At 47.3% G+C, this 144,179-nt stretch overlaps 1 protein-coding gene and 1 pseudogene across 1 annotated transcript; one reads left to right on the top strand and one right to left on the bottom strand.

Moving 5' to 3' along the window:
* The first annotated feature begins 35,429 nt into the window (after window positions 1-35,429).
* On the top strand, window positions 35,430-140,371 carry LOC119458497 (phospholipase A1). The gene is made up of 7 exons (XM_037720334.2): window positions 35,430-35,675; window positions 36,323-36,379; window positions 70,667-70,828; window positions 101,954-102,253; window positions 132,242-132,494; window positions 136,210-136,401; window positions 139,909-140,371. The coding sequence occupies exons 3-7, from the start codon at window positions 70,730-70,732 to the stop codon at window positions 140,151-140,153; spliced, it is 1,089 nt and encodes a 362-aa protein (XP_037576262.2). The 5' UTR covers window positions 35,430-35,675; window positions 36,323-36,379; window positions 70,667-70,729; the 3' UTR covers window positions 140,154-140,371.
* LOC119459765 (U2 spliceosomal RNA) lies at window positions 96,442-96,618 on the bottom strand (annotated as a pseudogene).
* Window positions 140,372-144,179: the final 3,808 nt, after the last annotated feature.

Below are 144,179 nucleotides of genomic sequence, written 5' to 3'. Positions count from 1 at the left end.
TGGCTTGAGTGACGCGCGACGCGCGCTTTGATTTAGAGCTATTTTGTAACAATAGGCTATTGCAAGGTATTGGTGACGTTTTTGGGCTTGGCTAAGCATTACCAAGTTATCTCCAGCGTTTTTAAAAATTTATTGATTATTGATTGATTATGGATTAGCTATTGATTGGCTATCGCAAAGTATTGGCCACGTATTTGGGCTAGGCTGAGCACTACCAAGTCATCCCCAGCATTTTCCCGAAGTTATTGATTATTGATCAATTATCGATTAGCTATTGATTGGCTATCGATGACTGACTAAGCTTAAGTAGTCCCAAGCATGCTTAGCTAGACTTATTCAGGATCAGCTTCGCTAGTTGACAGGGGTATGTGCCATTTCGCTTGGATCCTTTCTGCACTATCGCCAGGATCGGCCCCCAATTTCTGTTCGCATGCTGCGGACTAAAGGGCAAGATATAGTCCGGCGTAACGCGCGCGCGCGGCCACGCGCGGCGCGCTTAAGCAACGCTGGTTAACGCCGGTGAAAAGCGCACAATCTACAGTCCGGCGTCACGGCGTAGCCGGCGTGTCGAGCTGCGTCTGGCGCTCTCAGCGCCGCCGGCGCGGAGATAGAACATGTTCTATTTCACGCGGCTGCCGCTAGACCAGAATGCACTGCGCGCTGTAGGGGCAGTGGGCAGAAAGCAAAATGGCGGCTTGCGGCGCTCGTAGTGAAAGCGCGGCTGTGGCTTTCTCAACGTCCGTGGACGACGACAATGCAAGTGAGGATGTATGCACATGTTTCGCTTCCGCTTTTGACGTAGCCGAAGCACTAGCACTAGGACTGCGATCTTCTCTGGCTGTCCGGACAAGTTAACGCCATGCTGTGAAGGCAGTCAAACAGCACACGGAGCGAGACCTGTGTATAAGGTATTTTTTGTGTTTGCGTACGTAAAAAATCACGATGTGCTTTCTTGTCGAACTTATGTTTATATTTTATGCATGACTGGCCCCTAGGCAACTATGTATGTTGGTTGTCTGAAATAAAGTGTCTTCTCTTGTCAAAAAAAAAAAAAAAAAGCGCGCAACTCGGACGGCTGTATAAACGTACACTCACCAACTGAAGAACACAAAGACAACAGATTGACGTTTCGGCGCCCAGTACGGGTGCCTTGTTCACAATGAACGAATGCATGGTGATCTTTATTATATATGCGGCGGTAGACGTAAGGCGCTTGCGTACAACTCAGGGAGGGGGCCCCGTGTCCGGTATATTGTGTTAGTCGTAGATTGTATGCAATATGATTCGAGAAGCAATCGCGATGATAATTTCTTCTCTCTTTCGATGATGGAAGCCGAATGCCAGTTAATACTGTGACCAGTCTTCTCGTGATGCTCTGCTAGGGCGCTGGAAACCGTGTGTCCTTTGGCTACATCATTGCGGTGCTGCTGTAGCCTTCTTTTAAAGTTTCCCGTCTCGCCTACGTAGCACGCCTGGCAGTCCTGGCAAGGAATTTTGTAGATGACGCCGGGATATTTTTCTTTTTCGAGGCTGTCTTTGACTCGGACGAGTTGTTGTTTTAGTTTGCTTGAAGGGACGTGGCAGATTTGTACATCATAATCTTTGAAAATTCTTGATATTGACTCGCTCACAAAATTCTACAAAATTCTACAAAATTCCTTGCCAGGACTGCCAGGCGTGCTACGTAGGCGAGACGGGAAACTTTAAAAGAAGGCTACAGCAGCACTGCAATGATGTAGCCAAAGGACACACGGTTTCCAGCGCCCTAGCAGAGCATCACGAGAAGACTGGTCACAGTATTAACTGGCATTCGGCTTCCATCATCGAAAGAGAGAAGAAATTATCATCGCGATTGCTTCTCGAATCATATTGCATACAATCTACGACTAACACAATAAACCGGACACGGGGCCCCCTCCCTGAGTTGTACGCAAGCGCCTTACGTCTACCGCCGCATATATAATAAAGATAACCATGCATTCGTTCATTGTGAACAAGGCACCCGTACTGGGCGCCGAAACGTCAATCTGTTGTCTTTGTGTTCTTCAGTTGGTGAGTGTACGTTTATACAGCCATGTTCTTTCCTCGCCAGACGAGTTTTCGTCAAACCCTAGACTTCGACTCGGACGGCGCGGGCACATTCTGTCAGAAAGTGAGAATGCGCATGCGCCATGGATCGCGCGGCCGTGAAATTGCGCTCCCACACACAGAGATGGCGCTAGCCTCGGGCGGCGTGCGCGCCGAACTGTAGAGGAGGCAAATTTCTTCCACAGGCTGGCGTGGCTGGCGTAGCGTATCCGACTTCGCCTGTCGTGGCTGGCGCGCCGAAAACGCTGGACTATATCTTGGCCTTAACGCTCGGCTTAAACAGTTCCGTTGTTAATAGACCGCGCAAAACTGCCGCCGAGCGTATATCATGGCATACAACATGGAGCGCTCGCCTAAGCCAGCAGGCCAACTGCCCATAGATGGCGCCACTGCTTACGCAATACAGTGGCGCTTAAGATAAAACTGTCTATATGAAATTTTGAATCTCACGGTGATGCCGACGATGATTACGATGGCGAAAATCTCCATAGAGTATTTGTATACTTGCTATCGCAATAAAAGTGAGAGAGCTTATTAGGGTAGAAGCTTGGGTGAGTCGGTCGTAGTTCATAACGGTAGTTTTGCGTAGCACGCGAATGTAGAGAAAAAGACAGAGTAAAGAGTGCGACCTTCCAACTGATCTTTATTTGCAGACGAGCATGTATATATACTGAGAAGGAAATTTACAGAAGAATAAAATTGGGTTGGAGTGCATACTCTCATCATCATCATCATCATCATCAGCCTATATTTTATATGTCCACTGCAGCACGAAGGCCTCTCCCTGCGATCTCCAATTACCCCTGTCTAGGCATACGGTAGGCATTATCAAATCCTTACTGGGATCTTACCACTGCCGTTGAAAAGAAAAGTGTACAATCATTGCATTCTACCGGTGCTAACATATGGGGCAGAAACTTGGAGGTTAACAAAGAATCTCGAGAACTAGTGAAGAACCGCACAAAGAGCGATGGAATGAAAAATTAAGGCCTACCGTTAAGAAACAGGAAGAGCGCGGCGTGGATCAGAGAGCAAACGGGGATAGCCAATATTCTAGTTGACATTAGGAGGAAAAAATGGAGCTGGGCAGGCCATGTAATGCATAGGAATGATAGGATGGACAGCCGGTGGACCATAAGAGTTACTGAATGCATACCAAGAGAAGGGAAGCGCAGTCGAGGACGGCAGAAAACTAGGTGGGGTGATGAACTTTGCAGGCGCAAATTGGAAGCAGCTAGCGCAAGGCAGGGGTAATTGGAGATCGCAGGGAGAGGCCTTCGTCCTGCAGTGGACATAAATATAGGTTGATGATGATGATGATTCATATTTACTATGCACGTCTGCAAATAAAGATCAGTTGAAAGCTAGCGCTCTTTACTCTTGTCACACAGCCCGTGAACGAGGCCCCAACGCCGGGCCAAATTCCAAAGCCGACTTATCAGCTTCCGAAAATAACCTCACGAAAGCAAGTACAATTAATAAGGGGCCCTCTGGTGCGCCAGCGAACGCCGGTTGCGGTCCAAAGACCGAGTCAGAGCCCAGAGTTGTCAAAACACAACAAAATATATTCTTCACACAATGCAGTTACACATATACACGTGCATACTTAGGCTAGATCGCTCACGATACAGTTCAGATGAGTATTAACAAACACTGGAAAATAATTAACGACAAGCACTAAGAGTCCAACACGTAAATTACAGAATGGATAGGAAGACAAAGTGTCCACTCGTATTCACACGTGCTGGTCTTGAGCCAGACGATCTCGGCGTACCTCGAGGCAAATCTCGAAGAAGGAACTTCTGGAAATGCAGACGCTCGATGTACTCGTCGACTAGCGTGCCGGGGAATTCCCTTCTTCCGCAGACGCTCGGTCTTCGCGTCAGATTTCTTCACCGGCGCGGTCTGATTACCCCTTCTAATTCCCGCACGGCGCATTTATAGCTTTCGCCAGGAGTTTTGGAACCTTCGGTCGGAATTGTGATCCCGTAGCATGAACAAAGCCTGGGAATCATCTAGTCAATTCTCGCATCTGCGACCGCGGCCGTCAGAGCGTCGTCGAGGAGGGTGGTCACTCATCCGCTGGCGCACTCTCGCGCTTCTCTCTCTCTCAACTCGCCGTTGGTGTAGGGGCCAGAGAGGGTGTTACGGCGCGCGCGCACTTTCTCTCTCTCTCGTTACCATCGCCTTTGTGTAATTTGTCGATGCTTCTAGACTAGTTGGTCGCGTCGGCTGTTTGAGGCGTATGCGCTCCCCCTCCTCCGTTGAAGCTGCCGCGGAGCCGGCGTGGTTGTTTCGCTGGCTTGCGTGACAGACGGCGCGCTTAGGTTATGCGCACTTTTGTGACACTGCCCCCCCCCACTTTAAGAATGCTATGCAATAATATTCAAGAAAACACAAAAGTAGTATCTCATGTATTCATGTATCTAAGTTTTTGAAACGAACTTTTTTAAACGCACTTCATGGACTTCTGGGACAGAATTTGTCTATACAGATATATTTTGACACTGGCATTTCTCTGGTGAAAATGCCTTTTGTAGAAAGTACGACGATAGAGAAATTTTTTTCCTCCGTGACTTGTTAGCCCTCACAAGCAAAATGAGTGGTGTTCAAAAACCCATGACTTCTATGGGATGGCAGGCAAACACCATTCCGAAATTATGCTTAGTTTGTACAGTTCTTGAGCTTGTCGGTCAGTTCTAAATTCTGGTTGTTTACAGAAACTACAATGGACAGTTTCCTCTTTTGAAAAGGTAGATGGCATTTGACGGAATCCGCATTTTGTTAATAAATTAGAGCTCTAGATTTTCGAGTGCGGCAGAATGCTAGCGTTCTGATCTGTGCTGTAATCAGCATCAACAAGTATTTTGCCGAGTTCAGTGCGAAGGTTTCTTCAAGCCATATTCGCACACAATATACAGCCAATGCTGACTCCAACTTTAATGGTCCCTAGGCAATTTCGGACAGAGCAAGGAATAAAATGAAAGCGGCAGCACATCATCAACTAAGGCACATAGAAAAGCGATGACAGGTAAACTGCGAAGCTTTCTTTTTTTGCCTTATATGCTAATCAACTTCCCCTGTTGTATATATATATATATATATATATATATATATATATATATATTGTAATGAAGCAGAGGCGCCCCTGGGTATGTGCCGACTGAAGAAGAAGACGAAGGACCGTGCCGTGATCGCGAGAGAACCCCGTGCTACAAACAGCCCTTGCAGTGCCTACCTGTACCTAGCGTCCCTAGAACGTTATCGACGACAATAAACCTCGTCGCACTTGGTGGAGGTTGCTGAGATCCTTCGCCTCGTCCTGGAGCTCCGCACTCGAACCCTGCCAACACCAACGCGATCGCCCTGCACTATGCCTGATCCAGCCACTTCGTCGCCTGCACCACCGGCTGCCACTGTCGTCTGCGCCGGCGTCCCTCTTCATCGCGACCCACCCATTTTCAGTGGGGCTGCCGAACATGACCTGGAAGACTGGCTCTCATCGTACGAACATGTAAGTGCCCATAACAAATGGGACGACCAGTCTAAGCTGTCCCACGTGCCTTTTTACCTCGCCGACGTAGCTAAACTGTGGTTCTTCAACCACGAATCAGACTTTTCAAGCTGGTCAGCATTTAAGACCCTTTTTGCCGAAGTGTTTGATCGCCCCGCTGTGCGTAAGCTACGCGCTGAACAGCGTCTGCGCCAGCGCGCACAGCAGCCTGGCGAGACATTCCCCAGCTACATCGAGGATGTTCTCGATTTGTGCAAGCGGGTAAATCCCACCATGTCAGAGGATGACAAGATTAAGCATATCCTCAAGGGCATAGAGGACGGCGCATTCCAGATGCTGCTGGCAAAAAGCCCAACGAGCGTATCCGTCCTTACTAACCTATGTCAGAGCTTTGACGAGCTGCGCCGCCAACGTTCCATCGCTCGCCAAAACATTCAGCACGCCGATTCCGTCTCGAGCATTGCGGTTTCTGCCGACCTTCTACCCCACTCTACCCTATCGCAACATATAAAAGATTTTATTCGTGAAGAGGTGGCCAGGCAGCTATCGCTGCTGCCTCACAGCGACTCACCTTCGGCAGCTTTGACTCCAACGCTACAGCAAGCCATCCGTAATCAGATATCGGAAGCGCTTCCTGCAGCTCCTACAACCTCCCCACCCAATCCTATGAGTGTGCCGCTGCCATATGCAGACTTTCCCACTGAAACTCGCGGGTACTCCCTCTACAAAAACGGTAATAACATTTTGCGGCGAAGATGGAGGTCTTGAGAACGTCGACGTATTAGCAGTTCTTGCCTCAGGAACTGCACCAGTCAGTTTCCCGCTTCAGTGGGAGCTCGACGACGCAGAGGCGAAATCGAACGCCGACGAGGGGAAGGGGAACGACGAGTTTCTCATCGGCCATCAGTTTCAAGACGTCTCGGTGAAAATGGAGACGCGGCGGCGTATTGTGGTGCGTAGGTGGGCGTTTCAAAGGTGGTAGGCGTTGTTGGGGCGCGGCGGCGACAGAAGCGCGCCACATGGCCAGCAATGCCGCAGGCGAAGCAGATAGGCAGGTTGTCTTCAGTGCGCCACGTCGAGGTTGGACGAAAAAACTGCCGTGACGGCCGGGCAACTGGAAATGAAGCCGGATGCATGGGCGATGAAAAGGAAGCTGGCGGCGGAGGAGGCCGTGCAACCACGGCTGCGTAACTGAGCGGCAGCGACGTAGGGTGAGTGGGACTGAAGAAGACGACGAAGGACCGTGCCGTGATCGCGAGAGAACCCCGTGCTACAAACAGCCGTTGCAGTGCCTACCTGTACCTAGCGTCCCTAGAACGTTATCGACGACAATAAACCTCGTCGCATTATATATATTAAACCTATAATTTACACGTTTGTTGACGAAAGCTGCACCCGCCGTGGTTGCTCAGTGGCTATGGTGTTGGGCTGCTGAGCACGAGGTCGCGGGATCGCATCCCGGCCACGGCGGCCGCATTTCGATGGGGGTGAAATGCGAAAACACCCGTGTACTTAGATTTAGGTGCACGTTAAAGAACCCCAGGTGGTCGAAATTTCCGGAGTCCCCCACTACGGCGTGCCTCATAATCAGAACTGGTTTTGGCACGTAAAACCCCATAATTAAAAAAATTACGAAAGCTGCAGAACATGTCTTTGAGTAGACTTTGCGGCACTACAGAGACCTGTCTTCGAGGTAACGTGAATAACGTTTCTGTGCGCGTCATGCTAACAATCCCTCTTAACTCACAGAACTGAAGGCCATGGAGTACGCCGAGAACGTGGATTTGCCGTTTTGGGAGCCCGCTGAAAGTATGTGGCAGTGCTTCGTCCTTTCTTACCATTCTACTTTTTGCTTGAAAATTCTCGAGAAAGGTCAACGTAACGTAGAGCCCACGGGTAATTTTTGGTTGCACACAAGCATTCAGTTTAGTGGCTGTACCCTTCGCCATTTCGCAGTAAAACATTTATACTGACCATGTCGTTTCCCCCCTCACAATTTGCGCCCTGATCTTTTCATCTAATTTGCGACTATTGCTAACATCGGGCACTTAGTTTTCTGCGCAACTCGTAGCATTCTGCATAAATTGCCAGCAACTATGCACGAATGGAATACAAAACGAGGACTTCTGCGTAGAAGCCAATTGTATTTTCTTCGCAGTTGCCCGAAGAAGTATTCCTCGTGTTCTTATTTAGCCAGTAACAATCAATTAAGTATACTTTTGCTGGTGTACATTAGGGCTCCAGTGTCAATCTGAACCAGATCTGAAAGCATACTTAGTTTTACGGTTCGCACTACAACTAGAGATGAGAACTCGATGCCTTACTGGGTCTTCGAGTTGATTAAGTCACCCTTGCCCTGCCCGCCTCCCGATTAGTCCTAATGACAGGTTGACCATCCTGGAAAGATGGTGGTTCATAGTCCGGTCCTAGGGCCAGAACGAAGTTTACTTCTTTGGCGAAGCGTCTGTCCCGAGAAAGGTGTATGGGTTTATTTCGTAGCAGCGTACTACGTTCGGTTGGGCGACAGTTTTCCCTGTCATGCAACTTCCTCCAAATTATAGATTTCCGCATAACTGATTTGCAGCAAATTGTGTTCCTAACACGTTGTGCAAGCAAGATGCGTGAAACAAGGAGAGAGCAGGGAATAAAGCGCGACACTGGTATATGAATCGAAGAGAGAGAAAAAAAGAACCGCTTGAAAAGGCTCAATGACATCAAGCTTTTATTAAATGAAATCGCAACCCAACAATACCGTTTCCATGTCGCGTGCGTTTGCATTATTTAGCGCAGAAGAGCCTCAAATTTGGCGGCTAGGAATTAGTGCAATCAGCAGATGAAGTGGTCTTGTAAAATGCACAGAAATTAACATCTGAATAAGTCAATGTGCCTGTAGTTTACTCGAAAATCACGCGCCATTTCACTGCTGTGAAGGTGGATTACCAGCGAAGCAGTTTAGCACACGACATAGAGGTGACACAGAATTTAGAGCAGAAGTATAAGCAGATTTCGCTTGAGCGGCGACGGCGGTCATCCCGGTGAACGACACCCGCACACACACTTTTATTTTGATCGGCGGTCTTAATCCACAGCATACATTCGCGTTGAAAACCACCGCCATCTCTGGCAGCCGGAGGAAACTAAACACGCGCGACGGGACCGCCACGCCGGGAGAGCGGAAGGAAATTACGCAGGCAAGCGCGTGGAATGACACAGAGAGGGTGGTGCGAGCGTACACATGGCGTCGCGGGTCGCACAGCGGTAAATCTTTGAGAAACCCTTATTATCTGCCTGAGAGTGTACTGATTTCGAAAATGGTGCCTATTGATAACTAATCTACTGAAAATACATATCCAAGTAATGAGACCTATACGCTTTTTCATAGAATGAAGCCATTTTACATCTAATTGAGAGCTGAGTTTCGTACACGCAAATCTGTTGACGGACCAAAAAAATGCATTGAAACAGCATTGAAACAGCATTGAAACACGCCACAGACAGCCTCGAAGCAAAACAAAAAAGTTTTCTGCGGGTGTGAAGCGAGATTGATCGCTCGAATAAGCATCTTTTAGTGGTTCGCGTTCTATAAAAACTTCAAGTTCACGAAGGAAGAATATTATTCGAATAGCACATAATTACGGAATATGTGCTCGTGCGTACCGGCTTTGTACTATATTTTATCGTTACACTACAACGCTTCTGCACTGTTGGCGATGACTGGAGGGAAGCTATGTAACTGCATCTATTATAGAAAGTAAAAAAAGCAAGATGGGTGCCTTCAATTTCATTGTGCATGTTTTTTAAAGCTGTGATCTACCGTTCACAACCAAAAGAGCCGATAACGAAAAGGGAGATTGACTTCACCGTTACAAAGCTTCATAGTCTGACTCTACGCCAATAAGAATCACACTTGGGTTGAAGGGGCATTTGAAAGGAGGAATCGAGATAAATTTTCAGAACTTCGGGAACTTCCAGAGAAATACCAGCACGCAGAATGTGTTTCGCACTCTTCTTCCACCAGCATACGGCCACCGCACCACAGTCATTAATGCCGTGACCTCGATATCAGCAGCTGAGCACCGCCACTGCTGAAGCACAGCAGCATCTGAAGTTTAGGAGTTTGTGGGTGGGGCTGTGTGATTAAAAACGGCGCAAAAAATGTCGCAGTTTCGCCCGAAAGGCGAAGCATTAATTGCGATAGCAAATTAGTAGAGAGCTATTCGGAGTAGGGATAGTAGTTTTATCGGCTGCATAAACTTGGACACATTCGCTTATTAACTGAATTAACAAGCGTGGTGTCAGCGCGCACAAGCAAACATGAACAGATCACACTGAATGGCCGCAGCTACTTCTAACACCGTGGGCCGCAGACAACCACTGTCAAAACGCTGGCAGCAAGCGCAGCCGCCGCAGCGGGCGAAGGTTCGTGCGGTCTATCGCTTCAAAGGAAACTGAGCGGCGAATGCACAGCGCGTACAAAGGTCAGAGCCGTGTGGAGATAAGAGATGGTGCGGGCGACCGCCACAGTCGGGCAAAGTACGAGTGCAGTTGTTGGCAGAGTAGAAGCTGCGCCCCCCCTCCCTCCCGCGCTGCCTTCCCGCTTTCTTGCTTTCGCGTGGGAGATTGAGTGGCAAGTTCCCCTTGCGCCCGGTTGCAAGATACGCCTTTGGTGCCAAAACACAGGTCACCCCGCCTCCCTCCCTCCCGTACCCCCACGGCCTTTCGCGCGACGGTCGCGTTTGCTTTCCGCCGTGCGTTCGCTCTCCGTGATAGCGCGCGTTCCCCGCGCGCTTTCGCTCGCGCATACGGCGCGCGGCGACCATTTTATCGCCCTTGGACTTTATACGGAACCTTACGGCGACGGCGACGGCAGAAATCCGGTTGAAGTGTCCATATAACTGCTATCGCAATAAAACAAACATGACATATCACGAATGGGCGACAGTGCTAATTACCAGCAAAAGCATTTAATGAGTGATTGCGATACATATTATGATGAAAATTGCAAAGATGGACATAAATCACAAGAAATACGGAAAACAACAGAGTAAGAGACATTGTCATTCATTGTATAATAGAGACAATGGTGATACATGTGTGCGAATTTCTTCAGGTTTCTGTTAGTGATTGTCTTGGTCCTGTTTGTGGGGAACCTATATTGCGATTGGTCACTACCAACTTTTCCTTTGTTGCCAACTCTGGGTCCTCTCGTCACATTGAGGTGCCCCACGCCTTTTTTGTTTGCAAGTGTAGTGTTTTCTCTTCATGTTTAGCGTGAACTACCTCGATGTGTCTTCTCATGTAGTTATTAGGTTTATAAGATGAAGCGCCACACCCTATTTTAGCCTACAGTGAAGCAGTCGTGTCGAATGATAGGCATAATGGTAGAAGCCAGAAATGAAGCTACAAGGCTCAAGATATATGTTGTTCATGGGCAAGTTGGTTGATGCTTGGTGAATACATTGTAGCGCAAATAAAATAAACACAAAGAACAGAAGACTGCATACCGTGAGCGCTGCACTGACATTTGATTTATTACAGTTCCTTGGAAGACTGTATAGAGAACCAACGTACAGTACAATTCGCATGCATACAGGAGTGTAGCGTCCAAGGTGTGCGGTCTTGCGTCATTTGTGTTTGTTTCATTGACGCCGCAATCAATTTAGCAAGCCGCGTTGTCTCACTGTTCTCAATCACAGGTCAGAAAACCTAGCGCAAGCACACAACCCTGGGCTCCGCCTCTTCAAGGCCACCGGGAAGCTCCCAAGACTGGCGGCATGCTGAAAGAAGCAGGCAAGAGGTCCTCGAATACAACAGGAGACCATAACCAGAGCGATGGCAGCAACCATCATCGCACCCCGCGTCTCTCTTACACTGCCATCAATAAACAAGTGCTCTATCCTGCGTGCGTGAGTTATTTGCTCAGAACTGATCTCTCGGCTTTAGATGCGGAGCAGCTTATGGCGGGGGCTTTTTCCGTCCCTCCTTGCGTCCCGCGGCATCCCACACCCTCACAGCTCATGCGCGTCCGCTTCCCCTCTCTCTCCTCTCCTACGCTCCCCCTTTCTCTCCTCTAGGAATCCTTTACTCTACGGAGCGGTGCGCACGACAGGTGGTGCGACAGCTGCGTACTCAACCATCTCCCCGCTGTTTCGCATCCACACAAGGTTCCTTTAGCAGAAGATGGAGTAATTTTTTTAAAGCTACCGTTAGGAGAATAAAAAACATTTCTAGATAAACAATGGGCGAAGCAGTGACTGTGATAGTTAGGTATATTTTTTTTGCCCGCAGGATATAAGTGGAAATAAATTTTAAAAAGGCGCAGCGATGCATTATATGAAATATATGAGAAGAAACTTCAACAAATCTCGTTATCCCTTGATCTTCAGAACGACCTTGAGAGAATAAAAAAAAGCTGAATGAACAAAGGACGTCTAAACAGGAAAGAAAGCTAAGGAAATACCTCCAGTAATAAGATGACTAGCTTGAAAGACCAGGGTCCACTGTTCTGGTCCGGAAAAAAAGCATCAAGCAAGCTTTTTCGTTCATGCCTAGTTTCTATAAAACTATTTTGCTACGGGTTTTCCGTTGCTGGGGAGTATGTTAAACTGATGAATATGATCGAAACGAGAGGATTAAATGGTGCTTGAAGGAGGGAGAAAGACCAGATACTACCAAAATATTACTGTGACAGTAGCTACCAGCGCGGAATGGGGGTTGACCGTTTTTATTCGTTCTATCCATGATTATCGAGTCATCGTCGTCGACAGTCCACCACCTCATCCTCAGCTTCAGTTGGGCCATGTGGCGAATAAAACTATAACTTTGAGCGCCAGCGTTCCAGGGCTTTACAAACTGGTTCTTAAGCAATCACTACATAATCACAGAATCAGGATAGGGTAGGTTGTGTTGACCCATTTAGGCTCTACACATTTAAGTGTGCCAGGTGGTGGGAGGTCAGTAAACGTGGCGCACACTGTTATGTACTTGAAAACTAATTGACGATACTTAACTGAACAATTTCTTTTTCACCATATTGTGCCATGCTAGGTACCATGAAGTCTGGTATGTCATCTGTACTAAATGTTCTCACAGACTAACTAAATGGGTTCTAACTTCTTCAGCGCACAAAGAGCACAGATGCTAAAGAGAGAAGACAATACAAGCACTAAATTCGAACCAGATTATAATGAGAAGACGTTACATAAAGAAGCCTTACATTTTTCATATTGGTAAGCATGGGCATTCGTGTATTAGCCAGCCATTCATCACTCTAATTAGCAGTTTCTTTTTCTAGATAACACTTATTTCACCTCGCCTTTCTAACAGCTAATTTTTGTCAGCCCACGTTTGGCAGTATTTTCCTTCTTGTTTTTTTTCGGCACATGTTTTCAATAAACATCCAGCTATACAAGACATCGCTGTATTCGTCGCTTCCTCTTGCGTGTCTCAGTACTTTTGAGCTGCAAATGATGAAGCTGATGTAAGTCAGCAAAGCTACAATAATTTGTCAGAATATACATAAACTTCACAATGAGTCACCTTTAGTGTTTGCATACACTGGGTACAACGGCACAGGTCTGACCCTTTCAATGCCATGGCAGATAGTGAACCACACGACAACAAGAACACACATCCACCAACACATCTCGTGCAAGACTTATTTACCCCTCTATAAAGCTGCCCTTAAATTTCCTCAGACGGGACACACGTGCTCTTGTCCCTCATGTACCCACTCCCTCCTCTGCGACAGGTGAATAAATTTCCCTGATGAAGAATGGGATGGGAAGCGCTCACCGCTGCTGTCACCTGCTAGTGGAAGGGCTTCGTTGTTGTGGACGTGCCCAGGCACACAACCTATACAGAAGCCATTTATCAGACGGTCTGGCCTCCGCTGTGACCGACATGATGCCTTCCGCAGCTGCAGTCAACACGGCTATAATTACAGAGTCTTGCTATAGACTTCGTGCATGATGCAGAGCTGCGTTCATATTTATTAGTTCTCTTTAGAGTTTTTTCTCACTGTTTCGTAAGGCAGCCCTCTTTGAAATAAAGTAAAGACGAAATTGCAATTTTTATGATTCCTACATCTACTAACAGCTGTATTAATTAAGAGCATGCTTGCCCATTACTAGCAGTGGTAAAAGTGTTTCTTTATCAAGTATAATCAGTCGGTCCTTAAAAAAGATTAAATTACAGGGTTTTACGTACCAAAACCCCGATCTGATTATGAGGCACGCCGTAGTGGGGGCCTCTGAAATAATTTGGACCACCTGGGGTTCTTTAACGTGCACCTAAATCTAAGTACACGGGCGCTTTAGCATTGGGCTCCCATCGAAATGCGGCCGCCGTGTAGTCGGTCCTTCAGGTAGCATTAACTGTCACATGCTACCTGAAGTTGCCGTCTCCGAAGTTCTGCGTGATGCCTGCGGTAGAAAGGACGTTCGAGAACCACTTTGATGACTGTGAGTTGGGGCACTAGGCTAACATTTCAAGGCTTAGAATAAGTATTGGTTGACGAAATACATATGTCTGCGTCAAATGCGCTACAAAGCTGTGTGATCTGATCTGTGTGTCATTTAATGCTTCTGAATATTCTTAGAACAATTTCCACCTGTCACAGCAAGTGAATTAATAATTGCGCCATTATTACAGCTTAGTAAGTGCTTAATGTTGTCCATTTACGGCACGTATTACAGGGACAGTATTCGACTTAAATTTTTAGGTCATCTCTTGAAGATAGAATTAGGCTACCAAGAATTTATTTATAGAGACACAGTACATCACTATTATACATGTTCTACATTGCGGGAGGAAAGAAAAAAAAACATGCTAGTCTAGCTGGTAACTAATGTCGCAAGAAAGCATTACAATATGAACGTATTATTGCTATTAGCACTATTTGCCTGCTTCAGGAACATTTAGTTGTGGTCGTCTCATGGCCGTTATCCGAGCTTCGTCATCACATTCGTCGTTGGTCATACAGTCGCCATCATACGTTCCTTGTCATGCCATCGTCCTGACGTCACGGTGGTCGTTCCGTCATCGTCATTCCAGCTTCGTCATACCATCGTGACATTATCGTCATCATACAATCATTGTCATGCCTTCATGCTGTTGTCACGCTGTCGTAATTAAGCTATCGTCATGATTTCAGAATCGCCATTCCTTCCTCGCAACTTTGTCGTCCTGAAACAGTCGTCGTCCTGCCATCGTGCTCACCCGTTCCTGGCAAGCGAGTATCATAGCAATACGGGGAGGATCTTGGAGACACTGCATGTCGAATGAAGCCGAATAAATGAAAATCTTAGAATGACCAGCACTGATACGGTGAATTGCTAGGTTTGCTTGAATAATAATAGCATTGAGGTCGAGAGCCATCACGATATAGGTTCTGCTGGAATATTTAGACACCACAATTGTAGCACTGGCATCTAATAGAAAATCACTTTCAGCAGTCACTGCTGTTGGCAAAGTTGTACAATCATCATCAGCCTATATTTTATGTCCACTGCAGGACGAAGGCCTCTCCCGGCGATCTCCAATTACCCCTGTCTTGTGCTAGCTGATTCCAACTTGCGTCAGAAAATTTCCTAACTTCATCCCCCCACCTAGTTTTCTACAGTCCTTAACTGCGCTTCCCTTCTCTTGGTATCCATTCTGTAACTCTAATAGTCCACCGGTTATCCATCCTACGCATTACATGGTCTGCCCAGCTCCAATTTTTTCCTGTTAATGTCCACTAGAATATCGACTATCCCCGTTTGCTCTCTGATCCACGTCCCTCTCTTCCTGTCTCTTAACGTTAGGCCTAACATTTTTCGTTCCATCGCTGTTTGTGCGGTACTTAACTTGTTCTCGAGATTCTTTGTTAACCTCCAAGTTTCCGCCCCATATGTTAGCACCGGTAGAATGCAACGATTGTATGCTTTTCTTTTCAACGACAGTGGTAATCTCCCAGTCAGGATTTGGTAGTGCTTGTCGCACTCACTCCAACCCAATTTCATTCTTCTGTGAATTTCTTTCTCATGATAACGGTCCCCGGTGAGTAATTGATCTAGATAAACGTACGCCTTTACAGACTCTAGAGGCTCACTGGCGATGCTGAATTCTTCTTCCCTTTCCAGGCTATTGAACATTATCTTTGTCCTCGGCATATTAATCTTCAACCCCACTCATACACTTTCTCGGTTAAGGTCCTCAGTCTTTTGTTGCAAATCGTCCTCATTGTTGCTGAACAGGACAATGTCATCTGCAAACCGAAGCTTGCTCAGATATTCGCCGTTGATCCTCACTCCTAAGCCTTCGCAGTCTAACAGCTTGAATACTGTACAATACCCAACAGCTTGTACAATACCCATTGGCAAAGGATACAAAATGCTAATTCATTTCGTAGCACATGAGTCATGCGTACAGTTGTTATAATTATGAATGCGAACGCAGAAGAGTTACGTATGCCTGTATGTATCCATGCAAACCAAAACGCGTGTTTTCGCGACAATGGCTGCTACCATTTTAGGAGAAATCGTAATATACTGAACAGCGGAAAAGACTAAGAAAAAAATTCGGCATATGTAACATTCTTGTAACATAAGAAGGCGAAAGCTTCCAGCACATTTGGTCATACATGACGTTATACAATCGGGTTTAGACTTCTTTGTAAGACATTGGTAATGCATCAAGTTATACAATCGGGGTAGACTTCTTTCAAGACGTAACGAGGCGCAATGGGCAGTACATGCGTGGCACTAAGGCGACCTCCTGAACGCCACATATGGACACTTATAGTGCCTAAGTGTAGTGTGTTAGTGAGCACACTAGGCCACACCTTTTGTCAGCAAGATGGCTGTGACGTGATGTGTGCAATGAAGCACGCACTAGGCACACCTTGAGTAAGCCAGGTTCATGGAGCAGTCGCGGCTTCAGGGAGGCGTGTTCGTCACGCACTCCGGAGGCCCTAGTTTGATTATCACCCAGACGGAAATTTACCAAATTTTCTTTGCGAGGCCACTGATTTACTTTGACGTAAATCCGAGCATTTTTGACGTGTTTTATTCTTTGCGGCGTCGGCCATTTTTTGTCATGCCGATGTTTCGCCAAGGTCACCGCCAACATATACGCGTGACGCTTTCGCTGTATTAGTATCTAAGACAGTGTAAATTTAAGCGAGCTATTTATATTGTCACCGCATTGCCCGTGCCGGCAGCGCGAGAACGGAAGAAGACGAGGTCGACTGGTTTCCGATACTGTGGTTCAGAGCCCTCGCTGTTGTGTTTTAAACACCGGTGCAGATCTCCTACACCATCACATTTGGTGGGCTGTGTATACGTTCGCGCAAGAACGAGCCGTACACCAAGCCGCCTAGCGAGCAAATGACCACGATGCTTTATTGACTGTCGAATATATAGGCTTGGAAGCACTGGCGCCAACTAGTGGCACATGCACACACTACATCCCCCTTCTTCAGGAAACGCAGTATGCGTAGCTCCACACCATCAGTAGCTCAGTCTTTTTGGCCTCCGGATCCGTATTCCAAATCTCGACACTCGAATGGGTGAACTGGACTGGGATGAAGCTGGGGAAGTCGGGGTGGAAGTCACTACCTCCGATCCCGCTGCGCGAGTTTCGCTGCTAGACGGCTTCGTCTCGGGTTCTTTACCGATGATAGGTTCGGCAGGACTTCCGAACCTCGGGTCGTTGCACACTGGGACGAGGTGTAGCCAATTACGTTGGAGAACTCCCTTCGGGGTCTCCCCGACGTACGACCGGGAACGTTAAGGTGGTCCTAGCACAATCGCATGACTGTTTGTGTCACGCACTAAAACCTGCTCACCAGCCTGAAGCGGGCGTTGTGTCTGAGCTGCATGCCTCTGGTTGAAGTCCCGTGCCTGCTTCAGCCGATTAACTGACCACTCCGGTTAAAAGACCGAGACGAGGGCCAGCCTGGCTCGAGCTGATATAACGTCTTGGGAACTGTGGTTTGCAGGTTCCTACCCATTAAAAGCTGTGCGGGGCTAACGCCCTTGGCACCAGGACTGTCCCTGTAGGCCAGCAGTGCGAAAAAGGATCGTCCGCCTTGTGGAGTAAGTCCTCGACGGTCCCTACCATCCTCTACACCTCGCCAATGGATTGCGGGAAACGTGGGTTGCTGGTGACATGCCTGAACCCGTAAGCCTGTGCAAAGGTAGATAAGTCTCTGGATGAGAACTGTGGACTGTTGTCAAGGCGGACAACACTAGGGATGCCGTGGCGCGCAAAGACGCTCTTGATGGCCGTGATGACCGCAGGTGCTGTGGTAGAGCGCCGACTGATGACTTCACGGAAGCGTGACCTATTGTTAACCAGCAACACATAATCTTCACCTTTCAGGTGGGAAAATTCTACTCCCACTTCCTCCCAGGGAAGACTTGGAGTCTGGGAAGACCTCATTGGTTCTGCGCGTTGGACGCGGGTTTCTGCGCACTTGGCGTAGTGAGAGACGAGGGTCTCGATGTGGCTGTTTACTCAAGGCCACCACACTGACTCTCGAGCGATGGCTTTGCATCGGTTAACACCTTGATGCCCCTCGTGAATGAAATGGAGTATGGAACGCTGACGAGTCGACGGCGCCACAATGCGGACCCCTTTCAGAAGGAGCCCCTCGCAGATACTGAGGTCTCCACGATGCTGCCAATGCTTCTTAACATGGAGCGGCAGCCTTGACTGCCTGGACCAGCCTTTGGTACAGTATTCCCGCAGAAGGTTGCACTCGCCATCGTTGGCTTGGACATGGCGGAACTCGTCTTTACGTGAGGCGACAAGGTCCGGGAAAGAGCGAAGAATGTCTTCAACAAAGAGTTCGACTTGATCAGCTTGCCTTGGCGGTGGGCCATCCATTGGTGCACGTGAGAGCGTGTCAGCCGTGGCTATCATCTTGCCGGGTACACACAGCACCTGGTACTGGAAGCGCATCAGCTTCAGTCGGAACCGATGAATCCGCGGAGGCAGCAAGTTGACGTCCATGCTCCCCAGGAGCGCCAGGAGTGGCTGCTCGTCCGTCTCAAGGAAAAAATTTAGGCGACGAACATACTCTTCAAAACGGAGCACAGCCCAGCATGCAGCCAACGCCTCCTTCTCCGTCTGACTGTATCGACATTCCGTTGGCGTGAGTGACCGCGACGCGAAGGCAACTGGTCGGTGCTCACCGGAAGGCTGCTCTTGTAACGGGACAGCGCCAAGACCAAAGGAGCTGGCATCAGCTGATACTGTTGTTTTGTATGCCACGTTATACCGAGCATAACCAAGGCCAGAGCAGAGCAGTTCCTTGAGATTCGAAAAAGCAGTCTGTTGAGCGTGGACACAAGTTCACTCAGAATCCTTGAACAGCATAGGTCGTATCGGCGCTGTCAATAGTTATTTGTGAAGCATGAAACGTCCAATGTGATTTACGAGGCCGAGGAGGCGACGGACACCCATGACACCTTGCGGCGCCGGCATGGCTTTTATCGCAGCGACCTTGTCTGAATCAAGGGAAATGCCCTCTGCGTTGGCAATGACACCAAGCGACTTCACGCTGCTGGCTGCAAAGATGCACTTCTTGCGGTTTAGCGTGATTCCTGCGTTCGTCAGTTGATTCACGACTTCTTGCAAGTGAAGGTCGCGTTCTGCGCGCTGTCTTGCCGAAGACTAGAATATCATCAATCATGTTCACAAAAACCGCTTGGCCTTCCAGGGTGCGGGATATCTGCCGCCCGAAGTACTCCTGAGCAGTTCCAATCCCAAACAGAAGCCGGAGAAAACAGTAACGACCGAATGGGGTTATAAACGTGGTGTACTCTCGCGACTCCGGAGACAGCTTGACCTGGTGGAAGCTCGACGTGGCGTCCAACTTTGAGAAAACAGTGGCCTCACCCAACAGACCAAGGCATTGGTCGACCGTGGGGCCTGGGAAACATATGGCGTTCCCGCAGAATGTCTTTGTTTAGGCGGGTCAGATCCACGTACAGCCTGTAGCCTCCGACAGCCTTGGGGACCACAACCAGTCCGGCGCACCAATCGGTAGGTGCGTCGTTGGGACGAATCACGCCATCCCTTTCCAGCTCGTCTAACCCCACCTTGACTACGTCCCGAAGTGGCAGCGGCATGCGTCTGGGAACACTCAATGGGAACAGTGCCGCACCGGGTTTCAGCCGGATAGTGTAGGCATCAGGAAGCGTTCGAAGTCCTTGGAAAAGACGCGGCTCGAGACACAGCTAACCGAAGGGTGCTTCCGAGACGTGGTCTAGAAACTTGCAGATCCCCAGGACTTGAATCACCGGGAAGCCTAGCAGAGGAACTGCATGCGCTGCCAAGACGTAAAGCTGTTGCATGACAGACTTGCCACGCCACGACAAAATAGCACTGTAGGTTCCAAGAACTGGTAGGACATTCTTGCCCGGCCCCTTCCCGCCAGCTTTTTTCTTCATGCAGACAACTTCAAAGTGACCACTCATGCCACAGAAGTTGCAGGACGCACGTGGAGGTGGGCACTCCGGACGCGGATGCGAGGCACGCCCACAGAACGAACAAAGATTGCCAGGCTGATCAACCGACGCTAGCTTCCCTTTGCGCATCCGAGCAGCGTCGACAGCAAGCGAAGACGATTCTTCTGAGTCACAAATTCTGCGCTCATTATCAGCGTCTTCGTGCCGGTTTGCTTGAGTCAACGCCCCTTGCAGCGTTAATTTCGGGCTTTGACAGAGTTGATCTGAAAGCTTTCGGTCGAGCAAAGCAACGATGAAGCGATCTCGGACAAACCTATCTTCAACAACAGACGACGAGAAATTGCGGCGCTCTACCAAGGTACGGAGCGCGGAGAAAAATGCATCGACGGTCTAACCTGGTTGCTGCGGGCACACTCGCACAATTCGTTTAGTTGGTGTACCAAATGCTCGGTGAACGCCTTCAATTGACAGCTGCTACATCGTTGGCGTCTTCTTCTGACAACGTTGTCGACTCAAGAACCGTTGTCGCTTGCGGCCTCATACAGTAAAGCATGAACCGGACCTGGACTTCTTGTGCTGCAGCAGAAAGTCCCGTTGCGTAACAGAAGTTCTCGAAATGTAGCAGCCATGTCAGCCAAGTACTTGGGCTGTCAAAGTCGAACGGCGGAGGTGGCCGTTGCACAGCCCCGAGTGACGACTGAGCAGCGGCGGCGTTGGCGGCGTCGTTCATGGCTATCCCACTTATGACACCATGTAGCGTTCACGCAAGAACGAGCCGTACACCAAGCCGCCTAGCGAACAAATGACCCCGATTCTTTATTCATTATCGAATATATAGCCGTGGAAGCACTGGTGCCAGCTAGTAGATGATGATGATGATGTATAGTGTTTTTTGGCGCAAGGGCCAGGGATGGCCAAAGAGCGCCAAGAAATGGTATGGGGAAGTCAATGCTGCGATGTATGAAAGGTGTAAAATGTAAGGAGGCTGTATAGGGGCCTAAGATAGTCACTGTAAGGTGTATAAAATACAAGTGTTAAAAAATGCTAATGACGAGTGACTAGAGCGATGACCATAAAATATACGCTAGAGAGAAATAACATTACAAAAAAAATGTGTCGCTTACATTAGCACTCCCACCTCACTGAGACCCTTGGGCACAAGCGCATGGAGGGGCCTGCTCTACAAAAATAGTATGCCCGCAGCAATACCCTCTAGATAGAGGGAGGGCTACGAATCTCTCTGGCTAATAACATGCAGCACAACATCATTAAAAAACTTAAGCACTGCCTTGGTTTCAAACAGAGGTTCTGGGCCAAGAAACAGTGTCGGATGTAAGGGGATATTTTGTTTATAAGCTAAAGGAAAGTGCCTTCTACGCTCTGTTTCTGCTTCCCGGCACTCCAGCAAGACGTGGAGTACGGTCAGCCTTTCCCCACATCTGCCACAGAGGGTAGGCTCAGCACCAGTTAAAAGGTATGAATGTGTACCATATGCATGTCCTATTCTAAGGCGGCAGAAGAAAACTTCAGTATGTCGTGACTTTGTTAATGATGGCCAGTTGCCTAAAAGTGGCGTAATTACATGGAGTTTATTCAGTGTTTGTTCATCCCATGTGTTGCCAATAGTTTCTGAGTTTTTTGCGTAGAAATGGCTTTAAGTCTGTGGCAGGAACGGGTATGGACAAATTTCTAGGTTTTGTTGCTATGGAAGTTGCCATTTTGTCGGCAAGCTCATTACCCTCTATACACCTGTGCCCAGGCACCCAACATAATACAACCTGTTGATTAGAGGCATACATATTGCAGAGCAGAGAATAGAGGTCGTTTATAGCTGATTTTTCTGTTTTCGTAGTGATTGTAACGTTTTGACGACACTTAGGGAATCTGTGAATATAATGGCCTTTGGGAGCTTTGCTTTCCTAATTTGTTTAGCAGCTGACAGTATTGCATAGGCCTCTGCCGTGAAGATACTAGTTTCAGGATGTAGAACGTCGGATTGCGAAAATGATGGGCCAACAGCCGCGTAAGATACGCCGGCTTGTGACTTTGACGCATCTGTTTAAAACTCTGGACAGGTGTACTTTGACTGAAGCTCTCGAAAGTGCATATGTATGTGCGCATCTGCTTTGTTACATCTACAAATGATGTATTTGCATTCAACAATTTGCCATTTCCATGGCTGTAACAGCTTTGCTGGCACCATTAGAGGACTTGTAAAGACCGAAATACCCATTTCCTCACTGAGGTTCCTTAAACGCAGTGAAAAGGGCTGTCTTATTGCAGGTCGATTACTAAAGAGGGTGGCGCTAGTCATATCATTTATAGCTGAATAAGAGGGGTGCTCATCGTTAGAGTGTACTTTCAGATAACACAAGAAACTGGAGTACGACCTCTGCAGATGCAGTGACCACTCATTTGATTCTGCGTAAAGACTTTCTATTGGGCTTGTCCTGAATGCACCGGTTGCCAGGCGGATACCTAGATGGTGAACAGGGTCCGGTATCTTTAGAGCGCTTGGAGTGGCAGACTGATACACTATGGGCCCATAGTCTAAGCATGTGCGTATAAGGCTTTTGTATAGATTCATGAGGCACTTTCTGTCACTGCCCCATGTTGTGTGCGACAGAATTTTAAGGATGTTCATTGTTTTGTGGTATTTGTTCTTTAGGTGTTTTATGTGTGAAATTAAGCTTAGTTTGGAGTCTTAAGATAATGCCTAGAAATTTTTGTTCGGTGTTCACAGGCAATCGCAGTCCATGCAGCTCTATGTCAGGATCCGGGAGTAGGCCTCTCTTTCCTGAGAATAGAACGCAGGAACTTTTCAGTGGATTTAACCTAAATCCATTCTCGAACGCCCATGTTGACACTTTATTGAAGCCAAGTTGAATCTGTCGCTCGCAGACTGCGAGATTACAGGACCTGAATCCTATTTGCACGTCATCAACGCAAGTGGAATAAAATATATCTCGTGGCATGTATGCACGCAAAGAATTCATTTTTACTATAAACAGAGTGCAACTAAGTACACCACCTTGTGGTACACCAGTTTCCTGAATAAATGGCCTGGACAGGGCATCGCCAACTCTAACGCGGAATGTACGATTGGATAGGTAACTTTCAATTATATTAAGCATATTACCACGGATGCCCATTTCTGAGAGATCCCTCAAAATACCGTAGGTTGTGTCATATGCTTTTTCGATGTCAAGAAACACGGCCAGAAAGAATTGTTTGTGGACGAAAGTGTCACGAATGCATGCTTCAATGCGGACGAGATGGTCGGTTGTGGAACGACCTCTAAACCCACATTGATATGGGTCATGTAATTTGTTTGCTTCAAGGAGATGTAAAAGCCGACGATTAATCATCTTTTCAAAAAACTTGCAGATGCAACTTGTTAATGCTATGAGCCGGTAACTTGCGACTGAGGACGGATCTTTTCCTTTTTTCAAGATAGGTACCACAATAGCTTCTTTCCATGAATCTGAAATGTACCCTGCTGCCCAGATGGTGTTGAAAAGGGACAGTAGTGCTACTTGTGTGTCAGGATGAAGATGTTTAATCATTGTGTACATGACTCTATCAGGTCCCGGGGCAGATTTCATACAAGTGAAATTTGAGCTCGGCAGTTCTAAATGGTAGGTTATAAGGTTCATTGGGGCTACAATTACGGTTCAACGCCTTATTTCCGCTACTGCTTTGTGTTTGAGGAATGCCTCTGAATAACTGACCGAACTGGATACACGCTGAAAATGTTCCCTAAGTGCGCCAGCCTGGTCTTCAAGGCTGTCGCCTTGATCGTCCACCAACGGCAATAGGTAAGGTTGCCGACTTGATAATTTGCGTAGTCTGTTCCACACTTTTGCTTCCTGCGTGTAGGAGTTTATGCTCGAGATGAATCTTTCCCAGCTCTCTTTTTTAGCTTTACGTCGCGTCTCCTGCCTTGCGACTTCACGTGTTTGAAATTTAGGAGATTTTCTGCGGTTGGGGACTTTCGCAGCAAGCCCCAAGCCTTATTTTGCTTCTTACGGGCAGTCCTACAATCTTCATTCCACCATTGAACACGCCTCTTTTTTGGAGCCCCGTTTGTTTGTGTAATGCACTCGAATGCGGCGTCAGTTATAAAAGCGGTAAAAAAGGTGACAGCATCGTTGATATTAAAATAGTTAAGAGCATTTCGAGGCATCTGTGTCATTTGGTGAAATTTTGTCCAATCAGAGGATTCTAGTTTCCATCGAGGGGTCCGTGTAACGAGATCATGTTGTTCTGATGCTTTAAGACAAATGGGAAAATGATCACTGCCATATAGGTTTTTAATTACGTCCCATTCCAGGCAGGGCAGAAGTGTGGCAGAGCAGATAACTAGGTCTATTGCAGAGCAACTGTTGTGTGTTATACTGTAAAATGTCGTCTCTTTCTTATTCAGTAGGCATACACCGGAGTTCAACAGAAACTGTTCTATCATGCGGCCCCTCGCATCACACCGCGGGCCACCCCAGAGCGGATTTTGTGCGTTGAAGTCACCGAGTAGGATAAATGGCTCCGGAAGCTGGTTTATTAGAGATTGGAACTCTAAGCTGTTGAGTTTGTAGTCAGGAGGGATATAGATGGAGCAGATTGTTACAAGCTTATTAAGTACAATCGCACGAATGGCAACGGCTTCAAGAGGGGTTGGAAGCATCCGCTGATGGCTAGCAATAGAGTTTACAGTGATGATTGCGACACCACCTGCCGAGCCAAGGGCGTTCTCGCGAACTTTACGAAATGTGACATACGAATCCAGGAAGTTTGTGTTGATTGATTTTAGGTGTGTCTCTTGGATACAGAGTACTTTGGGGTTATGTGTTTCTAGCAGTTCCTTAATGTCATCAAGGTTACGCAGTAGACCTATATCATTCCACTGAATGATCTGCGTCACCATAATAACAAGAAATAGAGGTGAGGTGTAATCTGAATGCCAAGATTTCAACATTTATGTCATGCTTTTCGTTCCGGGACCTGTTATTCTCGGCTTTTCTTTTGCGGCACGCTCAAGAGAGCTGCGCCGCTCATTCGACACCGATGCTGCCGAGAGGCTTGGGTTTGTGTCCATTGCCTCCTGAGAGGCACTGGATGAGCGCGCTGCGCGCGAAGTGACATGTACTTTAGGCCTCCCATCACGAGGAGAGGCGCTTAGGACCACCGAGCCACTAGGCTGCTGGCCCCTCTTCGAAGATGGCAGAGCGGCATCTGCCGCGTCCGCCTTGGGGGCGGGAGGCGGAGCCGCCGGCCCTACATGTGTAGTCCGAGCGGTCGCCTTCGACCGTTCTGACACTGCCCCCTTGTGTGCCACATCGGCGTACGTAGTGCACTGCACTATTGAGAAACGCTTTCGTGCTTCCTTGAACGAGATGTTTTCTTTGATTTTCAGTGTTATTATTTCTTTTTCCTTTTTCCAAGCAGGGCAAGAACGAGAGTATGAGGGGTGCCCACCGTCGCAGTTTGCGCAGTGGAGTTCATTGTTACAGTCGTCAGCGGGATGGTCATGGTCACCGCACTTAGCACAGGTGAGCCGCCTTCGGCAGCTCAGAGATCCGTGGCCGTACCTTTGGCACTTGAAACATCTCCGTGGGTTCGGTATATATGGACTGACGCGTATTTTGATATATCCTGTTTCAATGTATTCAGGAAGTATGCTCGAGCCAAATGTCAGAATTAAGTGCCTTGTAGGTATTTCTTGGTCATCACGGCGTATTTTGATTCTTTGCACATCGATCACATTGTGCTCTTTCCATCTTTCTAGCAATTCCACTTCACTAAGGTCGATCAAGTCGTCGTCTGAGACTACCCCACGAACAGTGTTCATGGACTAATGCTGCGTGACTGTTATCGGAACGTCCCCGATTTTCTCAAGAGTCGTCAATTTGTCGTGTTGGCTTTTGCTGCAGATTTCGAGAAGCAGATCTCCACTTGCTATTTTTGTTGCTTTGTAGCCTGGGCCAAGCTTTTCTGCAAGGTATTTGGATATAAGGAACGGGGAAATTACTCGAGCTGATTTTTCTTGTTGTTGACTGTGGAGTACATGGAAGCGAAGAAGGTTTTTTTGGTTTGGCTCAGGAACTGAAAAGTGACATCGGTGCGCCCTTTCTTGAGAGGTCGATCAGGTAGGGGAGGAAAGGGAGTACCCATTACTTAATTTCTTGTTATTCAGCAGCGATGGTAGCCACCCACCACCGAGCCCAACGAGGGGGCGCTACAACGTTTTAGTAACACTCGCAGACGCCCGTTATACATCACTGCTATAACCTAATATAATAAACCCAAGGTTGGATGTGCTACACCAGGTTAACCCTTGCTGCCTGGAAGGTTGGAAGTAAAACGAAGTAAAGAGAAGACAGGACAGATGGAAAGTGAGAGAGAAAGACGAAGGCTGGAGGGAGAGAGAGACAGGAAGAGGCAACTACCGATTTCCCCCGGTTGGGTCAGTCCGGGGGTGCCGTCTACGTGAAGCGGAGGCCGAAGAGAAGTGTTGCCTCCGCCGGGGGGCCATAAAGGTCCAAACTCCCGGCATCGGCTCAACCCCCAGGATCCCCCTTTCCCCGGACACGGCTAAGCCACGCACGGTTAAACGCGGGAGGGTCCCCCTCGTGTGTTCGGGTCCGTGGTGTCGCAACACACCAAACGCCTGCTGACGCAGACGCCCCTGCGGGGGCGAGCTAGTGGCACATGCACACACTACAGGTGGTGTGGGGTATGCTCGCTACGTCGCTGCGCTGGATCTCCATAGCGGACGCCACACCGGTTCTGCCACGATGTCTTCAAACGACGACGCCCCTTCCACATCCACCCATGCTTCATCACATCTAGTGCTATCGCACCCTCGTGACCCAGTGATTTTCGCCGGCACAAGTGGCGCGGACATGGAAGACTGGCTCACCTGCTATGAACGCGTCAGCGATCATAACAGATGGGACGCGACACTCATGCTTGCCAACGTAATCTACCTCCAAGGCACGGCTCGCGTGTGGTAGGACACACACGAAGACGACCTGACTAGTTGGGAAGTCTTCAAGCAAAAGATGCGTGATGTACTGCGAACTATCCGCCAGACAAGACCTTGCGACTCGGGCTCAGTCGTCCACCGTGTCATATAGTTGCTATATACAGGACGTGCTGACTGTGTAAACAAGCAGACAAAAACATGTCGGATTCGCGTAAAGTCGCGCATGTGCTAAAGGGAATTGCCGACGACGCATTCAATTTGCTTTTGAGAAAGAAATGTGCGACAATTAATTCCGTCCTTGCGGTGTGCCGACGCTTCGAGTAAGCTAAAGCCCCAACGCGTTGCTCAGCGATTCGATCGCCTGCCAAACACCGCGGCAACTTCCTCCTGCATCGACGTTCCAGCGTTTCGTCAGCCGTCAAGTACACCTAACATGACAGAGATCGTCCGTCGGGAACTGGAGGCCATAGCTCCTGCGATATGTTATTCTCAACGGCTCGACAATGACCTGATGACCGTATCACTCATTTAGTCTGTCGTCCCACAAGAGTTTGCCAACATGGGTCTCCCCAGTCCTGGGCGCCTGCATCAGGACGCCGACTCCCTGTCTCGACATCCGGCTTGCCTACCTGATCTTACCGACGACAACACTGATGCCTGCGTGCTATTCATTACGGACTGTCTCAACATCGCCATCGGACAGCGTCGTGACCCCTCCTTACGATCTATCATCGTTCGCCTGACCGCACAACCCTTGGACCCCCCACTCCGGCTCTTCGTTTTAAAAGACAGCGCCTTGTACAGGCGCAATTTTGATACCAACGGCGCCGAGCGTCTTCGTGTCGTTCCGGAACACCTATGCTCGTACGTGCTCACGCAGCATTACTATGCCCCCACCGCTGGGCACTTAGGCGTCACTCACATTTACGACCGAGTCCGTCGGTGCTTCTTCTGGCCTGCCCTTCACCGTTCCGTTCGACGATACGTTGCAACCTGCGAGAGCTGTCAGCGCCGCAAGAAAACCTCCTCGCGTCCGGCTGGCTTACTCCAACCGATCGACATTCCCGGTGAGCCGTTTTTTCTGCATTGGCTTAGACCTACTGAGACCAGTCCCTGTGTCTGCCCTTGGCAACCGGGGGATTGCGATCACCACGGATTACGCGACTCGCTTTGCTATCTGCTGCGCCAACGATGTCGCCGATTTTCTCCATCGACATATTATTCTACAACACCGTGTTCCTCGTTAGCTCCTAACGGATCGCGGCCGTTGCTTGAATTGAATTGAATTTTATTTCTCGTTCATTCAAACGAGGGTAGGCTGAGACTAAAGGCATAAAGCCTGACAAAGGTCTCAGCCCCCACGAACGACAGGTTTGACAGCATATCACACACATATGCACAATTTTGCGCGTTACAACAGCGTTGGTTACAGTGAAAGTTCGTGGTTGCACTGTCCATGGTCATTCGACTCTTCAAATTTATTAAAAAAATGTACAGCAACAGCTAAGTACAACTAAGCATTACAGATTCTAATGGTGCACAAAATAAACGTCAGCGAATTTATAGAGTAATATAGAGCAACAACATGCGCAAAAAAAACACATCCTAATTGTGTGCCAAAAATAAATAAAAAAATACTGGAAACAGGACCTGGATGCAAAATATATTTGTGTTAATACAAAACGCAAAAATATTAAATGAAATCACAATCATCTGGATCCTGAAAAAATTACATGTAATTCATGGAAGAAACATTTTTCGTTTAATACACTCATTTATTCCTCGAAGTGGTTGACGATCTTCTACAATCCTGCTCCACTCATAATCAGGTCACGACAGCTGACCATCCCCAAACAAATGGACTGACTGAGCACCTCAACCACACGCTTACCGACATGCTCGCTTTGTATGTGTCGAAAGATCATCGGGATTGGGTTTGTGCATTGCCCTTTGTCACCGTCGCTTATGTCACCTTCTTTTGTATGGCTGCAAGGCTCTCGTGCCATTTGATTCCTTGCTTCCAACCGATTCATCTTCGACTTGATCCTACGCCCTGCATGCCATTGCCCGCGCCGCAACTGCCCGCCCCATTGCCCGTGACTGTCTTGTAGCATCTCAGAGTGTTCGTAAAGCGCTTTACGATCGCCACCATGCACCGAGATCCAGTCAGGATCAGTGAGCCACTTCGATCCTGGCTCACTGGTCCTCCTCTGGCGGCCTTCTCGTCGCGGGGGCCTCTGCGAAAAGCTGATACCACGTTACGTTGGGCCCTATCGCGTGGTGCGCCAAGTGACTGACTTGACATACGAGGCCTCCCCAGTGGCTACCATCACTGTGTCTGCGGCCCCGACTACAGAACTAGTACACATGTTGCGGCTCAAGTCCTACCACTCGGACTAGCTCCATATAGCTGAGGCAGCACCGGGACGGCGCTTTTGCCCCCGAGAATTTATGTTACAGTATGGTATGTGCTGGCAATGCGAGAACGGAAGAAGACGAGGTCGACTGGTTTCCGATACTGTGGTTCGGAGCCCTCGTTGTTGCATTTAATTAAACACCGGTGCAGATCTCCTACACCGTCACAACATTTATTGCAACATAACCTCCCTTCCTTGACGTCTGCGCAGGCCATTGTACACGTATTTATTCGCAAAGCGGAGATAAATACGCAATGTCACCAGTGTCTCTTCAAGCACTCTAAAGTTAAACTGCATGGTTGTCTAGGGCTGTAATGGACAAATGCTGAGAATTGCCCTTTGGCGTGTTATGGCGATATTAGGTCTAGAGCACTAAACCCTTCTTCTACAAAATGAAACTGCGTTAAATTAGTCGACATCATAGCTAAAAGATTTGTTAAATTGTATGTACATTGTCACGTTGTAGTGAAGGTGGAGAATACAGTAGCGACAACAGTGAATCACGTAACTAATTATTTATTGGGCGAACTTGCGTCCAGGAAAACAAGTAACACTCGGGCACAACGATAAAGGCGAGCACATTCGGAGATTGTCGAAATCTTATCTGCGGGTCAAGCGCATCGATCAGCTTTTATACATGACTCATCGAATGTTGAAAAGGTAATCGCTGGTTGCCACGTGCGTTTCAGATAACGATACACAATTCACCTCGCGCATACAATAAGATTACGCAAATCTCGGTGGCAATATACACAGCAGATAGAATCAACGATAACTTTCGAGCAAGTTGCAAACCATGTAGGTGCGTCTTGCGCTACGCAATAACCTTAAGTTATTATCAGGTGAAATGCAGTCCCCAGAGAACAGGGTAAATAAATACACGTGTCGATATTAACATGGCAGTCCCATCGGGGCTTGTAACTCTACCGTTTATTTTGTCTTAGCATTCATCATCATCATTATCCTATTTATTTTATTAAATATTATTATAGACGAAATTGATATTAGTGCATCTATATTCCTAGCGATGGACTAGTTGTAATGTATTAGATAAATATCAGTCTATTAGAGGAAAGATATAATAGATACAGTAAACGTATAGAAAAAAAGGTGAATTGCTACAAGGCAAAAAAAAAAAGATTTATACAAAATTAAAATTTCATACTTGCGCAGGTATGTACATAGCAGGATTTGGTGATGCATGGTACTGTGCCTCAGAGCAGAATAAAATGTTTTAAAGGGAACAGCTTTCTTCGGCTCTTCCGGCCGTTTTCGTGGTTGGTCGGTGGTCGGACTCGCAAAAAAAAAAAAAAAAAGAGGCGTTCGTTCGTTACCCCCTGCATCTCTGGGAAGCCCGGAAAGGTATTACAAGCAGTCGGAAAACGCAGAAGCTTAATCGCAAATTTAGGATTCCCATAGCCTAGTCAGCACAGGAAGCTAACGAATATGCACAGAAGTTACGCGACAGCCACTGGCGTCAGTTTAGCCACTCGCTTCGGAGAACTTTGACTACAAGGAAGACATGACACATTCGAAGTATGACTGACCCGAGAGGAACAAAAACAGCCACGAAACGCACACTCAAGTTGCTGGAGGAACGGCCTCGACCGGGCAATTCACCATACCCGTTTTCAAAGGCTAGGACCAACTGGAACTTGACGCCCCCATAGCCTTTGAGGTGGTTTACACGGCGGCACATTCCTTGTGGCACGTCCTGCGCTGACCCCACGTGTCGGCGCAGGATGTTTTCCGACTACTACTAAAGTACAAGGTCCTACACCCCGACAGAGGATCGGATGATAAATTTGTATTGGCACTGTATATAAAAAAGGCCTTCGACACCATCCCCCACCATACTATTTTGGAGGGACTTTAAGCGGTAAACTGCGGAGTACGAATTTATGACTACGTGCGCTAGTTCCTCAGTGACCGCACGGCCACAATCGGACTAGGCTCCACGAGGTCCGACATCTTCAACTGTGCATACTGAGGCACCCCTCAGGGAGAATACTCTTTCCATTGTTATTTAATGTGGGAATGAGAAAGCTAGCCCTGGAGTTAGATTAACACTCGAATCTCGGCTGTGCATTATATGCCGATGACAGCACGCTTTGGGTCTGGGGACGAGCAAGATACTCGTCAAAAGGCTATAGACGCAATCGTGGAATACGCGAGGGCGGCGGACATGGCGTGCACACCCAAAAAATGGGAACTCATTCGGGTGCGTGTTAAATACGCAGAAAAGGACTGGCTGCCAGTCACCCTGACTCTCGACAGTACGTCCATTCGAGAAGTAGAGACAGTAAGAATATTGGGGATGTGGATTCAGGAGAACGCTGGAACATCTCGCACCCTTCACAAACTAAAGGGGGTCGCATGAAACGTTGCCAGGATGATACGGAGAGTGACAAGAAGCAGAGACGGCCTAACTGAGGGAGAGACCATCAGGCTGGTCCACGCTTCCGTTTCAGGCTTTGACTAACCAAGAAATAATACAGGCAAACACAATAATCAGGAAAGCCTTGGAAGCCGCCCTTGGTCTTCTCGAATGCGCTAGCACGGAGCGATTCGAGGGACTAGATCTGCGCAATTCTTTTGACGAGTACGCCGTCGCGACGTTATATCCACAGAAAGAACAACTTCATTCGTCAACACAGGGTAGGGAAGTATGGCGAGGTTAGGCTTTACCCGGAGACCCCGGTGTTGCGCAAAGGAAATGGCACAGATAGACCGCAATGTTCGATCGCACATTGTAGTGGCCCCAGTTCCCAAGAACACGCATCCCAAGTACCATCCCGGACCTGCATGGGTAAAGACTGTTTCGGCATGGGAGGAGGGTATTACACGGATGTTAGTCGAACCTGCTCCCACACGTTCTTCGTAAGTTCTAGAACAACATAACAACGGCATCCTCCAAAACCTCTTCGCCTTGGCCATTCAGGACACCGAGCGCCAAACCAATTCTGCTGTCATACTATCCGACTCACAAGCTGCTTGCCGCCTGTTTCTCAAAGGGACGGCACACAAATCAATTACCAAAATTTAGGCAATCAACTAGAAGGGCAACGCACTATCATATGATGTCCCGTACACGAGGGACTGGCAGGGAACGCGAGGGCAAGCCGTATTGCTCGAGAATTAAACGTCTGAGACGCGACATGGCCCAGCGACGACCTTCCACCGTATTCTCGTGACATCTACTTACAGCAAAGGCAGAAGCCAAGACGTTTTGGACATTCTCACTAGAATTGAAACTGTCATCAGGAGACGGGCTGGTGTCGTATGCCGACGAATACATACCCCAACCTTCACTACCTACAAAGTAAACATCCCACGAGGTTTCACTGACGAGTGCGCGTGGTGCGTATACACACCCACACTAAAACACATCACATGGGAGTGCCCCAAGAGGCCTCAGCACATAGAAAACCCCATCATACACAAATATCCGCTAATGAGGAATAGGCGTTGGGAGGCATGGCTTGCGGACGAGGGCAGGGAGAGCAAATTGGCTCTTCTGGACCAAGCCCAGCGAGCCGCTTGTGCCAGTGGGGCCCTGGAATAGGGGCCCCAACCATAGCGCCTCCTTTTATTTATTTTCAATAAAGCACTCACTCACTCACTCACTCACTCACTCACTCACTCACTCACTCACTCACTCACTCACTCACTCACTCACTCACTCACTCACTCACTCACTCACTCACTCACTCACTCACTCACTCACTCACTCACTCACTCACTCACTCACTCACTCACTCACTCACTCACTCACTCACTCACTCACTCACTCACTCAATCTTGCGTTCTCTCTCTCGCTATTTCGTTCTCTCGTTATTTCGTTCACTTATTCTTTCGTTTGTTCTTTCGTTCGCTCATTCGTTCTTTCGGGCTATGGGGCTTCTGAGTTGCCCGGGGGGCGCTGCAAAAATGGTACTAAAAAGCGCCCTCAATCCGAAACTGGGTAGTACCAAGCTCGGTCGTCTGCTTTGGAAAGCACGTCTACAATATGCACCCGCCACTTTCGGTTGTGCTGTACCACGGCTTGCAGCGAATATCGGGCTCCGAAGATTTTTTCAGGGGCGGCACACTGCGTAAAGGCAAGAAATTATGCAACACCGAATACGTGTACGCCGTTCAAGAAATAAGCGGCGAAGTTTTAGCGGGGTGTCAAGCGCAAGTGAAGCGAGTCACGTATGAAGTTGAACTTCAGGTAAGGTTTGCACGCTGCTAGATTCAGGCGCACAAACGCGAGGAAATACTTGCTATAAATGAATTCACAGCAGCGATAAGCAGACATCTTGTGTACGGAACTGCTCGAGCGCACGACGGTACGCGCCGCGACGGCAGCGCTCCTTCAGCATGCCGCGAAACTGCGGGCCTCCTGCAATATTTGTTGACTGCATGCCGCTAAACAAGTAGTCATGCCTGCGCTGTAGTAAAGGCAATCTGTCCCTTTAGCAACTGATAAATAACTGATGCACTGCATATGAGCTCGCAGTAACGTACTACGTGCGAATCGCGCTGCAGCGCGAGCTCGTGCGCTGCTTGCTTGATGTAGCTTGTAATGACAGCGCTCGAGCATCGATGTGCTGTAATGAATACTTCCTTGCTGCGCGGCCTCAACGTGCTGGCTTGAGGTCAAGGATGAGCACATTTAACTCTCAAACCTGCGCTGCTCGTAGTGGGGTAATGAAGTTATCCAGCGCGCCCGACGCTCCACTTCGTGAGGCATTGAAAGAAAACGGTAGGAATCTGATGTTGGGATTGAGGCCTCCTTGCTTGTGGCAGCTCATGACGCAGCAGTAATGACGGTGACGCTTTTTCGCAGCTGAGTTAGGTCTCTCCGGATCGGCGTCGCCGATTCCTTCTGCTTCCAGCATTATGTCCCACGGCACACGGAGAGTCCGTTTTCGTTAAACTAGGCTGCGGCCAGCTCGCAGCGTGGTCGGCGTGGTCTCTGAGAAGTGACGATCCTTTTCGCACTCGCAACAGGGCCGAAAAAAGTGTGAATCGACGTAAAACTCGGGCTAGAAACGTGCTTCGCCACAGCCAGGGCTCAATACTACCATAGAATAAAGAATCAAGCTGGTACTACCCAGATATAACTTCTCTCTCCGCCACCAGGCGCTGTTACTACACCTCAAACTCCAGCGCAAGACGCCCATTCGCTTACCTTGACATTCATCGAAGGGGGTTTCCGCACAACTTTTATCTTTTTTAGTTCGATGGAATGATATTTACAAACAAGACGGCGATACAGTTCGTGTTTTTGTCCGGTAAATTCCTGAGTGTTCATGAAGAAAGCAACCTCTGTGCAAACTACGTATCTCATAACGAGTTTACGCGAAGTTGCTATCAAAGTTTTCATGCACCATCAATACTGTAAAACCTGCTGGGGAGCAGAAAATGGGAGTATAAGCAAGTTGTGTAATTGAGAGAAAATTCCCTTAGCTAAGCAGAACATTCTTGACGAGGGAATCCAAGGGACACAATGACCTTATCACAATGGTTGCTATTACCTTGTAGTGGTACGCATGCAGGCTAAAGGGACTTATTTAACGACTGCCAAACCTCCCATAAATGGCCCTCGTCACTTGCCATCTCTTTCTTCTTTTCATGAGCGATCTCATACCCAAGAGCAATCTGCGTAGTAACAGCATATTATACAGGTGCATTTTTTTACTGTCGATGCTCATAGCATTGCATATTATTGGGTGGTGTAACAGGTTCTGCGTCGGATTTTGGACCAAAACAGGCCGCTAACGTGTGCATTGCACACGTCAAGCAGGAACAATGCCTATTCTTTTTGCTCTCTTCATGATAATTTTCTAAAGAACGTACGCTTAAAAATTGCGAAAGCAAACCTGCATAGCGTACATGCATATTTGAATGCAGCTGTGCACAGCTTTCTTGTCGAAAACGATACGGCTACGAAGACCGGCAGCTGAAAAAACACAATTGAGCAGCGTGTTCGGAAGCACAGCTGTCGGGTCTTCGCCTGCAATGCTGCCGTGTGGCCAAAGGTTCTCGGGAGCGGTCCTTGTCTTCTCACTATATATTCCACTATAAACTTGAATCTAAGAGTAGGGCGGGAACATTATGCCGCAGCAACACTTGACTGTGCTGCAGTGGACACGCTGTACCAGTGATTTGAAGTACTGACATCTCTGCTGCCATCTGCGAGTAAAGGCTACCAATACAAGAAGCAATCGGTAATTGACTGCTTCAGCCTCGTCCGAAACAGGAGAGTGCAGAAGTGACGTTGTTTTGCTCATATGCCACGCTGTTAGAGAAGCCATAGTAGAAAACTGTGGAAGAATGTTGGGTATCTCACGTTTTTTCTGCCTTCCCTGAGATATCTGTGTACGGATGGCTATGCCCGTCTTGCCACCGTGATTCGGACACTGAAGCCAAACACGTGACATTGCAATCACGGGAGCAATCCCAAACTTGTTCAGCTTAGAAAAATCTGATTATTAAATTAAATTTTGAGGCTTTCGCCTCAAAACCAAATTTGAATATGGGGCACCTATCTGTGATCATTGTAGGTTCGGTATAACACTCGTTTCTTGTGAATGCACTGGCCATAAATTATGCGGCTTGCAAAGAAGTCGTCGGCGCCCCTTCAGTGCATGCTTTCGATTGGCGATGCAGACAGCATTGCAGCACAAGGGATTGGCGAAATGCTGCACTGCAATAGATATTGTAAAATCTGATTAGCTCATGCAAGCTAGATGAGTCACTGATCGTCAGTCGGTTTTTGCTAAGTTACTGTTTTTGTTGGGGGGGGGGGGCGCTTATTGTCACCAACTCCTGAACATGCATGGTTTCTCGGTGTTTCTTGATTCCATTATTGCAGGCTAGGCTAGCCCTCAAACAAAAGATATCATCATGGCACAGCGACTCTGCAGGTGTGGTAAGTGCAGATTTTTTGCTCAGCCTGTCGATGCCAAAATTGTAATTTCTTAGTGTAAATTCAGTAAGGCTTCCTGTTGAATGCAGCTATGTGGTACCGTCCCAGCCTGTAACTTTCGAAGCGCAAGTATTCACTTTGAGGCCTTGCACATATCGTGCACAACGTGCTTAATAACGCTAACGCCAGGCGATCATTATGCTCAAATAGACAAGCGACTATGCCTTTAGGGAGGATGGTATAGCCGGAGGATTTAGCTCGACCACAGATGTATAGCCTTCGTCAAAGGTATACGCACTCCTCCCCGCCTTCACCATATTTGTCGTTCGGCTGCGCGATGCAACTCCCGTGCCGCTCCTGAAACTCCAGATTTTTGGATGGTGATCAGGAGAGTATTTTCATTCCTTTCGGTCTGCAAAATGCATACGAAATCCTTTGCATAGCCTGTAGTCACCCTCAAATTTGCAGGAAACGGAGCTCATATCCTTTCGACAAAGAGTGTAGAATACCTAAAGCCTACCAGAAATAAAACTTGACACCTAAATGTCAAAACGCCGGAAAGTGGAACCCACTAGTAGCCCCTACCGTGGCTCATTTCAATAAGTGCGCAATGTGTAGCTCTGGTTGTAAAAAAGTCGCTTAACGCCTTATAGCACCGAAGCTCCGGACCCGAGCTTCGGCGATATATTGATAATATTAGAAAGATTTTAACTGCGCTATGAACAGGGACAAAGGAGGACGACAAATACAACACGTGCGCACGTGTTGTCTTTTTCGTCCTCCTTTGTCCCTGTTCATAGCGCAGTTAAAATCTTTCTAATATGAACTTCAACCAACTAGCCCAACTTGGTGCACTACTACAATACATTGATAAATTGATATTACGTCAATGACAATCACACTGACGACGCATTATCGTTTGTAATCCTTCGTTAGCGTTCCTATTTATGCAGCTAATACAGTCGCTGACCAAGAAACTATTATGAAAATTGAGCATCTAGTAGGACAGATATCGCAGGCAGGCGGTTCTGTAAGTTTCCAATAATTGGTTTGCTGGCTGTACGTGTGGACGCGCGTTTGTAATGTGCGCCGTACAAACAGCACAGATTTTTCGACGGGCCTCGGAATAAAATATCGTGTTTTTATTGCACCCAAGGCATACTTGGTGTTGAAAACAATTAGGCACCTAGAGCGCGCAAATGTCCGTTGTGTTACACAGTGTGGTTGCTCAACTTTGCAAAACCACAGCCAAAGCCGAGTGGTTTTGTTTCGTATTATGTGTGTTATGTTTGTAGTTACCACTCCTCACGCTTAGTTTGGTTTCCAGACGGTCAGTTAGTTCTTTAATTCTTTGCTTGTGAACTTCAACTTTTTCTGTGATCCCAAGAGCAGTCCACAGGAACGATGGCCGCAAGTGCGAGCTAAAATGTTTCAGCTGATTTAAGCGTCAATGCAGAATAACCGAACAAAGACCCCCATTTAAGACATCGCCCTTTCCCGCTCAATACGACCACCTCATCTAACAGTTATTTTTTCCCGTGATGCTCATCCATTGGACGTGTTAATTGCTCACGTGATCTCCAGTCCGCCGATACTGTGTGCACCTCGCTCGGATTGATACGCTGAATAAATCAGCAAAATTTTGTAAATCAATTCTAAAGCTCACATCTGCGTTTTGAGGCATTCAGCAATCCCTCTGCAGTGTTATGGCTGAAGTATATTCGCTGCCCCCTAATTACAGTATTTTTTAGTGAATTTTAATAAATTGTAATGTGCTCTAGAAGTTTTGTCAAACATTGGTGCCGCTCTGCTTTGATGCAAATGCTTCAAGCTTTACCCATAGATGCTGTGCTGTCCTCGTTTTAGCAGAAATTTTTATTCCACAGAGCCACACTTGGGCCATAAAGCCAACTCTATGTTAAAAATGCTTCATTCATTCATTAATTCATTCATTCCAATACGAACTTTATTTTCACAGCGTGATTGACCCGGTTTCCTTGTAAAGTCTGCAGATCGCTACTTTATGGCTATTTTGTTAATTTTCTGTAGCTAGCCCGGTTAGCCCTCTTTGTAATACGAGTGTGCGAAGTGTGCGAATAGTGACTTGTGCGACAAATCGAATACGAATCGAGTGATGTCAGAAGCGAATTGAATGGATTCATATATCAAATAGTTTTCTAATCGTTCGAATAATGAGCAGCAGTTATCAAAATTATTATAAAACCAATGTTCATATCCTAGTAATCTTAAGGTATGAAAGTTTGTGTCATTACATTGCACGTAATGAAGTGTTGTTTATTAAAAGCCCAAATGGAGCATTAGGAGCAAACAAGTAGCATCTTCACATACATAGGGCTCTTCAATTAGAAATGGTCGCTCTATAGCTTTCAAAGTACGGCTACCTAAGCGACGTAGCCTGCTCTACTACGCAAGTTCTTATGTTTTATGTCTATACTGCGCCCACGGGGGTGAAAATTTACCATACTTTTGCTGCAATTTTATCTTTAATTGAGTGCAGTTGACGTTCGGAAATATTCAAGTATTCGAAAAATAATCGCATTTACGAATAGTGACTATTAGATTCGAAGACTGAATAGAATACAACACGATTCGATTCGTTATTCGAAAGTTTTGAACATTCGTGCACCGCTACTTTGTAACGTCTGTACTCTTTCAAAGCCCGTTCCGATTCGACTTCCAGTTAGCTTGCACTTGGTGGAAACGATTCGTTTACTTTTTCGCTCTTTTTTCCCGCGCATTTTTTGTAAGCGCTTTTTCGGCCGCCAAGAGCTGTTTTAGTAGCATTAACGGCTTCGCTATGGGGAGAAAATCTTTTCCCACTTGAGGCGATCGAAGTTCTTTGTTTTCTCTATTTATGCTGCCTAATCAAGAATATCCAAACTACCGTAGTGCTAACGTAAGTAGGAATGTGCAAGCGGGGACAACACCGACACATTCCGGAATCGCGATTGGAAGGTAAATGAGATGTGTAAATCAGTCGCTTGAGGTCGCTCCTTGATTGATAGTGGCCACTGGTAGCGTGACTTCTAAATGCGCGAGAAAACTTATTGGGCTTACAACAAGTCCTTCAAACCTTGAGTAAGTGGTTATGGCCATGCACCTCCTGGGTGAGGGCCGAATCAACTCTCTTAATAGGACATTTTACCCTTTACATAAATGCGAGTTCAGCGAGTCATTTGAGAAACTCCATCTCGCAGCTGTATGGGTCCGCGAAGCCAGCAGAAGTGAGCCCTCAAATTGCACTATGCAGCCGTCAGTGCAGAAGGCACGTTGCGCGGACCAGAAAGCTTACTTCATCTGCACAGTCTGACGAGAGTGTTATTTAGTCAACGTAAATGTTATATTCGATTCAGTTAGACGAGGCCGATGCATTGACAAGACCAATCAATTTATTGCACAGCGAAAGGGAAATGATAAATTGCTGCCAGCTGTGCTCATCGTATAGCGAGGAAGCTTTGTATTTTATTATAACGCGTCTAACACGTATAAAACGAGCGCTTAACAATCATACATTTAGAGCCTAAACAAACTTAACGCTGCTACCTTTTCCCGCACATCATTCCTCACATACAAACGCCATGGGTGATAAGCACGGAAACATTGAAGAATGTAGGTTGCTAGTTCCTGCGTATAATCACACAATACGAGGTGCCCAGTAAGTAGGTTTCCCTCGTCTCGTCGGTGAACTAAACATATTTCGAGATAGCAGAAGGCATCTCGTTAGTGAGGTTCGGGTAAAGTTTGGAAAGCGTGAGTTAATTATGGGCCTTGCAATATATTTATTTGAAAGAAGTCAAATGTTCAGCTAAGGCAAAGAAGCACAACAGCATAATTTTCTATTATGGGAGGGACACCTTTTTTACAGCGAAGCTGTTAAGGGCTCACTCTTCGATGGTCGCATCCGGCAATAGAAAAAAAAAAACTCATTGGCCGTATGCTGTATGTGCGAAGTGACAGCGCGCGAGGGCGAGGGACGCGCGCTTTCACGGGGAGCGAACGCACGGTGGAGAGCAAACGCGACTTCCCAGTGGAAGTGGAGCGGTGGGCGAGGAGGGCATCGAGGCACCCTAGACTGTGCGTGTGCGTGCCCGCTCTCTCACTGCGGCGCATGCGCGCAGCCCTGCCGGCCTCTGGCGCCTGTGCCACCGACTCTCACTGGGCTCTTGCCCGCCTCTCCTCTAACAGTGCCGACAACGGCGTTAAGCCGTTCTCTCACGTAGCCAGAGTTTTGACAGCAGTTGTGTGCGGTCACACAAACAACGAACACAACTGTTGTCGACGGCGGCGGCATCATTGCCCGCGTTCGCATCGAACGCGCGCGGCCTTGGTGATGTGCTTATGAAGAACGGGCCCACCTTTGCCGTCCACCCTATGGCGGTGCACCGTAGCGATCATAAGGCCATGGTCCCTTTGGTCACTAAATAAACGAGAACCACCGGATCATATATAATTGTCATCCGTTATAGTTCAAATAACTATTTAGACCTATCATATCTTAATAGTCATAATTGGAAATACATAATGCCCACCGTAGTACAGCTTCGCTGGTCTTCCATCTCCACCCCAGTGGAAGGGCTGACAGTTTTATTATGGTATTTCAGGTAGACACTGAGTAAACTACATGAAAAAACTCACAGTTCCGCCCGAAAGGCGAAGCATTAATTGCGATAACAAAATATTAGACAGCTATGCCAAGTAAGGTTAGTCGTTGGATCAGCTGCATAAACGCTGTAAAAGTTCGCTTACTAGCTGATCTACAAGCCGGTTGTCACGCGCTCACTGACAAACACGAACACATATCTCACTCGACTGACCGCGCACACTCGCTTTCAGAATGCTGGGGTGTTGAAGAGAGTCAGCAGCGGCGAGCGAATTCTTCGTCGAGCTGCCTCTTGCTTCAACCCTAACAAGGTGTGCGAGAACACAGCGCCCACGAAACCACCTGCTATCTCTGGTCGACTAGCCTTCGAACCCTGCGCAGATTGCCTCCAAATTGTGCGCGGCCGCGCTCAGCCACCGCAACTGCAGTAAAGAAGATATGGGCACTAACCTGCTCCCTGCACAAGTCAGAAGATGTCGCGCACCTTCCTCCCTTGCGAACGCGACAAGACACCGCCCCATCGAGCCCCCATCTTTATCGAGTCACTCTCGTAAGCTTTCGTTCACACCTAAAGCATACGGCGCGCGGCCACAATGTTACCGCACCTGAAATTTCTGCGGAACAGTCACGGTGACTGGGCAAATTCGCCTGAGGAGTCCATGGAATTGCTATCGCAATAAAATGTGTACAGGCCGACAGGCACTCAGTAGCTGTTCGCCGTAAACCTGTACCATCATATGTTGCCCAATTACCACAAGAACTATGCATTTCTTCTGTCGGAAAGTTAAACCAACCTACACCGATGACCTGGTATCACTTCGATCCCCTTTCCTAATAGAGCAAACTTACGCTTCACTAAACAGGACATCAAGTTCTAAATGGAAATGTATTTTACCTTATATATCTAGCCTGTAGATTAGTTAGAATGCTTTTCTTCCCTCTTTCTTTCACCGTCATTGTAACATGAACCGTTGTCGCGTAACATGTGACGCCAAGCAGATCCATGGGACACGTTGAGAGTTTCAGCGCTATAGATTTCTCTTGCGTAGTTGGATTACAACTTTTGCTCAGCCGACCGCGTACTGCATTAAAACAGTGAATGAAGTTGGTCAGAATTGTTCCGCTCTCTTTGATGCAGCAAGATAAGTGAGCAGGCGCAAAGCGCCCGCATTTTCCAACACATTCTCGCATTGTATGCACAAAAATAACAGCATAATGTGTGTCAGAACAGAATTGCAGTTGTTTCAAGTTATTTTAGTCTTGCCTGTAGCGTGGGACTGGTTTGCCAGCTACGGGAGGTTTTGAGCCTTTGTCGAACGTGTCGCTTCTGACGTGCCCTAGCACAGAGAGAGGAAAGGTAGGGAGGGTAACAAAAACTTCAGGACATGTTTAGCGCTAAGGAAAGATGAGGACAGCGAAAGAGAACACGAACAATGGCACGGGCATTACCTCGCAACTATTTTATTCCGGACGAATACGCAGGAATATACATACAAAGGTTACACATGCTCAGAACGCAGTGATGATTTTACATATCAGAAAAACAGACGAGACAACAAACGGTCAAAGAAGTCAATCTCTGCATCGAACAATTGATTGGAGGTGCCGCTAATGCAGTCAGAACCTGTCTGTTTTATATGATATACTTCCATTCGTTCACGTGCAGTCTAGTCTCTGCTTTTACCTAAAGACCACATTGCACGTCAACTAATGGAAGCATAGTACAAATACTTTTTACAGCACCAAATATGGCCGCCGCCATATTTGCTCACATGACGGCACCCTCCATTTAACGCCTCTGATGGGCGTTTGCTCGCTTGTTTACAATGGCTATTGGCCGCAGGCACGGCTCAGACAGACGCTATTTCGGCCACCGCGGTAAGCAGGGTAGACGACACAAGACTTTGTCCAATACTGCAGATACAGTGTAGGTATATGTCTCATTTATGTCCCTGCCTTTCCTCTTTCTGTCTCTCTCTATCCATTCTGCTGTTTTATGATGTGCAAGCATGCTGTCTGAAGGGGACGAATGTATCTGAGTCAAGCTTTTGCCTTTTATATTCTAGTCTTTACTGTGGCGGGGGAAAGACGTAGAGCTGGCTTGCAGGCTCATCGAAGGTCAACATTTTGTGATATTTTGTGCCAGCTGTGGCGGTAGCATTTTGTCGTTGCTGCAGGCGCTGTTAGCCTATCAGTCATTGCCGGATATTGGCTCGGGTGCGGAAACTCTCTATACCTCCCCTGGAACGTTCAAATTACAAACGGTCGCATGCTGACGTGCCGCGCCAGCACTGCTTCCACCTCTGGCGGTTGCTGGTCATCCTACTCAACACAAATTACAAACAAAGCAAAACGACACACTCATGACGTCCGTGTCTGCACGCCTTAGCTGTTTGCATGATGAACCCTTACCAACATTCAACTTTCTGTCGTTCTAAACAAAATTTTTAGTTGAACTTTTTGATTTTCATTCATGCATTGTGTACTGTATTGTGAATCGAAACAAGGCGAACATGTCAGAATGCGTAATATTTTAGCTGTTTTCTAGTCTCTCAAGAAGAAGATATTTGACAACCAGTAACTAGCACTCAATCTGTCTTTCGATCTGAAGGCTCCGATAACCGTCAACTGTAAAAAAAAAAAATTGGCAAGGGGTTACTTATACCGGCATCAATGTCACAGTAGCCGCACATGAAAACACAGCTAAGAATTACGTGTATGTGCCATTGCGTCCTCGCTGCTTTTAAAACTAAATAAAATATGTCTATTGTTCTTTTTGCCTATGTCGGTCTTGGCAATAATCGTGGACAAAGCAAATTGCGAACAAAACGGGCAGCCCAACTAATGCGAACTGAAGCCCATTGTTACAAGTACTTCATCGGCAGCACAAGGAGTAGTGACCGTCATGACGAATAAACCGAGCGGCACTGCTCTTACGTTACTCAGGCTTGGGCACAAGCTTAGCGCCCCTGCAACATCGTTCCACTCGTGCAAAACGAGTAGCAGTTGAGGAAATTTTGAAAGACTTGTGGCTACCTGTCGCCATTGAAAAATCTGGAAAAAAAAAAACATGACTGAACTAGAAATTATGGCGTTCGAAAGTCACAGAGCCGCACTCATGATGCAAAAAGATTGAAATTATGGGGTCTTACGTGCCGAAACGACTATCTGATAATGAGGCACGCCGTAGTGGGACTCCTGAGTAATTTTAATCACCTGGAGTTCTTCAACGTGCACCTAAATATAAGTACACGGACGTTCTTGCGTTTCGCCCCCATCGAAATGCGGCCGCCGTGGAAGGGATTTGATCTCACGACATCGTGCGTAGCAGAACAACACCATGGCCACTAAGCAATCCCTGCGGGTACATTTTTGATGCCATGCTGGTCTAATGCTTCACTAGCTTGGTTTCCTGTCTTCTGTTCCTTGACGCCAACAAGCTTTTCCGTCGTATCTGTCCTATCTTCATTTTTATCACGACAACCGAAGCGGGTCAACCTGCATTAGTGACCTGCCGTATCGTTGAGCAAACTGCAAGCGTGAGCGGAGGCAAAACCATGGTGTAAGAATAAAAAAGAGAGGTGCTGACTCTCACCATGATGAGGATGATTTAATGGAATCCCCTTTGAAACGGGGTGGCGACAAATAGTCACCTAGCCTGCTTGATTTACTCAGGTACACTATACATGTTCTTATCAAGCATTTTTGTATACCTCTGAATAAACTTTTTCTTTTTTTCCCCAAAAAACTTACCTTGTACCGCTACCTATGATTTTAAGAGATCAGGTCGTATCAATTTTCTCCCTGATTTTTTTTCCACCAGCACTCTAATCGTCGCTTGCTTATCTCTACGGCTGATCTGTTTATGTTTCCTTCCACTTTACACCCAAGCGCTTCTGGAAGTTGTCGTTACCTACGGTTCTCGCTGGGTGAATCCCGTCGCATTCCATTAGGATGTGCTGAGTGGTCTCTGGATCTTTACTGCAGCTTAAACATACCTCATCTAGTTTCGAATATTTGCTGCGGTACGTTTTGGTACTTAGGCAACCGGCTCGAGCCTCAAATAGCAAGGCACTGCACTTTGTGTTATCGTACAGATTTTCACTTCTAATTTCTTTCTTCTCATTTTTATACATCTCCATGGTTCTTTTTGTTTCCATTCTTTGGATCAAATTCACTGTCTCTATTTCTCTCACTTTCTGATAACTCCTGGTTGTCTATTTACAGTTTCGCTTATCCTGTACTTGGTTGCCAACTTCCTTGACCTCTTCCTCCATTCTGTGTCCACGCTTTTCATGTACAGATACTTGTGCACTTTAGCCACCCATTTATTTTCATCCGTAGTCCTGAGCCTTTCTTCAAAGCTAATTTTGCTCTGTGCTTCTCTGACTTCAAAAGAGGCCCAACCCATGTCACCATGCAATACCTCATTTGTGGTATTACCGTGGGCTACCAAAGCCAACCGGCCTACTGATCTTTGGTTAACTTCCAAACCCGACAGGATATCCGATTTTAAGCATAGAATGGCATTTGCGAACGTTAGCGCTGGCACCATTACTCCTTTCCAGATTCCACGCACCACCTCATACTGATTGTGGCCCCACAGTGCTCTGTGTTTCATTATTGCTGCATTCCGCTTCCCCTTTATTTTCAGATTATCTTGGTGGTTGCTTGAGTAATTCTCTCCTTCGTTGATGCGTACGCCGATGTACTTATATTACTTACCTATGGGTATGGCTTGCTTTTGAATTGACACCACGAAGTTACTCGTCGCTTCATTAACGATCATAATTCCTGATTTCTCTGTGCTAAACTTAAGGCCTAGATTTGTCGCTGCGTTTCCACAAATATCTGCAAGTATCTGTATATTGTGAGCGCATTTTGCGCATATCGTCGTCGTCATCTGTACAAACGACTCATCATCTTGTGTGAGCGCTATTTGTGCATATCGTCGTTGTCATCTGTACATACGACTCATCATCATCTTTTGTCTCGTGCGGTGCTTCATCTCTGACTCGGGCGACTGCTCGGAAATAAAGGTATCGCATCGGTCGACGTCTCACAAGTGATGGAGCGTGCTTCGATTCCCACGTCCTCTTACTTTCCCGATTGCCCTGGACCTCCGGTCGGGTCGTCGTTTGCTCTCGCCTACCAGGGTGATGGCAGAAACCAACCCATCCACCAGTGCTGCTACCACCTCTGCTCAGCCAGCTGGGCCTACCTGGGCGGTGAACACCACACACCGCGATCCTCCCGTCTTTGGCGGCCTCCGCGGCGACGACGTGGACGATTGGCTCGATCACTACAACAGAGCCAGCGACGCCAACCATTGGGACGACACGCACACATTGCGGTATGTCTCCTTTTACCTAACCGAAGTTGCGAAGACGTGATTTTTTAACCACGAAAGTGACTTTTCGGACTGGCCATCGTTCACCCAGCAATTTTGCCCGATATTCGGCATGTCGTCTGGACGCTCCGAAATCGCGAAACAGAGGCTGGCAACGCGCGTACAAGACCAGGACGAGTCCTATACATCCTACATTGAGGACGTCCTCGCTTTCTGCCGCCGCGCACAGAGTGACATGGCGGAAGCTGACCGCGTTCGCCACATACTGAAGGGCATCAACACAGTTGCCTTTAATGCTCTCGTCATGCAGAGCCCAAACTGCGTTGTTGATATTATCACGGAGAGAGAGATAAGTTTAATGATGCGAAATGCAGAGAGGTCGGCCTGAGGTAAATTCCTCTAGCCACCTACTCTGCGTTGGGGGAAGGGGAAGAGGGATAGAAAGAGGGAAGAAAGAGGCGCATGATGGGTGACGATGATGAGAGAAGGAGGATGTGAAACATATGGCAAGCACTTTGGCATGCTCAAAGCCTACAGTCCAGGCCCGTACTTTTTAAAAAGTTCAGTAGCGCCTGCATGGCCTTGAAACTTGATTGAGTGTCTGGCCAAGGGCCTAAAATAACGTCCTCCGACTACGGTGGGCTGTCGAGACGCGTAAGGTCATTATTCAACCTTTGACGCTCTTGCACGTACCTAGGGCAGTCACAAAGCACATGACCTATAGTCTCTTTGACATTGCACATTTCACAGTCTGGAGACTCGGTGCGTCGCATGAGGTGTACGTATCCGCGCGTAAACGCTACCCCCAGCCTTAGTCTATCACAGCATGCCAACGTCTAAACACGCTCCAGTCTATTCGCCTGCCACGCGCCTCTTGCGACCCTCGTCTCAACGGTGATGCTGAGTTGCGAGCCCTGATACGCACGCTCATCAGGGAGGAACTTCACGGACATCTTTCGGGACCTGCGACGCTTGCGACCGTTCGCCCCGCTCCTTCTGGACTGGGTGACATCATCAAGGACGAACTGGCGTCGATGACAAACGCCCAAATGGACAAGTCTACTGGACCATGTCGTCCAAGTTATACCGAAATTGCCTCCCGGCCTCCTTCGGCCGTTCAATCTCCACCTGCCGAAGGTTACCGCGACCCCCTAGCTTCGCTGGCAGCGAATACTCCTGCACAGCCTACTGTGGCCAAGCTCGCCGACGCTGCGCCGGTATGTGTCGTCAGTGTTTCGCCTGCCACATCTTCCGCGCATTGTACGCCCGCAGAAGGCCACACTAGTGCTATTAAGGCCACCTTGAGCGCAGATCTCAATCCGGCCCAGACCAATGCACTCCTCACCATTTTAATGAAGCATGAAGCTTGTTTTGACGTTTCTTCGCGAGGCCTGGGTCAGACCACTGTAACTACTCATCGAATTGAAACAGACGGCTCTCGCATCATTCGCCGTCGCCCGTACCGTGTGTCACCTTCGGAGCGAAAAGTTATCGAAGAACAAGTGAACGACATGCTCACACGCAACATTATAAGGCCTTCAGCAAGCCCTTGGTCTTCTCCTGTTGTGCTTGTTAAAAAAAGGATGGTTCTGTGCGCTTTTGCATCGATTATAGGACGCTAAACAAAATTACCCGTAAGGATGTTTATCCAATGCCTCGTATTGACGATGCTTTGGATACCTTACATGGTTCCGAGTATTTCTCGAGCCTCGACTTGCGCTCCGGATATTGGCAGATTCTCATGCATGATCCAGATAAAGAAAAGACTGCGTTTTCTACACCTGATGGCCTTTTCGAATTTAACGTGATGCCTTTTGGACTGTGCAATGCACCAGCTACGTTTGAACGTATGATAGATGCAGTACTCCGTGGCTTAAAATGGAAGACCTGCCTTTGTTACTTGGACGACATTGTCATCTTTTCGTCGAGTTTCTCCCAGCACCTACAACGTCTAGACTAAGTTCTCGTGTGTCTAGCAAAAGCTGGTCTCCAACTCAATACTAAAAAGTGTCGCTTTGCAAGCCGAAGCATTAAATTTGGGCCACGTCGTCAGTAAGCATGGCATCCAGCCTGATCCCGATAAAATCGCTGCAGTACTGCAATTTCCGCCACCAACCGCACTTAAATAACTCCGCAGCTTTCTAGGACTGGCGTCCTACTTCCGCCGCTTTGTCCGTGACTTCGCCACCATCGCCGCTGCTCTACACAAACTTCTGACTTTGAGCGCGTCCTTTGTGTGGTCGAACGACTGCGAAGCCGCCTTCCAGACCCTCAAACGAGTTCTCACGTCAGGGCCCGTGCTGCGTCATTTCGATGCAACGGCCCCGACTATTCTACACACTGATGCCAGTGGGCATGGAATTGGCGCTGTCCTGCTGCAGCGGAATCAGAAGTCCGAAGAGCAAGTCGTGGCTTATGCAAGTCGTGCTCTTTCTCCTGCTGAGCGCAACTACACGATTACAGAACCGGAATGCCTCGCCATCGTGTGGTCAATACAAAAATTTCGTCCCAATCTCTACGGCCGCCATTTCACAGTTGTGACCGACCATCATGCTCTCTGTTGGTTGTCGTCCCTGAAAAACTTGTCTGGACGCCTCGGCCGTTGGGTACTGCGCTTACAGGAATATGACTTCACTGTTACGTATAGGTCCGGCAAACACCATCAAGATGCCGACGCTTTGTCGCGCTGCCCGCTGTCACCAAACGCCCATGCTTCACCTTCGGTATGCACGTCACCATCTAGCCACACGTCTCAGCACGCGCCCAGTAACCCGGGACAGTCAGTTGCCTCAGTTGACTTTCTCCCGCCTACTGTCCTCGTCTCACTCCAACGTACTGACCCATACTGCCGTACGCTGATCGACCGACTTACTGACTTGGCAGGACCCCCCAACAGTCGCTTAAGACGACAACTTTCGCGTTTTAAGCTTCAAGGTGGAGCGTTATTTCGATCAATCTACCATCCTTCCGGTAACCGATGGGTACCAGTCATACCTCGCTCACTTCGACTCCAAGTATTAGAAGCATTTCACGACGATGCGACGGCTGGCCCCTTGGGCTTTCATAAGACCTACGACCGCATCAAAACGCGTTGTTTATGGCCGGGCCTTTTCACGTCTGTCGCCAAATACGTTGGATCCTGCGCGTCATGCCAGCACAGAAAACGCTCGACATCCCTTCCAGCCGGTCCTCTGCAGCCTCTACCATGCCCGTCCGCCCCCTTCGAAATTGTGGGCATAAACTTGTACGGGCCCCTCCCACTCACGCCCGCTGGTAACCGCTGGATCGTTACCGCAGTGGATCATCTAACGCGGTACGCTGAGACAGCTGCTCTTTGCTCTGCTACTGCCTCCGAAGTCGCCGAGTTTTTCGTGCACAGTATCGCTTTGCGCCACGGCGCACCTCGTGTCGTCCTGAGTGACCGTGGCAAGACGTTCCTATAGCATGTCCTACGTGAAGTCCTCCAGGCCTCGGACACCGCCCATAAGACCACATCATCGTACCATCCGCAAACAAATGGTCTTACGGAGCGTTTTCATCGAACTTTGTCTGACATGATGTCAATGTATGTTCGACCCAATCACACAAACTGGAACACCATCCTACCTTTTGTGACGTTTGCGTATAATACTGCCGTCCAACGTACAACCAATTACAGTCCCTTCTTCCTTGTGTACGGTCGTGCGCCGTCTTTCGTCTTGGACGCTACACTCCTTTCCGCACCTGCTGCTCCATCCGCGTCTCTTCCTGAAGAATTTGCAGCTCGCATCTCCCGGTGCCGTGAAATTGCCCGCGCCAACACCGCTACCATTCAGGACAAAAGGAAACTTCGCTATGATGCGACGCGTCGCGTTGCTTCGTTCCGCCCAGGCGACGAAGTTCTTTTGTAGACACCTGTTCGCGCACCGGGGCTTTGTGAAAAATTTCTCCACAGATATCTCGGCCCCTAAACCGTTTTGCAACGAACTTCGGCCGTTAACTACCGCGTCACTCCTGTCAGCTCAGCTACTGACCGCCGCCGCCGCACTACGGAAATCGTTCACGTATCTCGGCTGACACCCTACATGCGCCGTACCTACCCTTTCTAGCCTGCGGTCTTGCTGACCGCTTTCCTGAAGGGGGGGGGAAGTTAGTGTGAGCGCATTTTGCGCATATCGTCGTCGTCATCTGTACAAACGACTCATCATCTTGTGTGAGCGCTATTTGTGCATATCGTCGTTGTCATCTGTACATACGACTCATCATCATCTTTTGTCTCGTGCGGTGCTTCGTCTATGACCCGGGCGACTGCTCGGAAAGAAAGGCATCGGTCGACGTCTCACAATATCTTTTTTATTGTCCGCTAGTAGCACAATGCTCACCTTGTGTTGCACCATTTGTCCATTACGCATGTAGGATAGATCAAACCCTAATTCGCTGTTTTCTAGTCGTCTTTCTATACCCTTGACGTAAAGCGTGAACAACAATGGTGACAGAGGGCATCCTTGCTTCAATCCTTGGTGAATTCCCACCATTTCATTTCCTTTTCTACCTTCCCATACCACTTGTACTTGGTTGTCTCTATATATCTCCCTCAGCAGCTCCACGAAATCGTCATCTATGCCTTCGTGCACGCTTAAGAATATCTCATAACAATTCCCTGTCTACGTTGTCATAAGCTCCTTTAATATCTAGAAATGCTATCAGGCAGAACGCCAAGTCTTCGAGCTCTATTTTTTGTGAATTTTCTTGGACTTTGCCGGTGAACTGCTGTTTCCCGCTTAGTTGCGGTGGAGATGTACTCTCACGCGCGTCCGCCGGACTCGGTAGTGCCCGCGGCGGCTGCCTCCAGGAAGCGCAACGGCACCGAGAGCGACACTGACAGCGACGACACGATGCAGTACTATGTCAGCAGTGAAGAATCTTGTGACGACACCTTCGAGCTGGTGCGGAGCCGTAAAGCAAAGAGAAGGTTTGTCAGCACATCATCGAATTCAAGTGCATCCACCATGAAGTCCTCACGGATTACCGAGGTACTCACCATCCTTTTCACGCCAGTTCTAACCACGGACAATCTGAGATGCCTCAACAGGCAAGCCGTGTCTACACATCTAGAGGCATTGGTCCCGAATGAAAACAAGGACATCAGAGTAAACACCCGTAAGAACGTCGTAGCTATTGACGTTGAACATGTCGCTGCGTTAGATTCTCTGCGCAAGGTCACGGAACTTGACGGAATTAAAGTCCACCCTCATATTCTGCTTGGAAAAGAAATTAGTACTGGTGTAATTTATGATGTCGACGAAACCATTGCCGACACCAATTTGTCGATCTTAATCAAGCCGGCTACAGAAAACACCGTCATCGCAAACGTTTTTCGTCTCGGCACGTCACGGTGTGTAAAGATCATATTTAAGGGCGAATCCCTCCCAACACATGTAAAAGTGGGCCACTTCCGACACGCAGTTCGGCCTTTTGTACCAAAACCACTACAGTGCTGGAAGTGCATGAAGTTAGGCCATGTGAGTAGTGTGTGCAAAAACACTTCCGTGTGTTCTCGATGCACGGGGCCGCACACCACTGACACGTGCGAGGCCAGTGTGCTGAAGTGCACAAACTGCAGCGGCCCCCATGATGCATCCTCAAAGGAGTGGAAATGGCAATTTTGAAGAAAATGGTTAGAGAGCACTCGTCTCACCGAGAAGCGGCAGCATCTATTAGGCGACGAAGATCACGTCGCCGACGCCGTTCAAGAACCTCCAAAGCCACTGTACCACGCGAGCCACGTACATCACCACCCCCTCTCCCGCCCAGGCCAAACGCAGTCAGCTCTAAGGACAAAGGAGCTTCGAAGAGCATGGCAGCTGACGCTTGGCCCGAACTCCTGAAGCTACATGCACCTACGGAGCGAGAACAGACGTCTACAGCAAGGGACACCTCGTCCGTTCCTGATAAATTGACGGACCAGGATCAACAAATTGTTGTCATGCTCAGCTCTCTGGTGAGTGCTATTCGTGTTCTTCTGGACAAGCTACAGACACCAACAGCTCGAAGTGCGTTGCAAGTGCTGGATGCCATCAATCCGGTTCTCGCAAGCCTTCAGAAGTCCAGTGCTTGAGAACCTATACAGCGGAACCATGGCTCGTCGACAACAACAACGATCGTTCCGGGATGATGTCAGAAGCGCCTCCATATTCCAGTGGAATGCGAGAGGCCTGAGGTCACGTATTTCGGATTTCCGGCAGTTCGTGTTTGAAAACCGCTTTCCTGTACTGGTCATCTGTGAACCAAATTTATCAACTACCTTGAGACTATCAGGATATGAACCTTTCGTTTCAACCACTTGTGCCCGAAGTAGTAAGGTTCTGGTTTACATTCGCAAGGACCTTACGTATTTTGCCCTGCCCGTACCTCCACACGACGATAACCAATACGCCTGTGTTACTGTGAAAAAGAAGAGGTTGTCTTTTACACTTATTGGCGTCTACCTTTCCCCAGCAAATTAATTCGATAGCAAAAGACTAAAAGATCTTATGGCTGCGACTCACGGTCCTTGGATAATAACAGGAGACTTCAACGCTCACCACAAGATATGGGGAAGCTCCAGGATAAATTCAAGGGGCAGGTCACTCATATCCTTTGCATCAGGCCACAACCTGCGTCTTCTAAAAGACGCAAGCCCGACATTTCTGCGAGGAACAACGTACAGCAGCTGCCTAGACTTGACACTGGTGTCACGTTGCCTAACTTCGAAAGTGCAATGGTTCACTGATATTGAAACCCATGGAAGTGATCACATTCCGACCTATGTGAGAATCGATGGTCTAGAAGCTACATTACTGATTATATCTCGCCAAATTGACTGGTCAGCCTTTGAAGATCTTGTGGAAGACACATGCAAGAAACCAATCGCAAGCAGGCTAGAAGACATCATAACAGACGCAATGCAAGATTGTACGCGTAGCTTCACACATTCATCAAAGCGTACAGAGTATGACATTGAATTGGAAAGACTTCGTGCACTACGTCGTCGAGCTGAAAGGAGGTACAGGCGCACGAAGTCAATTCTTGACCTCAGATTAGCTCGGCGAAGGCAAAAGAAGATACAGCGCCGGATGGATAAGCTAGAAGATCAAAGATGGAAACGCTTTTGTGAGTCACTGGACCCCCGCAAGCCACTGTCCCGTGTGTGGCGTACCCTAAGGGGTCTTCACTCATGTCCCCAGCAACGACACCCTTTTAACGCCCTTGCTCTCTATCAAAACCGCCGTGAGATAGACGTTGCAGAAGAGTTTTGTGCGAAAATCGCCGGCGGAACAGTTCCACTCCCTGACATGGTTTTAGGCGACATTCCTGGTCCACGAGATACAAGTATGGACACTCCCTTTTCTATGGGAGAGTTAGAGGCTGCTATGGCGCTATGTAGGTGTTCGTCTTCGCCAGGGCCCGACGGAATCACATATAATGCTCTGCACCACCTACGTCGAGAAGCACGACGAGAACAGCTCAACCTTTTTAATAGGTCATGGCATGATGGCGTCGTTCCACAGGAATGGAAACGCAGCCGTTTGGTACCGCTACTAAAAGCAGGAAAGTCACCGCTAGAACTGGCATCATATCGGCCTATAGCTCTCGCCAGCTGCGTCGGAAAGCTCATGGAGCGCATGATCCTCATGCGTCTCGAATGGTACCTTGAACACCACAATATCTACCCTGACTCTATGGCGGGATTTTGACGAGGCCGTTCATCGATTGACAATGTCATCGATCTAGTGTCATCTGTTGAGCAGCAAAAGGCTTCGAAACGATTATCAGTAGCACTCTTTCTTGACGTGAAAGGCGCCTACGACAACGTTTCCCATCAAGCCATCTTAGACGCACTTTTGACATTGGAACTAGGGGGGAGAGTATTTCGATGGGTCCAAAGCTACTTGACACAAAGGTCCTTGTTTGTACGTACGGAAGATGGCCCGACTACTGACCACTACACATGTCGTGGCGTTCCTCAAGGCGGCGTTCTAAGCCCTATTCTTTTTAACCTCACTCTTCTTGGGCTGGCCGATTCCCCACCGGAAACAGTGAGTGTCTCCATCTACGCCGCCGACATCTGCATCTGGGCATTAGCGGTGACTCGCCCGCAGGTTCGTGCAAGGTTACAGAAGGCAGCGACACAGGCATCTGGCTATCTTTGCACACAAGGCCTAACCATCTCGACAGAAAAATGTACGTTAGTCGCTTTTACACGAAAAGCGATGTCTGGTTATCCAGTGTGTATCAATGGCCAGCGTATCTCCTATTGACCCTTTTCGCGGAGCAGTTTGTTTTAGAGAAACGAGATGGCGCTCACGGCGGCGCGCCATACCTCTCCTCAGCGACCGCGCACGAATACGAAACCATTACCGCTTCTACCTTGCTTCTGTGCGATGAGGTGTCGGAAATGCAACTGAGTTTTCGCTAACCCACTGTGCTCCAATCATGGTAGATCGAATCATGTGGAATGAAGACGTGTGCAATAGTTGGCTGCAAAAATAGTGACTGGCATGTTAAGGAACAGAATGAGTCTGTGTGGCCAAGTTCGCGGACCGCTGCTGCAACTGTCCGAACATGTTACCGGCACTTCGTGAGGTACGGCTTTCCTCGAGGATACAGAAATTTTCTCATCCGCCAGCCTTGTATCGCTAACGCTCAAAGAAAGGGCTTCATCCCCAGAACGCCGGCAAGAGTGAGTACCACTCGTTAAACAATGACAAAGGGAGTAGCGCCGATTCCTGTCATAGTAAGTTTCGCGCACGTTATCTATACACATTAATCCCGGCCACGGCGGCTGCATTTCGATGGGGGCGAAATGCGAAAACACCCGTGCACTTAGATTTAAGTGCACGTTAAAGAACCCCAGGTGGTCCAAATTTCCGGAGTCAACCACTACGGCGTGCCTCATAATCAGATCGTGGTTTTGGCACGTATAACCCCATAATTAATTTATTATTATCTATAATCATCTGTCCCAAATGGCAGGAAAACTTACGCCCACTCTATCGCCGACGTATCAAGAATAAGTGAATGGGCGCATACTTGAATATATGCGCACTGTATACGCACAATAAATGACGGACTACACCTATGGCGCACGAATGGTCGAAGCTGAATGTTTCGTGACGGTCCACAAGAGTAAGCGAGTTACTAGCTGTAATATATATTTGCTACAAGGTATTACAATGTACAAAACAGCTACGTTTCAAGCCTTGTGCACAGCAAGAACAAATCTATAGTAACTTAGCACACCCGCTAGCGATTAGGCAGAAACTGACAACCCACTGCTTCTAAAATATTTGCCGAATAAAGAACAAAAAGCAAAACACATTAATCCTGACTGAATTCATAATCTGAAAGCTTGGATAGCTTGGAATAATATTTAGCCCCGCTTTTAGAACAAGCACCATATACGCTGCTTGCGCCGTTTGGACATCGCTTAATCAGCTCCGAAAGCGCTTTTGCATGTTCTCTGAAGCTGTGATAAAGCTTCGTGTCGTCCACCTAGTCACCGTCGACAATATCCCCGAAAACAGAGGTTTTCTAAGCCGCGCCGGCGTCAAACACTTCCATAGTAAACAAGGAGGCAACGGAGGCAGTTGAGGCAAGCAATGGACGCGTCACCACGTGATCAAACATGGCAGCGCCCACGGGATCTCCGCGAAAAGGGTCAATAAGAGAAATCATCGGTTTTTGGGTGTCTTTGTTGACCGAGACCTCTCCTGGAGCCCTCAGGTTGCCCACTTGAAGAAGAAGCTCACACCTGTAGTTCACGTTTTCAAATTCATCGCCGGTAAAACGTGGGGATCATCAGTGGGCTCCATGCTACAGTTGTACCGAGCACTTTTTATCGGCTTCCTACGCTATAGCTCTCCCATGCTTACTAAAACATGCAAATCAAATCTTCGAACCCTTCAGAGCGTGCAAGCACAGGCATTACGTGTTTGCCTCGGCCTTCCGCGGAGCGCCTCAACAGCAGGAACAGTTATCACGGCTCAAGATCATCCGATCACGACTTACATGACCATCGACACGCTTAGGGCCCATATTCGCCACGTTTCGCGGATGCAATCAAGCTCTTTTGCCTCCCTGCCAGAACGACGACCACAGGCGTCATTCTCCAACGTGGTCAGCATTCATCGTGCCCCCCTACCATCGGGGTTCACACCCTCGACACGTCCACCCTCAGCGTTGTGGTGTTTAAAACAACCTGAAGTGCGCCTTCACGTTCCAGGAATAACAAAAAAGACGGACCTGCCTACCTTGGCCTTGAAGCAAGCAGCTCTCGATTGCTTACACACTTTCTACTCTGACCGAATCCACATATATACGGATGGCTCTTGCACTCAGACCAGCTCCACCGGCGCAGTGGTTATACCATGACGATCTATGAGGATCACACACAAGACTTCTCACGTGACATCATCGACCGCTTCGGAGCTTGTTGCCCTCCGAGGTGCCATTGATTATATTAACAACTAACCGGCTAATCGGTGGGAAATATTATGTGATTCAAGGGCGGCCCTACAATGTCTTTTGTCAGCTCTTCGTCGCGGGTCCTGCGAACAACTCGTCTCGGAGATACGAGAAATGCACCACCATACGATCGCAAAAGGACACGACGTCGTGTTTCAGTGGCTGCCGGGTCATTGCGGTATTTCCGGCAACGACATCGCCGACGAAGCTGCTAAGAAAGCACACGAAGGAGCAAATATTGTTTCTGTGCCTTTATCGAGGACTGACGCAGCCCAACACCTAAGCAAGCTAGCGCACAGTATGACATTGGAGAAGTGGCATACAACTGAATTCACCCAGCATCGGTTGCATTCTCTCGACCCATCTATGCAGCTGCGGCTGTTGCCTGGATTTCCTCGAAATGAGGAAGCAATGCTGTACCGCTTACGCTTGGGTGTTGCATTCACCAATGCTTACACGTGTTTGATTGGAATGGCTGATAGCGCCGAGTGTAATGCCTGCGGTGTCGATGAGACTATAGAACACCCACTATGCTACTGCCCATCATTTCAAAACGAAAGACATGACCTCTGCAACGTTCTCAATAGGCTAGATAGAAGACCGTTCACCTTGAGCAAGATCTTGGGACCATGGCCACGAATATGACAGCTGCAAAAGGACACAAAAGCGCTGCTGCGGTTTTTGAAAACTACAGGACTGAGTGACCGTCTATGGATCCGGACTGATTGATCATCAGTGACAGAACAGAGATCTGTTGCAACGTCGACGATATCAACAGCGGACTTTCTATTCTTCCTTTAATCTCTCTCTCCCCTTTTCCCTTCCCCAGTGTAGGGTAGCCAACCGGGCTCAGTCCCGGTTAACCTCCCTGCCTTTCATTAAATCATTTTCTCTCTCTCTCTCTCTCTCTCTAGAAATGCTATCGATTAAGGTGTTTTCTGAGGTATTGAAATATCTATGCCCTGAGTTAGTACAAACATATTATCCTCTAAGCGTCTGCCTGGCCTGAGCCTATTCTATAGTTCCCCCAATAGATCGTTTTTCTCCAACCACTTCGACAGTTCTAATTTTATGGCGTGCTTTGCCATTCTATATATCACCGACGTTACTGTACGAGCTCGTTTCGCACAACGCGCGCGAGAGCGCCGCCCGCTCGCGACCAGATTATGTTCGACTAGAGTGTACTAGAATATGACCATTGTCTAGTACACTCTATGTTCGACTCGGTTACAGCTCGGTCGGCGCCGTCGTAGAGGGCGCTGCGGTATGTGGTCAGCCTCGGCGGCAAGGCGCGTGCGGCCGCTGCAGCGTCTCCCTGCTTGCATGTGTGGCCGGGCTGTTTTGAAGGCACGCTTTTTGTTCGCGTGCGTTTCATGAGCTTGTGCTTTGGTATTGTCACCAGCTGTCCCTCGACAAAGGTGGCAGTGGCTTTCTGAGGGGCTTTTGAAAAGGGTAGAAAGTGCTGCGTTCCAAACTGCAATTCTGGATACCGGACTTGTGCGGAACGTGTGTCTTTATTTAAAGCGCCGTCCGACAGTGATCTTCTAGAGCAGTGGCGCCGTGCAAATCTGAGGGCAGACCCAACTTTAATGCCTACCGACCATGTCTGTGCCAAGCATTTTTCAGAGGATGTGGTATCGATGGCATATTACGCGGAGCTCGATAAAAGGGCGCTATTTGACGCGCCATTTGTCTGAAAATGCAGTTCCCACCTTATTTCTGAACTGTCCAAAGGACCTCACACGGTCAAATAAACCTCGAAAGCAACTGCGGAAGACAGAACCTCCTGTGTGCCACAAAAACTGCTGTCGGTCACAGCAGTTTGTACAAATTTTTCTGCATGTACACGATATATAGTGGGTGGCTTAACTATCATGCACCAATATTTAAAAATATGCAAATGTCGCGTAGCTGGACAGAATCAAGGTAAGGCTGTCTGGCGTCGCTTGGACATACTCAAATATTTTTTGCATTCCGCCTAATTACATAATTATTCTCATATTGATTAAATAACTTTTCAAATCCTATAATTACATAAAACGTGTGAACAAGAGAATTCCACAGCAACATAAAAACTCCCGATACAGCTTTCTGTTACTTAACACGTGATACATAAATGTGTTTTCCGAGCGTGAAAGAAACCCGCGAATACACGCAAAATTGCCACGCGACTGGCCGCTCGAGGCACTTAGCGCGTATTTGTCGGCTTTTTTAATCAGATGTAATAAAAGTCGATTTAATCAAGGATGGAGGAGATACCACACTTGAAAAGATTGCGGCCCTTTATATGCAATGCCTCACGACTTCAAGTGTACCAGAAAGCTGGAAGAACGCCCCCATTATACTCATCCATAAGGAGGGAGACGTTAAAGAATTGAAGAATTATAGACCCATTAGCTTGCTCTCAGTATTGTATAACAGATTCACCAAGGTAATTTCAAATAGAATCAGGGCAACACTTGACTTCAGCCAACCAAGAGAACAAGCTGGCTTCAGGAAGGGATATTCTACGATGGATCATATTCATGTCATCAACCAGGTAATAGAGAAATCTGAGGAGTACAATCAACCTCTCTATATGGCTTTCATAGATTACGAAAAAGCATTTGATTCAGTAGAGATACCAGCAGTCACAGAGTCATTACGTAACCAAGCATTACAGGATGCACACGTGAATATATTGGCAAATATCTACAAGCATTGCATAGCAACCTTGGTTCTCCACAAGAAAAGTAGAAAGTTACCTATCAAGAAAGGAATCAGGCAAGGAGACACAATCTCTCCAATGCTATTCACTGCATGCATAGAAGAAGTATTCAAGCTCTTAGACTGAGAAGGCTTAGGAGTGAGGATCGACGGCGAATATCTAAGCAACCTTCGGTTTGCAGATGACATTGTCCTATTCAGCAACAATGTGGACGAATTACAGAAAATGATTGAAGACCACCATAACCGAGAAAGTGTAAGAGAGCGGTTGAAGATTAATATGCAGAAGACAAAGATAATGTTCAATAGCCTGGCAAGGGAACAAGAATTCAGGATCGCCAGTCAGCCACTAGAGTCTGTAAAGGAGTACGTTTATCTAGGTCAATTACTCACAGGGGACCCTGATCACGAGAAAGAAATTTATAGAAGAATAAAATTGGGCTGGAGTGCGTACGGCAGGAATTACCAAATCCTTACTGGGAGATTACCACTGTCGTTTAAAAGAAAAGTATACAATCATTGCATTCTACCGGTGCTAACTTATGGGGCAGAAACTTGGAGCTTAACCAAGAAGCTCGAGAAGAAGTTAAGGACCGCACAAAGAGCGATGGAACCAAAAAATCACTGCATATCCACGAAGTGAATGATGATCAGTGGGCGAAGCACCCCGGGATCATTCGGGGAACCGTGAATCCCCCGTATATATATATATATATATATATATATATATATATATATATATATATAATGAACATGTGTACAGTGTATACAGCGCTTATATAGCCCTTGTGCACCGCAGTGCCCCTAGCGGTCTCCATGCAAGCCAGAGCTACGGACGGACAACGGACGACGAGGTACAAGGCTCGGCCCTAAATTGCTTCGCCCCTAAATTGTTAGGCGTAATGTTAAGAGACAGGAAGAGAGGGGTGTGGATCAGCGAACAAACGGGGATAGCTAATATTCTAGTTGATATTAAGCGGAAGAAGTGGAGCTGGGCAGGCCATGTAATGCGCCGGATAGATAACCGGTGGACCATTAGGGTTACAGGATAGAAACCAAGAGAAGGGAAGCGCAGTCAAGGACGGCAGAAAACTAGGTGGCATGATGAAGTTAGGAAATTAGCAGGCGCAAGTTGGAATCAGCTAGCACAAGACAGGGGTAATTGGAGATCGCAGGCAGAGGTCTTCGTCCTGCACTGGACATAAATATCGGCTGATGATGATGATGATGATGATGATGATTATTCACGCTCGGAAAAGCACTTCTACGTAGCGCGTATTCAGCAATAGAAAGCTGTATCGAGAGTCTTTCACGTTGCTCTACAATTTTCTCAATGACAAATTTAACCTAATTAGAATATTTGAGAAGTTGATTTACTAATTAGGACTATTTATTTAACTAGGCGGAATGTAAAAAAATAATATTAGTATCTCCAAGGGATGGCAAACAACATTACCTTGGTTCTGTCCAGCTACGTGACATTTGTATATTTTTTAATGTTTCTGCACCCTGTATAGTACTGCTGTTTTCTGTGCAGATGTGTGCCTGATTTTCAAATTTGTTCCATCCTGGCGACTGATTTGTTTTTTACATTGCGTGTGCGGTGTATATTACACGCTTGCATGTTTTTATTCATCAGTTTTGCATTGTGGGATTGTGTGAGAGCGTAAGCTTCAGGGATAGTTGTCCCCTATTAAAATTATCGAGCTGCTTCATGCACAACTTTTTTCGTATTCTGTCTTTGTAACATAAAAAATTAAAAAAAGATCTATCAGATTATTGTGTGGTGGGTGTAAGTGTATCTGTGGATAGGCTGTAGCATGCATTGTCAAATATGCTTAATTGGGACTTTCTCATATGCAATTTAATAAAAAGAAAGTCACCTCTTTTTTTAGACCCTGCGAGAGTCACTCAGTCCTCAATGGACGAAAGCCAAATGAATAATGCGCATGGCCGATGTTTAGTGGAATTGGAATAAAAAAGGCATTTGCTCAGGTTTTCCCCTGAGCAAATGGATTACAGCATCACATTAGTGATGCTGTAATCTAAGATAAGACAGCTGCCTTTAACTTGCTTAATAAATTCCCATTTTAAAGAGTTTTTACATAGCTGATGTGCATTCTCATCATAAGTTCTAGCCATGAACAGCCACTTTGCTCTAGTGTGTTGCATATCGCAAGCTTGTGCCGTTTCATTTCTTAATTTATATCGCGGCCACACTGAATTCGCGCAACCATGCTTGAACGGTTTTCTGACTGTGAGTGTAAGCAGCGATAAGCATGAAATACAACAGTTTCCGGTGCAGTCACCATTTTCTTCTAATCGAGCGGTAGCACGTAGGCTAACGCTATTAGTTTTTTATGCTTGGATGAACGGCTAGACCTGGCGAAACAAACTGTGCGCGCGAGCGTAACTTGAGTGGGCTTCGAATGCTGCCCGATCGATCTGTGTTCACTTCATTCACGCCCTACACAAGGAACCTTTATGTTAGCGAAACATTACGCCTGGTACACTCATCACTTTAATTCGAAATAACGAATTTCCTTCGCGCTTTGAGTTTTACTCACTCCACTATGAACGAAAATTTAGAGCAGGCAAGCCACCGGCGCCGCTAAGCTGGGACCGCTGACCGCGGCGCCATCTATCGCCTCGCAGCAGAGCTGCCAAACATTTTCTGGACGCTCGCGCGCGCACAATGTCAACACCTAAATGTTCCTACACCGTGCGACGAACGCACGCCGTCAGCCACTTCCCGCGCTGTGCCTTATTTAAAATTCACGAAAACGAAAATGCGCGTTCGTCCCCGTCCATTCTACTCAACGTACAATTAAAGGGTATTGTAAAGGCGTGTTATCTTCAGGGGCAGTTATAGTACACTATAGTAAAACATTTCCAATCTGTATTTAATCAAAATTTACGCAACCGCCGAGGCGGTGATTTGCAGCGGCGTTTTTTCAACGGGCCGATGGAACCCTCTCCTCGTTTATAGGTGGTCCATTGTGTTTGCTTCCAAAGAGAATAGTGTTGCATTACTTGGAAGGTTTCCTTATCTATTTGAAAATGATGGAGGTGATGGTGAAAAAATAATTATGGTGATGGTGAAAATTGCGTAGAATCGGAAATAAATATTTTCCTTTTGTTCAGTTTAATCTTGCATAATCAGTGTGCACACGTCATATCAGACTAGGCGCTTCCACGGTTTTCCTGATGCACATGACAGGCAAGCAAAGTGAGGATGGCCCGATGAAATGTCGACTAATAGTGGAGGGCTGATTGCAGAAATGGAATAGAAAGGTTTGGACTAGCTTTACGGTATAGCGCCCCTTCATTTATAAAAACTAGTGATTGCTTAAACTATAAACAACCACATCTAATTTTATTCATCCCACTAGAGCTTAGCATGCTGGGAAACCGCTAGGGCCGCGTATATTTCTTGAAACCGAAACTAGCGCTCACTTTTCAGGGTGGTGGTGGTGGTGAAAAACTTTATTGAGTGATGACAGGAGAGAGTTGGGGACGGCCTTAAGGGCCGGCCTCTCACAAAATCTAGGAGGGGTCCCTCGTCCGGAACTCCTGCGGCTTGTGCTGCAGCACGCGCTCGGGCCACTAGGGCGCGTTGATCCTCCAGGGTCGAGCAGCCGAGCAGGGCAGCCTCCCAGCTGCCCTGCTCGGCTGGGAAAGGGAAGGGGTGTGGCGGGACCGCCGGGTTTGATGGGCAGGCCCACACCATGTGGAAGGGGTCCCCGAACGGATGGTCACAGTGTGGGCAGGCCTCAGAGAATGCCGGGTTAAAGTGTCTGAGTATGGCCGGGCACAATACCGTGTTGGTGTAGAGACGGAGGAGCCAGCGCTCGTCCGCCTTGTTTAGGCCCTTGGTGATGGAACATCAGGCGATGGAGGGTGAGGCGGATCCCGGTAAATTAGTGCGCGGGCTGAGGCATCGGCAGCCTCGTTTCCACCTGGCCCTGTATGGCCAGGGGTCCAGATGATTGGACGCGGGTTGTGGCGATCTAGATAGTAGCATCGTTTAAGAATTTGGGCTGCGCGTTCAGTGATGCAACCCCGGATGAGATTTTGGCACGCACTTCGCGAGTCGGTAATGATGATCCGAGATGCGGGATCCGCTGCGGCGAGTGCTATGGCGACTTCTTCCGCGTGTGTGATGTCGGGTGCTCGTAAGGTGAGCCCTTGAATAGGTACGTTTTGGTGAACAACAGCGGCCGTGTACCACCCGCCGTGATGCGGGCCGGATGCGTCCGTGTAGAAGACCCCCGTGCGTGAGCCATAGCGTTGCTGTAGGGCGTTAGCCCGCGCTATACGCCTACCATCGTGGGTCCCCTTAGTCATGTTTTGGGGCAGAGGCGGAATGATCAGGGCACCACGCCAGTCCTCAGGTATCGTGGTCCGCTCTTCTATCGTGTAGGTGTAGGAGAGGTGTAAACGGTGTAGAAGGCCTCTCCCAGCCTGCGACGTGCCAAGTCGCAGGTACTGGTTGTTGAGATGAGCCTCTTTAAGTTCCCCGTATGTGTTTGTCATGCCCAGGTCTGCGAGACGTTGGTTAGATGTCGAGATGGGGCGCTCAAGGGCACGTTTGTAGATATTGTGGAGTATACAGTCGAGTGTATTCTCGTCGCAATTACGCAAACGCAGGTAGGGAGTCGAATACAAGATTCGGCTGGTCACGAATGCGTTGGCGAGGCGCAGAGCATCCCTGCTCCGGAGGCCTCCCCGTTTATTCGGGGAGGCCTCCGGCCCACCTGATCCACACGGCCCACCTGATCCCACACCGTACGCAGTTTATGCAGGGTGGTGTCGATCTTGCGGTGTGTGTGGATGAAGAGCCCAAGGACTCGGATTTCATCACGTTCTGGGATAGGCCCGGTACGCAGGGAAAGTTCGATTTGTGTGGTGTCCTTTGGTTTGGGGCGAAGATGCACGTATTCCGATTTGGCAGGTGAGCATTCGAGACCGCAGCGACGGTCGTAGTCGTCTACTACCGACGCTGCTTGCTGCAGGCACGTCTCGATGCTGCCAAGAGATCCCTGGGTTGCCCATAGCATGATGTCATCAGCGTACAGAGCGTGCTGCACGCCTGGGACATCATTGAGCAATGGGGGGAGGTGAGCCATGGCAAGGTTGAACAGGAGAGGAGAGAGGACCGCTCCTTGTGGTGTTCCCCGCGTACCGAGGGGTAGGGGCAATGCTCCTTGTCTTGAATACGGAGGTATGTCTGCCGTTCCATGAGGAATATGTTATCTCACCCGCCGTGGTTGCTCAGTGGCTATGGTGTTGGGCTGCTGAGCACGAGGTCGCGGGATCGAATCCCGGCCACGGCGGCCGCATTTCGATGGGGGCGAAATGCGAAAACACCCGTGTACTTAGATTTAGGTGCACGTTAAAGAACCCCAGGTGGTCAAAATTTCCGGAGTCCCCCACTACGGCGTGCCTCATAATCAGAACTGGTTTTGGCACGTAAAACCCCATAATTTTTTTTAGGAATATGTTATCGAACCAGCTGAACACTTTTCGGGGGGTTGATCGGCTCTCCAGCGCTGGTGGCAGAGCTTGCTGTGCTCGCCTTGCGGAAAAGGTGTGCTTGACGAACGGTCGCAAATACGTGCGCTCCCTGCGCAGCTGAGGCGGTCGCAGTTCGCACACTGTCTCATGCCACCAGTCTCTGTCGCAATTCTTGCATTTTACGACAAAGTACGTCTTCCCTCTGCTCTTCCACATTTCAAATAAACAGTACTAAGCGATTCCGGGCCTCTCGAGGAAACAATGTTGGCGGCGGCTGACACCTGTTTGCTCTCGATTCAAGAGGCGTTCAATGGCGGTGGGCTTGCGGCGGCCACTGATGCGCGGTGCACAGAATTCTCTCTGCAGGAGGTCTCTTAAAAGGCAGGCTCATACTGTATCAGCGACACATTCATTAAACTGTTCGACATATAGATTAGCTCTTTCGACGCAGCCTCGTTTGGCAAGCACCTATTTTATTCATTTGCGTGAATAAAATAGTTGCAAGTCAGTAGCGGTTACGTGGAGGGCAGCATTGTATACTACAAGTACGAGCGTTAACATCTGGCAGAGGTGGCTGTGAAATTTTAGGTACTTATGAAGAGTGTATTCTTCAAGAACAGAGTGACTTTCCTTTACAGAGTTCTTGATGGAACCACCAAAAACACAAAAGAAAAGTCACATGTATCACAAAGCTATTTAAGCCGTATGACATACACTCAATCTGAGCGTTTCCGGGCTCGGTCGGCCATTTTAGAGCATTTGTAAAATATCATGCCGGGAGGAGACGATGCTTGACAAGGATAACACAAGAAGACGTGCCCTTCTTCTGGACGGATGAGTGTGATGCAGTTTAGAGACACATATTTCAAGTAATTTTATCTCAACCTGTCGTTTGCCTTTCCGACTTTGCCCTTGCTTACAAAGTTAGTACAAATGCTTCTCATTATGGAACCGGTGCTATTCTGTAGCAAGGAGACTTCAGTCGAGCGACAAATGCTGGCTACACAGGTACTCGTTCACGCGAGCAGAAGTGCTTTACAGTGGCCGTTTTAAAAGACACTGACTATTTTCGTTCGTATATGGAAGAAGGACATTTCAAACTATTCACAGATCACCAAGCACTGGCGTATATATTGAAAATGGCAGAACTCAAGGGCAAGATCGCACGCTGGGTGGCCTGAACTACAGCACTTTGAAGCCAATTAGAGCTCGGACGCTTCAGTGAGAGATACTAATGCTCTATCCAAGCTGGCAGTTATAAACGAGGGAGCTCACCAGGAAACAATAAACTTTGCGAAAGTGTTTGAGGATAGCCAAGTTATGCAACCCACTGAGAACGGAAGGATTGCTGTCCCTCCAAAATTGGTCCAGCGAGTTTTAGATCTATATCACAACAGCCCTGATTACAGCGGCATTCATAGATTTTGGGCAACATGCATGAAGCTTACAAAATTATTTATCGGGCCAAAAATGACAAACATTACGGGAGACCTCATCTCAGGTTGACTGTCGATGATAATGCGATTACCATTCCAACAATGTAGCGACACACTGCATTAATGAAGTCACGTTTATTTAACATCTGTAGCTGTCATTCCGAGATTTATTTGCTTATGCTATATGCGACATACTTCGTTATCGTCCCACTTTGTTATGGCACTCGCTTGCCAAAGTCTCCGATGGGCATGGTGACAGGACCACGACTGTATGACACCGACGCCGATGGAATTACGAATAATGAATGACGTCGATTTCATGACAAATGCTGTAGAACAAAGTTATGACGACAATGAGATGTCGATACCTAAATCATAGCGATGATATAACGATGACTGCCGGGTGACGACGACATGGGGACAATGAGCTGACGACAAATGTGCGACCATGATGGCGTGGCGAGGGCAGTGACATAGTCATCATCGTCATTGTAATCATCAAACGGCGGCATAATCGGAATTTATTGACGACAGCATGACTACGGTAGAATTACGAACAAGCAAGGACGTCCATATATCAACGAAGATGGTAGCAAGATGACGGCATGACGTCAATTGGGAAGTCGTTACTGAAGTGATGAAGATGATAAAATGACGGCGAGACGACGACGGCATGACGACCGTGGTACGACGACGGCTAAGTAGTGACGATAGCTGAAGACGACGGCATATTGAGAGCCGGATGTTGAAGTAAGACTGACGACGTCATCACTTTAAGGATATGACAACGGATGCATGATAGCGGCATTCTGACGACGATGACACGACGATGACGGCATGACAACTGCGGCATAACCAAGATTGAATGACAAAAGCGTGATTACAACAGAATGAACACCAAGGAATGACGTCAATGGGTCGATGAAGGCGGTATGACGACAACGGGAAGACGTTATTGAAGTGATGACGATGGTAAAACGATAGCATGATTACGATGGCATGACGGCCATGGTATGACGACGAGTTTGTGACGACGATGGCTGACGACGACTGCATGGCAACAGTCGAATGTCGAAGTTAGAATGATGACGAGGGAAGGATCGCAGCGGCATCACGACGAAGGTATCACAACGAATGCATGACGATGACTATGAGGAAGACGCATTGACAACGATAACGTGGCAGTGGTAGGAGGGCAATCGGGATGACTACGAGTATATGATGACAATGGCGTGATGACGACTGCATTATGAAGCCTGAATGACGACGACGTCGTGACAAGGACGGTATGGCGAGAGTCGGATGACGAATCTGGAGTGACGAAGATGCTATGATCACGATGGCGTGACGTCGAGAATCTGACACCATGTGCATGATAGCGAACGACGGCATGACAACGGCGGCATAATCACGATTAAATGATGGCAATATGATTACAACAGAATAAAGATTACAGATTGGCATCGGTGGGACGACGAAGGTGATATGACAACGATGGCACGACGACAATAGTATGACGTTACAGAAGTGACGATGATGATGATAAAGTGACAGCGTGGCGACGACGACATGATGTGAGTCGGTTGACGCAGTTGCAATGAGGACAATGAAACGATTATGACAGCGTCAAGACGGCGGTGTGACAACTAATGCACGACATCTGTATTATGACGATGGTATCACGATGACAGCATGATCAGAGAGTCTGCTGACAAAACTCGAATAACGACAATGCAATGACCACGACGGCGTTATGGACACGAGCACATATCTATCTCGTGGCATTATTAGCTGTAAGGAAACTTGGGCCACTGGGAATGAGTAAGAGGCATGACGATGACGGCATAACGAGAGTTCGGTCATGAAGCAGAAGTGACGACGAAGGAACAACCAGGACGGCCTCTCGACCACTAGCACATACTTATTGGGGCAAGTAGGTAGACAACTTAGGACACTGGGTCGGCGTAAGAGGATAGATAGATTAGATAGATAGGCTCAAAACGCACGAAGAATGCTAATCGCATTAAAAAAGCAGTAAGAGATCTGTGCAATCGCGCCATGAATGTCAAATAAATAAGGCGAGATTTAAGCAAGCTACTAAGCCGATGGCCTTGCACAACTAACTACTCGAAAACACAATCTGAAGTTGTGCAGACTACGCTGAGCTCGGAAAGAAGTCTGAAGGTGTTAGCAAAACACAATCGTCCCTGTGGTATGTGTCGACGAGTGCACCAGGATGGTGGTTACAAAATCAGGACGCTAACAGTGTTATTGCGTTCGTGACCCAAAAAATGCTTCATAATGTTGCAGTATGGGTATCCGACGATGTACCAAGATTTAGGAGTCGTCGACTGCAGGAGTGGGCAGTACTGCGAGGAATTGTGTTGAGATTCCCTGCGGTATTCCATCATAACCGATCCTATACAACGGTCCCAGAATATACCAATATCTTCGTCGCTACTGCGAAGCCTACATACCTTCCAGCTGGCATGACATTAGGAGTGGACAAGACTGTAGCACTAACGGAAAGCAAGAGAAATGACGAGAGAGAGAGAAGTTTAATGATGCGAAATGCAGAGAGGTGGGCCTGACGTAAATTCCTCTAGCCAGCTACTCGGCGTTGGGGGAAGAGGGAAAGAAAGAGGGAGGAAAGAGGCCCATGATGGGTGACGATGACGAGAGAAGGAGCATGTAAAACATATGGCAAGCAATTTGGCATGACCAAAGCCCACAGTCCAGGCCCGTACTTCTTAAAAAGTTCAGTAACGCCTGGATGGCCTTGAAACTCGATTGAGCGTCTGGCCAAGGGCCTAAAATAACGTCCTCCGAAAACGGTGAAGAGAAAATGACGAAATCCAAATGAAGTACGGCGCAAGAATTAAGAGGAACTTGGACAAAAGGCAACACGCTGTGATACCTGAACTCGTGGTAATTCGTGGTCTAGGGGCTGGATAGAGAAGGATCCTAGGGTAGAACTCGATACACAAGTGACCACATCGGGCTGTGAAAACGGCTGCTCAACAGGGACCGTTAGAAACTCTTAGTATATTGGCTTGAACAACACTGTGGAGTCAGCCTCAATAGTCAACGTCTTCACTCCGGAGTATCAATGCCTTCATCCCAAGTATCGTAGCAGGAGTGATGAAAGCAAAGTTGGGGGAGTGATCTGAAGAAGACTGGAAAGAAGAGGGACCGGTTGGGGGAGAATGAAGAGGTGACTAACGGCGACGTATGTTTTCTGTGTTTATTATGTGCAGTATAAATTACAATGTGATGGCTGGTGTGGTTGCGAAGTTTTCTGTATGGAGGGGGGGAGGGTGAGGGGGGGGAGAGAATACAGCCAGTAGTAAATTATGATATAAAGCGTTAGAATGACGTTCGCTGCGAAGTCTCCATTGTTCTGGGAAAACTGTACGGCACACCATGTTCGCAACAATCAGGTGCATGTGAAGTGTAACACGTGCCGACAATTAAAATTTCCTGGGTTAAATAATTGATTTCCGGATAATTATTAAAAACAAATTTTCTACCTAATTTGAGGCATTGTACGAAGCACCTACAGTTTTCACGCACTGTCCTTAGATAACTGAAATGAATACCAACTTCATTTTTACGTATATGTGGGACATGTTATGTCTTATGTTTGTGCAAAGTTTATTGTGTTTATGCGCAATATGGCTTTATAACGAGCATTATACAAATGTTTCCCGGTGTTCTGAGAGAACGCACTGCGATACCTAGTTTAAACTTTCACCAAATAGGATCCATGTCCTAATATGCGGCCAAGGGTTCATATTGTGTGGTTTAATCAGAAGCTGTTTCAATTTTTGTGCAACTGCTCGAGAGAAACAAAATTGCTAGAAATTGGTCTTTCATTCTACATGATCACACACTGCCTGCTCTGATTTCTTTTCCTTACTTTTTTGCAGCAGATACAATCGCATTAATTTACGCATGGCTGGAGCCTCAAACGCCTTTTCACACCATTGATTTAGCATGTTTATATTATGGAACCGCTAGCTGCATGTCCCAGGGTACGGCACGACATCAGATCGCTCGAGTCAACTTGACATAGTTTACGCAGACCTTGCGCCAGTGTTTGTATTCGATGCGCAACCCATCCAAGACTCAGTTGTACTTTTGTAAACGCCGCTCTAAGCATGCTTTTTCCACAGGCTGATAGCGATTAGTGGACGGAACGCTTGACTATCAAAGGATTAGTAATTTAAGCCGGATACATGTTTCATGTCTTCTGCGCAGTGCAATTGCTGCTGGCGGCTGTGTGCTATTATCCTATTATTTCCGCAAATGTGGCGCCGCCTTACCTCAATGCCAAGGTAAGTGGATTGCACATTTTTTCCATCGTTTTCTAGTTTAAGCTTCCACGCAGGCGGACCACCCATCAGAAAACGTGGCAATAGACAACGTTGAGTGATTAGGTTGAATGAGGCTCTAATATTAATATTAGACAAGATACAGTACAAAGGAATATTATACAGGAGGACGTCCCGAGGACGAAGACTGTAATGGGACCTCCTGTACAGCGTATAAGTAAACATATGAGCCACAGTTGCAACACTTAACGTAAAGAAATGTAAAAAATAGCCAACGTAGTATTCGTTTAGGACAGTACTAATACAAATCATCTACAAACATGGAAATACATGTGGTAATACGTACAGCGTATAAAAATACATTATAAATGTAAATAAATAATGAGACATAACCGAACTTTTATTCGTGCAGCGTAAGTGGTAACAAAGTGTAAATTTGGAGAGAGAAAAGGAGAAAAGGACATAACAAAGTGGTTGCAGATGATAATATATGGTCTTTACGCTTTTGTTTCAAGTGAACTGATTTACATGACTTAATAGTAGGAGGTACTGTGTTCCCGAAGGAAACAGACAAAAAATGGACACTCTGCGTGTCCTATTGTGCATACCTTGAGGAAAAATGAAATGATTTTTAATGCAAATCGCGTAAGATAAATATTAGCAAGATCGAGGTATCAGAATGTTGCAGTGAGAGTTATCTGGTTGTCCGCATAAAAACATACCAAGATTAAAGTTAACACGTTGGTAAAAATGCTGCAGTTACGAAGTAAATGTTTGGTATTGAAATGATCACGACTAAAACTGATTATTGTAACAGCCTGGTTTTGCAAGACTTGCAGTGATTGTAAGTGGGTAGTATACGTATAGCCCCACCATACATTGCAATAATTTATGCGTGAATGGACAATTGCGTAGTATAAAGAGAGTAGTGTTTAACGGCTATATACATACCAAGCTTTTAAAAGGGTCCTTATTCCGCAGGTTGTCTTCTGTCTATTGTTGGCTATGCGTAGGTACGTGTGACTGTATCGCATAAGATTCCCTCAACAACTCAACATAATAAATTATATTTATTTATTTCTGCTTATTTACAATGTCTGCAGTCCCATTAGGCATTACAACAGCGGGGACAATAGAAAGTGGACAAAATTACAAGTGGGAAAGAGCAGCAGGACAATTACTATGGGTATCTTATGCTACAACTAAGACGACTTGAAGGCAAAAGCCCGAGCGCCACTTACTCAGTGACACGAGAACCACTTTTCTGCTGAGTTATCTTCATTTCGAACCTATATTTGTCAAAGTAAATTTTGCAAGTCATCCTCATTTCACCAAACTCGGAGCATGACTGAGCACTTTTGCTGAGTCATCGTCACTCTGAACCCATATTCTGCAATCATTTTTGCAACTCATCCTTTATACACCAAACTCGTACCGTGACCCAGCACTTTTTGTTGATTGAGCATCACTCGGAAACCACAATTTGCAATCATATTTGCAAGTCATCACGTTTTTTTTTTTTTGCAAGTCACCCTTCCTATGATTCACCAAATTCGAACCATGACCCAGCACCTCAACACTCACTTGGACCCTCAAATCTCATATATATTTTTAAAAACCACTCCCCCACTCCATCACCCCTTGATTCATTCTTAATTCACACTTGATTCACCCTATCAGTGCTTGTTTTACCTTGATTCTATTCTGTCGGTTTTACTTCCGTCACGCTCGGTTTGCTGTATTACTCCAAATTTACAATTTTCATCACTCTTGATTCACCCTATCACCACTTGATTCACCTTCATTTACTATTAATTCAGCTCTCTGCATACCCATTTTAATCATTATCAGTACCATCATGACCATACTTACACCAATTACTATAATTAATTCTCGGTTCTTGGCCACTTTACTGGTTTACGACCCATTTTCCCGCTTTGTCATGCTAATTATAATTAGTTTAATGACTATCATGATCATTTATCAATATTTACATTCTTCATGTAATTACCTATCGATTGATATATAATGTTATGGGGTTTGTAATTACCTTAAGGAGTTATAGATTTTTTGTACATATTTTTCCTATTTTTGGAACCACTTTTTCAAGGTCGCCTCAAAACGAGACATATAAGGCTTTCGCCTTAATAAAAAGCGATAGGAAATACATGTTTTTTCGATTGTATATGAAAGTTGTGTATATGAAAGCATTGAAAGTTGTATATGGTATGGATCCAGCAAGAAAATGCGAAATTGGATCCTAGGCGCGCAAGAAGCAACTCCCGGGAGTTGTTTAAATACGTTAAGGAAACATTTTAATTCGTAAATTTTCCAAATGTGCTTAAAGGTCCCGTCACCATATTTGGGCATAGCAAATAGACTAGCGTCGGGCGTAGATTACGCGCTGACGATTCTGCTTGCAAAGTATCAAAGCGATGCACGGCAGCGAGAACAGATGAAATTTCAAAGTAAGGCCAGCGCGTCCTTCCTTTCGAGAGAGCCCCGTTCCAGTCAGAGAGTTAACGCCGCACGCACAAATGCCTATACAGAAAACGCACTAGTCTGCAACGTCATTGATCATTGCGCTATGGCCCTAGCGTGCTGCTGAAGTATGATACTCGCCTTTAAAAACAAAAAAAACAAAACAAAAAAACAAAGTATAGCATATTAGATGTCGTCCAGTCTCTTTCATACAGTCGGTCAAGCCCCCCCCCCCCCCTTTCTTGCCCCCGCAAAAAAAAAAAAAAAAGACGCGCATAATGACGCAGATCTCGCAGAAAAGAGCTTGGCCATCTGCACGACGTTGCAACTACAGTGAACCTGACCACGTTGCAGCTCCGTTGAAGCAGACGGCACCGCAGGGTGCCGTCGCTGCATTATTTCCGTGGTATATTTATGTTATCTTAAATGAGATCGCTCTAAACAATACACACTTACCAGCATTCAGAGACGACAAGACGCCTGGAGCACTTTCGGAACCAGCGATCGCAGCGACTGACAACTGCAAACACGCAATGGCCCGCTGCCACCCGCGCCGTTTCCGCCGGTCTTTCACCACCATCATCATCACAACAAAAAGTCACAGTTTCTCCCGAAAGGCGAATCATTGATTGCGAGAGCAATCGGCCGTATAAACTTGTAAACATAGGCACACTAACTAAATTAACAAGCATGGTGTCACGCGCGCGAGCAAACATGAACGCATCTCACTCGATGACCGCGGAAAGTCGCTGTGAAAACGCTGGAGTGAGTAAGCGTGGCGGCAGCAGCAGCGAGTGAATTCGCCTTGGTGCTGCTGCTCGCATCGACGCGAACGAAGCCGCGAAAACACAGCGCACGATGAACCCTGCCCCCGACGCAGATGGCTTTCAAGATATATAGCCGCCCCAGAGCCTTGCGGCACGGCAGGTGCGCGCGGCTACTCGGGCATCGCGGAGTAGAACGCCCCCCCCCCCCTCCTTACCCTCTATCCGGAGCTTTGCGCGACTGGAAAACAGCGCGCTTCCTTGCCGCTTCTCGTCCTTGCGTGGGCGAGATTGAGTCACGATCGCCGGCTCACCCTCGCACGCTTTCACTCGCAAATATAGCATATGGCGCGCGGCAACGATTTTGTCGGCGGTGAACTTTATAAGGATTCTCACAGCGACAGCGATGGTAGAAATACGCCTGGAGTGCCCATAAAATTGCTATCGCAATAAAACATCGTGGCCGCCTACAGGCGCTTGAAATTATGGTCTATAGACAGTCCTTCATAATCCATACCTGAAAGAGATATATGCAGAAGCCATAATGGTTGCCAGTATTCTGCAGTACTCGAAGTAAAACGTTACAGCGACGGTTCACTTCGTAAAGGCGGGTGACGCGCAAGCGTATGTGTGCTATAGCGCACACGAAGCTATCGGCCTTCGGTGCGCCTAGAGTGTCGGCATCGCAGATCGCTGTCAAGATAGGAACCGCGCGGCCGCGGGATGCGCAGCGGCCAGCCGAGGTATTTTGCCGCTGATACGCCGCATGACGAAAAATTGTGCAAGGGCGCTGCGAGTGAACTGTATTGCTTAACTGGATTGGGACGGGCTCCGATATCGACTGGGCGCCTACGCTCTTCGCATGGCCTTTATTTCAACTGCATACTTATAGTGACACCCTGTTGCCACACACACACACACACACACACACACACACACACACACACACACACACAGATATATATATATATATATATATATATATATATATATATATATGATCACCACACGCGTGTTGTATTTGGTCGCTTGAACGAGCCGCGTGGGCGCCATCACTCGAGTAAAGAGGAGGAAGAACGAACTGGGCTCGCGCTGTGAATGCAACCGGTCGGAGCTGCAACCTTTGCTGTGAATGTAATCTGTAAATTGTTTCTCGTTTAATTGACTCGTCCTTCGCGTAACATTATACATATGAGGCATGAATTACACAACACGACGTCTTCAATTTTGCTGCCATTGTCAAGTGCATCATCTGTTAGCGAGCCTGCGTTCATTGCTCGGACGCCTAGTATTAAAAGCGAAACATTTCTTTGCGAACAGCGCCGGGTTTGGTGACCGTGGCTGCGGCCTGGCTGTTCCCTTGCCGAATAGGCCAACCAATCACAGCGGAGTACGGCGCCGTGCGCGCGCGCCGCTGCGTTCCTTACATCATCACCAGATGGCGCTTGTCTCTGCACATCCGCGGCAGCGGTGCCGCCGATCGTGAGGGGGAAAGGAAAATAAGAACCAGAAAGCTCGCTTACGCGCATCCGCGGCTACAGGTTAATGAGGAAATAAACGCTTCTTGCGGATAGAATTGATTAAATAGCGCTACTTACCCATGTGCATGCTGCCTCTGAATCCATGATGCGTTCAAGGCTTCCGTCGTACTCGCTGGTTGTCAGAAACTCCGCTTAACAAAAAACACGGTATAATTTGTGCGCGCTTGCGCACGCAAGCGTGTGTGTGTGTTATTGCGTGCGTGCGTACATGCGTGTACTCATGTTTCGACTCTGTGCAGTCACACAAAACTTCGCTGTATATAGATTCCGACTCGTTTGATGTGCTGCTTTTTTGTTTTGCTTAAGCGTTGTTAAAATATTGTACAGTACTCTTTTTAAAGACTTCATTTGCTTTCATGCAACCCATGACTCTTATCGGCCGGTATCAATTGCAATTTTAGTCACGTGAATGGCGGTCTTTAACACTGTTTTCTAAAAGTGACACGCATTTTTGTCACAGCAGCCACTGATCTGCAACATGTAACTACGTAGGAAAAGTTTATTGCTATTGTGCTGTGTCACGCCCGGCTTCTTGTTGGTGGAATATTAAAGAGAAGTGACCATTTTCGCACAAGACAATATTATAGTGAACTAAACCTGCTTTCTTAACTGCGTGGCGTTGAAGAGGAGAAGCGGATGAATAAACATCTCGATAAATGAAAATATACATAAAGATATGCACGACATATATATATTGTCACGAGGATTCACAAGTACACGAGAGAGACGGAATTGTATATGACAATATTTACAGGCTGCTGCGACCACAGAATGGCTAACAGCATCTCACGCGGCATGTCGCGTCTTCTTTCTCTTCGAGTAGCAAAGCCGTCCTTTAACGGCGTGCTCATACGCAATGCCTGGTAACAATATATATATATATATATATATATATATATATATGAAAATGAGGACGTTGGTCTTTAACCAGGCCTGGGCATTGCGTTGCGAAGGCTATTCGAAAGGCAGGTCTGGTGAGCGCGAGCTAGAGCACGGCCGCTGGATATCTTTTTTTTTATCCAGTGGCCGTGGCTAGAACATCAATAAAGACCACCGATCATCTTCGTATTCTTTTCCCAGACATCGGAGCGTCTGTCATTCGCCTTCAGTACAATTACTCCCCACGGAATAAGGAACCATCCTGGCGACCTAGGGACAAGAAAACACAGGGGGATCGTAGCACTTCTTGAGTCAGGACACGTGGACAACTTCCTGGCCGCTATGCTGATGGTCACGAGACGGTTCTAATGGCTCGATGAGGTAGTTCCCGGAGATGTTTGATAAGTACACGATATGGACCCTGATACTTGGGGACCAGCTTTGTTGAAAGGCCCGGAGTAGTGGACTGTACACGCAGCCAGACTAGCGAGCCAGGAGCATAGCGCGTAGTTGTAGCGGATGCATGGTGGTGTTGTTTCTGGTGCCACTGGTCTTGTGATGTGAATGATTGTGCAAGTTGGCAGTATTCGTCAGCGTATGTAGCTGCTTGAGATAGAGTGATGGATTCTGGGGCGTCGGGTCGGTATAAAAGAATAGTGTCCATGGTGCAAGAAGGTTTGCGTCCGTGACGGAGAAAGAAAGGTGAGAATTCAGTTGTGCTTTACATGGCGGTGTTGTAAGCGAATGTAACAAAAGGCAGCACTCGGTCCCAATTGGCGTGGTCTGACGAGACGTACATAGCGAGCATGTCGCCTAAAGTGCACTGAAAAGTTTCTGTCATCCCGTTTTTCTGCGGATGATAGGCACTGGTGGTGCGGTGAATGACGCGGCATTCACGAAGCAATGCTGCAATGACATCGGAGAGGAACGCACGACTACGGTCACTCAGCAACTCCCGAGGAGCTCCATGACGAAGGACGAGATTGTGAAGAATGAAAGTGGCAACGTCTTTTGCTGTAGATGACGGAAGAGGTGAAGTTTCGGCATACCATGTGAGGTGATCGACGGCCACAATTATCCAGTGGTTACCGTCTGGTGTGCTGGGAAGGGGACCGTAGATGTCGATGCCGACGCGGTCAAACGGTCAGGCGGGGCATGACAGCTGTAATAAGGTGCTGGTGGCGTGTTGAGGAGGAGTCTTGCGCCGCTGGTACGTGGAACATGACCGAACATACTGTCGAACAAAACGGTACATGCCACGCCAGTAGTACAGAAGCCCAATTCAAGAATGCGTCTTCAGGAAAACTGCGTGGCCACATTGTGGGCCGTCGTGGAAAGTGGAGCAGATTTCGGAGCGCAGGTGGCGGCGCATAACGAGAAACCACTTACGGCCGCCGGGGGTGTCATTCCGGCGGTACAGCATGTCGTCCCGAGTGGTGAAGTGCTCAGCTTGCCGACGCAACGTCCGAGAAGTGGGAGCAGGAGTCCGACCAGACAGAAAGTCTAGAATGGAAACAACCCACGGGTACTTGCGCTGCTCACATGGCATGTCAGAGATGGCGAGAATGGTGGTATCGCAGGTAGTATTTGGGAAGCAGACAGAGTCGGGAGGCAGAGGCGAACGGGAGAGGGCGCCTGCGTCCTAATGCTTCCGACCAGAGCGATACATTACGTGGATGTCGTATTCTTGGAGGCGTAATGCCCATCGGGCGAGGCGACCACTTGGATCTTTCAGTGACGACAACCAGCACAGGGAATGGTGGTCGGTCGTCAAATGGGCGCCCGGACACGTAAGGACAAAATTTCTCCATGGCCCAAATAATGGAAGACATTCTTTTTCAGTGACAGAATAGTTGCCTTCGGCTTTGTTAAGAGGTCGGCCTGCATAAGCAACGACGTACTCTTGAAACCCATCTTTCCGTTGAGCAAGAATAGCGCCTAACCCGACACCGCTGGCGTCTGTGGGGATCTCAGTGGGTGCAGAGTGGTCGAAGTGTCGCAGTATAGGAGGCGAAATAAGGAGACGGCGCAATTCGTAGAAAGCGTCGTCGCAAGCAGGAGACCATGCCGAAACGTTATTACTGCCGCGAAGCCGTGCGCCGGCTTCGCGCGGAAGAGCGCTTGTTACAAATAAAGAAGAAGGTGCACCGAGCACGCGTAGCGGCCACGGGCGCTGCTGGCTCAGTTGCTACCAGATGACGAACGAGTCAGACGTTGGTGTACGGGCATAATCTCCGTCGCTGTTTGCTACACTACAAGTTGGTGCCGAAGCGCACCCTGTCATCTGGCCCTCGAGTTCCGGACATGCAGCAACTACGCACCAAGCGCGGCTTCGTCCGGAGGACCATCACCAAGGCCATTTCTACGATCGACGCCCTGCTGTCAGATGGGGCCACCCCTATACGGGTGCTGCACCAGCACCTCGAGCTCGTCTTGGCGAAGCAGGCGGAGCTCGTCGAGTTCGACCGCGCGATATAAGAGATGCTCACGGATGGAGATCTGGAGGCAGACCTCACCACAGCTTTCGAATATGAACAAAAGGTTAGCTTCACCAAGACAAGCATGCGCCTCGCAACCGAGCCGCGTCCACCGATCCTTACTGGTCCTACCGCGCAACTTGCCTCGCCACCGTACCCAGCTGCCCCCTCCGCCGCGGCGTCTTTCTCCCGCGTTTCCCTGCCAAAGCTGCACATCCCGAGCTTTTCTGGGGAGGGACGCGACTGGCAATGCTTCTGGGACCAGTGCCAGGTAAGCATTCGCAGCAATGACTTGCTCACGAAGATAGATCAATTTAAATATCTGCTAACGTACCTGTCCGGGTCAGCTAAAAAAGCATCTGAGAGTATCCGCCTCCCCGAGGCAAACTACGATGTCGCTATCAAGGTGCTGTCTGACCGGTTCGGCCGTCGCGACATGCTGGTCGATGACCATCTGGACTACCTACTCGCAATGGCACCTACTCGTAGTTCCGCCGATCTAGACAAGCTTCGAAATCTCTATGACGAGATCACTTTCCGCAAAAGCGCACTGGAGCGCCTTGGCGTTTCACCAGATGAGTATGCTGCTGTTCTGCGACGCGTCATCATGACGGCCTTACCATCTGACCTTGGTATTCTGTACCGTCAGGAGGCTTCTTCGTCGAACCACGATGACACGGCAGCGGTTACAGAAGACAAGTTCTAGCAAGTCAAACAGCTGATGACCTTCCTGCGAATTCAGATCGAGGCGAGGAAGGAAGGGACCTTCGACCAAGCCAGCTCATCTGCTCATCAAGACAGGTGAGTACAGCCAGTTCACCTGTCACTGCCTCGTTTAGAGCTTCTTGCCTACTTGACGGCAGCCCGCCTCTACGACTACATGAGGAAGATGCCGTGTTTGAAAGCAGCAAGACCGTTTTTTCTGGACCGACTCCCAGATAGCCATTCATTGGATGTCACAAGATCCCGGACGTCGTGACCTGTATGTTAGAAATAGGGTCGCAGAAATACAGTGACTGACAGCTGGCAACAAGTGGACCCACGGCAGAAGCAAAGAAAACCAGGCCGACTTACTCACAAGAGGTATCGTGGCGGTCACGCTCCTGCGTTCGTGAATGTGGTGGAAAGGTCCTACTTGGCTTTCTCTACCCATGCACACATGGGAGACCGACGTCAATTGTTCAATCTTTTTAACCGCTCATGTCTTAGCTCCAGACACCACATGCATTGTCACCGCCGTGCAACCGCAAGCGTTGCTCCAGGTCGCAGACTACAGCCAGTACTCGCGCCTTCTTCGGTTTACTGCATGGGCCTACCGTTTCGTCGACAACACTGGGGTACGAAAAGACCCCACGTCCGGACCACTGACTGCTCAAGAAATCGAACGAGCCGAGCATTACTGGATTAAACAATTCCAGCAGGTGTATACTTTTTAGACGACATAGAAGCACTTTCAGCTAGTAAACCGGTACCATGCAGCTTCATCTCGCCTGCTACTTCTACGTCCGTTCCTCGACAATGGACTTATCCGCATTGGAGGACGTCTCCAGCTTTTGACAGGGCTTCGGTCAGTCCGCCACCCTATAGTGCTCCCTGGTCGTGACGTCGCGCAGCTGCTCATTCATTCAACCCACGAACGGATGCTTCACTCTGGCGTCGAACAGACACTCACAGAGCTATGCAAACGCTTCTGGCTGCTAAAAGGGCGCCAAGCAGTGAAGTCTGCCATTAGAGGATGTCTGATTTGAAGAAGACGCAAGCTCGCCCCAGAGTCAGCACCCATAGCACCAGTGCCACGAGACCGGATTTCTGAAGAGAGTCCATTTACAGTTGTCGGGGTTGACTTCTGCGGACCACTTTATTGTCGTTTAGCACAGCAAACTCACCCCAAAGCCAACATTGCCATCTTCTCATGTGCGGCAACACGTGCTCTTCATCTCGAGCGTACACCTGACATGGCAGCCATTTGCTTCCTCAGCGCATTTCCGCGTTTCATCTTTCGTCGGGGCATCCCTTCGGCCATTTATTCGGACAATTAATGCCCTCTCCTTTCATTACTGCGCTCGACAACTCGGATATCATCCCGCATCCAGTTGCGCAGATTTCTGCAGTGCACGTGGCATCCAATGGAAGTTCAGCGTCGAGCGAACGCCTTGGTGGTGGTGGGGGGGGGGGAACTGGTCCGCAGCACTAAGAACACATTGAAGCGCGCCCTAGGTCGAAATTCCCTCTCCTTTGAAGAGATAACAACTGTTCTGTGTGAGGTAGAGGCGAACATCAACAGCCGTCCCTGTAGACCCTGACGGGCTATGCCCTCTGACGCCTTCACACTTCTTACTTGGCAAACGTGCAACGTGCTTGCCTCAAGAGTTGGACGCCACGCTATATACCCCAGTCAACAAGCGTCGATTTGCGACGTCGAAGCCTGCATCGGCAAGCTTTAACAGACCATCTCTGGAAGCGCTGGCGCACGGAGTACTTGCTGCTTCTGCGCTCTGTACACGAGGCGACACCCAAGCGGCCACCTCGACTTCGAGTAGGAGACGTCGTCCTGGTGCACAACTATGATTCGCCGCCTATCATGTGGAAGCTGGCCCGAGTGACGGAACTGCTTCCTGGTGGCGACGGCGTCGCTCGAGCATGCTGCCTGAAGCTGGCGTCCGGCTCCGTGATAAGGCGTCCCGTTCAAAAGGTTTACCATCTTGAAGCCGGCAACCTCTAGCAATTTTGTCGGGCGCGGGAGTGTGTTACAAATAAAGAAGAAGGTGCGCCGAGCACGCGCAGCGGCCACGGGCGCTGTGGGCTCAGTTGCTACCAGATTACGAACGACTCAGACGTCCGGGTCTATTCCCTGTTGCTGTTTGCTACAGCGCTTGCGCAGTCAAGTCCAACGCAGGGAGGAGACGTTTACAAGCTACCTCGAAGATGTTCTCTCCCTCTGCAAGTACCTGTCATTCGCCTCCAGCCCGAGACATGGTCCACCTCGGAAAAAAAAAAGTGTGAGAACTTTGTGCGGAGTACCTTAGCTCTACGCTTGGAACAGCAAAAATCGAAAGAGCCCATCACCTTGGTCAATATAAATCAGAGAATTGCAGGCCAATAATCGTAAAGTTCACGAACGTTAAAGGACCCCTATACCTACCAGAGGTCGAAATTTAGTTGTCGTATTGCAGTTGTGCACGAGTCTACTACGAACTCATGGCCTCGAGAATTTTTCGAAATGGTGCCGTAATAGCGGAGAGACACGCGTTTGATGACCGAAACACAGCCCTCGCTCATTTCGCTCTTTCATTCGCTACTCTCCTCGTTGGCTGGTCTCTCCTCCTCGCCGAGTGCTCCTCCAAATGTCACTTGACATACGTCTTTGCCAACGCGCTTCTCAAAACACTGTACACTCCCTGTTAAACACGTCCCACGCTAGCGGCAAATATACCGACGGCGAACCGGCCTACAGTGCCGTAGAAAGTTTGCCGTGCGAGAGGTGTCCAAAGTAGACGGCAGTTCAGCCGGCGCACCGCCCGCCGCACGATCGACGGGCCAATCGACGACCGCGAAGGTGCGCGCCTCCGCCACCGGCGACGCAAGCATCGGCTGCAGCTTCTGTTCCAAGCAAAATAACTTCCACTAGTTAATGTGATACGTAAATTGTACATTTTATCAAAGACGATATCCACTGTCAAACGTTAAACACGAACGAGAGCTCCGATACTTGTCGAGCTCAGCTGCAGTGCACGGCTACCGACGGCAGACGACCGGCTCGGCTGTGCTCGCATCGCAGCCGACGGCGCCGCTAATATGAGCGTATTTTCTTCTTTGAGTACAATTGATGCGAAAAGCGACAACAGAAAATACTGCGGCTAGGCGAATACTGCGGCTAGGCTAGGCCTAGGCGATTCATTCCGAAGCGCCGTCCGCTTAAACTTTGAAGTGAACCGGAGAAGGCCTAACGACGAATAGGCGCCGCCGAGCAATCAACGGCGGTGAGGCTGCTGCACAAATGGGTACTGGTCTCATCCTCACTACGGCAAGAAAATCTCGCCGTTCGCGAGCAAAACCGCCGTCGAACAGCGGCCCGCGAATGGCAAACGGCGTGCGGCGAGTTACCGTGCCGTTTATGTGGACGGGCCTTAGCCGCGACTCAGCGCTTCTCGGCTACCCGCTGTTGCCCGTGCTCATGCGAAGTGTGCCGCTATGGACCCTGTGTTGTGTGCATGTCTAGAAAGGCCAACACTGTCGGACTCTGTTCGCGCAGCTCATCAGACCGCTAAGCACGACTGCGTTGGAACGCGACCGATTTGGCACTTGCGTTGCGGGCTGTAATTACCGATTCGCAAGTGCGCACAAGGGAGCAACACGACGAGGAAGAGCAGGGAGCGCGCGTACCTGCTAGCAGACTAACCGGAAGTCGTAGGTTCTTGTTCGACCAATCGATATCGTCGCCCCCGTTGACATCACCAGATGCACCCTGGTGACGTCACGACGAGCACTGGGGATACCGGAAAGGCTCGGAGAGGAACACGGCATTGTTTTTTGATTTTGTGGCACGCCCGCGGCGCCTTGCGCTGCAGCGTTTGGAATCGTTGATTGTGACGGTATTCTGAACTCTATTACGTCTATGTGCGTGTTTACTTGAAATGTTCAAAAAATATCGGAGATGGTTTAGGGGCCCGTTAAAGAAAAAGAGCTGATCCTCGAAAACGCGTTCAACTTTAAAGACACGCAGTATGCTGAGCGCGATATTTCATTTTAAACAAACACGCCTGGCTGGAAAAAAGCTGCTAGAATTTGCAAAGACTGCTAGAATCGCATGAACGATACTATATTCTCTCTTTTTTTCAATTTCACGGATGACCCTGTTTCTGACACAGTCACAGAATGTACCCGATAGCAAAAACGTAGGGCGATTTCACACAAAGAGGACAACCATCCCGAGCCTTATTGTGGTGGTACTACGCATCCTCGGCTTTCCGTATCATTCACCAACATACATACATTTTCCAAAGCGTACCAAACTGTGCTCATATCTACAAGATAGTAACTCGGACATCCTAACGTTGACTGGCGGTAGTTTATAGAGCAATCAAGTCAGTTGACTAACACTCATATATAGCTCGCATATGTTTTCGTGCTAACTAATCTAAACCATAATACCACAGGAACCTTCGTACTTTACTGAACAAAAGAAAGCGACTTTTCAAAGCAGCTAAACGGCTCGGAACACCAGAATCATGGAAAAAAACACAGGAACGCTGACGAAGAATATTGTGCGGCTCTCCGAAAAGCAAGGCGCAAGTTCATGTCACAAGATCTTCAGTCCTTCGCCCCAAAATTATGGAAAACAATTTGACCTTCACTAACTTCCGCATAATTTCCACTACTTGATGAGGCTGGTGACCCTATCGCCCAAGATAAACGGCCACAGACTTTTAACAACTTGTTCACCAACATGTTCACTAAGGAACACTTACAATATTCCATCGGCACCTGATTCTGACTTTGCCTACATAATCCCCATAGAAGTTACTGTTAAAGGCATTGCATCATTGACTAATAATTTAAAAATAACTACTTCATGCGGTGTCGATGGCAATAACTCAGAGAGAGAGAGAGAGAAAGGATGCATAGAAAGGCAGGGAGGTTGACCAGATGTAGTTCCTGTTGGCGACCCTGTACGGGGGGAAGGGGTAGGGGGATAAAAAGAGAGAGTGGAAGATAGGAGAGAGAGAAAAATGTCGCAGTTTCGCCCGAAAGGCAAAACATCAATTGTGATAGCAAATTAGTAAAGAGCTATACGGAGTAGGGATAGCTTTATGGGCTGCATAAACTTGGACACATTCGCTTACTATTAACAAGCGTGGTGTCAGCGCGCACATGCAGACATGGATAGATCACACTCGATGACCGCAGACAACCACTCTCAAAAGGCTGGCGTGAGCAAGCGCGGCGCCGCAGCGAGCGAAGGTTCATGTGGTCTATCGCTTCAACGGAAACTGAGCGGCCGAAAGCCCAGCGCATACAAAGGCCAGAGCCGTGCGGAGATCGCTTTCAAAATACGGTGCGCGCAACAGTCCGCACCGGCACAAAGTACAAGTGCGCGGTTGTTGGCAGAGTAGAAGCCCCTACCTCTCCCTCCCGCGCTGCCTTCTCGCTTTCCTCCATTCGCGTGGGAGATTGAGTTGCCAGTTCCCCTTGTGCCCGGTTGCAAGATACGCATTTTGGTGCCGCAGCACGGCGTCGCCCCCCTCCCTCCCTCCCTCCCTCCCTCCCATAACCCCACGGCTTTCGCGAGACGGAAGAAGTCGCGTTTGCTCTCCGCCGTGCGTTCACTCTCCGTGAATTCACTCGCACATACGGTGCGCGGTGACGATATTATCGGCCTTGGACTTTATACGGAACCTCACGGCGACGACGACGCCGGCGGCAGAAATACGCTTGAAGTGTCCATATAATTGTTATCGCAATAAAAAGACCCGAGCACAAACAAACCACGTACGCTATAGCTCGGTAGGGGGCGACGTTCTAAAGTCTATCGTGAAGGCCCGTAGACCGCAGGAACCTTAGTAACGCGAGTAAGGCCTTCAGCATGGATGTTCTGTCGGAGCACTGGCCTAAAGTTTTTAGTTCCGTTAGTGGACGATTGTCCAATTGGTCTAACACTCTGCACAACACTTGTCTTTCGGCATTATAGCTCGGGCAGACACAAATAATGTGTGCGAGCGTGTCATCACCGTTGCACATGTCACACGTGGGTCTATTGGCCATTCCCATAAGGAAGGCATATGAGTTTGTAAATGCAACGCCTAGCCACAGACGGTACAGCATGATCTGTTCATGTCGTGGTAATCCAGGTGGTAGATGCATCCGTAAATCCGGAGCAAACGCAAACGGCACATGGTGAAAGTGTTCGAGTCTCAAGGGGCAAAGCACATTCACGGGACATCAATCGCAGTCCAGCCGCAGCGTCTGTTCGCGAAAGTGGAAGGACGACACATTGACCAGTTTCATGTGCAGATCGTGCAGCCTCGTCGCCATGGTCATTCCCGCTGATATTGCAATGTCCTGGAAGCCATTGAAAGATTATGTTGTGTCCCTTGTAATGGCTGCGATGATATATATCTCACATTTCTGAGGCCAGTTGTTTAATGGGTCCATGGCGCATTGGGCTTTGTATGCACTGAAGGGCTGCCTTGGAATCGCTAAAAACTGTCCATTGTTGCGGTGGTTCCTGATTAATGAAATGAAGTGCAGCACGGAGTGCCGGAAGTTCTGCACCCGTCGAGGTGGTAACAAATGAAGTTTTTGGCTTGATTTTTTTTTAGATTTTGCCGGGATGATGACTGCAGCAGCAGGGCTGTTGAGTTTTACCGAACCATCTGTGTAGACACGTTGCTGGAATCTATGGATGTTGTAAATGTGTTCCAAAGTTGCTTGCTTCATAGCTTGCAACGGCGCTCCAGCTTTCTTTTTGATGCCCGGAATTGTCAATTGTACTTGCGGCCGGTGCAGACACCACAATGGGGCTAATAATCGTGTAGCAGGCGTCAATTGTGAAGGCAAGTAGGACTGATGTCTGACAGCACTTTTGGCAAATGTTGAATGTGGCCTCTTCGCTGGTAAGCAAGCAAGATGGTGTTAGGGAATCCGAGTCAGATGTCGGATGTGTGCGCTCAGGACATCTGTAGCATCAAAGGGGAGTCTCTGGCAATGGCCACTGTCGCAATCGATGATGTAGTTTTTGGGAGACCAAGACAAGTTCTGAGTGCTTCGGCTTGCACACTCAGGAGTCTGCGGATATTTGTAGTGCAAGTATTTCCTAGTAAAGGTAAGCTGTAAAGCAGGAAGCCGCAGGCAGCAGAAAATTATGGCCCGGTATGCTTAAAGGATTGATGACCAAAATGTACCGTACAGACGAACACGCTGATTTCTTGGCGTCATCACTGACAGAGACTTGTCTTGGAGCCCTCACGTCTCGTACATGACAACGCCTTTGGTTGCCATTGTAGACCTTCTCGCGCTTCTTGGTGGGAAGTCCTGCAAGGGGCACAACTGTTCCATCAATTCTGCAACTATATAAAGCAGTAACTCCAAGATTCTAAAACATACCGTAGTTCATTCCCGCGTCACACTCAGTCATATTTTTCGACAATCCCTTTCTACAGGTGAGATACCACACCAATGGAAAATTGGAAAATTTATTCAAATTTTCAAATCTGGTGACCGAGCTGGCGTTGATAACTATCGCTCAATATCACTGACATGCATATCTTGCAAACTTCTCGAACGCATCATTGCGTCGACATGGTACTTGCATTTAGAAAGCAACGGTTTCTTCCCAAAACAGCATGAGTTTAGAAAGGGGTTATCATGTGAGACACAACTAGTTAAGTTTACTAACGAAATACTTCTGGGAATGAACGAAAGTCTCCAAATCGACTGTTTATTCCTCGACTTTGCTAAAGCCTTTGATCACGCTTCATATTTTCGTCTAATAGTAAAATTATGTTCTTTACGCCTGGATTTCTTAACAAATTTTGAGATAAGAAACTTCTTATCCTTCATAAACAGCACTTCAGTTGATAATTATTCATCTACCTTTAATGATGGATCATCTGGCATACCACAAGGCAGTGTATCGGCCCAGTATTGTTTCTAATCTATATAATTACTTACCATTAAACATCACCATAAGAATCAGATTGTTCGCAGACGATTGCATCATTTATCGCAAAATCCGCTTTGTCAACGACCATATAGCTCTCCAGGAAGATATCGACCGCATTGTTACCTGATGTTTATCAGGGCAAATGTCCCTTAACACTTATAAGTGCCGATTAGTGACATATAGCCGCAAGCGATCCAATTTACTTATATATTTTATCACTTAATTACAGTCCAGTCACCCTCGCGTCTCATATAAGTACCTCGGTGTTCATGTTTTACCTAATCTCTCATGGACAACCCACGTAGAAAAAATCTCGGCTAAAGCTAACCGCAGCTTAGGCTATTTAAAGCGCAACCTAAGAAGCGCCCCCACTTCGACTCGGCAACTTGGATGTGCCTCTTCCGATTTAGTCACCTCATCAAGAGTACCTCATTCATTCCCTTGAACGCGTACAAAATCACGCCGCTCATTGTATTGCACGAGACTATAGCCAGAATTCCAGCATAACTATCAATAAGACATCGTTGCCTCTCCCGTCCTTAGAATCTTGCTGAACAATCGCACTTATTTACCTATGTCATAAACTTGCTTGCTTATAGCCGTCATCCATTTATCCAACCTCTTGCACAGCGAAATCGCGCATCGTACCAATTGCCTAATCACCTCAGTTTCAAACATCTTTCGTGAAAAACCACCGCGTTCAATTAATCAGCCTTGTCAGGTGCAATCATCTATTTAGAATAGTTTTCCGGACAACATTGTTCACATCTCTGACTCTGTTGTCTTCAAAGAAAAAAAATATTCAGCACATTGTTCGACAACATATCACACCGACATAGTCTGGAATCCATCTCCGATCTTAACTTAGGACAAGCCTTTCACGGTTACGTAAGATCATTCCTCGAGAAACCGCAAAGCCACGTTAAAGCTTGGAGACCACAAATCAGAAGGGTATTCACTCGGACCCAAAGGCACGCCTCAAGGGGCAGTGCTATCGCCCCTGTTGTTCAACCTAGCCCTCAGGCAACTGTCGGTATCCCTGTCGGGAATCGAAAGAGTTCACCACACGATATACGCCGATGACATCACTATCTGGTGCACCGGCGGCAGCAAAGGGGAAGTGGAATCGAGTCTACAAGAAGCAGTTGACCGTGCTGAAAGCTTCCTCGATGGCACAGGCCTACGATGCTCGACAACCAAGTCTGAGCTACTTCTCTACAGACCGGTCCGCAAAGGTCATAAACCCAGGTGTTGGAAGCCCCTGGACGAAGTCGACATAGAACTAACACCAAAAGCAGGGCGAGCATTCCTAGGGTCGACACCCTAAAGGTGCTGGGAATGTTCATCGAGTCTACCGGAGGTAACATCATGACGCTCAGAAAAATCACGACCAAGACGGAGTGCATGATTGGATTAATCAATAGAATCTCCAACAAGAGGAGCGGTCTAAAGGAGGACAATCTCCTATGGCTATTCCACGCATTCATAATGAATCACATAATTTACGTGGCTGCAATGTATAAGTGGTACGGTTCTGAAAGGCACAAGCTGGACACACTATCCGCAAGAGCATGAAAAAAGTGATATTAATAGCAATAAACACCAGCATGGACCGCCTTCTTCAACTAGGAGTACATAATACACTCAACGAAATCATCAAAACTCAGGAAACGGCCCAAGTATCACGACTCTCTAGCACCCCTGCGGGGAGGGAGATTCTCGCGGTCTTAGGAATCGGCTCCAGTGTAGCGATGGAACGTACATGTGAAATGTCAGATTCCCTACGGGACAACATTATGGTTGCTCCTTTTCCCAAAAACGTGCATCCACAACACAATGCGAGCAGGAGCAAAGCTAGGGCTGTGGCATTGCTCCGGAGGATAAAAGCCTCGCCTCCCACGGTCACTTTCGTTGACACCGCCCAGTACAAGCACACATCGGACTTCGTCGCAACGGTAGTTAATCACGACGGACACGTCACTTGTGCGGCCTCCATCAAAGACAACACCTCGGCTAGGGCATAGGAGGCTGCGATCGCTCTGGCATTTCTCGACGGTGAGAGAGCTGAAATATTTACTGACTCGAGGGCGGCGGTTCGGGCTTTTGCCTCTGGTACCATCGCCGAGGAAGCTCATCGAATTCTCAAAGGTGAAGTGATCCAGCCACATACAATTACGTGGTTCCTGGCACATCTCGCACCCCATCTCGACTCCCTCCCCAACCTCAATGACATCGCACACGTGCAAGCGCGCGAACTAACCCTCCATGCTGACGCCACTGCGAGTCGAGGCTCCGTCGATTCTAGGCTCGTCGAGTTCCCTGACACTCTCTCCACCTTCAACGAAGTTACCAAACACTACTACCTTGGTAGGAGACTATACCCTCCCCCACACTGCACACTAACCAGACCTCAAGCGGTCACACTACGCATGCTTCAGACGGGATCATATCCCAACATGAATTTATTTCACTACATCAGTCCAGACTGCTTTAGTCCGACTGTCCTAGCTGCGGACAACGTAGTACTTTATACCACATGCTCGGGGGATGACCCTCGTTACAGAGGGGCCCGCATCGATGCACTGCAGAGGAGTGGAGCTCTGCTCTTCGGAGCTCCGACCAGTAACGCCAATTTTGGGCTGTCCAGAGAGCCCACGATGCGGCGCTGGAGCTCGGTCTCCCCGTCCCGACGTGGGTGCGGCCCGCGGCTTCGTCGACTCCTTGAGAGGGGGCAACGAAGCTTCTCAGGACCGTCATTAAAGTTCCTTGTCTGTATGTCAGCACTTTGTTTTGAACTGCTTCCCTTTGGTTACATTTTTAAGTTTATTTATTTATTTATTTACTATTGTATAATGATGTTCCAATAACATTGTTCACTCTGCAGAGCCAAATTTGTAACCCCCACCCCCCCCCCCTCACGTACCCAGGCAGCACAACCAGGCTGGCCCCCGCATGGCAATATCACGGCAAACACCGGCACAAATATAGACCCGAAACCGGCAGCGCTACCTGCGTCAGGAATGGCCCAGTGTGGGCATGCCACTAAAGGGCCATCACGTGGCAGCGCCAATACAGGCAGATAACCGGCTCTGCCGTTCATTGCTATTCTAGTGTCCCACCTTGCCTAGTGGCAGCGGCGGTATTGGTCAATAGCCAGCTCTGCCGCTTTTAAGTCAATTTATTGTCCCGCATTACGCACTGGCATGGCCATATTGGCAGATTGTGATGTATGTGGGCGATGCCGTCATTTCCTACGATTTTAAATTGCGCAAATATTGCACGGTAGCTCGATGCAAAGTTACATGATCTTCTATAAAATCACCAAATAATGATACATAATTTCTTTATTGGTCCTAAAATAGGTTGATACAGATTGTCGCTCGTATCCCCAATCCTGTGGGACACCTACAAAAGCTTCCTTTAGGACGCTACGGGGGATTGAGGCTGGGCTCGCAAAAGGGGCACTTGCAAGTTGCTAAACGGGTTGAGCCGCTTCGGCGTAATGCCGCCTTCGACGGCGCCTGGCAGCCATAATCTTATGAAGTCTTGCGCTTGATTGATGTCGATCTCTGCGTCTCACAGACACCATCTGCATACAATGCATATACCTATATTATCCCAACACTGCCAGCAGTGCATAATATAAGCAAAAGGTACAAACCTGAGAAATTAAATGTGTATCACCTGTTCCCCCTCTGCAAAGCCGCATGTTAAACAGTCTCTTGCTTTCCTTCCCATGCAGGCTGTATGGCAGTTAAACTGCATGGCCCATGATGGCGTTCATTATATTGAAGGCGACCTCCCACAGACACGATTCCTCCATTCAAACAAGTTGTTGAAGGTGAAAAAAAGCAGAAATACGCAAAAATTGGGTAGGAAATGCCGCTGCATCAAAATATGTGATTTTTGTTCTAACTAGCCAATTATGATGAATTATGCATTCATCACAAGACTTCTCGTAACTGCTTCTGGGTAGCTGCACTTAGCCTTTGGCAATGCGTAAGCTTTTAGAACAGAGGTAGCAAAGGAAGGGTGCATTATTTTATGATAAACACCTAAGCAAGCTGCAATACAACAGATTATAGTTTTGCAGGAAGTTCTGAACACCAGTCAGCTCGCAGAATGTACTTCCTGAGTAAGGAATTACGACAATCCAACTTTGGTCTTCTTGAGTGTACTAGCCGAAATGTGCCGTGCTGCGTGTTTTCAAACAGACCGTGCGTTTCAGCTGACGCTGAAGCGGTGCAGCACCGTCTACGTACATAGTAAAAAGTGACCGCACATTGTCTCTGTAAAAAAGAAAATACATGTATTAGGCAATGCACTTAGTTGAAACACTATACCTGAGAATAAAAATACGACAATTGTACTTACCTTGCGATAATTGAGTTTATTTCGCAGTAAATGCAGTTTTCCGACGTTCGCCCGATAGCAGTGTGGAACCAAGCTTGTAGTGGCGAAGGTCAAGCCGCTGGTACTGAACACGTTGCTGCCCAAGTTGATTCATGCTTCGCAAGCAAAACATGGTGCAAGCAATGTGGGCAACGACAGCTCACAGGCAGAAGCAGAATGTGTACGGGTCCCTCGTCCTCCGAGATTCACCACGTTTTTTGTTTTTTTGGCAGCGGTCGAGGTCCGCGCAGGGAGCAACCAATTTGACAGGGCATCATTCACGCTTCTTTGCGCACCCATCCGGTTCTAAGTAGCAGCGCAGACTCGGCTGTGCGCATCATAGGCAGTGCATACATTCGATACCGCAAAGCGAGGGAACGCAGGGAAAACGTGGTGAGAGCGAAACGCATTCTTGGTGTTTTGACGTCACTTTGCCTGATAGTAGTAAAGAATGACACGCGCACGTTTTTTTTTATTCTTTTGTTTATTTATTTTTCTTTTTGCAGAAGCTGCTGTGGCTGAACGAGCAGTAGCACTTGTGCTGATTTTATTATATATTGTAGCTGAAATGTAAAACATGACAAATGGACCTGTAGAACAACTCAAAGTGATCAATGAATGTTTTCATCGATATTTCTTTTTTGCGCTCATTATCCCAGGAGAACGGTAGAGCAAGACTACGTGTGCGCAAAGGGGTAGTCCGGCGCACAGCATCAATTCCTAACATGCCTCCATACATTTCTTGCTTCTTGTTAAATAATACAACCTCCCCCTTCGAAAAAAAAAAATGAATAGACACAAAGCAGCGGCAGCCGTATCTAAGAAACCTCGCGATAATACCTTACGCGGCGTATAACATATAAGTGAAGCCCAAAAAGCGAGTACAAGGATCTCGTTCAAGTTCGCCATATAATTCACTTAATTATGTTAGTATAGTGTCAAAGCCCGAAGGCTTTACATAAAAAAAAGCGGGCAGCTTTTTTTTTCTTTTCACTAGCAAGAAAGCTTCAGACGTGGCCGATACGAGAAGAAACGTAGGTAGGAGGTAGAAAAATATGTCCTTTAGGCAGCGGGAGTAATAAAATAAATCCCAATAAACAAACTCAAGCGAGATCGCATACGGCGACAAGGTAAACCAAGCGATGATTTTACAGAAGACGCACTGGCTACACGAGAGCAATTATATGTAACAAAACACGGACGGGCAAGGTTTTGGACACTTTCGAGAGCTTGCGATAAGGTATAGCAATTGCTGGATTCCAGACAGAACTGGTGTACTCGAAGATTGACTCCACCATGGATTTATAAAATAAAAGCTTCCCAAGAAGAAAATTTTGGAGCAAGAAACCAAACATGCGGTTGGCATTGGTAAATTGAAAACTCAACATACATATTCCAAAAATATTGTGTGTGATGTGTATACCGAGATATCTACAAGAGGAAGAAGTTACTAGAGGTGTGTCGTTGAGGGTGTAAGTGGGAGTCTGAATTTAATAAGGAATAATGAAGCTTATGTATGCCTCTTTGCAAAGTCAAAACGACGATAGGTTTATTGATTAGCTGATATAAGATGCTAAAGTCAGAGAACAATTTATTCAAATCTGTGTTGCTCTCACAAAAAAGAGTTCATCTACTTGAAAAATGTATATGTATTTTAGTAGTTTTTATGCTTGTTTTACTTTTTAATCAAAAATAATTTTATTCAGTAGCTTACATTTTTATTCAGTAGCGTTCATTTTCTTTTTTTAATTCTATTTTCCTGTATTCTCCTTAACCTTAGCCTCGCTCTTCGTTCTCAGTCCTAGGTCGGTAACTTCAACTCTTTCAGCCATCCGTCAAGGTTTAGAATGGCAGGGCGGGCCACGAACATTCCTGTTCTTTTTTTATTTTTCTTTATTTTAGGTTCCCTTCCAACGGAGAGCGCCTTGTGTAGACGTCTTGGTCGTCTGACCAAACCTTTCTCTTCACTCCCCCCCTCCCACCCCCGTATATCTCTTGTGGCGTTGTCTCTGTTCTCCGCCTTCCCCTTTCTCTTCAGTGTAGATATATTTGGCGTCGTGCAAAATAAGCATTTCATTGTAAGTTAGCGTTGGGCTTGTCTCACATTCTTGTCCCTTCTATTTGCTGTTTTTTTTGAGAAATATGCACCAATGGCTCCGCAGAAATCTCTTCTTCAACATGGCGCCACTTCTATTTTTCCCGGTTCTTTCTGCGGGGAGGAATTTACGCCTACTGTGCCAGTTGATCTGAAAAAAATCATCCGGTATCAAAAAAAAAGACACGCATGACAGAGCTTTCCGGGAAAGGCACCTAATATTATAATGAAGCTGGCCGCAGGAGACAGTACTACGCGGCTCGATAGGCTCTTTATGCAGAAACATATTATAGGGAGCAGTCAGCCAAAATGACTTGTATTGTACTAGGAATAAAATTTACAACCGCTACAGAAGATCAGCTAGCAACGGCATTACCGGCAAGTGGTACAGATGATTGCAGCATAAAGTTATGCAGTATTTTCAAATTCATTACCCGCAACATTATTTAAACGACGCACATGTAAGCGCACATGCTTTTTAATTATACACCCCCTTGAATTTGTTATTGCACCTATCGAGGATGCACACGGCAAGCGTGCATTGCTGCGTTATAATAGAGTGCCCTTGTGCCACTTGTAAACAATCTCCGATCGAATGATTCAACACAATAAATACAATTACGCGAAAATTAACAGCCTTTGTAATAAAACAAACAAAAATATCTAGAACATACATAATAATTTAGTAAGAAACAAAAAAATTACCAGATTGATCTCGTTGAAGTTGGCGTGAGCGGTGAAAAATTCAAATAAATATTGCGTACTGTATAACATATATAATCAGGACTGGCCAGCCAATTATGCGTGAAAACTAATATTGAAATGCCGTTCTGTTTGACAGGCCGATATTTACTGGTCTATCAGAACTGCTAAACAATGTGGCTATGGCTATAGCTTTGAACGGACGTTGTTACCAATGTTTAGAGATGTGCAGCCAATGACGGCACTCTAAGGGCAAAGCAGCCCCGGGATAGCCAGTTGTGTCGCCCGGCCTAGCCATTAACGGCATTCAGCTGGCAAGGCAGGGCCAGCGCTGGATGTCTTTTACAGTGGCTTTGCCAGCACTGGCATTACAGAGGCAACGGCGGGCCTTCGCGGTCGACCCAGTGCCGGCTGAAATCCATCATCGGCCCTAGTTGGCCCCATGTAATGTGCTGCCTGGGTAGTACTCCATTGGAGCCTGTGAGGTAGCTAAATAAATAAATAAAAATAAATAAATAAATGAATAAGTAAATAAATAAATAAGCAGTGTTATAGAAAGAATATTACCTGTGTACTAAGACTGAATCGGGGAGACGAGGAAGTAAACGCCAATGTAATCTCCATGGCTGGTCTGGCGATCTTAAAGCGCCAGCATGGGAAATACAAAACATGTAAGTCTCATCGAATTTTATTATCTATTCAGATCATATTCTATTCCTGATTTCACTACTAAAATTATTGAATAGTAGTTTCTGTTCGTATGCAAAGCATAACATGACGTTGAAGTCTCGAGGGCGAGTGACCTATGCAAGTGAGGACAGTTCCTAATTATTCTGGTGCTGGAGAGGCGTGGCTGTTGCGCAGAGGCGAACCAGTTCCTGAGCGAATTAACGCATGGGGATTGGTAACTTAACAAGTTCCGAGCTGTCGTTCAATATAAACGACCGACTTTAGGGCAGCCTGTAAAGCTGCTCACTTGATTGAAGCGAGAAAGTTTTGTTGTTGACAGTCTCAATATGTTTGGTTCCCATTAAATTTGAGTAGTGCATTTGGTATCACAGTTGTCTCCTTCAACGAACAAAGCAGGTCTACATATATATCTGCCTGTATGTGAGGCACGGCGTCCCTTTAATTGCTTCATTACTGTCGTTATGATAGTGCAACGGATAACTGAAAGCAGCCGTTTATAATTTACAAGCTGCTTAGTTGAGCGGACGTGCAATTGGGAATGATATTAGACGCAGGTATGAAATATAAAATAAGTATAGCCTGTTTTCCTCGGAAATTAGACTCGAGAATAACTTGAGTTTTTTTACGCCCCTAGAAAAGAAATCGACGGAAACAGCTAACTTCTTTTTTAAAATGAAACAAATTCTGGGATTTTACGTGGAAAAACCACAATATGATTATGAGGCACCCGCGTTTATTTTCGCCACATGGGGTTCTTTACCGTGCACCGAAATATGAGTACAGAGACGTCTTACCATCTCGATCCCATAGAATTTCTTTAGCAGCGCAACGTCATAGCCAATGTAGCCACTATTTAAGCTACCGCACCGACTTTTGTTTTTACAGCGAAGTTGTGTGTAGCCAGTTTCCAACGGATCGATGTCCGTAAACCAAAAACCCTGGGCCGACCCACGGCGGAGGTGAAGCAGGCTTCAAGCACTCCGCCAACGTATAAAAATAAGTTTAATATCTTGGGTCCAAGTACAACCCATATCAGATAATAAGCTGATAAGAACAGATACTACACTTTGACCCGCGTCGACCATGTCTACGTTGTCACCATACAGGTGTACGCCATCGAGCGTATTCGCACTAGCGCCTGCCAATACGAGTGTCTTCTGTCTCCTGACATAATGCTCTACGTAGGCTCCTTTCCTGAGTTCTGTTGTGACTGTGAAATGGGTAGGCCGCATGTTGTACGGTCTGAAGAAGAACAGCATGCCTACCAAGAACGACGGCGTGAACAGAAAAGGGAATGGACGCGGCGGCGACGGAATGATACCACCGACGATGAGCGGGCTGCGGACGCCAAAATGACCTGCAGGCCCAAATGACCTTGGTCAAACGCGCGCGGGCAGCGGCCGACACCACTGGGGTCCCGTACTAGGGACCCCACCTAATACTTGTAAGGGCCGTACCCTTAAGGACCTGCCCATGCATACCTCCATGTACTTCTCTCTTTTGAGAGCATATAAGTTTTTCACCATCACCAAGCGTAAGCGTGCTGCTCGCCAGGACCGCGAGGCGGAAAGAAATGCGATTCGTCCCGCAAACTTGGAACGTTCCACCGGAGCAACGGTCAATCACCACATACACAGCATCACTGGTCATCCACCTTAACATGCAGAGTGGAACGGCACTGAATTTTTTTTTGGACTGGAAAGAATATTGAACACTGCTTAAGGGTCTAAAATTAGTATATTCACCTAAGACCCCTTGTACAATACATGGCACATTGCCTGCAACTTCTTTTTTTCAAATTCTCTATGAATTATATAAGCGAAATATTCATTATGGGCATGAAGTACGGTGTATGTGTAACTGTAAAGAAATGGCTTACTCGTATGCTTGTCGTCCGCTTTCGAGAAATTTGACACTAAATTGACCCATACCCCTGTGTCGTCCCAGACGGCCGAAAGCAAGCTTGAGGTGTGTTTCGAAATCACTGAGATTGCGTGAAAACACAGGACGTGGCAGCAACATGGTAGTGTACTACACGTAGTTCCTCCTTCGCCTCTGCGTGTAAGCAATGAAATGCAGTTTTTACCATAGCAAACATAAGGAGATGATGTAGATAGTTATTTCTTTCACGTACATGGAGACGCAGCTTTTGGCATCTAATCGTGGCGTATAAATTTTAAAGATTGTTTTAAAAACGACAGTACACAGTCAAAGCCACTGTGAATAGCGATTATGTTCCATAGTTGTGTTTGGGTCTCAGAAGGATATAGAATGGGTAAATAAAAATGTTTTCGGGGCCCGAAGTCTCACCGCAATAAATGACCCCGTACCAATTATTCCGCATTCTGTTACCACGAGGCAGACGGAAACATGAACGGAATGTTGCGCTGCATTTTCGAGCGAAGCTTGTGTCACGCTAAAACCCTATCGAAAACCTGCCGAAAACTCGCGTCTCCTTCACTTGGTATATACAAAAATTGGCATGGAAGGGTACTAATGCATGAATAACATGACCGATAGGCCATGACATGAATAACATCACATGCTCGTCAGTTACGTCACGATTAACGATAACAAAATCACCCGTGGCGCGTACCCGCATTGGATATGCGGGTATGAGCCCGGGACAGGAAAGAAAGAAAGAAAGAAAGAAAGAAAGAAAGAAAGAAAGAAAGAAAGAAAGAAAGAAATCGCGTGTCGCTCATAACGGGGCCGCACATTTCAGCACCGCTGGTTTACCATCTGTACGGGGTGCACGTGACGCGCGCGACCAATCAGGGTCGTTTAGTGTGTCGCGGGGAGGGAAAGGGGAGGAAAATAAGGGGTTGCGTGCGCTCCGCTGGGCTTCTCTCGCCTCAATTCAGTTTTGGCAACCTGATGGGAAGGCTGCGCGTGGTGCGTTCCGCCTAGGAGCAGGCTGCGTTCGAGCAACGGCGCCGCGAACTTGCTCGGGAAAGGGCTCGTCGTCAACATGCCGATTCTAGCGTGAGGGCTTTCGGAATCCCTCACGCAGAACGTCAGCGAAGAGCCACCGACCCTGAGTTTAGGGCAAACGATGCGGAACGCCTGCGACAGCGTTGTTTTGCCTCCCAGGAACCCGACAACGGTGGTACACGCCTCGAAACTACGGGAAAGTATCAGGTCAGGTACACGCACGACAAGCTTCGCTTACCCCCATTTTCTCGACAGGGGAAGGGCGGGTGATTTTTTTTCTGTAAGTATACTTCACGCAAATCTGAGAACAGGGCGGCGGGCGTGGTAGATATCTTTTATTTGTTTAAAGCAGCAAGCAGAAATGTTATATATGTTTTCTGTCTGCGTTTCGCAAGACCTACTGATGGAAAACTACATGCGTGAAAATACGAGCGAACCATGCTGCTTGAAAACAAGCAAAATATTTGTTCTCCAAGCGAACTACAATAACATAGTAGAATGAAGGCCGACACTGCGACCTTAATATAGGTCCAATCACCGCGCGGCGTAAAAGGAAAGAAAGACATTTATTCCTAAGACATAAGTACACGTCATATATAATTAGCAATACGATTTGAGCAGTCCGATCGCAATTACCAGCTCGCGAAGCAGTACGAACGACCCCGCCGAGCAGTATCACCAGCAGTCTCAAATAGTGCGACCATGCATGATGTGGCCCAATCCACTTCGATCGCAGCACCGCCACAGTATTTTTCGTCGTCAGGCGCCTCACGGCGAAGCATGCGCCGCCCGGCCGCTCGTCTCACTCAATCATGTTCTAATACACTCTAAGCTGCAGGTTGTTCGCATTACCCATTACCGCCTTACCCATTGCGCGGACAATAATCTTTTTTTTTGTCCTTGTAGCATGGATAGCAAGGTTTTGTCTAGTGAAGAATACGTTAAATAAAGGAATACATTCGCACGTTCTCGTGACGGTGAAGAATTGGAGGACAACGGCAGAACGGCGAGTGACAAGGCTACCTTTTTTATTTGGCGAACCTGTGGCCACCAAAACAAGTTACACTAGGACACAAAGATAGTGACGAGCACATGCATCAATGGTTGAAATCTTGTCTGCGGTACAGGCGGCATCGGAAATTTATGCGTGATTCGGCATAGATCCCAGCGTAATTGCAGGTACTCGTGTGCGTTCTAGATTGCGCAACACGTTCGCGCCACGCATGCAATCAGATTCCACAAGAATCGGTTGCAACAATCCAGAATGTTCAGATACATGCTTGCGCGCTTTTCGCCGAGCGATAACTTTCTTACAGTTGTTAGCAAGTGAAAGGGCGGTGTCCTTAATGTTTCGATATAAAACTTCTTGGACTGCAATGCTGCATTGAAGTACTTAATTAATTTTCTTTCACTAACAAAATAACAAACAATAGTAGATGATCCCCGAAATCGCATGCAGCAGAGGAAGATAACTCCGTGAGACATAAATTATTTTCAGTTATTCTAGTCAGAATCTAATCACATTTTCAGAATTATAACTAGACAAAAGATAAAACGCAGAGAGAGAAGAGAGGAAGGCTGGAAGATTAACTAGCTTTGTCCAGTTTACTAACCTACGTGTGGGTGGGGGTATGGGGGAGTGAAAGGAAAATATAGAGAGAACACATGCGTGTAATTTATTCACACACACTAAGCAAGTGCCACGTATCTACAAACTCAAGTCTGTCGCGTTCATGCACTGCAGAAGAGCGTAAAGCACATTTTTAGATGCTACACTACCTGATTGAATATCTATGTTAAATCACCATGTACATTCAGCGAGTGATTACTGCTTACAATGTATTGGAGCCCTTTTCCTCAGAGCCGCCAGTCTCATTACCAGTATACTGTAGACACACTTCTCGTAGAATCAGGGACCTCTAGAATGCTGCGCCCACTGGACCGACTCAGAGCCGTCGGAAGCGTTTTCCTTTTGCGCGTCCCACACCGGCCGCGGACGCCCCAGGACCTGCCGGAACTTTCCCTCTCTGGCCGCTCGAAGACGAGGACAAAATTGACTACGCATGCAGGCATGCTCTGGATGGTTTTCCGCTCTTTTTGGATTTGTCGCGGCTTATCGTGCTCGCTCGTCGCGCGTTTACGTGACGAGCTACAGCAATAGCATGAATTTCCCACTGCGTATACACACCGACGTAAGTTAATCTAAGTAGTTCCGTTTTCTCCATTCAAATATTGTGCCTTGCGGTGTAGTCTGGTTGAACGGTGAAGAGTCAAAATCATCGGTGCGGTCTACACTAGTGCTTCTGTACAATCGCATGAGCTTACGGTACCCTTCGCCCATGTTAAGAAATACGAAATTTTTGCATAGAATGGTACTAGATGTCGGTCCTTCCTGAACATTTTTTCGAAAACCAATGCAGTGGTTAACAAATCGAATGATTGAATATCATCTTCGCAATGCACTTCAGGAGCGTCGCAGTCTTCAGCACAGTCACCAATGCACAACAGAAAGTGGGCGGCAAGTGCGACAAGCGTGCAGAAACGTCCCTCTATTGCAGCACAGGGCACAACTAGCAAACGACAGATACAACCAAGCCAGGCAAGTGCTCGATCTGCATGCTCGTCGGACTGCTTGGGACTACTTGTTACTTTTGATCGTCACGGTGACATTGCTTCCTGTGAGCGAGGAGTCAGGGGGCCGTCAGTGGACTTGTAAATCAGCGAAGCCCACTTTGTCGCAGGCACCCATTGTTCATTGATCGGGACGCGTGAAACAGAGAATGCACGTACCGCCATCGTTAGTGCACCGGGCAGAAAAGAAAAAAAAATCTAAGTGAGAACTTAGACCCCCCATGCTCCTACATATGCGATAGCATACTTAAAAGCATACGATTCTCGCATTTTATCGCATTCTTACCTCGTGACCGCAAGCGCTTTGAGACCTTCTGTCAGACGATACTGCCTTCTGAATCGGCCGACATTTGTCGTCAGGGGAACGTGATGCTACCAAAGTGGGTGAAGTCCGCTATAATAATGCGAGAGCATTATGATAAAAGTTATTTAAATAAAAACAGGGCTCGTGGGGCAGCCCGGCGGGCGTTCTTGGTAGAGTTATTGCCTCTCAATGGCGTTCTTGCCTCCGAAAGCACCGCTGCACATGACAATAATTTATGACAGTACCTGCTCAGAGAAAACGACGAGGGGAACCAGTGACAGAATCTACTGACAGTGTTGATATTGTCAATAGTTCACTACTTACATTCTATTCACGTCGTTGATTTGAGCGCTGTTGGGAAGTTACGATACGACCGAATGTCTTGGCAGCTGCCATGTTTTGCTTTAATTGCTTTCATGTTTACAATTTAGACTGCCTGCCTAAAATTTCCTCCGTTTGCATTCTGTCTCTCTTTTTCCTTCACCATTTCGAAGGAATGAAATGAGGGACATGATGCAAAGCATAAGCAGACTGTGATTTTGAAATGCATTTGTTGACGGTGATGACCTCTTGCAGCCCGAGAATACTACGCAAAAGGTGTGCTACAAGTACGTAGGCTGCTTCAGCCGCCAGGACTACACACTCACGCACCCATCGGCCTTCCCGGCCAACCCTATCTTGGTCAAGACTGAGTTCAAGTTGTACTCACGTTCCAACAGTCGCTGGTCCGTGCACCTAGAGTACTTCCCAGATCGAAAGTTGGATGGCGAGGACCAATTCAAAATTCAGAAGCCCCTCATATTTCTGGTGCATGGATTCATGGAGGACGGAGGAAATCCCTGGATCAAGGCAATCAAGGAGGCGCTTTTGGATGAGGTATGTTAAAACGGCGATTTGCCTTCCTTCTTCATTTCATATGAAAGTGTGGTAACCCGTGGAAAAGCGCAAGTTGTCTACCAGCTGGGCCACTAGGTATGTGACCATCGTCGTGATGCCATCGTGGCCATTTCATCGCTGCCACTCTAAGCATCGTCATCCGACACTCATCGTGCGGTTAGCGTCACACCATCATCGTCATACAGGCTTCGCAATAAAGTCACCATCCCCGCCATTGTCGTCATACACTCGTCTTCATCTCATTGTCTCGATGGCGTTGTCATGCTCTCGGCGCCATTACGTCATCGTCATACATTCGTCGTCATTGATTCGTTCTCATAGCACCGTCGTGATGCCATTGCCATCGTTCCATCCTCGTCATTCTAACCTCGTCATGCCGTCGTCGTCACACTGTCGTTTGTACCAAATGCATGAAATGATCAAGTACCTTCATCCAGAAACCCTGAAAGTACTCCTCTCCACCTTAAATTCCATGTGGGTGGCTGGGCACATTCCATGTGGGTGGCTGGGCACATACTTAAACAAGGCAAGGACCCATATTTAGCAAGAAGTTACAGACCAATAGCGTTGACAAGTTGCCCTCGCAAACTCTGTGAAAAAATCTTGTTCGCGCGATAATGTGACATAATCTCCCTCTTCATAGAAGTAGGCCTTGCTTGCCTTCACTAGAGATCTATGTGGTTGGAAAGAACTTGAAAATTTCGGGGAAATCTTTTCGTTTTTTTCCACCAGAATAAAATGGGAAATAAACGACGTCATAGAATATAGAACCTGCTAAGGAATTTTGTCAAAAGAAGCAGTTTGGGAGTCTGCGAAGCATCTAGAGCCATCCGCGTGGTGGCAAGGACTTTGCTTCAACCAACCCTTGAGCACCCTCGCCTGTCGCGTATTGTAGATTCCCCCTTCTTCTGCGGCGTGTGAAAGAAACTGGTCCGAGTTTGGAAATGTGCACACTAAGGTACGCAACAGGCTCGCAGGGGATCGCTTGCAAGAACTTGTGAACGTGCACTCGAACATCAATGTCCGGAATGCTGCGTCCGCTGCACAGTGAAGCGTGTACGCGTCAAGAGGAAATAAACCAGACGCAGACTGATACAAATGCCGGAGTTGATGCTTTGATGTGAAATCAATGCCCGTGTCCAGTTTTTCATAGCTCTGTGCACAATCGTCTGTTTTTTTCAATTTTTCGTATTTTTCTGAAAAAAAAAAACATGAGAGAAACCAGTTTTTTTCATGCCCCTTAAAATGTCATGAAATTTTATATCCCTAGGCTGCACACAGCGGATATTCTTGGCAGTTCAGGACTTCGTGGCCACGACAGCGTCATGATTGCTAAGACCAGTCACTGTGGCTATAGCCGGCACAACAGCAATAATAATGAAAAAAAAGAGATCTAGTTCATCTGCGCTGCTAGACGTAAACCGAGTTTGTTTATCCCCAAATTGCATCAAATAATGTGCACTTGTCATTTCGCCTAACGCTATGTACAGAAGGGATGAACTGAGCAATACAGGAGGGAAGTGTTGCCAAATTATATCTTGCAGAATAAAAGCTCCTGCCATAGCTGTTATGCATTATTTGGGAACTTAGCAGGATATTGCTTAAGTGAAAAAAGGAAAAGGGCTTCTCGAGTTTGGTGGTCTGCAGAATGAACCAAGCGCCACAGAAGAGCCATTATTCAGGAACACTTTTCACCAAACTGTTTCAGTTGAGTCGGTTTCGAGGACAATAGGTGGACTAGATATAGTATTATCAATAAGAATAAAAATGCATCCACCATGCGCACTTCGATCAACTGTGTAATCAACTGAAAATATTTCGCTGTGATTATTTGCGTGATCTGACCACGATTCAGTTCCATGTATTGCATGTGGTTTTGTTGTTTCCGAGATGGTGGTAAGATCAATAACTTTATTCTTGATGCTTCGACAATATACACCAATGCACACAAGGTCATTCTAGCATGCTTGTCGTCTTGTAACTGGCGTGACATTCTTTCGCTGCTAAGGATTAAGTTTAGTTATGGCGTCAGTTTCAACATTATATGCGAACGTCTACTTTCCAATTTTTAGCTTGTTTTACTGAATCTTAAATTGGAATCGGAATTCCTTCGACATCACGTGCATTGCAAGCTGTCGTTTTCACGTGCATAGCGCGCACATGGCAAATATTTTGTGCTCTGATGTAAAATACTGTGCATGCATACATTCAGGTCAAAATTTGAATCTGGCGGCGATTTCAGGATGGTCTACAATTTACAATACGATATGGTAAACCAACCTGAAGAAAGACGAGGCGTAGGTGACCGGCGACTATGTCGGCGCGAGATCCTAATTGTCTTTAATGAACCTCGTTGATGGTTTCTTGGGTCACAGGGTTTGTGCCACTGGGAATGTGCCGTTTTAGGGGCGAAGCTCCTTAGGGTCGAGCCTAGTCCCTTGACACGCGTTCGTAGCCACGCCAGTACTCGCCGCTCCCACTAGAGGCGCAGCTGTGCTCTCTTTCTCTCTCGTTCCCGACGTGCGCTCATATGTACGCCACGCTCCAGCTTCCGGCTTCCGGAGAACGCTTCCGGCGTTTTGCCCGAATGATCCCCCGGCCGGTGCTTCGCCCACTCATCATGATTCACTTCGTGGATATGCGGTGCTTTTTTCATAATAATCATCATATAAAAGATAACATCCACAATTACGCACCTAATATAAGACCGATTGGTAATCGCAATAAAGTCCCCAACCTTCCCTAAAGGTGAATTCACCGCTAATTTTGTTTGTTTTTTGGCCTAAGATGAAAGGTGTGCCTTTCGTACTGCACGGAAGGCCTTTCTCGTTGGACAACACCTTGGCATTATGGTTTCATATATTACAGCTGTAGAAGGCCACATAAGCGCTGCCGCGATCCCTTAACGCAGGCAGCCAAACTGGGCGACCATCGGTCTCAAAGTGGTGAAAATATTTATTGCGTTGGTGGCTCCAGTGCACATGAACGTTTGCATTTCTCTGCTTCTTTTAATCTTTCGCTCCCCTTTTTTCTGCCAGCAGTACATGGTAGCCAACCGGGCTCGTCTCTGGGGGTATTCTGTAAGTGTCCAACTAGTGGTGTCCATTTAGTTGGCTGATGGAGTGCTGAATGGCTGGTGGCGCCTGTCTTCTTTTGCCACGTACCACAGCCTAGCCAATCAGAACTTCAGCCGCAGACAAAATGGACATATCCACTGAGCTCTCACAGAATACCCCCCTGGCTAAGCTTCTTGCCTTTTATTTATCATTTTCCCTATTTTCTGGGTATGCAGCGTTCTTCCATGATGTGGTCTGCTGCGTTTCGACATCTCACTGACACCCGCCGGGGTGGCTCAGTCAGCTAAGGCGTTGCGCTGCTGAGCACGAGGTCGCGGGATCAAATCCCGGCCCCGGCGGCCGCATTTCGGTGGAGGCGAAATGCAAAAACGCCCGTGTGCTTGCGTTGTAGTGCACTTTAAAGAACCCCAGGTGGTCAAAATTAATCCGGAGCCCTCCACTACGGCGTGCCTCATAATCAGAACTGGTTTTGGCACGTAAAACCCCAGAAAGAAGACATCTCACTCACATCAAGGTCATCATCATCATCTGCCAATTTCTATGATGACCGCAGGACGAAGGCTTCTAGCCAGAGATTTCCAATTGGCTCTGACTTGGCAGCAGCGGGGCAGCTGAGGAGCACGCTCGATAAAAGTTATCTTCCTATTCATGCAGCCAAGCAGCTGTTCGGCTATCAACACTAGCGGAGCGGAAACTATCTACCGGCCATTGTGACGTCAGGTGTCTACGTCGGTGCAGGGATCGTCGCAAGGCTACTTAAGCAGGGTGCGTCGTTGTGACAGACCACTTGGCAGCAGCGGGGCAGCTGAGGAGCACGCTCACTAAAAGTTATCTTCCTATTCATGCAGCCAAGCAGCTGTTCGGCTATCAACACCAGCGGAGCGGAAACTATCTACCGGCCATTGTGACGTCAGGTGCCTACGTCGGTGCAGGGATCGTCGCAAGGCTACTTAAGCAGGGTGCATCGCTGTGACAGACCACTTGGCAGCAGCGGGGCAGCTGAGGAGCACGCTCGCTAAAAGTTATCTTCCTCTTCATGCAGGTTGACTTCGTTCACATATTATTGCGATAGCAATTATATGGACACTTCCACCGGATTTCTGCCGTCGGCGTCGCCGTCGCCGTGAGGTTCCGTATAGATAAAATCTTCGCGGCGCGCCGTATGCCCGAGCGGAAACGTGCGGGGACGAACGCTGTCACGGAGAGCGAGCGCACTCAATCTTCCACGCGCAAGCATGGAAGCGGGAAGCGAGCGCCGGAGGGAGCGGGGGGGGGGGGGGGGCGCATTTCTACTCTGCCAACAACCGCGCTCGTCGCTCGCTCGCACCGTCTCTTATCTCCACACGGCTCTGACCTTTATGCGCTGTGCATTCGCCGCTGAGTTTCCGTTGAAGCGATAGACCGCACGTACCTTCGCCCGCTGCGGCGTATATGCGCTTGCTGCCAGCGTTTTGACAGTCGTTGTCTGCAGTCATTCAGTGTGATCTATTCATGTTTGTTTGTGCGCGCTCACACCACAGTTAGTAATGGTCGGGCCACATTTTACAACGCACGCTACACATGCAATGCTGCCCGGATCGGCAGTGCAGCGCTACAGGTGTGTCCCTTCGCACGCGCTGCCCACGGGCAGCGCTTCTCATGAACACCACCGTTTCACACGCGCCTTCTCGTGGTCATCGAGTCTCTCTTCCTGTCGGTCTACTTACACCGCAGCACACCTGCTTACTTAATCAGCTCATGTTTACTACAATTCATATTGCTACCAAAGCCGCTCACCTTACTTCGTATGACATTGCTGTGTTGCTATCGCATTCATTGCTTCGCCCTTAGGGCGAAACTGTGACATTTTTTCTTCCCATATCAGTGATCACCTTCCAATATTTTTATTCATTAAGCCTCACAAATGCGGCGTTAATTATTGTTCATCCATTAGAACAGTACCGTATATTAATCCACACAGTTTAGACAACTTTCGCAAAGGAATAATTTTGATAAATTGGGATGCTGTAACTCGAGCGAGGACATCAGATGAGGCGTATTAAATTTTTATTCGTAAATTTGCAGAAGCTTATGCCGAATCATTTCCTCTGAAAGAGATAAAGAACGCGCGTAATTCGCGTAAGCCATGGATGACTAGAGAATGCATAAATATGGTAAGAAAAAAAGATAAACTTTTCCAAAGGTTTTTAACATCGCACAGCCCAGATGATTGGCCTATATTTAGACAGCATCGAAATAAAACCAACGCCTACCTGCGAAAAACAAAACGCGCACATTTTTGTGGTGCTTTTCAGCAGTATGAAAAAACCAAGCCCGATGTTATGTGGAAAAAGATAAACGAATTGCTGGGTCGCTCACATTCCACAGAAACTATTAAAGAATTAATGCTAAACAATGTACCCGTCAAGGGTAGAGAATTGAGTGAGTCATTTAATGATTTTTTTACGAGTTTAGTGGTCAGTACGCATTACCCAAAGGCAGCAAACGAAATAAATAAAAACTATAGCAGTATATATCTCAGTCCTACAGATGATAATGAAATCTTTGGTATATTTCACTCCTTTAAAAATAGTGAAGCTTGTGACATAGATGGGATACAGATAAGACCAGTTAAATAGGTAATATACATTATTTTACCACATCTTTGCAATATTTATAACTCAGCGCTCAGTACCGGCGTACATTCCAAAGAAAATGCAGATATCAAAAGTGGTTGTGATATTTAAAGGAGGTGACAAAAATAACTTTTCTAATTACCGACCAATTTCCATATTGTCCACTTTTTCTAAAGGCCTAGAAAAAATAATTTTGACAAGATTAACGAAGTTCACTAATAAATTCAATATACTTAATGACGCCCAGTTTGGCTTTTGCAGTGGCCGTTCCACAGAACTTGCACTTTTAATTCAGAAAGACTTCATTCTCAGAGCATTCGAGGAAAAGCAATCAGTCATAGGCATTTACATAGACTTCTCGAAGGCGTTCGATCGACTGAATCATCAAACACTGCTAATAAAACTACAGTTGTACGGTGTTCGCGGTTTACCATTAGATATCATAGCATCATACCTCCGGAATCGCATGCAACGTGTAGAAATCAATGGATACTCATCTTCATGTAAACCCGTAAATACAGGGGTTCCACAAGGGAGTATTTTAGGTCCCTTATTGTTTAATCTCTATATAAATGACATCACAAATATTAATAAAACACCTAAATATGTCTTATATGCAGATGACACGACACTATTATTTCGTTCACAGAATTTACATAATACAACTAGTGACATAAACGATGTTCTCAAAAGTCTGAGCACGTGGTGCAATTTCAATTATTTACAAATAAATGTTAACAATACAAAAGCTATCGTATTTTCACTACCCCAAATAAATTTCTCACTAACAGACCCCCTAATTCTGGATAATTCCGTCATAGAGATTGTTGACACTGTCAAAACTCTTGCAGTTTACTTTCATAAACATTTGTCGTGGGATACACATATCAACCATCTCGTTGCCCGCATTTCCAAAACCGTAGGTGTCTTCGCAAAATGACAATTTTTACTTCTGAGTAGTGTCAAACTGCAGCTGTATCATGCATTATTTTCCTCTCAAATGAGCTACTCTTTTCTTGTTTGGGGCACCCCGTCACTAACAAACATAAATAGACTACACGTACTGCAAAAGAAAGCTATCCGTCATATAGCTGGAGAACACTACAGAGCACACACAGGACCGCTATTTACACGGTTTTGCGTGGTTCCTGCTCACAACTTCTACGCATACAATTTAGCCCTCAGATACAAACAATGCCTTAAATTTTCTGATGGAACATTACATACATTAGCTGAACTTAAGGAGAAAACTCACCCTTACCCTTTCCGTAATACTGAAAAGTGGATTATTCCACACACTCGATTAAATATGAGTGAGCAGATGCTTTGTTACAGACTGCCAAAACTCCTAAACTACTTGATTGAACATCAAATATTCATTGAATCTACCAGTAAGAAAACACTAAGAAATTTTTTTGTATCCATTAAGTAGTGCACATCTGTGAAAAATATGCGTTTCTTCTCTTTCAATTTTATATGTTTCTATAGTGTAATGAAATTCTGTACTAATGTAATGAAACCAGTGTGATGAAGAATATTTATTGTTTCTCTTGTTTCAGAAATGTAACATATGGTGTTTCGTGTTTTTCTTTTGTGTGTATGCACACTAAGTGATTTTTATATACATATAAAAACAAAGGGACACGGAATGCTTTGTTACCGTAATAACGCATAATGAGTGTTTTTTTTTGTGTTCCACATCAACTGCTTTGCTATATGCCTTGTAAAGGGGGCCTGAATCCCCGTCAAGTGAACAGAGTTGCACTTTTTATTCAGGCCTCCTCCATTTTTTTTGTATCTCAAGAAAAATGGAATAAACTTGAATTGGGGAAAAAAAACTGATTCCAAGTTGTGCGTGCAAATTGCCTAACTTCATCACACTCTCAAATTCGCTGCCGTCCTCGACTGCCACTTCCCTTCCCTTGGCAAACGATTCTGTAACTCTAATAGACCGCCGGTTATCTGTCCTACACATTAAACGGCCTGCCCAGCTCCCTTTTTTCTTCTTCATATCAACTAGAATATCGGCTACCACTATTGACTCTCTGATCTATTTCTAATATCTTAACGTTAAATTTCAGCGTGCAGTGACTATCACAGCTAAGTATCTTCGGCGTCCAGGCCTCAAGATGTCAACAGCAAAATTTACCGTTATTGAATTCACGAGGAAACGAATGACCACGTGTCCCATAATTGTAAATGGGACAGCGATACCTGCAGTAACACACCACAGATTCCTTGGAGCAATCATAGACCGGGGACTATCTTGGTGAAGAGACGTCACCACACTGAAGAGCAAGCTGAGGAGTTTCGTTCACGTCCTTCGCATCGTAGCAGGAACAAGATGGGGCCCCTCGGAGTCGTCATTACTCCAATTGTACCAAGCGGTATTCATAGGGTACAGCATGCCGGCACTCTCAAGCATGGGACATAGTTGTGTGCGCACGCTGGAGAGCATTCAAGCTCAAGCATTGTGCACATGCTTAGGCCTACCACGATGCACGTCAAGCAATGGAACAATAGCTGTATACTTGCTCTGCGAGCCTCTTCGACTGTACATTCGCGTGTTAACCCGACACAGACAGCATCCTTTGTCATCGCTCCCTGCCACCCACACAGGTTGCAGCTTTTCAAGGACTCTATCGCGTCATCAGAATATTCTACCTTCAAGATTTTCTCCCGCCTGTATACACGTTTTCACGAGGGCGCTTCCGACGGTCTGGCGTGGAGAGTATGTGTCAGAGTTGCCTGTTCGGTCTGGACTGTGAGCTTGCCTTGCGCTTGCATTGCGGAGTGGTAGCTTTCCTTCGATGTTTCCGTTTATTTTTGTCACGAATCACTTACGCTCGCAAATAATGGCATGTATACTCATCAAAAGGCTACAGGCTAGCACTGTGCAGTTTATGGGTGCACAAACAACCAGCGGAAAATAACGATTTTGGGGACTAAGTGTGTCCACAACACAGCACTCCGCGAGACCACTGCCGCGATGTGGTATGTTCCCGCTTCGCCGTTTTCCTGCATAACCTGAGGACTTGGCATTTCAGTCTAATGTGAACCAATGCACACATCAGTAAAATAACGCCTTTTGATAAAGTCTTTTCGGCACATTTCCCAATAGGTTGCGAGAATTGTCAGCTCTTCGATGCAATATTTTCTCGTATGTAGTGGCGGAGGCTACATTTGTTATTCTTTCAAACACTACTTCATTCCAGTGCCTAATACGGGGGTCACACGGTGCACTTTTGATCGTGATTGAGGCCGATCTGGGTCGAATTTCTTGGTCACGATTGGCTTCTTTGCTCAATCTGCGGAAGGGAGCCAATCGCGGTCGAACATTCCGATCCAGATCGGTCTCAATCGTTATCAAAAGTGGCCGTGTGACATCGGTATAAGACAAATTGAAGCACTCTGCGAGAACTAGTCGGTAAATACACTTCGCAACGATCTGGAAAAATCGTGTCCTATAGAAGATGTATGCAGACCCTGTGTCCACCAAAACATTGTCTCTGCGTTCACACGCACCCTGCGCGCCCCTGCCCCTAAAGGTAATTAACTTCAACAGTGTGGTGCTGCATCGAGCTCACCCATTTTTGAGCGTTGTCTATGTCCTTGGGCAGCAAGAGAATGCAAAAACTCACGTGTCAACCTCATCAGCGCGGCCTAGCTCCAGTGCTAGAGTTCGGGAACCGTAATGCGCTAACTGTGCGTGGCGTAGAAACACGCTAAATGAGCCCGCGCAAGTAAGAACGTAAAAAACGATATTCGCATGGGTACGCGGACAACAGCATCATGCTTGCAAGAATAACAGTAACGAAAAAAAAATTATTCGCACAGTCGATCAAGTGAAATACTTACGTGCGTGCAGTGACCGCTTCGCTGACCACTAAGCGCTTTTCACTCACGGTCAGTAGTGGTTTACAGTCATATGCACATGAATTTATTCGACAATTGTTAAGACTGGACATTACTTTATTATGAACATAGCACAGTGAGACGGTGTAAGGGAAACAAGAGAAAGAGCAGAGATGGCCCTAACGTTGCAATATTATTGGCTTATTTCGCTTCAGAGATAGCGCACACGAACAATTCTTGCCGTACGCCATATCTTCAATACAAACTTCGCGCACGATCTACGTTAAGGTTCACCGTGAGAGATGCTTGTTTCAAATTCAGACATTCGAAAGAAAAGCCATTCCAGGTAAACAAACGTAAAAAAATAGGTAAACAAATGTATCTTTATAACAAGTCCTGTTATAATCCCGATTGGGATTGACAGTATGTATAAATAAATAAATACTAAATACTAAAAAAATGTCACAGTTTCGCCCTAAGGGCGAAGCAATGAATGCGATAGCAACACAGCAATGTCATACGAAGTAAGGTGAGCGGCTTTGGTAGCAATATGAATTGTAGTAAACATGAGCTGATTAAGTAAGCAGGTGTGCTGCGGCGTAAGTAGACCGACATGAAGAGAGACTCGATGACCACGAGAAGGCGCGTGTGAAACGGTGGTGTTGATGAGAAGCGCTGCCCGTGGGCAGCGCGTGCGAAGGGACACACCTGTAGCGCTGCACTGCCGATCCGGGCAGCATTGCATGTGTAGCGTGCGTTGGAAAATGTGGCCCGACTATTACTAACTGTGGTGTGAGCGCGCACAAACATGAATAGATCACACTGAATGACTGCAGACAGCGACTGTCAAAACGCTGGCAGCAAGCGCATATACGCCGCAGCGGGCGAAGGTACGTGCGGTCTATCGCTTCAACGGAAACTGAGCGGCGAATGCACAGCGCATAAAGGTCAGAGCCGTGTGGAGATAAGAGACGGTGCGAGCGAGCGACGAGCGCGGTTGTTGGCAGAGTAGAAATGCGCCCCCCCCCCCCCACTCCCTCCGGCGCTCGCTTCCCGCTTCCTTGCTTGCGCGTGGAAGATTGACTGCGTTCGCTCTCCGTGACAGCGTGCGTCCCCGCACGCTTCCGCTCGGGCATACGGCGCGCGGCGAAGATTTTATCTATACGGAACCTCACGGTGACGGCGACGACGACGCGACGCCGACGGCAGAAATCCGGTGGAAGTGTCCATATAATTGCTATCGCAATAATAATACTTCAGAAGTACGCATACCGTTCTCACGAATAGACACGAACGCCCCACTTTGTTGCGTAATACGCAACCGTACGCTGGAGAACTGGACCCAACCAGATCCACGACACAAGTGAGTGCATAAGCGGGACCCAGAAATGAAATTCCCGCATGCCTCACAAGCTCGAAAGAAGCCAAACAAGCATGGTATAGCGGATTCGCTTTCGTGTCGCATTCACCAAGCGTAATACACATATGATAGGTTGCAGTGATACTGGCCCAAATTGTGAATACTGTCAGGTACCAGAAACACTTGATCATATATTTTGCGTTTGTCCTGCGTACGCGCAAGAACGACAGAAACTGGTCTCTTCCATTGCAAACGTCGATAATAGGACGCTATCAGAACAGTTTCCTTTAGGTCCTTGGCCCAATGCAAACAGCGTAGCCCTGATAACGAATGCCGCCTTGCTACAAGCCACTGAGCTGTACGCACGGCTTTAGAGATGCTACACCGTTGTGCATTTGTATATACAAACTTCCTCTTCAACTCATCATCATCATTCATCAGCCCTTTTCCTCTCCGTCCCTTTTCCACAGTGTAGAGTAGCAGGCCAGAGCAAGTTACAGCTCAGGCCCGCCTCTCTGCCTTTCTGTAAATAAATCTCTCCCTCTTAACGTTACGCCTAACATTTTCGTTCCATCGCTCCCTGTGCGGTTATTAGCTTCATCTCAAACTTCTAATGGTATCTGTACAAAAACAAATGACATTTCGTTATATATTGTTACGGCGCAGCCGAAAGTTGCGCCAGTCAGAAGAAGACGATTTCACGTGTAGAGGTGGACTCGGTCTCGACAGCCCCGGATTGCTTTCCGGCCAGCTTAGCCTTGCCCACCTCGGCTGCCCACCTCGGCTGCTGGCTGCGATCCCCTGTGCCCCTGTGCCCGTGCTGTTCGAGTCGTGTTGCGGGGAATTGGTCAAGTATCGGGCGGCTTTTTTTCTTTAGCTTTGTTTAGTACTTTCCTCTTATTGTGTAATTAATCTGATTGTGAGTTCCTAATGTCTCTTTCTTCTCCCGGCCAGAGGTCTTTCCTCTGGACGGCTTCCCTTCCCAATAATGATATTCCCATAGAGGCTTTCTTGCGCAGTGGTATTCACAGCGTTCCAGTGGCCCTAGTGCCGACCAATGGGGGATACATCCGCGTGAAAAATCCAAAGGTGACTCAAGAAGAGCTGCGGAAAGCAACCCCGCACTTCCAAAGCATAACCGATGTTCGACAGTTTGGCAGAGGGGGCATTCTATGCTGTTCGCCGGACCAGACCTGTGTCTCCGACCTTCTGCAGTGTCAAATGTTTGCGAATCACCCGGTGAGGCCTTTTATTCCTCCTCATCTAGCTTGCGTTAAGGGGCTAGTTCGTGGAGTCGATGCGAGTCTGTGTGCTTCCGAGGTCCTGGAGATGTTCTCCCCGGCAGGTGCCGTATCAGTCTACCGATGTTCACGCGTTTCTGATAACCAAAGAGTCCCCACAGAGTCGGTCATTGTCACCTTTGCAGGCACAACTAGGCCGTCAGAGATCAAGGCGTGGCCCTTATTATACAGGGTGGAAGCACTTTCTCCCCGCCCAGTGCAATGCGTTCAGTGTTGGCGATATGGCCACAGTATTAAGGGATGTAGATCTGATGTTCGGTGGCCTTCTCCGCATTTGCGGAGAAGGCCACGATGGAAAAACGTGTTCCTCTCAGAGTGAACGATGCTGTTTGTGTGAAGGTTCCCACCCTGCGGACTGTACGAAATGCCCTGCGAGAGACCAAGAGCTTGAAATTATGCAAATTATAGAAAGGAAACGGTGTTCGCGTCGTGAAGCTCATGCTCTTGCCTTAGAGAAATCCTGTGGTTATGCTGAAGCTGCTGCTCGTCGCTCCAAAGCTATGGATGCATCTCTTGGTGATGTTGTAGCTGCAGCTGTAGAGAAGGCTATGGCAAAAGCCCTTGACAGTTTATTTGCGAATCTTTCAGAGACAATTGGGCAAGTTTTCACTTCTCAGTTGTCGCAACTTTTGCATGTTACTGCGCATCCAAATGTTCCTTCTGAAATCGCAGTTTCTGATGAAAATATAAAAAAAACACCAATCGGCAGAGGTCTCGCCTCGCAGTCCTGATGACAACGCAGCTCCCGCAACTCCTGTCGAACCTGAGGGCTTTAACAGTCACGAGACAGGTTCAGATACCACTGAGAGCATGGATTTAGATGCTCGAACGTGTAAGCGTCGTGCTTCTCCAAACTCCCCGAGAGCAACTACCCTCCACAAACTAAAAGCTAAAAAGAGTCAAAATGACAGGTTAACAAAGGATGATTTCCTAAAGGATAACATTCTACAGACGGCAGTAAATACTGCCGGAATATCGCCAATATAGGAAGCTTAAAAGTGCTGCAGTGGAACTGTCGTTCCATTTTAACACGAAAGTGTTTTATGCCGGGGTCCACCAAGACTTCACTGACGTATTTCCGTCACGGAAATACGTCAGCTTACAATGTACACGAACATAATACAAAGAAAGAAACCAGAAGAAAAAGTTCCACAAACATGCAAAATTTGGAAATCGAACCCACGACCTCTCGGTCCGCGACGATAGATCGCCGAGCGTTTAACCCATTGCGCCACAAACGCATTTGCAGAGAGCTACACAGACGCGCCTTATATATCTAACACTCCTCCGTGTACCCGCGCTCTTGCTCGGGGCGGTGCCGCCGCCTACGAGCAGAAAAGAGAAGTACTGCATTATGACACTAACGCGCACCGACAGTGAACGCTTCGGTGGTCGCAGCACTACGACGCCTCGATGCCAGCATTCGAAGGGACGCTGGCATCAAGAAGCACTACCAACGCCACTTAGGTGGCGTTCACCGTACTCAGCACAGCGGAGCGTGGCCTCCGCAATTAGCTCTGAAAATGTTTCTGAAGTTGATCGCGGAGGCTGCAATTACGACGCGCTGTACGCGCTGATTTGACTCGGTGACGATTCAGTTACGTGCTTTGTCTTGCGCGTTGTATTAGTGTGTCACTTACGTGCTTCGTCTTTCGCGTTGTGCTAGCGTGTGCAGCGTAGTGCAGCTTCCATATGCACGACGGTTGCTCATGGTCATCGACGTTGGTAGTCGTGATGGAGGAGACGTGCCACCAGGCGTCAGCGTGGGTGCATCAACGCCTAAGGGCGCTTTAGCCACAAAACACCAATAGACATTATATATCAATGTGCAATAAACATTACACTACTTCTGTGAAGACACGTTTCACTTTCGTGTTCTATACCGATTCCTATATAAGAGGGATCAACCACATTTTTTTGCTGCAGCCGCTGATCTGTTATATCTCTGTGAAGAACTTTCTCCTGATTTGATTATTTTGCAAGAAACTTGGTTATCCACAGAAAAGAGTTTTCATTTAAAGAATTATCGCAGTTTTCGTCTAGATCGTCCTTCTCGTAGAGGGGGATTAGCATTTTTCATCTCAACAAAAATTTGTCATAGAGCTAAGATTAGTCACCAGTCATTCTCTGCTGAAAGTGAGATTCTAGCACTGGATTTAACGCTTCCTGGATGCGCCCCATTTTCGATAGTCAATGTTTATTTTCCTACAGGCGTTCTCAATACAGGAGTTCTCGATGCCGTGCTTGCAGCCTGCAGAAAGGATCTAATCATAGCTGGTGACTTTAATTCTCACCACGTATCATGGGGTTATCGGTCCGACTCTTGTGGTAAGAGATTGTTGGATTGGGTTTCGTCAAATAATCTTAACTGTGTAACTTCGAGAACCCCAACTTATGTATCCGGCAAATCACGTTCGGTGTTAGACCTAACTTTTTCCAGTTCGGGTTGTGCAATTTTCTCCTGGTCTACTATCACGTCGGCCACAAATAGCGACCATCTTCCAATAATTTTTGAGGTCATGCGACCAATTAATTTAGTCGGAAAGCATGTCCGCACCTTTGTTAACTATAGTAAATTTCAAGATACACTGCGATCAGCTTTAAATAAACAGGTTGGTCTAAATGATGAAGTTAAGGCAGTTAATTTGTGTCAAGTGATAAGTGACAGTTACAAAAAATCCAGCTTCCGTATGCAGTCAACTAAAGGGGGTACTTATTCACCATGGTGGAATCCGGACTGTGAACGCGAATATAGAAGAAGAAAGGCAGCCTGGAGAAAGTTACTGTATAATCAATGTCCACGTAATTGGAATGACTATAAATTTGTTGCAACTACATTCAGGCAAACAGTTGACCAAGCGAAAGAAAATTATAACACTAAACATTACAGTTACCTATCGCAGTCTAGTAATAAAAAAGCCCTATTTAGGTTTCTACGGTCTAAAAAGATTGTTTCAGCCCCAATAAATGTAGAGTCTGTTAGCTTAACTTCCACTGAATTGGTACAATCACTGGAGGAGATTGCAAAAGGCTTAGAGCGTAGATTCACATCACTTCGCCCCTATCATATACCGGCGCCTGAAACAGCTAATGATTACATAGCAGTCACATTAGAAGAATTAATGAGAGTGGTAAACATGCTGCCAGCTTCAGCCCCAGGTCCTGATGGCATAACTACAGCAATGATAAAACTATTATTCGAATTATCACCCCAGGATTTTCTTAATCTTATAAATTTCTCGATTAAAAATGCATGGATTCATCCAGACTGGAAGGTTGCCAAAATAATTCCACTACTCAAAAAACCGGGTGATGGATATACAATAGATAACATTAGACCTATTTCTCTGACCTCAAATCTCGTAAAGTTAATCGAGAGAGTTCTGTATGGTCACATCGATAGGTGGATAATCGAGAACCAAATATTAAGTGATTCTCAAATAGGATTCAGGCCCGGCTGCTCAATTTGGTGTGCTCATGTTGACTTGGAGAGTCGAATTCAACTCGCTCGCCGCAACAACCAGTACGCTGCCTTAGTCACATTAGACATTGCGAAGGCGTATGACAGTGTCGATCACAGTATCTTAATCAACAGACTCGAAAGTGTGAGTCTCCCACAGTACATAATTGCATGGATTCAAAATTTTCTAAGCGGACGCACATTTTATTGCTATCAAAACGGTGTGTCTTCTCGCATTTACAAACAGACAAGGGGCGTTCCTCAAGGTGCAGTACTTTCCCCCGTATTATTTAATATTTTACTAAATCACATCCCGACACATCATGACGTACAGGTATACGTATACGCTGATGATATCGCATTTTTCTCAGTATCAAATGATATTCATAGCTTATATAAAACTTTGCAATTGTATTTGAATCAGATTGAAATTTGGCTTAAAGGAATACAAATGTCGCTAAATGTCAGCAAAAGTGCAATCATTGTTTTTCCCTTAACTTTTCCTATCCGAATAACACTGTCGTATGGCCAGGAGATTATTCCACAGGTGCAATCTTTAAAATATCTGGGAATGATTTACACAGAAAAGCTTAATTGGAAGACACACATAGAATACATCGCATCTAAAGGAGCATGCGCAGTTGGTTTATTACGACGAGTCAGCAGCAATCGTTTTGGAATGCGCAGAGAGACCTTGCTGATGATTTATTGTATGTATGTCCGCCCCATTCTAGAGTTTGGATGCGTGTTATTTTCTGGAAGTCCTATTTATAAATTACGCCCTCTAGTTCTTTTAGAACGCGAATCACTACGTCTATGTCTCGGCCTTCCAAAATATGTAGCGAATAATATTCTTTATCATGAAACTCACCTGCCTTCTCTTCAAACTCGTTTTCGTATACTGACAGTCCAAACGTTACTGAACATATATGCTTCTCCCCAGAGACGCTCCTTCTATATGTTTATTAGAGAACCGGCTGCATTCTTTGAGAATAAATGGTCCAGACTGCATTGTCCCCAGGTAGTTTTTGTGCGGAAACTATTAGAGCCATTAGAAATATCAATCCGTGATGTGGATTTTCAAAATTTCCCTACTGCGACAGTAAGCGTTGAATTCGATGATATATTTCCTAATAACCCTAAACTCCTGCCTATTCGATACCTAAAAAGTTTGCTAGATGACCACCTCGAGAACCTCCAAATAAATGCAGTAATAGCCACAGATGCTTCTGTCAGTGAAGAGAAGGCAGGTGTGGGAATTTTTTCGGCATCCTTAAATTGGTCTTTCTCCCTTCGACTACCCGACTTTACGCCAATATTTCAGGCGGAGTTATTAGCGATCATCCTAGCTCTACGAAAACTTCCCACATCTATTACTTCAGCCGTAATCTTAACCGACTCCTTGTCTGTTTGCTCCGCTTTATCAGTGCCCAATTCATCTATCATTCTCCGTGAATTTCATTCATCCATCCCCCAACATTTACGCCTTATCCATCTGGTATGGGTGCCTGGGCACGTGGGGCTCACTTTAAACGAATCTGCAGACGCACTAGCAGCGGCATCTCTTAACGGCCCGGTACTGAGGATCCTAAGACCTTCGGCATACGTCACTTCTGCGAGATTTAAAAAATTTTCTGTCCAAGAAGATCAGGCCAAATCATGTGTACTCAATTACACCGATTTTCAGCACCTTAGGTTTCCTTGGCACAGCAGATGGTGTTCAACAAGAAAATTTGAGGTGTCGTTTACTAGAATGCGTTGCCGAATACCAAGGCTTAATTTCTATACCCATAGGTCTGGTTTGGCGCCTTCCCCTCAATGCTTTTATTGCAATGAACCCGAAACTATGGATCATTTCTTTATAGAGTGTCGTAGGTTCACCATGCATAGAAAACGACTTCTAGAAGGTCCCCTTCGCCAACTTGGATTGAACATTACGTTACCTATCATTCTATCTCTGGGGGCGTCGGCACTAGGACACTGTAATAGGAACGTATGTGACGCCATATTTAATTTTGTAATGGAAACAAAGAGACTGCCATGCTAATTTTTTTAAGACAACAAAAATATTTGCTTAAAATTTTAAGATGCTATAGCATGAAAATTAATATTAACGATTATAATTCATTGATTATCTCATTCTTCAGTAATAAAATCCCATTTAGGTATCCTTCATTTTTCTTCCCACTGCCGCCCGATTCATGGCCAATCCCCCGTAGTGGGTTGTGTTATATCTACAGGCACCAAACCAAACCAAACCAAATCGACAGCCATCTTGTTTATGTATCGCTGTCTCTTTGTAAAGAGTGTAAATACATCTTGATATGTGAGATACGCATCGTAAAAAATTGGTTAGAGGTACTGGGTACCCACAAGAGATAGCAACGGAGCTCCGCAGTGGTCGTTACCTCGGACTGGACAACTTGATGGACGTTGTGGTCGATGGTGTCATTGTCCCAGCACTCATTGACACTGGCGCGCACATATCCGTGATAAGTGCCCAATTTCCCCGACGCCTCAACAAAGTTCTCACACCCGCTGCATCACGCACCCTCCACGTGGCCGATGGAGGAACGCCTACCGTGCCTGGTAAGTGCTCTTCTCGCATTGACATCGCGGGACGCCCAACCACTGTATTGTTTGCAGTTCTGGAACAAATCCCCTACGACGTTATACTCGGCTTAGACTTTTTATCGTTCCATTCAGCCCTCTTTGACTGCGTGTCTAGTCTCATTCAGCTTGAAGTGCCGCAAGGCTGTTATAGTGCACCAGTGACACCACTACGGTTATGCTCCCCCGAGGACATCTCCCTGTCGCCTCAAACCACTACATACGTCACTGTATTGTCGTTTCCATCTGTTCCTGACGGCGTCTATGTGCTATGTCTCACCACTGACATACTCCTTGAAAAGAATTTGGCCGTTCCCAATGCCGTGTTCGCTATCAAAGGCAATCGGACTTCGCTTCCTCTCCTTAATTTTAATTGCTCGCACCAAATTGTTCCCAGAGGCATGTCTTTGGGCGACATCTTGGCTATCAATGGTAGCGGGGTATTGGCTTTTGATGCCGAAATTCCGTCGCCCTCTACAAGAACCCCCGATGCACCTAATCTTGTCACAGACTATCTTAGCAAGATGATTGCACCTGACCTTCTCCCTGCACAAGCTGCTGATCTACGCCGTCTCTTGGAAACTTACCGCGACATTTTTGACCTTGAGGGCCGTCCTTTAGCCCAAACATCAGTGGTAATCCATCGTATTTACACCGGAGACGCCAATCCAATACGCAAGCCGGCCGTATCGTGTTTCACATGCTGAGCTACAAGTGATACAACGAGAAGTCGATAAGATGTTGACTAAAGGCGTTATCAAGCCATCTTGCAGTCCGTGGGCGTCCTCTGTTGTCCTTGTGAAGAAGAATTAAGGACGGCAGTTGGCGCTTTTGTGTCAATTACCAACGCCTCAACAAACTCAAGCGCGAGGATGCCTACCCCTTGCCGCGTCTTGATGACGCTTTGGACTGCTTGCACGGAGCCAAGTACTTTTCATCCATAGACTTTCGATCAGGCTATTGGCGAATCTCGGTAGATGACAGGGACCGTGAGAAAACTGCCTTCGTCACACCTGACACCCTCTACCAATTCAAGGTTATGCTGTTCGGCTTTTGTCATGCCCCGGTAACCTTCGAAAGAATTATGGATTCCTTAATTCGTGGCTTTAAATGGTCCACATGTCCATGTTATCTAGGCGATGTGATCATTTTTCATCAACCTTCGCGAGTCATCTAACGCGTCTATTGGGCATTCTTGTTGTTTTCCGACGCGCCGGCCTGCAATTTAACTCATTCAAGTGCCACTTGGGACGTCGTCAAATTACCTTTCTTGGCCATCTTGTCAGTGCCGCTGCCGTTCAAACCGACCCTGACAAGATTCGCGCTGTCCAGAACTTTCCTGTTTCGTCTTCCATCGCAAACGTAAGAAGATTTGTTGGACTCGGCTCCTACTTGCGTCGTTTTATCAAAAATTTCGCCGACACCGCTCGCCCACTCGCCGATTTACTTAGGAAGGACGTTGCTTTCACAAGGGGCCTTGCTCAGAACAAAGCCTTTTCCGCCCTCGTACGCTTGCTAACGGTTTCCCCATTACTGACTCATTATGATCCATCGGCTCCCACCGAATTGGGGCTGTACTCGTTCAATTGTAGCGTAACGAATAGCGCGTAATTTCATACGCCAGCTGCTGCCTGTCACGCGCCGAGAGGTATTTTTCAATTACTCAATTGGAGTGCCTGGCGTTCGTTTAGGCAGTAGCCAAATTCTGCGCCTACTTGTGCGGCCACCCATTTTCCGTGGTTACCAATCAGCACGCCTTGTGCTGGCTCTCGTCACTTAAAGAACCCACTTGACGATTGGGTAGATGGGCGCTACGGCTCCAAGAATATTAATTTGCTGTTTTATACCAGTCAGGCCGCTTGCACAACGACACCGACTGCCTCTTCCGTCATCCTGTCGACCACCCTGATTATGATGCGCATGACAGCCGCGCCTACGTACTGGCCATTTCTGATCTGTGGGACATTCCCACTGAACAACGGCGTGATGACTGCTTGCGTGTTCTCATGGATCGTCTCAATTCTGGACTGTCGGAGCCCACGCTGCCCATGTTCGTCCTCCGTGACGACGTTCTTTGCCGTCGTAGCTTACGACCTGAAGGACCAGAATTTTTACTCGTTGCCCCGCGCTATACCCGGACATTTGTTCTTGAGCAGTTGCATGACGCACCTACTGTAGGTGACCTCCGTGTTTCTCATACTTACGATCGCGTACGGCACCGCTTCTACTGGCCAGGCCTGTACCGCTCTGTGCGCCGCTACGTTGCAGCCTGTGCGCTTTGTCAGTGCCGCAAAAAAACTCCTGTGCTGCCAGCTGGACGCCTTCACCCCATCGATGTGCCCTCAGCACCATTCTTTCGTGTCGGTCTCTATCTTCTCGGCCCTTTTTCGATGTCGAAATCTGGCAATAAGTGGGTCGTTGTCGCGACTGAATACGCGACCCGGTACGCGACAACGCGACCTCCTTCGTTCATGTTCTGCCGAGCACACGCTTTCCACCACCTACCACCCGCAGACAAAGGGTCTCACGGAGCAGCTCAATCGAACGTTGACAGAAATTCTGTCTATGTACGTTTCTGACGACCACAGTGAGTGGGAGAGCATCTTACCTTTCGTGGCCTTCACCTATAATTAGTTTCGTGAGAAAAACCAGTGCCTTTTCTCCATTTTACCTTCTGTTCGGTCGCCACCCTATTCTGCCCTTTGAAACACTACTTCCTCGACGAACATTTCCACTGAATATGCCCAAGACGTCTTCGCCCGGGCTCACATGGCACGCGATTGCTGGATACCGGCTCAGTGGGTCTCAAGCCGCGCAGAAGACCCGGTACGACAGCCAACACCGGGACGTTCGATTTCGCTTCTGCCTCCGTTGTCCTCCTATGGACACCATGTCACCGCATTGGCTTGTCTGAAAAGCTGATGCCGCGCTATAACACCGGACCCTACACGATATTGCGTCAGCTTGGCGATGTGGACTACGAGATCGCTCCGTTGGACTCGCGTGGCCCCACTAACGTTGTGCATGTGTCCCAGACCTAGATATTTATATTGTGAAACACCTCCTAGAAGGCAGCCATTAAACAAATAGGTAAATCGAGAAGGGAAAGAAAGTTAGGTAAATGACATAGATACAGTTTTCTGGAAATTGATTTGCATCTGCCAACTCTCACACCATGATTGAAATGATGCAAATGACTCATTAAGGATAATGTGATCTTGAGGAGTTTTAACCGTATGGTGCAAAACACAATCATCTGCGTACATGCGGATATTAACAGGAATAGTGCTTGGCAGATCCTTCATGAAAATCAAAAACATAAGCGGGCCTAATATTGAACCTTGAGGTACGCCAGACGTTACACTGCAAGTGGAGGATTGAGAAGACCTAAAGAGTTCGTACTGAGACCAATTGGATAAAAAAGAAGAAATCCAGTTAACTAATGCTTGCTTGATAAGAATAACAGTGAGCTTTTTCAACAGTTTGGAGTGTGACACAGTGTCGAAAGCTTTTGAAAAATCTATAAATATTGCGTCAATTTGATCACCTGCATCGAGAGCCTGGATGATGTCATGAGTGAATTCACTGAGCTGGGTTGTTGTGCTAAATCCTCGCCGAAGACCGTATTGAGCATCCGATAAAACATTATTGGACTCTAGAAATTCAATGATGTGTTTATAAATTATGTGTTCGAGTATATTATACGAATGAAATGTGATAGAGATGGGTCTGTAGTTCAGCAGGGACTGCTTATTCCAGGATTTGAATAGTGGAAGAAATTTAGCTGATTTCCAGGCAAAAGGGACCACAGACGTCGAGAGAGATTTCTGAAAAATAATAGTTAAATATCGCCTAGTCCATAAAGAGTATCGAATGAGGAATGCATTGTGTATATTGTTGGGACTACCTTTCTTTTTCGGATAAAGTTTTAAAATAAAATTCAGCACACCCTGGTTCGAAACAACAATGTCGTCAATAGAACCATGCGTTTGCTCTATAAAAGGAGGAACAACGGAGTTATCAAGCATATAGATATATATGAAGCCCTATGTATCTCTATCGTTGTTCTCTTATTAAATTTTGTTTTGGTTTAAATTGTTCCTTATCGCTTATAAAGCTACCAATCTACATTTACACTCATATAACGATAAAATTTCTTAACTTTGGAAATTACGCATTTACTTTTCACCTGACGGGGCGGGGGCACTCACCAAAGATCGCTTACGCATCACTGGGGTGCTATGCAGGATGCCCCGAGTTTGGCGAAACTCGGGATCTTCACGAGCTCTGGCGACGCCCCAAGATAAAAGAACTAATGGTAACAAGACAAAGTTTGTCCGTCGGCACACCTCCAGTTTCATTGGTTTATCTAGATTCACTCTGGGTGGCCATCATCCCTTGGGCGTTGCCATATGGGCGGTCGACAAACTGGGGCTCACGTGATCATACGGTCGGTGCATGGTCGTGCATTCTTTCATTTGTTTGTCGTTCCACCGAGTGCATTAGAGGAACAAGCAAGTTATCAAAGAAATGCATTTAGTACAATGATATTAGTCACATTACCGTAGGGTATAGGTCTTTTAAAGTTTACAAATAGTACACTGAATGCGTATTAGACTAATTTGTAGTTTAATCGTTTCGCGTTATACCACGAGGGCACGCTCGCCCTCCTCTTTCTTCCTCTGGATTGGATTGGCGCGGCTCGCTACGTGCTTGCGCTAGCATTTCCGAGTACAGATTGGTGTCCGCTTGGTTTTCGCACTGGGCTTCGAACAGATCGCTCGTTGCTCTTTCTCTTTCCTCTAGATTTAATTGGCGCGGCTCCCTACGTGCTTGCGCTCCCATTTCCGAGCACAGATTGGTGTGCGCCTGATTTTTACAGTGGGCTTTGAACAGATCGCTCGTTGCTCGCGCTAAAGTAAGGCTTCGAGACGAAGGGAGCGTCGGCTAGCGCAGAAGTGGTTTGCCGCGCGCTTACCGTGTAAGCACTCAGGAATGTCGGAAAACTCTCATGCAAGGATAAAAAAACTACGCTTTATTTTCTTTTACATTGTGACGCACCTTCATACTGGCTAGCGCAGAGCTTTGGCTTCTAACAGCCGCAGGAAAGAGTCTTGATACTGGGTAGCCCCAGCGATCCGTGGCTTCTAACAAACGCAAGAAAGGGTCTTTGCAGCGCACGTGGCCGTTGAGTGCCACCACATTCATCCCAGGCGGGACTCCAGCATCAGTGCAGTTACTCTGTACCCACTGCTGACGAGGTGGCGCTTCACTTTTTGACAATAACTTTCTATTTTTCGCGTGTGAACGCCCGTGTTGGTTTCCACAAAGTGCACGCTGTGGTTAACTGTCTCCCAATGCAGATAGAGGCATAGCCCCGTTAGCATCCACTGAATTTGGGATACAGTTGTATGCGGCCAATTCTTCACTATGAATAATGGTCCCCGGTTGAACATTGGCTGCAATAATGGCGCCTAGCGTCGCCGCCTTTCTTCGGTCGACCTTGAAAAGTAGCAGCACCCCTCAGGTCGCGCAGACCATGCCGAAGACCCATGGGTCACCATCTTTAACACCACCGTAGTTTTGGCGGCTCGGCGGAACGTTGTCGCCCGTCATTAGGCGGCCTCGATTGCACTTTTGCTCGCCGCGAAGAAGGCACTCGTCAATTTGCGCTGTCTTCCCTGGGCCACCGAGTGGAGCTCGCGCCAGCAGCTCGTCCCTCCCGACCTTACGGGGGCAGCTCCACCAGTCGGCGATGGCGTGCTCCGATAGAGGAAACAAGTCTACGGTCTCTTTCAACATCCATATGTCTACGCTTTTGCTCACGCAGTACGTGAGTCAAATCATTTGCCGCCTTGAGAGGTGGTCGTTCGGACGGCCGAGGCGGTCCGTGTTGGCGCAGTAACTTCCTTCGCCTCTCTGCCCGTGCCGTGCAGCGGTACCATGTACCTGCCAAAACTGATTTCGGCACCGGAAGGCAGCCCGGCGTCCATTCTGAGTCTTCCAATATAATGTGACTACTTCGCCTGCTCAGGTTGGTTGGTCCGGGTTGAACCCCAGGTGCTCGCAGGTGCTCCAGTACTCCGATGACGACGCCGGACCTGGCCTGGGGCTGGGGCGCGGTGGACGAGCTTGCTTAAACAGGAGAGAGCCGAAGCGATCGCACGAACTATTCCTCCGCAGCCTAGTCACACCAGTCTACGCTGGGAAAGCATAATTTGCCCGCCACCCTATCTCCGCAAACGACGGCCTTCGCCTAATTCGTCACACAGCCAGCGCACTCACGTTTTGGAAAGGCAAAAATGACGCTGAAACTCTACGTCGGACATATAGGTGAACGGGTCCAGATGGTCATATTGACGCTTGCTGCCGCTGGATGCGATTACACAGGCTGCTGCTGCCGCCACCATGTTCCCGAGTTCAACTCGAGGGGGGTTTCGCGATGTACGAGTTTGGCCCGAGTTCGCGTGTCAATCAAAACCATACGTCACGCCCCGCGCGAGGCATGTAACTGTGGTGCGCGCGCCCGCCATGGTTGGGCCACGCCCAACTTATTTCCGGCAACAGCGACGTGGTGTGGAACTGAGAGGCATCAACAATCTTGACCGCCGACAGAAAATACGCACAGCACACTGTCATCGGTGATGCACTGTAGCTGAGAACCACTATCAAAAACAAAGCGGCGACTTTCGCTGGTTCATGCATCTATCTTCTTAGGCTGTGATGGCCCCACAACATGGTTCATTGTCTGCATTGTAGCGACGTAGCGCACAGCAAATGATTATTGGAACGACAGTGTAGCTGCTTGCAAGGTGTCGATGCGCCGTGGTGGATGACGATGCTGAGCAGTGCGTAGTGTTTTCCAACGTAAAGGTATCACAGCTGTTGTTTGACATGGCTGCTCTGTCATCGGTGGTGTATCGGATCTGTAGTATCGCAAACACGGTCAGCGCCGAGAAACGCTCGCTTTTTTAAACACAGTGCGAAGGCATTTCTTCATCACAAGCACGGCACACTAAATAGTTGCAACCCCTTCCTGCGTTCGAAGTTTAATTTCCTAATTGCACACAGGAGCCATCACCCGCCAAAATGCGATTGCTGCGCTGTCGTTACTATATCTATCTGCGATCGCTGTTAGCTCAGCAGCAGAGACAATCGGCAAGCACATTGGAGAGTACAACTCTGCGTATACATGCGAACGGAGGCACCTTCACTTGGCAAGCGATGACAAGCGATGAATTGTGTCACTGGGCCGCGCGCTCTTCCTTGCAATGCATCGCGGAGGCTTCGCGCACGCAGATAAACTGGTGCACTTTCACTGTGCTGCGTCACTACGGACCCTAGAATACTGCACAGCCATTTTGCAGTGACAACCGTTGCTCCCATCGTTTCAGTTGGTAAAGCGGCGGCCTTAATAGCAGCCTAAGTGAAGCACCTGCGCTGAACAACCATGCCGCAGCGCTGCGTGGCCATTCCCCTAATAGTCAGGAAATGGAAAGATCACTGTCATGGACTGACTTTATGAATGATTAGAGTGCATCGATGCGCGCGGGCATCAAGGCACCCTATCAAGGATAGCACTGCAGTGCCCCTGGCGACTGCTCACCGTATGAACTCCCTCGTGCGTGCGCCGCTCTAAAATGTATCCGCGTGTAAGCTTTCGCCTCACTGTCGCCACTCGCGGCAAAAAAGTGCAAAATTTAATAATTCGCTCGATCTCTGTTTGTCATCAAACATTTATGGCATTCCAAACGAAAAACAGATACTTCAAGAAATAAAGTGTTCCTTATTTTATTTGTTGTATTTGAACGTAATCGATTGAGGGAAAGTGTAGGCGCAACAATGCACCGCATGTGCCCTGTTCGCATTCGACGGAGGATAGAAAGATAATGCTCGAAAGAGGAGGCACGCCCTTTACTCGCCCTAGAAAGGCGTGGCAAGTGGCTCACGGCAAGTGTGCAGATAGACAGCGGTACAGTCACGGTATTCCTAAATGGTGATAATAGACAGTTTTAGTTACACGCACGTAGAGGCTTTGCGTACGTAGAGCTTCTACGTGTAAGCAGTGCGCATGCGCAGAACGTAGAGGCCGCGCGCTGGTCTCACGGACGTACGTGAGATTCGATTTTTTGCGTGCGTTTCTTGCGCACGTAGACAGATTCGCGCGGGGGTTTCGCGAGACCACGAACAAGCGATAGCGTGCTGTGCACACACAGATGGCTTGCATGGAAACACGGCGACAGGATGACTGGTCATCTATTTCATTCCATGTCAACGATGACAGCAGATAACGCTTGCACAACACACTTCCGGGCATTGCGGAGACGAAGGCCGGCACGCATCAATGCACATCACTGGCTTGGCTGAAATACTCATCTTGAATTGAATTGGCTACCGCAGTGTTCATATTTCCCGATAGATGTAGCTACGTGGTGCGTCGCGTACGTGTAGCTAAAAGCGTTTCAGATGGCGTGCACGTAAGGTACGTAGAAAGTTCACGTTTGCGTACGTGAAGTCTCCACGTACGTGTAACTAAAACTGTCTAATACGTTGATAACAATACGCGGCGCTGGCGCGTTTTGCTGCGCAGTCTTCTGTGCTTGAAGCACGGAATCACTGTGCCGCGCAGGGTGCGCTCATGTTGTCATACGCGGCTTTATCTCGACATTTCTTTTTGCCTGCTGTTCTTGCACGTTCCTTGCTATCGCCGTTCACTGACTGCCATCGAGCAAACTCGGGTGAAACTCGTACGAACGAGAAACTCGGCGCATCCTGCATAGCACCCCTGGTCCCAGGTTTTCATGCATGGTCAGACTCAGCGTATTCGTTTGCGCGCTCACTACACAAATTTGTATCAAGCCTATAGTCACGTCCTGACGAACGATAGAGCGGCGCGACTACGAAGTATGCTGTCAGTGACATGGTAAAACGTGATATTTGGGGAGCGAATTTCTTCCAACTGGAGGCTCATCAGACAGATTAATCGCTGACCACCGCGACTTGGAAATATTTGTTGCGAGTATATTTCTTAGCTTATAGCTATTAATCTCCGAGTCATAACTGTAACTGTCCGTGCCTTTCAACGATGCCGGCCCTGGTGTAGCAGCTGCCATTAGGCGAAGCAATCGCACAGACTGCTTGTGAACATCGAAAGTTTTCATAGGAACCGATGTCTTGAGCGAGAAAACTTTCCGAGGCTCTAACAAGGAAAATGTGGTCTCTACAACTTCTAACTCGCACAACATTGCTTGACTGGAATTTTGGCAGTAATTACGTAAGCATGCTGAATGTCGTCTGAGATCCTGTCGTTGTTGGAGCATGCTGTGACCGCGAATAGTTCGAGTAATCCCACTGTACTGGTTAAACCAATGAAACTATACACGTGAGTAACAAATATTTTTACTCCATAAAGCTAGGCAAAGCCAGTGCTTTAGGTCAGGGGGGCGGGGCTCAGGGCGGCCCGGCCCCCCTTCCATTTCTTCATGAGGGGCTCGCCCCCCCTTGGCAGGTCAACTGTCGCACTGCGGCATCCGTTCGACACGCGCTGGAGACGCTTTTATTACCAGTAGTGCTTTGTGCGATGCAGTTCTAACACTCCAATTCTGCGATGACCGATTTCTTCGCGATTAATCGGTTGATGTGGCATGAGCAAAAATAGAAAAACAGGTATTGTTGTACTGCTGCATGCATTACCCCGAGGCACTGCACACGATGGTCACCCCCCTTGTTCGACTAAGATTCTTGGCACAGCATAATGTTTTATGAGTCACCTGAGCATGAAGCTCGTGAATTAGTGAATGTTCACCTTGGTTTCTTTAGGCTACCAGTTAATTTTTATTTGTTTAGTTGTGCGTTATGAGTATTGTGTTATACCGAAGGCGCATCAATTTTGTCCACTTTAGTAGGTAAGCATGTGTGAAACCACAAAATATATCGTAGTGCCTGAAGTTGTCATTAAAGCAAGGCAACTAATGTTTTATGTTGCAGCCAGACTTATTTTCTCTGAGCTTACATATCTTTAATACTTTATTTCCCGAGTTATCTTAGAAAAAAATCAAAATCCCATTTTTTGTGCTTGATTGAACCGGCACGTTAAATAAATGCCCGAAGTACACTGAGAATAATATATTTATTTACAGAACACACATAAATATTTCTTTAACTTTAGATGAATTTGGCTTTACTACAGCTGCATGAAGTTGGCTTTGACAGCGCCAATAAAGTAAAAAAATGTAACTGAATCGTCACCGAGTCAAATCAGCGCGTACAGCGCGTCGTAATTGCAGCCTCCGCGATCAACTTCAGAAACATTTTCAGAGCTAATTGCGGAGGCCACGCTCCGCTGTGCTGAGTACGGTGAACGCCACTACCAACGCCACCTAGGTGGCGTTGGTAGTGCTTCTTGATGCCAGCGTCCCTTCGAATGCTGGCATCGAGGCGTCGTAGTGCTGAGACGACCGAAGCGTTCACTGTCGGCGCGCGTTAGTGTCATAATGCAGTACTTCTCTTTTCTGCTCGTAGGCGGCGGCACCGGCCCGAGCAAGAGCGCGGGTACACGGAGGAGTGTTAGATATATAAGGCGCGTCTGTGTAGCGCTCTGCAAATGCGTTTGTGGCGCAATGGGTTAAACGCTCGGCGATCTATCGTCGCGGACCGAGAGGTCGTGGGTTCGATTCCCAAATTTTGCATGTTTGTGGAACTTTTTCTTCTGGTTTCTTTCTTTGTATTATGTTCAAAAAATGTGAACGTCCCGAACAGAACTTCTCTGGCTTTTGAGAGTTGTGACGAAACCGACTCTCACGTAGAATCACATTTAGTCATGTAGGAAGGCCCTAATGCGGTACTCGCGAACGAAACTTTAATAACGCTTCGGCAGGTGGTCCTTCCTTCATTGAGTAATCACTCTGAAGGCAGAACTATCATATATATATATATATATATATATATATATATCAGAGTAAAATGCAGCAGAATAAAAGCACGTAGCAAAATATACCAGGATGTTACTGACGTTGCGGCCGGGGACCGCCCTCGTTTGGTGTGAAGGACGGTTCGCGGCCGAAACGTGAATAAAATCCAGTATTGTTCCTAGGTGCTTCTACTCTTTGACCTGTTGCACTGCCGGATCCTGCGATTCAACGCATCACTGATATATATATATATATATATATATATATATAAAGTGTCAAGAAGTGCAGGCGCACGTAGACCAACAAAAACATTTTAATTTCGACGTTTCGGCCGGGGTCCGGCCTTCACCAAGAGCATATATATATATATATATATGAGCGTGTGTGAGTGCGCGCGCGCTATACTGGTCGCCGCCTTGCCACACTGCTTGCCTTCTATACTATTTGAAGCCCACTTGCAATCAATAAACAGCTGAAACAATTGTACAGCTGTTCGTCGTTCTCCTTTTTGTCTTTCGTGCGGAACCCGGGCCGGTATAAAAGTAAGCATTCTTTTTCACCCAATTCTATGAGTATCTGTCACAATTCACAGGCGGTCAATCCCGGCGATAACGCCGATGGAGCGCCGCTCAGAACACTGGAGAAACGTTAACAGGAATGGCCATTGGAATAGAATTGTTGTGTTATACTGGCCCAGCGCAGTAAATCGAATGATGATGTGCCGACTAGACCCAGTTGAAGCCTTACGGAAGCTCAGATCAGTGTTGACGCCATCACAGGCGGACTGCAACGTCATCATCGTGGACTGGGGTAGGGGCTCGATGGGGCTGCAGTACCTTAAGGCGGTTGGCAACACGGCGCTGGTTGGCCGAGAGATGTCTCTGCTGCTGAAACGGCTCATTGAGCGGCACCCTACCACGCTCGCGCCTGGTCAGGTCCACGTGGTTGGATTCAGCCTTGGAGCGCAAGTCGCCGGTTTCTTCGCTCGTGCATTCAAGCTCTTGACTGGGCAATCTATCTGGCGCATCACCGGTATGGTGTGTGTTTTTCTTGCCGACGCATATATATATATATATATATATACAGGGTGTTTCAGCGAACACTTTCACAATTTATTTAAGGTTGCCTGTGGCAGATAGCCCAATTCTAATTAATGAGCTGGTCTACTCACAGAGGCGGACATTACTTGCACAAAAAATTGAAATGCATGATCGACTAATTACCAAAAATTCACTAATTAGGTTTTTAACTAATTACCTAACGGCTCATATTGCAATTTACAAATTGTAGCAGTGGAGTTCGCCAGGCGGATCCACTTAGAATTAATTCGCAGGATGACACCAGTTTCGAGATATTAATTACCGAACTTTGCGGAGAAATGCATTGGCGTTCCAGTTAATTTTGTGCTTCAATGCATAAAGCGACGTTTTGTTAAGAACCTAACTGGAACGCCAATGCATTTCGCCGCAAAGTTGGGGAATTAATATCTCGAAACTGGTGTCATCCCGACAATTCGTTCCAAGTGGATCCGCCTTGCGAACTCCACGGCTACAATTTGTCAATTTCAATATGGGCCATCATGTGATTAGTTAAAAGCCTAATTAGTGTATTTCTGTGAATTATTCGATTATACATTTCAATTTCTTGTGCAAGTAATGTCCGCATTTCGAGAAGACCAGCTCATGAACTAGAATTGTGCTATCTGCCACAGGCAACCTAGCACTTTAGCTCATGCTATTCACACCAGCACTAATTTGTAACCTAGAGGAATCAGCATTTTATCTTTAACGGTCGCTGCTATTTCCTAGCTTACCAATTTGTGTTTCTAATATACCGTAGTAAGTATTCGAAATAATTGTACTGCTAAAGATGGAATGTAGCATAGAGTAGTAAACGTGGCCATGGAAGGATTAACTATCCTCAAATTTCAGGCAGTACTTACATTCCATAGATACGCTTGAGAGTTATATTGACCCTTTTCGCGGCGATCCCGCGGGCGCTGCCATGTTTGATCACGTGGTGACGCGTCCATTGCTTGTCTAAACTGCCTCCGCTGCCTCCTTGTTGACAATGGAAGTGTATGACGCCGGCGCGGCTTTGAAAGCCTCTGTTTTGGGAGATATCGTGGACGGTAGCTGGGTGGACGACACGAAGCTTTGGTCACAGCTTCAGAGAACATGTAAAAGCACTTTCGAAGCTCATTAAGCTTTGTCCTAACGGCGCGAGCAGCATATAAGGTGCTTGTTCTAAAAGCGGGGATAAATATGTATTCCAATCTATCCAAACATTCCGTTCATGAATTGCATCAGGATTAGTGTGTTTTGCTCTTTGTCCTTTATTTCGCAAATATTTTGAAGCTGCGCCTTTTCAGTTTCTGAGTCAGTCAAGTTCCTCGGTGCAGCCACTATCTGATTATTTTCTACCTTATCGCTCGCGGGTGTGCTCAGTTCCGATAAACTTGTTTTGCTGCACGCCAGGCTTGGAACTTAGCTGTTTTGTACATTGTAATACCTTGTAGCAAATGCATATTAGACAGTTTTAGTTACACGTACGTGGAGACTTCACGGACGCAAACGTGAACAGTCTACGTACCTTACGTGCACGCCATCTGAAACGCTTTTAGCTACACGTACGCGACGCACCACGTAGCTACATCTATCGGGAAATATGAACAATTCAATTCAAGATGAGTATTTCAGCGAAGCCAGCGATGTGCATTGATGCGTGCCGGTCATCGTCTCCGCAATGCCCGGAAGTGTGTTGTGCAAGCGTTATCTGCTGTCATTGTTGACATGGAATGAAATAGATGACCAGTTATCCTGTCGCCGTGTTTCCATGCAAGCCATCTGCGCCGCTCAGCACGCTAGCGCTTGTTCGTGATCTCGCAAAACCCCCGCTCGAAACTGTCTACGTGCGCAAGAAGCGCATGTAAAAAATCGAATCTCACGTACGTCCGTGAGACCAGCGCGCGGCCGCTACGTTCTGCGCATGCGAACTGCTTACACGTAGAAGCTCTACGTACGCAAAGCCTCTACGTGCGTGTAACTAAAACTGTCTATTACCGCTACTAACTCGCTTACTCTTGTGAACCGTCACAAAACATTAAGCTTCGACCATTCGTGCGCCATCGGTGTAGTCCGTCATTTATTGTGCGTATATAGTGCGCATATATACAAGTGAGTGCCCATTCACTTATTATTGATACGACGGCGATAGAGTAGGTGTAAGTTTTCCTGCCATTAGGGATAGATGCTTATAAATAACGTGCGCGAAGCTTACTATGACAGGAAGCGGCGCAACTCCCTTTGTCATTGTTTAACGAGTGGTACTCACCCTTGCCGACGTTCTGTTGATGAAGCCCTTTCTTTGAAGGTTGGCGATACAAAGCTGGCGGATGAGCAAATTTCTGTATCCTCGAGGAAAGCCGTACGTACATCACGAAGTGCCGGTAACACATTCGGACAGTTGCAGCAGTGGTCCGCGAACTTGGCCACGCATATTCATTCTCTTCCTTAACATGCCAGTCACTAGTTTTGCAGCCAACTACTGCACACGTCTTCAATCCACATGATTCAATCTAGCATGATTAGAGCACAGTGCGTTAGCGAAAACTCAGTTGCATTTCCGACAGCTGATCGCACAGAAACAAGGTAAACGCGGTAGTGGTTTTGTATTCGTGCGCGGTCGCTGAGGAGAGGTATGGCGCGCTGCCGTGAGCGCCATCTCGTTTCTCTAAAAAAAAAAACTGCTCCGCAAAAAGGGTCAATAGTTCCGCCATGAATACGTATGGTAATTATAAAGCAGCAAGTATCCATTCAAGGGGTCATGATAGCAAATTGAAGCGTACGCGTCCCACATGAAGGGGGCAAATTTCAACACATTTTGTGTAGTATAAAATTTGTATTTATTTTTTATGTCGCACTTGAACTGTACAGCAGTCTGAAAGAAACTAGTGGCGAAATGAATACACCCTCAGCAACGGCCCCCTTGATGTAACCAAAACCTATCTCGAAGGCCATGCATTCAAAGCGATCAGCATTCTTTGAAAATTTTCCCACTTTGAGGTTTGTCGGATGTAACTTCTTCCACCCAATGACCAAAGTTGTCAACTAACTTGGGCTGCTAGTTTTGTTCGGGCTGCTGTCTTGACGAGCAGACAACATCGGCCACTGCGTAAGAGGCCCAATAGACAGTTAGCTGCTGTCTGGCCTAGTAGACAACTTCGGACAGTGGGTATGTGCCAGAACAGAGAACTTTGCGTATGTAACTTCGTCAAGCAAACGCTTTGTGCAATAGCTCAGGGTTTAACGTGGCCAGCTTCCTGCTACACCTGGCTGGAGGCGCCTATGTTCGATCCCTAGTGCAGCAGCGAGTAGTGTGTCGTGTTTGCGCTATTGAACACGCATCAAGCACGTTCATATGTACTTACATTTCTTGGGGTTCTATACTTGTGAATTCCAACGTAGATACTTCGCAGAATGAGAATAAACATTTCACGCTTCATATGGACGGTGAGCTCAAAGCTATAGCCTAGGCTATGGAGAACCCCGAAGATGGCGATGCCCACTGCTAGCAGTCCCTCCACGGTGCACAAAGTATCACCGCTGTCTAATCCAACGAACGGTTTTCCTACGACTCGCTCTGGGTAGGCTCTGCATTGCGTTTTTTCACGGGTCTGTCTGCCGGCGTTCCACTACTTCAGCTCTCCGTCTCACTGCTGCATTTCAACGCGATTGTTTCTTCGCAGCATTGGACCCTGCTGGCCCGCTGTTTGCTGGTACGAGAATGTGCGTGAGCAAGGGGGATGCCCGTTTCGTGGACGTCATCCACACCAGCGGCGGTAAAGACATTTTGAAGGGCCATATGGGTGTAGCCACACCCGTTGGCGATGTCGACTTTTATCCAAATGGGGGCATGGAGCAACCCGGCTGCATAGCGCGTGAGTACCACAAGGGTTGCAGCTGGGTCAGTTGGTTACTGGAATGGTGACACACATTAACAGCGCTAAAACTAAGTGACAAAGTACACGAAGTACAGGTGACAGGCACTGGATATCAAGTATAAAGCAGTGCAATACACAGGAGAGAGTTAGACGAAAGAACAGGAGCGCACGTGTTGATTCTTCCAGCTCTCTATGCAATGTGTTGCGCTACCTTATGTGTGCCAATTTCTACACTTGTACGATATCAAGTAGTTATACTACGAAATGACTTAATGCACACCAGGACTGAAAAGGACAGAAAACAGCAAAGAAAAACAGTCAATGTGTCTACCACCACGGAAATCTGGAATATGAAGGAAATTTACCGGTTCGGGAAGATTCAGGAAAGAACGGTGAATTTTTACCCCACTTGCTTTCAATCATGAAAATTTGTCCCTACAGTGGTGTGCAAGAAAAACGTATAGTAGTCAATTGAACTTCAGACATTTGCGCATATTAGTGTACTATTCGATGGTTTTGTAAGTGTGAGTATATAGCAGACATATTGCGAAACACGATTCAGTGAAATCCGAAAGTGCATTACAACTGACTGAAAGTTTACTCCCACTAGTAGAAAACTATGGATTGGAATAGTAACTTGGGAAGCTATAAACAATTTTTGTGAGAACGATTGCTTTCTCTGGTTGGTTTCGTCATTTTCTGGCCTCCGTTGTGGGATGCACAACTCTCACGCGTCCCCTGACGTTTTCTGCATGGCTACCATATCCTGTAATCCAGTTTCGCCACGTGGCTTTACGCCTGCGGTGGTTGGTGTGGTTGCAAAGTAGTAGGAGAGATGGCGCGAGTGTTGCGTTACTAACGCCACATAACGGCGGGGTTAATCGGGCGCAAAAGGGAGTAGGCTGTGCCTCTTGGGCTTGGGGTCGGTGAGGGGTGTGGACGTTTCGCACGCTATGCGGCCGTTCGCTGGACCGTGCGGCGAAAGGCTTCGGAGCGCGGCACCGGGATGGACGAACTCGGTCGTTTCAACGCGTCACCGTTCTCGTGACCGTACACGTGAACGATTAGGCGTTGGTGTCCAGCATGGGGTGAACATATTCACTCACTATCAGGTCGCCGTGAGTCAGACTTCCCCAATTTGTCATGCCCCCATCAGAATTCCCGAATAATTGGCCTAGCAGGCACTAGTGTATGAAAGGTGCAATAACTGCCCTTTTGATTGTTTGCACTACTGTGTTGTCGTTCCTTTGGACCAAGAGCACGTGTGAGACCCTACAACGTGTAATGTCCCTTTACAGAGCAAACCGGAGAGGTAGTAAGCGGCCGTGATACCGCCATCCCATCACCATCATCACACTGTCGTCGCGCAGGCATCGTCGCCACCATAGTGTCCGTTGCCCCCATTTTGTAATCTTCCTTCAACAGTCGTTGTTACGCCGTCATCATCAGGCCGTGGTAGCCACGCTGGGGTCACACCTTCGTCTCATGCCGTCTCTTGATCCACTTCTCGTCATTCCAGCGTTGTCACATCGACGTGGTCATCATGCTGTCGACATTCCGTTCAGTTGCCGTCATTTCGTCTTTGTGATGCTGCCGTCGCTTCCGTCGCCGCCATTCGACGGTGACATTGCTCTGTTACAGTCGTTAAGCTGTCTGCATTCCATTACCGGCATGCTGTCTTCTTATGCTGGCGTGGTCAAAAGGTTTAAAACAATTTGGAAAACAAATTTAAAACACATATTCACTCGAAAGCCGCTGGTTTCAAGTAGTTTTGTTATGCACTTATATATTTCTTAGAGTGATTCCACGTTTTCTGCCTCCTGCGTAAAGGCAACGCATGATTCATGTGCAATAGTTTGGGGCGTTGCCCCTCCGAAAACCTCTTGAACTTCAGTGCAATACAGCAGCATAATTCAACGAGCGACGTTTCAAAATAACATATTGCAATATACTGGCCGAGATTCAACTAGTTTCAATTATCAAAGTCGGGAGGGTACTTTCTTCTAATAACGTAGGCATTGAAGGCACGTAATCCGAATTTCGCTGCTGCTTTATAGCAGTGTTTTGGTCAAGACCAAGACACTGCTATCACGCAGGACCAAGGGTCCGGTAAGTGTCCTAAGTACCCTCTTAGCGTTGATAACAAAAACGTGTTGCAACAACTTGCATATTTTAAAATGTAATTTTTGAAACAGCTGCCCATTGTGTTACGCTTGTGTAATGCAGCAAAGTTCAACAGATTTCCGTAGGAGCAATGTCCGAAACTCCAGGGTATGTCATACCGTTGCTAAACCATCCAATAATGTTCAAGAATATTATCTCAGTACTGAACTATTCTGATACTCTTCGCTTCTCAATGCAATCTGCGATTAGAATTCCCTACCCTAAGACGTGACATCTGCAAATGGTTTGGAAGCTGCGTGCTTCAATGTGCGAATCGTCTTATTTTTCTTGCCATCTGCACAGTTCTTATTGATCGAAATACATTTGTGTGTGAGCTACTCAACTAACAAAATATTTGCTCTGGCTTATTATTTCAAACTGAAAAACTTTTGCACTGTTCAAGCTTCTTAGCAGGGAAAGAATAATCTCTGATATCGTTAAACTATATATTTAGAGAGTATAAACATATTAATTCTGTGATTGATGCTGATGTTTTGTTAGGTTTAGTGTCTGTATTTCTATCCTCTATTGCTGTTTCCGGAAATCTGTAAGGAAACACGTATATTGTGCTTGTCAGCTATGGTGTTGCACTTTACCCGCTCCCCTTAATGTAATGACGCACCAGGAATTTTGGGTAAATCAGTAAATAAACAAATGTGATGACTTCTTGGTTGTACGAGGCCTCACTTCTTATTCCTCAATTTACTGCTTCATATTTTCTTATGTGCGCGTGTTTATCGAGATAAGTCCTATGAAAAAAATTGCAAGTTGGTGGCTGAGGATCAATAGCCCATTAGGCGTTTGCACGCACGCGCAGTGCACACAGTTTTCAATATGGCACAGGCCGCCTGGTTCATGCAGCAAATTGCCGCAAGCGTGTTTCACTAAATGTCCCGAGAGTACTTGCTTCTATGTTTGAGAGAGGCTAATTCCTTTTGTGAGTGCTCGATCTGGTTGCTCTAGCAAGAATATAGTTCGAGCATGGCATCCAGGACTATTTTATGCGTAGCCTATATAGATGATATCTTGACTGCCATTAATTTTCTTTACTCGGGCCTTTGTTGGGCGGAAAGAGTCAACTGCAAAGTGATGCAACACACTTGCCCTAGTAACAGCTGTAAGCTTTAGTTTTATTTTGTAACATCCGCATATATGAACAACCAATCGTGTATTCCTGTACGCACTAAGTGTAAAAGAGATGTGTATTTCTAGGCAGCTCCGAAGCGAAGAAATCCACGTCGCATTGTTTTATTCCAGAATAGGGCTAACATTTCTCCGCTGAATAAAATCACTGATTATGCAATTGAAAACAGTGAAATTGTCTTGGTCACCACTTTGCAGCCATCCCGTGTCATCACCTGCGAGCGACGGCTTATTTCCTCGAGTCACTGCGTAACAAGAAGTGCCAATTCGTGTCTGCAGCATGTAAGGACGGCTTCCCGGCATTGAGGAAACGCCTGTGCGTGACGGGCGCGGACTCTGGGCTCATGGGCTACTACAGCTACAAAGCCGCTGGTAGGGGAGTCCAGCTGCTCACCACCAACGCGCGTCCAGACTATTGCAGTACGACCCTGAAGACCACGTGACCAGCAGGCCCACTCGAAGTTCCTTCAAAAGTGCTTCGACATAAAGCGATATTCGTTCGCCAATTGTGTTACCCTAGCACGCAAGTTATTTCGTGAAAGCATGAAATTAAAGCAAACAGCTGTCTCCCAAGTGCAGTGTCGGTCTAGCAGGACCTCCATTATCAGGGTTTGCCAGCTGAACAAAAACAAACAAGAACACTCACAGCGCTGCGAGGGTCCATTCTTAATTGGCTGTAGCGTTGCGCTGCGGAGTACGAGGTCGCGGGTTCGATCCCGGCTGCGGCGGCCGCATTTTGATGGGAACGAAATGCAAAAACTCTAGTGTACATTGAAATAGGTGCACTTTAAAGAACCACATGAAGTAAACATTTATTCCAAGTCTCCCTCTAAGGCGTACCTCGTATTCATATCCAAGCTATGGCACGTAAAACCCCAGGATTTGTTTTTAATTCTTATTTCGTGTCTGTTGCCCTGGGACACATTGGAAAAATTGTCATCCACCCGAAAGTAGCACAAATCTTTAAAAACCTATGCGGTTTTCGTAGGAAGAAAGTTTCGCAGCTGAAGAAATATCCTGCTGCGTTGATAGAAGCCACAACCAACGCCCTTCAGGTGCGTTTGCTCAACCTAAGAAAGCTAAGAAAGAGGCTATCAACGCCTCGCAAAAGCGTTGGTCCTATAAGTAGACCCTTGGAGCAAGGGGAATGTGTCTTGAAATTCCAAATTTTCTTTCTGCGAAACTCGTATTGCTTTCCTTTGTGCCTTCGTGCTACCGTCGGGTGGCGGACAGTTTCTAATTTTCGCGAATATTCCACCAGCTCGCGCCTTGCTGCAGAGCTGATGGGCGTTTATCGAAACCTTACCGGAAGGCGCTTGGACTGCTCGTGCTGTGTAGGATTGATATCTCATTATGTGGTTGGTGGTCATGCGCTTTAAGAATACTTTGATTAGCTTCTGCCCATGATTGTGTCATGCATATCAATTTTGAGTTCACCTTTCCTTCTTGAGGTGAGAGGATATTCCCAATCAATTCCACAGTTTACTAGGAGTGGCCGCTAGATATTACTCGGATTAGGCTGACACAGATGATGCGATCTATTAGAAAAGTGTACTTGCACTACTCATGCAAATGTATAACGTTACCAGTCATCGTGGCTCTTTGGATGAGGCTTTTTGGTGAGGTTCACGAGGCCGAGAATTCTATTATACGCCGGAGGGCCCCATTCTGACCAAGGCGGATATGAAAAGCGCTCGTGCACCTATCATCAGTTGCATGTTTAAGTACCGTAGGAGTTACAATTAATCCGGAGATGACCACTACGATGTCGCTCATAATCCGACTGTTCCTTCAGCACGTTAAGCACTCTAACCCCTATATTCAGAGATGCACCTTAGATTGAAGCCCATTCTTGACTTGATTTAAATGACGCCTGTCGTGAAGGCGCTGGAGGAAACGCAATGAGCATCCTGTGTACGTTCACGCCAGGCGTAACTTAAATGAAGTCGAGCATGGACTTCAACTCAAGCTTTAGCTCGGGTGCTCCTGTCTAAATACATGTAAAAGCAGAATTCGTTTTTCTCGGCAACCGCTGCACCAAATTGAGCGAGGTATGTTGCATTTAAAAGAAAAACTTGACATCTAGTGGCTGTTTGCTTTGAATTTTTGATTTAGTTTGTCAAGGCTTTATTAACAATTGGCAAAAATCGCGAATTTTCAGATAACGAAACTATCAAGTTTACAACTATGTAACTAAGCAATGAAAAATTATGTCACAATTGTGCGAATAGCATCTAGTAGTACATCTAAAGCGGACAAAATTGGTATATTACAGATGAATCTAAAAGAAATTGTAATATTGAAATGCAGCTTTTGCAGAACCCTTGTAAACAATGTAACCAATTCACGTAATATATAAATTGACATGCCGAATTCGTCCGCTTTGAATGATCAAATGGATGCGTTTAGAGAACCGCGATATCTGTTCTGGATGTAGAGCTATTTATAAACTTCGTGCTCCTATTGTTTAGAACTTTCGAATTTTTGACAATTCTTTTAACAAAATTCAGGCCCTAAATGGAAATTCCGCTTCGAACAGCCACTAAAATTTAAGTTTCTCTCTGAAATGCAACAACTTTAATTTAAAAAAGCGTTTCTGCGGTTTAGATGTATTTGAATAGGTCGCATCGGAGTTGGGCCGGAGCTAAAGCTTCTCCTTAAGATGCATTTCTGAAAAAGGGTGTATATTGCTACACGCGTGTGGTATTTGGTTGTTTGAACGAGGCGCGCGGGCGCCATCACTCGAGAAAAGAAGAGAAAGAACGAGCTGGGCTCGCGCTGTGAATCTAACCGGTCAGCGCTGCAACCGCTGTTGTAAATAGAACCTGTAAATAAAAAGCAGAGAGAGAGAGAGAAAAAAAGGTAAAGGAAAGACAGGGAGGTTAACCAGAGGTTATCTCCGGTTGCCTAATCTGTAGCAGGGGAGGGGTAAAGGGATGCGAAAGGAGAGGGAGAGAAAAATAAGTAAAAATGAAGAATAAAAAAAAGGAGGGAAAGTAGTAGTAGTAAACACTTTATTTAGGTCCTGAGAAGCTAGGCAGGGGGGCCTGCTAGCCGTTGGCTAGTCCCATGTCGGAACAGAGAGGCCGTGCCTCTCCGCTCGTTCACGGGCCCTCTGGACAGCCAGCAGTTGGACGTCTTGTCTGGGATCTGTGATGGCCTTCGTCCAGTCTTCTTCTTGGTTAAAATTTTCTAACACAGGGCACTGCCATAGCATGTGATTTAAGGAGCAAAATTCAGTGCCACAATCTGGGCAGAATGAAAAGAAAAAGAAAATTACACACGCACAAGTGTTACCTGAAGGCATAGCGGTGGCCACGCTCTGGTCATTGACAGACGTCCACGTCACTGCTTTTGCAGCCGACGCGTCTCCAGATCCTCCTAATTACCCGCAGGATGCCTTGAACCTCGACGGCCCATTACGTCCCATGGTCGCTCCGGACCTCGCCACTGACCAAGCAGCCACCCTATATCGCCTTTTGTTGTCCTACCGCGACATATTTGACACTTAAAATCGCCCACTTGGTCAGACGTCCCTTGATAAGTATCGGATAGACACTGGTGATGCTGTTCCCATTCACCGCCGACCGTATCGTGTGTCCACGGCATAGCGGCAAGTTATTCAGCAGGAAGTAAACAAGATGCTCGCCAAAGGCATTGTTGAGCCGTCGTCGAGTCCTTGGGCGTCGCCGGTCGTGCTCGTCAAAAAGAAAGATGGCACGTGGCGTTTCTGCGTTGATTACCGCTACCTAAACCGAATTACTAAAAAGGACGTTTACCCTTAACCACGAATTGACGACGCTCTTGATTGTCTTCACGGTGCCAAATACATTTCGTCTATGGACCTTCGATCTGGTTATTGGCAGATTTCCGTCGATGAGCAAGACCAAGAAAAGACCACTTTCGTCACTCCAGATGGCCTTTACCAATTTAAGGTTATGCCGTTTGGTTTATGCAATGCCCCCGCCACGTTCGAACGGATGATGGACTCTCTGCTTCAAGGTTTCAATGGTCAACTTGCCTTTGTTACCTCGACGACGTCCTTGCGTTTTCTCCTACATTAGAGACGCACCTTGAGCGCGTCGCAGCTATCCTTGACGTCTTCCGCAAGGCTCGGCTCCAATTAAACTCATCGAAGTGCCACTTCGGGCGCCGACAGATTACAGTGCTCGGCCATCTCGTCGATGCTTCCGGAGTACAACCCGAACGGGAGGAGGTTCGAGCAGTAATAGCTTTTCCTGTACCGCAGTCTGTCAAAGACGTCCGAAGTTTTGTGGGGCTCTGTTCTTATTTCAGACGGTTCGTGAAATATTTCGCAGCAATCGCTCGACCACTCACGAAACTTCTGAAGAAAGACGTACCTTTTACGTGAGGTTCCCCTCAGGCTGCCGAAATTTCACGCCTTATCACGATTCTGACCAATCCACCGATATTGGCCCACTTTGACCCGTCCGCACCTACAGAGGTCC

Source organism: Dermacentor silvarum, chromosome 7 (genome assembly GCF_013339745.2).
Source record: "Dermacentor silvarum isolate Dsil-2018 chromosome 7, BIME_Dsil_1.4, whole genome shotgun sequence".
Taxonomy (NCBI): Eukaryota; Metazoa; Arthropoda; class Arachnida; order Ixodida; family Ixodidae; genus Dermacentor; species Dermacentor silvarum.
Note: the sequence above shows the minus strand (reverse complement) of the source record. Positions and strands in the feature narration are given on the sequence as shown.

What these genes read in the sequence shown, in the direction of transcription:
- LOC119458497 (XM_037720334.2), top strand. Translation starts at nt 70,730, where the DNA reads ATGTTTCATGTCTTCTGCGCAGTGCAATTGCTGCTGGCGGCTGTGTGC. An exon ending in AGGAGGCGCTTTTGGATGAG is followed by an intron (nt 102,254 to 132,241) that starts GTATGTTAAAAC and finishes ACGCCATCACAG; the next exon opens with GCGGACTGCAACGTCATCAT. An exon ending in ATCTATCTGGCGCATCACCG is followed by an intron (nt 132,495 to 136,209) that starts GTATGGTGTGTG and finishes GTTTCTTCGCAG; the next exon opens with CATTGGACCCTGCTGGCCCG.